Source organism: Cinclus cinclus, chromosome 6 (assembly GCF_963662255.1).
Source record: "Cinclus cinclus chromosome 6, bCinCin1.1, whole genome shotgun sequence".
Taxonomy (NCBI): domain Eukaryota; kingdom Metazoa; phylum Chordata; class Aves; order Passeriformes; family Cinclidae; genus Cinclus; species Cinclus cinclus.
This window is the reverse complement of record NC_085051.1, coordinates 54,849,903-54,978,456: the sequence shown is the minus strand read 5'-3', so window position 1 is coordinate 54,978,456 and position 128,554 is coordinate 54,849,903. Positions and strand designations below refer to the sequence as shown.

The 128,554-nt window shown below is 43.1% G+C and overlaps 1 protein-coding gene across 1 annotated transcript; it reads left to right on the top strand.

Moving 5' to 3' along the window:
• Positions 1 to 46,347: 46,347 nt before the first annotated feature.
• JAG2 (jagged canonical Notch ligand 2) lies at positions 46,348 to 113,592 on the top strand. The gene is made up of 26 exons (XM_062494800.1): positions 46,348 to 46,692; positions 46,968 to 47,291; positions 72,205 to 72,259; positions 79,063 to 79,317; positions 80,294 to 80,354; positions 91,066 to 91,196; positions 91,588 to 91,707; positions 93,630 to 93,743; positions 94,598 to 94,711; positions 95,272 to 95,385; positions 95,914 to 95,960; positions 96,233 to 96,406; positions 98,748 to 98,898; positions 99,185 to 99,349; positions 99,913 to 100,026; positions 101,055 to 101,168; positions 101,541 to 101,654; positions 102,625 to 102,741; positions 103,412 to 103,439; positions 104,368 to 104,453; positions 106,649 to 106,762; positions 106,952 to 107,067; positions 108,272 to 108,517; positions 108,957 to 109,088; positions 110,101 to 110,257; positions 113,120 to 113,592. Exons 1-26 carry the CDS (start codon positions 46,348 to 46,350, stop codon positions 113,590 to 113,592), a joined length of 3,981 nt encoding a protein of 1,326 aa, XP_062350784.1.
• The last annotated feature ends 14,962 nt before the right edge of the window (positions 113,593 to 128,554 follow it).

Here is a 128,554-nt window from a genome sequence, read left to right as displayed (position 1 = left end):
TGGGAGGAATGGGACTTGCCCCTCAGATAACACTTCTTGGAATCTAATGATTGGAAGTGCTTTATTGTGATTTTATCATGATTAGTGCAGTTTACATGGAAGCCTTTGCAACCTGCACAGACGCACTGAGGAACACAATTTGATTTAATGGGGTGGTCTAATTAGAATGTATAATACTTGTTCTATCAGCGTAGTTCGGATGTGGAATGTTTGTCATGTGAAACTGTTAAGAGCATGAATGAAAGAGAATCAAGTCTGGCAATTCAATTATGCACTGGGTTATGTTATTCACTGACTTAATCAACATACCCACATTATATATGTGTCTCCAGGAATACTGAGGTGCTAAGTGTGTTTTGAAGAGGACTGAAAATATGCAAACTTGGAGTTAACAGCTGAAATAAATGCAGCAGAGGTGTCTGATGGTGTCCAGTGGTGTCCAGGCTGGTTTTAAATCGCCTCATATCTCAATAGATGTATAAATAAAAAAAAGGTTTTTTTTAAATAAAAGCTTTTAGAATTGCTGCTTGCTGGTTGTCCTCCTGATAGGGAGGAAAAGTCCTTGGAAAGTAACTGAAGAAGGATCAGCCTCTGTCTGTGGAGTCAGACTTTTTGTGAAAGTTCACACACAGCTGTGTTGAGCTGGGCCTGGTCCATGGTGAGTCAAGGGCTGAGTTATTGTGAGAAGCAAATAAATTCTGTCTGTCTGATGTATTTACATTGGAAAGTGTTTCAAGGTGGGGTCTCCACTGCTCTGTCTAGTACAGTGTGTCCTGATTGCTGCTGAGGGCTTTATGGACTCCTACAGTCCATAGAATAAATAATGCCTTTTATTACAGGCTATAGTTACCAAAGTTTCTATTCGAAGCCATCAAAATAACACACAGCAGCTTGTTACTTGGTTAGCGTCAAGCTAATAAATGTGTGTGCATACATATCAAAGCATTTTTTTGTGTATAATGCAGAAATGGGGGGAAAATAAAATATTTTGCCCCCTCCAAGGCACTGTGACTGTGCCTCTTAACGTACCAAATTTCCCCAGGCTTGCCAAAATCTGGCCCCAGCTCCTGGTCAGCAGGAGGCTGTTCCCCATTGCTCACCAGCGTGGGGAAGATTGCAGGAGGTGTCATGAGTGGGGCCATGCAGGGTGACACCGAGGAGCCACCGCCACTCGAGCAGCAGCAGAAACTGCCCAGGGGTGGGCTGAGAGCTGGAGGTCACAGTGTGGAAAGAGGGGGACATGTGGCAGCATGGAGGGCGTGTGGGGAGGGAAGCCACAGGGGTGGCAGGGTGGCATCAGTGCTCTCTTTACTGCAAGGTGACCTCACCAACACAACCTACAGGCTTCAGAGTGTTTTTAGGCAGTTGATACTAATGGATAATGGTGATGGAGGGCAGTGGCATGAGCTGGGCATTCCCTCAGCACTTCTCCATGATGTAGGCTGTCAGACAAGAAGCACTGTCCCCACCTCCCAATCTGATCCTCCCCAGGGCTCTGCTGGGCACACACCTACAAACTCCTGGGGGACTGCAGTGGCTCTGAAGACTTTACACCCCCAGGGATGCTGGACTCCATCCGTGTGCTCTGCTTCACTGTCCCCACAATGTGCAATTCTCAAACACACAGTCACAGGATTGCTTTAATTTTCTTCCACAGTCTGGGAATTTTCCACAGGAACAGCAGTATACTGAAAGCTGTGCATAAAGTTGTGGGGAATCTGGAGTTTGAATCTGCAATATTAAATAAAAGTTTGTCTTCAACCCTGTTAATTTAGGTGGGAGATTAAACAATTATAGATATAAAGATATATAAAGATATAAACAATTATGAAGGTTTGAAAATGTGGGTCAAAGAGCTTGACCTTATTTGGCTTTTTTTTTTTTAACACAGGAGATGATTCATATTTATAAAAATAAAACCAGAACAATTCAGATGTCACTTCACTTGTCAGGACTCATTTCAAAGATCCTAATTAGAGGAAATCCAATATACATTGGCCAAGTCAGACAGGGGAAAAGTTCTAATGGAATCTCGCAATCACATCTGCGTTTTAGATGCATCCTTTGGATGTGCCACCACACATACATCCATGGAGGGCAGACAGTTAGCATAAAGCAGGGTCCCCATTTGCTGCTAATGAATGCTGGCTCCAGCCTGCAGAGCTCTGACCTGATCTCATCCCACCACCCCCACGAGATCAGCATTTTTATTGAGTACGATTGAGCAGTCCACATTTATAACACAAGTCTTAGAATCTCTGCTGTCTTTACGATGTGACTTTGAGATGTAGAAATAATCTAATGAACCTGAAGTTATGACTCAGACTTCTGATGAAGCCTGGAATGATAGAATCTTCAATGCAGGGTCGCTGTCAGGCTCACTGCTGGGTGGCACAAGAGAAAGCACCAGCACCTTGCAAGTCCATGGACCTCGTCTGTAACTGCTCTTTGTGACCCTATTGGTAAAGTGGCTGCAAGCCCTGAGCTACTCCCAGTTCTCACGAGCAGAGATACGATTAAAACACCTTCTCTAAAAGGGCATCACTGTAAAGAAGCGAGCTGAATTGCTCCATGGGGTTGGCGGGGTGCAGGATTCCTGGGCGCGGGGATGCTCCCGCTGGAAGCGCTTCCCGGCAGGCGCCCGCTCACCTTTCCCCCCTCCCTCATTGCCATCCCTCGCCAGCCATAAAAGGGGCGCTCCCGACTCCCCACAGGGCCAGGGGCAGGGCCAGGGCCGGGGCCAGGCCAAGGGCAACCGAGATAATTGCTCCTGAAATACACGTGCCGACCGCGGAGGACGACCCGCTGGACAAATAGGATTTTTGCTAAATTAGGACAATTGCCGAGCACGCTCCATCCCCTCGCCGGGGCTCTATACATAGATGAAAGGCACACCCAGTTGTGCAATCTGTCGCAATGGCACACCTGGTGCTGTCTGCAAGTCTATTCACAACCGTCAGCAGGTGCGACGTGGCCTTTGTGGCCATAAAAGTCTGTCTGGGCCGCCCCTGCTGCGCTCCCCATGCTCTGGCAGGGGAGGCTGTCACAGATTAATGTGGTTGTTTGAAGCTGGTGAGAGCCACGGCCTGAAGCTTGCAGAAGTTTCAGGGGGATCGGAGCGAGACCTGTGCACGCAGGATGGATTTGCAGCTTCTGTCTTGGTGGCTGTGCTGGCGTGGAGCTAACAGGCAGGGCAGTGTTGCTGCCTGAGCAGGGACGGGGGACAAGAGCCACCTGGTCAGATGGGAGGTGTCCCTGCCCATGGCAAGGGGGTTGGAATCAGATGATCTTTAAGGTCTCTTCCCACACAGTGACTGTATGACAGAAGGTTCCTGTTTCTGCAGACCCAAGGATGCTGCCGGGTGGCTCTGGCATCAGGTACCAACGATTTGCAATCAAGCCCCTCTTTGGGCTCAGCCTCTACAAAAACGGGTTTGTTTGCTTTGCTTTGGGATACTACATCTCACACAGCACAGCATTAAGGTAGAGCTCCAAGACCTCAGCCCCAATTCAGACTTGGCTTTCATTTAAGGAAGGATGCCATGGACTTTGAAGTAGGTTTTCAGCAGAGGTCTTCATTCCCACTGGGTCATGTAGGATTTTGCTTGATATGAACAAAAAAAGGGATGCTCAAATCCCACCCTGCTGCAAAAGGTACTTCTCAATTTGTCTAATCCTTCAGAGCCACTCTCACATTTTAATTGGCAATGCATTTTTACAAGGACTTAAATGCTTTCAAGATGAATCATGAGGGAAGAGAGGAAGAATTCATAGCAGTTAAATGGCCCAGATTTGTGGTGCTTGGAGCTCTCTGGCCTACATCAGGACTGGCTTCGGTGCATTTCTCGTAATTGGAAATACAATCAGATACATATTAAACCCTGCCAACCATGCACTGTATTGCTCTGCTGCTGGAGTGCTCAATATCCTGTACTGGCTTCAGTCTCTAATAAAACATTTAAAAGCAGTGACACTCAGCGAAACCCTTTTTGGACCCTTGGTTGTGAGGAAAATGGGCTGGGAATGGGCAATGTGGGAACGTCTGTCAACCATCACCATTAACAGTGGCCCTTGTGCCCAACCTCGTTTACATAAAAAATCCCTGGGCTTCTCCTGTGCCCACCTATGCATTGATGGGTAAAACATTCAACAGTAAGAAAAGCATGATTTGATCCTTTTATGGCAGTAAAATGTTGCTGTGTGTGGGAAGCCCCTGCATGTCAGTTGACTCACTGACCCCTCCAAATTATGCCACCCAATGTGATCCATGTCCATCCTACTGTGAACACAGCCTGGTTTTTAACTCTTTCCTGAGACTTGTGGAGAAGGGCTTTAAAGAAAAAAAAAGAAAAAGAAAAAAAAGAAAACAAATCCGTTTGTTAATTCCCTGGCAGTCAGCCCATAAGGACATCTCACCCGGCCCTAGGTGCCATGGAAACATGTCTGATAAGCCTTGCCCCAGTGCTTTGGGGTGTCTGGCACAGCACTGGCCCCATCCCCAGCCCTTTCTGAGGTCCTCAGCAGGTGATGGTGGACACAGCCCAGCCACTTTCTCTGAATCCTCCCTGGGGGCTGTGGGCAGGGGCCAGGGCAGTCAGAATTGCTGTGCTCCAGCCTGCTGGTCTCTTCCAGCTGCTGCTATGGGCCTGGGGATGGGGACAGGCTTTGGGACCAGGGTCACTAATCAGGTTTCCAACGTGTCAGGCCAGGGATGTGGTGGGTGAATAAAGGGTGCCTCCATCTCCTGGCCAGCACGTGGGTCCTTCCAGAGCCCTGCCCTGTTTTGTGGGGAGGGGGTGTTAGGGTAACCCTTGCTCGTGCAGCAATCGTTAAAATAACTGCTCAAGGCACAGTCACGCTCTTGAGAGTGCTCAAAACAATTTAAGAAATGTTCTTGGGACGAGCGGCGGGCACTGTGCAAACAGCTCCCTGGGGTTTGTGCGAGGGGCCCCGCAGGAATGCGCTCGCACCGATAACCCACACAATCCTTTTGTAACCTCCTTCCTTTGGTCCTTCAGGCTTCCCCTGCTCCCACACCAGCATCTGGAGGGTCTCCTTTTGCAATAAAATCAGGAAAACAAAACCAGAGTTACCACAAATCCATGCCCCACTTTCTCCAGCACCCCTTTTCTAGTGACTAATAAAGCGAGCCACTTTGGGAGGACTTCAGCTGTCCCAGAAGCTGGGATCTCCCCAGAGGTAGAACTTGGGTTTTGCTGCTCCACAGATTCCCAGTTTCAGCAGGCTGTCAGTGGAAGCTCACTGGCCCGGCTGGGTTTGTGCCATGGCCTGAGTTCTGCTGACCCAGGAGCTGGCACTGCAGCAGGGATGCAAAGGTTTGAGTTACAGCAATCCATCAGCTGCTCATCCACTTGCCAGCCCCACTGCCCTCCTCACATCAATCATGTGGGAGCCCCAGGGCGGGTTTGCAGCCCGGTTACTCCTATGGCAACTTAGCAGGGTGTCAGCAGCACAGGGGAGCCCAAGCCTGCAGGGCCTGAATGAAGCCACCAGAGCTGGGACCTTACACGTGCACAACAAATCTCCTTGTTCTTTGGGACTGGCATCAGGATCTGTCCTGTCTCTTCCTATCATGGTTGGCATAGTTGGTGGAGCAGCATCAGGGCAAAGCAGCCAAGATCACATTCAAGGTTTGTGCTTAGTCATGCAAGTGTTTCAGAAAACCCCATTTGCTGGAGTGAGCAACATTTTGTCTGATATTTATGCAGTATCTGTAAAGAGTGGAGAGAGGGGTTGGCAACAGGCTGCCAGCGAAAGAGAAAAGGAGCAGGGTTAGACTGGTGAAGGGTGTGTATGAAAATTGCACAGCCTCAGGCTGGCCTACAAAGCAGCCACAACCCTATACATCCTTGACCAGCTGATTTTGTAAGGGTGGAGACTGTCCCATCTGCAGCAGCAGCATTGTGCTGAGCAGCTTTTGAGCTTCCCAGAGCTGGAGCAGGACATGACCAGACCAGGTACCAGCTTTGTACCCAGTGTTGCATCTTCCCAGTCGTGCTGCCAGCTTCATTTTTCCAAATCACTTTGTTTTACCTTCAATGCCTGTGTTCAGGGTAATTTTTGTACTATTATTTTTAGTTTGTTTTATTGCTCTTCCACACAAACTGATCCCAGCCTCTCAGACGAGCACAGTCAAAATCACACCAGTACATCACCATAATCAGATCTGATTGCAGGGCTCTCTGGAAGCCAAGGCACTGAGTGAAGGCTAACAGGCTTATTGACCACAGCAGAGCGACAGCTCTCTCTAGCACAGGATTTAGCTCCTAGGTGGACTCTAATACGTACATTTGTTTTTCCTCACCAGCAAAAACAATGTGTAAATATTCTGCTGTTAATGATACAGATCTGTTCTTGGTTAATACATGGGGAAACGAAAAGATTGAAGTGAATGTCTTGCCTTCTAAAGCCTCATGACTGATCCTAATGCCCTGTCCTTTTTCTATCAATCAAGGCTGATTGGAAAAGCTTTTTAATTCAAGTCTCTAAGCAGGATGATCAGCATTTACTTAGCTAGTGTTGATTTCCACTTGACCAGGCTGCTCTGGAGAAAGGTATCATCTTATAGTGCAAACCCTCTTACAAGAGATAAGGAAACTGAGACCACCTACATCCTCCTTGTTAACGATCCTCCCGAGCAGCTCTTGGTGTGGGTCAGGGAACAGGGGTCCCACAGGAGCTGGGCAGGCTCCCAGTGAGGACTGTGGCTCCCAGGGCAGAGCACAGGGCACCTCCTGTGGCCCCAGCCCAGCTGTGGTGCTGGTAGCAGAGCCCCAGCCCTCCCTTCCCCAGCCCTGGTTCCAGGCATGGTTCGTGGCCTGGGACTGAGTCCCAGAGCTGCTGCAATATAAAATAAACCTGGCAGCGGGAGCCTGCAGCCTGTGGCACATTCCCCCTGGCTATTTTTAGCTGTTTTTCCAGAGAAACAAGGCTTATGCAACCTGCATTCAAATGCAGGGGCTCTGGCTACTGTTCACCGTGGCACCTCCACCTCTTGGATGGGATAGTTGCTTCAGGATGAGTTTAACAATGCTACTGGAGAGGGCAAGCCCATGGAGTTACAGCACAAGCATCCCATGGAGGTGGACCATGAGCTCTGCCACTCACAGGGTGATGAATTTCTCCCAGTGTTTCTTCTATCACCTGTACCTGAGCACCCACCTTGGGATGCCTGGCAAGGAGAGAGGGGAGATGGAAACATAAAATGCAACTAAGCTAACATGTAACAAAATGACTCATTTTTGTGAAGTTGTTTGCTTACAAAACTTTGTTCTGTAACTTCCCCTTTCTATACAAGATGGGAGAGGGCCGAAGCTGAGAGTGGTGGTTTGGAATTGCAGGACTGGTGCTCCCAGGGCTGGTTTTGTTTCACTGGCTTCATAAAGCACATCCAGGACATGCAAAGAGCACTGCAGAATTTACACAGAGCACTTACACTTGATACAAAGGAGAGAAACTTTTTTTCCTCAGGTACTATATTTAGATCTTTTATGTGGAAGAAGAGTTTGGGTTGTCTCTTCAAGAAAAGTAGAGGCTGCTGAGCCCCTGGGAGCGGGGGAATCTGGAGCTAGGCAGGACCACTCTAAATATTTCAGGGGGCTCAGAACCCATCTCCAGCCAAGATTTCCATGACATGAGGAAGCCTTAAGCACTTGGGAAGAGCCTCAAGTCAAGGCTGTTGGGGGAGTAGTCTGATGACTTTTGACATCCCCACTGCTACAGCCATGCTCCAGCTGCAAATATGCATCCTATTTGTAGTTAAAAAAAAAAACAAAACAACAAAAAAAACCCAAACAAACAAAAAAAAAAAAAAAAAAAACAAAAAAACAAAGCTCTTGTCTGCAGGACAGCAATCAAAGGCAGCATGGGTCATTTCAGAGCCCCTCTTGTTTTGCCAGCAAACAGCACACACTGACATGAAACTCCAGACTGAGCCATAGGAGTGACACTGGGGAGTTAACAGGAGCCATCTGTGCAGGTTAGGAACTGTTTCCTTCCCTTTAACCAATTTTGGGCTAGCTGGGTCATTCTGAGGTACAAGGAAAAGTGCCTGCCTCTTGGTGCCACCTGGAGATGTCAGATCCCACACAGCAACATCCAATACAGAGCAGCTCAACAGTATTCCAGGTCATTATGCAGTGCTCAGCCCTCCCACCAGCTGTTTGTATGCAGATCATGGGTGCTCTAGATCACAAAAATTCTTCTAAAATTTTGGAAAAGTGAATGCCAAACTATAAAACTATTAGACAATTATTCTAAGACTGTGTGTACACTGATATTCCTGATGGGATACAGAACACATTATTAAGCACAGAAAGAGTATTGCACTCATGCTATAGAAGCTATAAAACCAGCCTGAGTTTGAGTACTCAGAAAGCTGCTTATCTGTTCCTTTGGACTAAGACTCAATGCCTTTCAGTTATTAAGAGGCCTGAATTATGTCTCAGACTAAACTTGGAAGCTGGAGAAGCCACAGATCTCTCCAAGACCTCTGAAGGAAGTAAGACCCTTTAAATCCCAGCTCAGCTTTTCAGAAAGAGCATTCGACTCCAGGAGGGATCCTTCATTTGTTTGTTTGCTTGTTTGTCCCCAGCCAAGCTTATTCTCAAGTGATTTGCATTGACACCCTCAAAGGGCTTGGGCTTTTCCAAAGCTTCAAGGAAGGTCCCATTCCAAAGGATTGTGCTATCCTGGGTGAGAAGAGATAGATGTGCAAGGAGGGACTCAGTGCCAACCTCATGCTTGTGCCCATTTGACTCCCTCCCATCATCAAGACACCAAACAGCCTTTTAAAAAGGACATTGTTTTCATTAGAAAATTTGGAGACTGGGTTGCTCAGTCTCCAACCTAATGACCAACCTAATGCAGCCCTGTAATCTCAGAGGTCCCTGCATGGAAGGCAATCCTTCCACTGGCAAGCTGCAAAGGCTTTGTAAATCAAGGGTGTGTTTGTGGAACACCAGCCCTGGGTAACAGCCAAGGTCCTGAAGGTTAAGGGATGATATGGAAATATAGCAGACCTCAAGGATACTGGATATATTTTCTATTTGCAGATTTATGTGCCTGTCCTGGCATGTGTTTTTCATCACGTGTGCAGCATGAGCCCTGTAGTTGACACTTTAAACCAAGGAACAAAGAACTGTAACTGTAGAGGGGGCTAAATTGAATTGAATTAATTTGTTTATCCTGAAAATCAACATCTGCTCAGACCTATTTCTTTCAACTCTGAAGTTGTCATAACGAAATATTTTGCCTTCTGCTCAGTCTAATTATAGATGCACGAGCCAAAAGCTCTTAATTTTGCTCACAGCCATCAGTGAGAGCTTTTCTGCCACACAGCTAAATGAAGGCTCTTTCTCAGGAAGGTGTTTTCCCCAGTGAGTTGTGTGTTGGTAGCCATCTAAGGGTATGTTTTTGCACTGAATTAATTGAAAAGCTTCTTTTCTGCACTGCTGAAAACCATTACAGGATAAGACACAGGACCCAAGGGATCAAGTCTGCTCAAGCAGGGATGGGAGGATAGTTCTCAGAGGCAGACAGCTCTGTCATCATCACTCTGCAGTAGCCAGAAGACTGACTTGTGCCACTGCACAAACAGAGCACTCCCCACCTCTGAGGGCCCCAGAAAGGACCGTAACTCCCTAAGTATCCAGCACAAAACCTTTCCTCCATCCTCATATCATCACAGAATCCTAGAATGGTTTTTGTTGGAAGGAATCTCCATGATCAACCAGTTCCAACATCCCTCCCATGGACAAGGACATCTTCCACTAGAACAGGTTGCTCCCAGCCCTGTCTAACCTGGCCTTGAACACTTCCAGGGATGGGGCTTCCACAGATTTCTTGGCAACCTGTGCAAGTGCCTCACCACTCTCTCAGTGAAGAATATGCCAGAGTGGTTCCTTTAAGATGGAGGTTCCCAGGGTGAGGCAGCCATGGGACTGGTGAATCCCCCCAGCCCAGCACAGACATGGCCACAGGTTCAGTGGCATCAGGCTGAGGAGCCTCAGTCAGGTACAGACTTGTCCCCACACCTTTGATGAAGCAAGTTTGTGACCTTACCAACCATGGTCTCATTTCTGATCATCTCAAACTATATATAAGCTTTTCCTGCCACCTCCTAAAGAAGTCCAGGTGTCCCACCCTGTAATAGGAGAGAACTGTGGTTTAATCTTTCAGGTTTCATCAATTTTCTAAGAAATATGAGGCATCCCCACTTCAAAAGGCCTCTGAAAGCAGAAGGGAATTTTCAGCTGCTCGCTGATGGAAATTACATGGTTTTATTTGCCAAATCAGGGCCAAAACAGGTTTGATGCAAATAAATACATCTCTGTTTTTTCCAGAGAAATGTCTCTGTTGACTTACCCTACACAGAAAGATAGAATGACTTTTCTTTGCCTTGACTGTTTTGGCACAGCTCTGGGTGCAGCAGCTTACTAAGAACTGTCAACACCAAAATCCAGATCTGCTATTGAGTAAAATGAGCACTTGCTGCATTTCCAGGCCTTCTGACCACAGACCCTACCAGAAAAGGGACATAGGGATGGAAATGTGCAGAGAAACTACTCTTCCCTCCCTCCAGAGCCATACCTGTCCCTCAGCTCCCTGCAGGACTTTTTCGGGTCAGGAAAGGTCTCTAGCATCTGTCAGTGACCGCTCCCAGTGCAGTCCTGCCCTGAGGCTCCTCAAGATGTTGTCTGCCTGCCTACTGCTGCCGATGCTTATCAGCACCCCTGGCTTGAGGCTACTGCAGCAGTGCATGGCCATTATTTCCTCTGTAGAGTTGCAGAGTTGGGTAAAACAAGAAGCTTTTTGCAGGGTTTGATATTCACAGCTGGAGGTTGCAAAGTAATTAGCTCCCCTATCTGAAGTCATCTTCAGCACACCAACTGGGGCTTCTTTAAGTAAGGGTCATTTTAAAAGATCATCATTACCAGCACTGGGCCTCACACCATATAGAGTTTTTTCAGAGAGGCTTGAGGAGCTGAGAAGCTTTTGCCCTTAAGTCACAGATTTGAGTGCTTTTCTCTCCTTTAGATATAGGTCCTGGAAAATATTACTGCCAAAAGCAATTTCAGTGCAGGGTCTGTATTGGCTTGCACAGAGGAGGGGTCAGGATGGACGTTGAACTTCTCCCCATGTGCCTACAGCACCTTCCTGTTGTCTCTGGATCCTCTGTCGGAGTGATTGCCTCAAAGGTTTCATCCTTGGATATGATACATTGGACAAGAACTTATGGCAAAAGTTTGATACTACCATTCAAATATAAAGGCAATACTAAAAATAATAAAAAAAAAACCAACAAAAAAAACCCAACAAAACCCTGAAAACCAGCCCACCAATTCATACCAGCTCAATTGCAGATTCATTCTCCAGAATCCTTGGAAAGGCACAAAACCCTGAGTGAGAGCAAATGCAGGACTCCAGGCCCAGGTCCTCTAAAATGTGGAATAAGCAGCTGGAGGGCAGTTAGTGCTGTAGTTAGCGATATAGCAGATTCTGCCTGGTAAATGGGAACAAGAGACCCAGGACAAAGGCACATGGCAAACTCCCTTGTTCCTCCAGACACTGGAAAATGCATTTCTCTGACCAGTGCCTGGGTGGTCTGTTCAGTTGGATTTTAAGTTCTAATGAACAAGGATAAAAGGTATGAAGTTGAGCAGGAATGTGCCTGGTGAAACCGTGGCCTGTGCCAGAAAATCCACAAGTTTTTGTAGGGCCAGAATTTGACACTCTGCCAGCTGGCCTGTGTCTGTACTCCTGTGTTAGGAGAGTGGCAGTGGCTGGATGTAACTGCTGTGCCCCAAATATCTGCAGGACCTTCTCTGCAAATGGCACATTTCTCCAAGATGAAAGGCTGGGGAAAAAAAGGTAGCACTGAATCAGTATCCTCTCCTAGAGACTGAGCAGGTATTTGGAGCACTTGAATAGTCCATTCCCAAATAATCTTTTTCAGGTCTGATTCTGATCCTGGTGCATGCTGAGACAGGACTATGTGAATTTGTAATCAGTGTTGTAGACATGATTTAAGGCCCTATAATATGTATCTCACTATCACATCACAATGCTTTGAATTGAGGAGCTCCAAGTATTGTGTTTTCGTGCATATAGCCTATATCTCAGATAACTCATACCCCTGTAAAAGAACTGTCCTTTCAAACAAATTCTTAGCTAATCTGCATCCTCAGATAACCCAGGGGTCATCCCAGAGTATAATTTATGTGTGCGGAACCATGGGGAGAGGGTGGCAAGTATCCAGTCCCCTCCTTCCTCAAAGCCTTCACGTCCCTTCTGCTCCCACCTCCTTCTCACAGAATGCCAAGTTTTCTGCAGTCCCTATCTCCCTTCCTGTGTGCAGCAGATGTAAGATGGGACAACAGAGCCAACAGCATCTCAAACTGCTCACAGCAACCTTCTGGTCCAGTTTTGTTTCTCCATGTAACTGGTGCTGAGCATGGACCATTCCGGGGGCTCCAAGGGACAGTCAGGGTGGTGGCAGCCTGCAACTGCCAGGGGCTTGTATAGGCAGGGTGGAAAGATGAGAAAAGTCACAAACTGGGCCCTAAAACTGCACTGAAAAACAAAATAACTAATTCTTTCTCTATTGCTTGTGTTGCCTTCTCAGAGGTAACTCTGTCCAGATGATCTTCCTGTTTATTTTTTTCTTATTTCCATTCAGAGTGCAGACAGTAAAACCTTCTTGATGCAAATTTCCACTCCAGCCTACAGAAGCTTGGCAGAGAAACTGAGCATTTACAGGGATGATTGCTGCAGCCAGGAGCCTAAAATTAGATTTTAATGCCACTGCCAGCACCTGAGATGTGACCTGGTTTTCAGAAGTGGGGGGAAATATCAAAGCCTGGCCCATGTATGGCTCAATGCTCTGTGACAGCAGCTGAGTCTGCAGCTGCTCCACATCAACTGCTTAAAGCCTGGTCTGTGGCAGTCAGACAGCAGCAGAGAAAACCCAACTGCTCTCTCCTTAGGGGACCTACCTGCAGAGTTGTGTCATCCACGGCAAGTTTATTCACCCACCTTGACTCCTCCAACCCCTTATCACTCACAAATTGTCCGATCATCCCTTTTAAGTTCTGCTGTTGAACAATATGGCACATAGGTTTATTCTGCTGACAAGGTATAGGCATCATGTACTTGCAAATGTAAGCTCATGGGCATTTCCCAGGCTATGGGGTCTATTTTAAACCATAAAATGTATTTCAGGACTTCTAAATGAGCCAAAGGAATAGCTCCCTGCCCAGCAGCAGTGATGCTGCTGGGTGTACACAAGGCCAGCCAGCCTTGGCAAGACAGTGACACATAAAACCTCTTTTATAACAAAACCTGTGAGTGTATCAACACCCTTGCACATGCTGCAACTTGGGGCCTCTCTTTGTTTTTGAACCAAGGTCATCACATGAATTATATCCTCATTGCAGGGTTTGTTAGAAAGGTCTTTGTAAGCAAAATGGGATTGTGAAACACTCCTTTACTACACCTAATGCATTACAAATAGCATTGAAAAAACTGACAGCAGGCTGGAATGCTGAGAAAATTGTTTTGCTAAACTAAAGTGTTTAAAATAAACTTTAAAGTTATTGATTTTAACCAATGTCAGGAAGCTGAAGCTAGAAACATTCTTTCTAGTGTAAATGAGTTCAGCTTCAAGTCTCTGTAAAACTGAAAAAAAGCCACAACACAGGGAGTAAGAATTAATCTGTGAAAAACTGGAGATGTGCGAGCATGTCAGGAGAAAAGAAACACAGGCTGGGCAGCCCTTAACACTTGCCCCAGGGAGCAGTGAATGGGCAAATGGGCAAAAACAGACAAAATATGGGCAAGGGGGCAATAAATGGACTAATGGGCAAACAGGCAAGAAATGGACTAATGGACAAATGGGCATGGTGCACGGCCCAGCAGCTCACCCCGCCGTTGGTCCAACAGTCTGCAGGGCAGATTGCAGAACAATTTGTAGAGCACTTTGCAGGACAGTTCACCTGGCAGTTTGAGAAGGACTCCTCTCTGACCCTCCCAGAGCAGCCAAGAGAGACAGCAAGTAGACCAGGGTCTGGAAGAATGAACATGAAGATGAAGGATGAGCATTTCAGCCCATCCCATTAGCATTCTCAGTGTAAGATAGCACAGGGTATCTGCCCCATGGATGCATGGCTGATGGCTGTGCCACACTGGCATGAGAAATGTGCCTGGTGGGTCAGGCCCACTGAACACCAGTGCTGCCAAGCAGAGTGGAGAGGCAGCCAGACCCGTGGGCGCTGGGATACCCCCTTGCTATCTCTCTGTGTCCTCTGGATCATCCCTCCTGCCCCAGAGCCTGGCACTGCTGGAAGCTGCCAGGGCTTCTCCAGCTGTGGCTGCTTCTTATATAAGCAGCCAGTCATGTGTCTTCAGGGGTGAGAGTGGAACATATTACACTCTTCCAGGAGCTTTGTTACTTTTCAACCTTCCTCTGATCCCGTAACCCCTTCCAGGCTGGGCAAGTTCCATTTCTGTTCAAGAATTATGTTATGCCCATCCACCTCCATTCAATGGTGACCCAAGCTAAACACACAACGTTTAAAAAGCCAAAGCAACTCAATCAAAGCGAGAGCTGGGAAATGCAGTCTCCTGCCCAGGCCATGTCACAGAGCTGGACTGGGAGTCAGGTCTTTGAGCTGACCTCGCATTTAAAGCCTTAATGCCCCATCCTGCCTCAAGTCCCAGTTTCCTTGTGGGGGCCCTGAACGGAGAAGAGGGTCAGATTTGAAAAGGCTGTTTGCTTGCTTCTTTTTCCTGGAAATTTCCCAGCCAGCTGCTGCTGCGGCCTTGTCTTGTTAGGCTCACAAGGTCTGATAGGATCAGAGCCAGAGACAGTATCCAGATAGGCCAAAATGACTGGTGTCACCTGCTCCTTGCTTGTAGGAACAAGGTCTCTAAGACCTGAGGGTGACAGGTCTGAGCGGTCCCTCTTTGGGGACTCTCTGGCTGCAACACCCTTCTCTGCAGAGAGGATGTTGCCAATACAACTTCTAAGTCTCTCCTTTCAAAAGAGCAGGGAATAACCCTGCATTTATCTCCAGACTTTAATAGACATTATAATGCAAAGCAGCTGCTCAGCCCCTGAGGGATCTGTGCTCCCCTTTTGGTTCAGTCTCGAGATGTGAAAGCAAGATAAAACCAAAGTCTCCTTATGAAAAATCCCTGCTGGACTAAGAAACTAAGGACCAATGATGAGAGTGCAGGACACCCAGCCCCAGCCCCATTTTGAGTTAGGCAGCACAGTGGTGTCATCCCCTATTGTGACTTAATCTTTTTCTGCCATAACTTCGCTCCACTTTCCTGCAGTAGCTAAAGCTTTGGTGTTTTAATTTTTGCACATACCAATACAACTGTGCTGGGTATTAGATCCTACATCAGGTCTGAGTTTTTAAAAATACGTATCAGCGTGCATAATTTCTGAGAGCCTGTTTGTATCTGCAAAGCCCTCGGTGTTGGATTATGGGGATATTTGAGGAGTAAATACTACTACTACTACTACTACTACTACTACTAATAATAATAATAATAACAAAAACAATAATAATAATAATAATAATAATAAAAATAAAAAACTCTCCAATAAACATTTTCAGGATAATAACTAATCAGTGGGTGGTCACTGCAGTCAGGGCCCCACATGACATCATCCCCCCATCTTGTCCCATCCCACAGTGTGTTTGTGGCTGTGGGACTACCTCCATTTGGAATCTAAGTGCCAGTTGTGGGCCAAAAACGGCAGAGCACGGCATAAAAAGAGGGTGCGATTTGGCCCTGGAGATGTATTTTTAGACTTTCTATTTTGGACTACTCATCTCAAGCATAACATCTGTTGGATCATTTTATAGCTGTGATTGTTTACTGGTGACTGGCTGCCACTGCAGGGATTTGATAATAGTTAATAGTAGCTTTTCTGTGTATCTGTGGATACATGCTACTGAAAGGCAATGGGGATGGGTGAATGAGCTGTATTTCAACACCACAGCAAAGGGAATACATTTTTAAATCAATCATTTTCTTGCTACTTGTAGGATTGTCTTGTCTGCAAAAGACAAAAAGGGATCTCTATGCTTATGTTAGCTGTTCAGAGATTACCTTGAATTTGACCCTTCTGCTCAGTTTACTTTTTTGAAGCTGCTGAAATTTTCATGTCCTAATGCCACAGAGTCAATTAATCCTAACTGCACAGTTGCAGCTCTGGCCAGGGACTCCATGGTTTCTGCACTGTAGGTTCCTGTGAAAGCCTTGTCTGCAGGGTACATCAGAAAAAGGAGAGTGAGGGGGTTTAAAATTATAAAAGTGTGGATTATTACAACGAAAAGGAGAGATAGGGAGAAAGGAAGAGAGGACGGGCAGTTTCCATGAGAGGAGAATCAATCCGGGCAGAATTTCCAGCAAGGCACATTTAGAGGCAGTGTGTAATTGAGATTGTATTGATTTTCCTCCATTTACTGTAAGGTAACTGTGAGTGAAACTGTAACAGGAAACTTAGAAATGCTCTTCACAGAAGCTATATTTAGGCAGACACACTGACATGATATCACTGAATAAAATAAACATGCAGGAGACAACCAGTCCTGAGAGACTTTCAGCTCCATCTGCCTGACATGAGCAAGGAAAATGCATTATTCCCAAGCCATCTATGTGACCTTTATGGTAGGAACCTATAGAAGCCAGCAGGCTGCTGGGCACCTTGGGTAAACTGGGAGGCATTTCCTTTAAACACAAGGGGTTTGCCATTCCCTGCTAAAACAAAATGCATGCTAGCTGGCTTGAGCACAGCTCCTCTGGCTGCTGTTCCCTTTTATAACAGGATAATTTATGGCTTGTTGTCAACAGAAAGAGCAACAATTTGTTTGCTGCATAGGCTGGAAGGGATGAGTTTTCTCAGAAGTCTGGGTGATTTTTAGAATTAGGGGCAGCTGCTTCTTTAAAGTCTCTGGCATGGTCTCCTGTGTGAAATTAAGCCATGCATAAGGTGCAGCCGCCTGGTCTCACTGATGCTCTCACAGTGCACACAAGGACCCAATTTTTTGACGGAGCACCCAAAGCTTTATCCAATTGCCTATGTCAAATTCCCCTATTGCTCCTTTACCCCTGGCAAAGGACACCACTTCCCAAAAGCATGGATCCCAAAGTTCCAGGGAAAGAGAGCAACCCTGTGCCCCAAGAGCTCTGATGGGTTTCAGGTCTTGTTAGGAACCAGATCAAGCATGGAAAAGTCATTTAACTCCCCTGTAAGAGGAAGGGATGATACTTTCCCTCCTCCCCATCTACACGTGACACACACTATGTAAATATTTAGTATTTGAGCATACTAATGCTTACTGGAACAACACAAGTGAATATCAGATCTGCAAATATTAAATCCAGGAATGCAGCTGAGAAGCTGTTTATTTTTATCAGCTAAGTGCACACCTTCTCCCCTTGGCTGCAAAGACTGCTCTGTGATGGGAAGTGAAAGCATAAAATACCTGAAAAAAATTGTAAGTTATTTCTCCTTGCACAGTGTCCACACGGAAATTACCTTCCACAGGCTTCTCAGCTAAATTAACTCTGAATTAATAGCCTGCTTCTGCATCTGGAGCAAAGGTGCAGCTGCAAATCCCACTGCTGATACAGCAGCCTGATCTCTGTGTTCATCATGCCCACTTAGGTGGCACCAGACCACTGGCAAGGCTATAGGGTGACTGATGCAACAAAGGTTTGAGAAATTCAGCAGAAATTAAACCCTCATGAGTTGCAGCTCATCATGTGAAGTAAGATGGGCAGGGTGTAAATACACTGAATTTCTGATTAGAACTAATTCAGCACAACAGGGCTGGTGGACTACAAGAACTTGCACAATCCAGATTCTGGAGCACTATGTGTCATTGAGAAAAAAACAGGAAAGCAAGGATAAATACACTAACTCTCCCTGCTGAGCATATCTCCACTGACTACATAGTTACTATTTATCAACTGGGGGATAAGTGGGGATGAATGGGGGATAAGTGCACTATCTACATATTAACTACTTAAACACCAACTACTCCTAGTATATACCAAGTCCCTCACCAAGTGTGAGCACCCACAAGCTCAGTTCTGTGCTTTGGGACTCATCTCTACGACTGTCTTTGCCCCAGCACTGTTTCCTTTATCATTTGTGGTCTCATCCACATTGTTGCTGGAGTACTTGTTCTGGCCACTGCTCTCTGGGTCATGGCTTCTTTTCTGGAGGAGAAAGCACAGAACCAAGAGCAGGACCAGGACTGCAGCAGTGGGCTAGAATGGCCATTGCTGCAGAGCATGGCTAGCCAGCAGCTGCCCCTCTGCTCCCGGGTCACCTGCTCCAGCTCTGCAGCAGCCGAGTCCTCTCCTCTTCCTGGCACTTGGCACACACTTCCATGCACAGACATGTCTCCTTCTCCAGCCCAAACCCAACCACCTGTGGGTACTGGATAAGGCTGCGCACAAGCCAGACCAGGAAGATGATGGCAGCCATGGCCTACAGGACAAGGGACACAAGGGATGAAAGAGGCTCTGAGAGGTATAGGAGGAGGGAAAACGGGGATAGGAGCCTGAGGGAAGTGGGGGCTGGAAGGAGAGGGAGCCAGGCAGTGGGCAGCATGGCCCAGCCGCTGCCACAGCTGCAGCAGCAGCAACAGCAGCAGCAGCAGCGGCCACCCTGCGCTGTGCCCAAGAAGTTCCTGCAAGGGATGGGGCACCAGGTGAAAGAGGAGAAGCACTCTCTTGGATGCCCGAGTTTGTGCTCTGGCTCTCGTCCTCCAGCCTCCAGCCTGGTAAAAGGAGCATCACAGCCAGGCCAGCCCCTGCTTTGTCCCACCCCAGCTCAGCCCCTCACAATGGCCTGGAGCAACCTGACACCCAAGAAATGCAGACCTGCCACTCCAGACTGGGCACCCACGGCTTTCCTTTCAAAACAGGATGAAGCCTGCCATGAAAACTTGTCAAATACAAACCTGTACAGTGTGACCCAGTGATGCTTTTCTCCTTGACATGCCCTGCGATGAGACAGGATTGTTTCCCTTGGTGATGACACCTGTGCTTGCGAGGGTGCTCTTGGGCCTTGGATAGGAGGCCTCACGTTTGATATAAGGCCCTAAGGTTGATACAAGGCCCCAAGGTTGATACAAGGCCCCAGGTTTGAGATGAGGTCCCCAAGTTTGATGCAAGGCCCCAGGTTTCATACAGGCCTCAGGAGGTCACTGGCAAAGGCAGAGACATCTTTGCCACCTCTTTGTGAAAGTGGTGCTCTCTGCGCAGCAGCATCAGTTTCATGAAAGTGGAACCCACTGATTGGGAACTCACAGACATGGGTGGCACCTGAATATCTTTATATAGGAGAAAGGGCATACTCTAGCAGTAGCACCACCAGGAGATGGTGTGATGGGGCACGATGCTGTTGGAGGGAACTGGAGCCTGCAGAAGGGTGAGACAGGCGTAAGGAGTTGTGGATACCACACGAGCTGTTGGGTGCCATCTGCTGCTGTCTGGAGATGATGTGAGCTCTGCAAAGGGCACGACACTTAGGGGTCTACCTAATAAGGAAGAAAAAACAGGAATGAGCTCAGTGGTGCTGCATCTGCTCTCCCAAGCTAAGGACGAGGAAGAAAGGGGGTCTGGCAATTGTATAGATCCACCAGCTGGCTCAGCACAGTCCCAGCGCAGACATCAGCCCTGCCCTGGCTCTGCACAGGAACATCTTTCCTAATGCTATTTTTCTTGCCACCAGCGTTTAATAATGTTTCATGAGGTTTTTGGAGATAGGTGTGTGCTGCCCTTTCTCTCCTCACTGCAGAGATATGTGGTGATGTTTCTTGCTGCTGCCTGGCTGGCTGTCTTGGCCCTCCCTGACACCCTGCAGGGTCTTTAGCAGTGCAGAGAGCAGAGCATGGCTAGCAAACAGCTTGCAGGAGCAAAGGGGGATCTATAGCTCCCAAAATAAGTGGATTGTGCCATTTTGGTCCCTGTGAGCCATATAGATCCATACAGAGTGATTCTGAAACTGTTTCAGCAGCATTCACTGCTTGCACAATCCTTCTTTGCCTCCTCTGGATGGATGGAGCTGCTGCACCTGGATGTGACCTATGGGCCACCAAGGTAACCTCAATGGCAAAAGGGTGTTTGACACACAGGTGCCTTCCCTCCAACCGTCCACAGCTCCCCAAATCATGATTTGAATCATGGCAGGGTTTGCCAGAAGACAGAGGAGACCTTCAGTAGCAGCCAAGCAGTGAAAATCCTCTCACTCATATCTGAATCAAGGAAATGCAACTCCTTACCTTGGCTTCTGACCTTCCCATAAATGAAGAGTGAGGTCCAGCTCTGATGTCCATGCCTTCACCAGAGGCATGGTGAGCTCTACTCACAGGGCTGAGGCTTCTGGATCACTTTACTCTCAGGCAATGCTTGGGCTGCAATTTTTGAACCAGTGCTCTGGTAATTTTTTTATTATGGAATTGCGTGAGTTGGCCCTCCTGTCATTCCCTTAAGAAAGACTGACTCAGGAGGAGATCAGATTCATTTGTCAGTGGTGTAACAGCTGCAATTAAACACAGTTATCATTCCCACTGTGCAGCTGTACAGCTTGTTCACAGGCCTGCCCTGATCACCCAGCCACCATTGCCTGGTCTGTGCAATACCTAGCACCAGAAGCAGTGATTTTTGAAATGTGGATGGATCACAGAAATGATGAGACAGTTTCTGGATGGAAAATGCTTTGACTTCTTATGTCAGAGTCCACCTTGTATGCTGCAAACCCTTTTCTTCCTAGCTGAGAGGGAAAGCAAACAGGAAAAAGGCTTTTTTCCCCCATCTAGAGGGGTCTTTGGATGTTGTGAGCTGTGTGAAAAACATCACAGTGTAATTTCCCTGACCCCACAAGCAGCAGGATAGGTCTGGGCAGAATCCATCCCCAGTGCTGGGATAGGGGATACCAGAGGAGCAGTGTTGGGGCTTGGTATGGAGGCAGGGGTGGAGGGACTGGCACGTGCCACCTGTGCCAGCAACACCTGCTCATGTGTGAGTCAACTGCGGGGTGGGAGGCTCTTGAGAGAACATAAGAAGGAAAGCAGATATTTAAGAAATTAGTCACAAACATAATGGCTTAATCAAGAGCCTGTTGGAGGAATTTGGGATCCATTTCACCAGAGGCTGCTCCAGCCACCTGGGCCAAGATGTGGGGCTGAGGGGTCTTGTTCAACAGTATGGCTGGTTCTTGACATTCCTGCATCTCTTCATATCTCATCCTGCGCCAGCACTGGGGAAAATCCCTCCTGACACATACCTGCCCGTACAGCATGTATGTGAGCCAGCCTAGGAAACTGATCCAACTGGAAAATAACACAGGGAAGGAGAAAAAAAACCCCCACATTTTCCCCATGACCCACTCTGACACTGTCCTCGCCAGACCCCAGTACCCTTCCATAAGCATAGCCAAGAGGATGGAGCAAGTTTCTGGGAGAGAGGAGTGGGAAGGAGTTTATTGGCTGAAACTCAGCATAATCAGAGCTAATGAGCTCAGTGAGGCAGGTTGTCACTCCACCCTGTACCAAACTGATACGTGGATCACCATGCTCATCCATGTGGACATCACCTTGAGGCCTCCAAAGTCTCCAAAAGAGACAACACACAGATGGTGTCCCCTCCCTTGCACTGCCTGATGCTCCTTTAACTGCTGCTGTTTGTCATAATATCAGGTCATATTTGTATTTTTAATGACAACCTGGCTACCTTGACAAACCAAGGGAGCAGAGGGATGAAATGCTGAAAATCATTTGATGTTCATACTGTTCACATTTGGCAACTTCAGTGCAAACTGAACATTGAAGGTAAACCAAGCGCATGTACTGAACAGGGAAGGAAAGATTATTCCATGAACAAAGAAAATTCAGAGGGAACCATGTGAGCATAAGAATTCAAAAGCTGAAAGGGGTTGTATTAATAGCTGTCTACTTCATTTCAAGTCCTGTCTGGAATATATTCTAGTAATAGCTAGGAACAGAGGCACACTGCTATTAGTCAATCTAGTCGAAACATTTCTGCTGAGACATTTTTGCTATAAGAAGCTGGAAATTTTACTATAAAAAAGTGCTTCTATACTCTATAAGAGAAACCAGTTTTTTTCTGAGGAGTGCAAAAATGCCTCACTGCAGCTAAAACTTCATTTTGTCAAAAAAATATCTCAGTAAGAAAAGGGCAGGAAGAGATAAGGAGAGGATTTTCTTAGTCTGCTCTAGCCATTAACCACTTTGTGGCTTGATATCTTGATTTCATGACCTCTAATAAAAAGTTAAGCTACAGGATGAGTCCCTGCATGATGAAATTTTTTTTTCTGTCTCTACAAAATGCTTCAGAAGATGTTTGGCACAATGCAAGAAATTCTGCTAAGAGATGCTGTCAATAAATTCCCAGCTGCATTAGGATGTAAGCATAAAAGTATTACCAAAAAAAAAAGTAACAATTTATACTATTAAGAGCATTCAGAATGAAAAATAAGTAGTTGGTGTAAACAAAACTAGAGGTTTGAATCTCTAATTTGGTTAGTCCAGCTACTCTGATCTGGCTCAGGAACTGAAGGCAGAATCTGGTCTTTTCAGTGTACACCTACCATTTGATTATCAGGTCTATGAAAATGTGCTATCAGACCTAAATTGTTACTTTTCATCTCTTGCCTGAATGCAAACCCTTTGCACAAAGAAGTAAGACTGTGTGACTACATTTTCCTTACAGTAAAACAAACGGGAACAAGGAGGGGATAAAAGCCACCAGCTAAACCCACTCCTTCTGTTTAAAATTATAGATGTAAGCAAAGAGCCCAGGGAGCAGCCCATATTAGGCAAAGTGCACTCTTTTCTTGTAAAAAGTTTGAAGAATTGAAGGTCTGCTCTCCCCACTTACGACCGTCAGTGTGCTTGTGTACTGGGAATGAAAACAAGAGGAGATGTGAGGATACGGGAGCGAAAGGAGGGGCTCTCAGCTCCCAGCTGCAGGGACTGAGGGGAGGAGGGGGTGATGAGACCTGCACAGAAGGAAATCTGGGGCCACCTGGGCTTCAGCATGGTCTCCATGGCCGAGCTGGGGTCAGCATCACTGCTGCACCCACTCTGCAACCAAGGAGAACCTTCTGGCCAGGACAGCTGCAGGGAGAGCCTCATCCCAGGGGCTTGTCCAGGTTGCCCACCTCTGTGCTGCTGGTGTCAGTGATGGGTCATACTCAGCCCCATGCCTGATGATGCTTTGCTTGGCAGCACCATCAGACAGATGCAAGACAGAGCACTCTGCCTGTGATGACAAAATCAAAGCCGGTTTTAGCTCTGAGAGCCTCACTGTACACCACAGCACTGGGTAACCTAGTGAAGACACGGCGAGTATTCCAACCTGTCCAAAGCACTGTGTAACACTACACCTGGGTCAGGATCCCAGGTATGGTTTCTGCCAGCTCTGCAGCTGAAAATGTGCTTTCTGGTATCTGGTCTCTATCAGGCTTCAGGGATCAGATTGGTTTATGAACCTGCTTATATTAAGAGCAAACAATTTATCACTGCAGATTTTCTGTGGAGTTGCCTCACTGTTCTTCTGGTTCCACAGCTACATGCCCCCAAGAGCTCAAACCTCAACTCATGGCTTTTGAGAGCTGTGCAGCATGTGGTGACTCTGTGGGTACCTCTCCCTCCTTCTGCACTCAAGGCACAACTCATATCTGGCATTTTAAACCTTACTTCTAAATCTTTCTGTCATGCAAAGTGCTTTTCATCACAAACGTCACATAAAGGGTTCTGGTGTATAATATGGGTGAGAATGGTGCACTCCCTATGCTTTACACAATTTCCTTCTTCACCTGCCATGGCTTTTGGGTTGGTTACACCATGATAAATAAGGTGTGTTTTCTTCTAGATAGACTCCCCATACCATGCCACACCACACCACACCACACCACACCACACCACACCACACCACACCACACCACACCACACCACACCATACCATACCATACCAAAGTTTAAAATTGCTGCATCAACAAATCAAAGTAAACAACCTTCTCTCCCCTGTGAGATGATGAAAAACATAAATTATGTAGTCTTTAAACAAATGGTAAAGAGTTTCCTTATTAGGCTTCAGGGTCCTCTGTGTGTATATGCCCATTGTAAAATCCTTGTCATTCCTGGGTCTGTAGGTCTGTATAATGTTCCTCACAGGTTCAATTGAGTGGTCAGCATACCAGGCTTGGACTGGGGGGTGTGACATTCACACACACACACACACACACACAGACACATACATCCATGTGTGTGTGTGTGTGTATATATAAACTACAGTGAAAAAGTTAAAATATCTCCTGTTACTTTTGCAAAAACTTTCTTGATAATGAAAGCTTGCCTTGCTTTCAGGATGGTTTTTTTCTTCCATTTCCCCTGTGTAGCATTTTCTCCATTTATTTGCTTGCATAGAATTATGTCTTACTTTCAACATTTTGCTTTACCAGGTAAGAAAAACACATAATCTCTTTCTGGGGACATAATGCCATCCTTTCTGTCCATGTGAGATCTAGTCCACCTGCATGCCCCTCAGACAATGGGCCCAGCCATATCCTCACCTACTACCCTTCCCAACCTGCCACCTTCTCCTGGCCCCAGCCACCAATGCACCCGGAAAACAGGAAAGACCTTGGCTGGCAGCTGAAAAAAGACAGTGAAAACACTGACTAAAATTGTGTCAGCAGCTTTGGGCAGTCTTGCCATAGCCAGCTGGGCTGTGGCAGACATCTGGATTAGCTTCCCAGGAACAGTGGATGGGAAGAGCTCTGAGGTGCTGTGCTCACTGCCCTAGGCTGGCCATGGCTGTGAGCATCACCTACCCAAGAACACCTGTGAGTGTGAGAGTTACAGCACCAGCCATTCCCTTCATAAATAATTTTGCTTAAACAAATAGCACCAAGTTCATTGTACTTGTTATGGGAATTATCTTGAATAAGGCAAATACTGAGGTTATCAGAGAGATACGTCTTATCTAAGGCAAATGGCAATTTTTAGGGGGGTCATCACTGTTGACTGATTAAACGTGTTCCTGATGGGATGTCTGGCATGTACTTATCCATAGAAATGCCTCACTTTTTCTGGGTAGCCTTCGAGAACCAAAGCACGTCCTGGTCTCTTGCCCAGCTTCTATTTCCCATGCAATTACCTGTTATCTCAAAGCAAATGTGCAATGGAAGAGGAGAACCAGCAAGAGCTCTCCAAATTGGGGTGCTGGACCAGAGCTGGGCCTCCACTTATTACAACAACACAAATAAAAAGCCAAATGGACTCGATATCTCACCATCCTGGGCATTCTCCATTTTCTTTCTATAGAAGCTTTCAGCCCACCATTCTGCCACATGTCATTTCAGATGCGACTGATATTAAAGATAGAAAATCTTTCAAGTTATTTTAACTGAGTCAATGAACAGCCATCCCAGGATCAAGCCATGAAGCTGCAATCTGAGGATGATCTCTTTTTTTCCCCCTCTTATTTCTCATGGACTGGTAAGGAACAGTTTATATCTTTGAAACTATAAATAGGACTGGAAAACCAAGAACTGCACAGGTAAATCAGCAGCATTAAGGATGTCTTCAACTACATCATCTCCTCAATTTTCATGACTCATTCAAACCAATTGCTCTTTGCAGTAGCTGAGCAGGTTGCCAGCATTGAGGAGCTCAACTGTATGACTCCTTGAGAGAGCAGGTGACATTACCTCTTTTGGAAAGTTGAAAAAACGAGAAACTAGGACATTTGCTACTGCTACTTTCCCAATTGCTAAGAGTGCTCAGCTTGAGATTTCTCTGAATGTTTCATCTTTCATAGCACCAAACAGACTTTGCGGTTCGATCATCAACACTTTGCACTGCCTTTGAGCACTCAGACACCAGAACATCTGAAGTATTAATGCAGAGCTTGTGCCCTTACATCCCTACTGTAGCACAGCTAAGTCAGTGGATATCTCCCACCTCTCCCCTCTCTACCCACCTGACGTGCACCTGTACAGCAGACCCACGAAGGGACAGGAGAGACAATAGAGCAAAAAGTGAATGGTCATTGATGTCCAAGGACTTCACTTTGGCTCTTCATGTGGAAGGTATTCAGGTGTTATAAAGTGTGGTGGCAACGCATCACAGTAAAATAAATGCGTGTCTCATACTGTGCACAGAAAACTGAGGAATGCACAAAAAAAGTGCATGTGAGTAGTTTGCCACGTACTATGTGCAGCTTGCATGAGGGAGGTGCAGGGAAGAGATAATTTCTCCAACCTGGTGTAGGAACACCCTCCTCAGACCATCTGTTCTCCCTCAGCTAACCCACTACCTTCTTTCTTCAGCAGTCACTGAGAAAGCCCCCACAGCCCTATGTGCTACCAGTGAGCCCCCAGACCCTCCTGGAGTGCAAAGACTGAGAGCTGGAGGGAAGTGGCACACAGCACATGAGGAGTGTCTCGTCTTCTCTTACTGCTGGATTCACTTTGTGTTCAGGAGCAAAACAGAAGGAAATCACCTCTGTCATTGCCACAGAGCAGGGTTTGCCCCTTGCACCCTGTTTGGCTGCCCATCCCCAGGCTGTGGGAGAAACCAGAGTACATGGATATGAAGTCGTCCACATGTCACAGGAATACTGGCCATGTGGGAGACATCCCAGCTGCTGAATACAGCCCTGGCCAGATGGAACAGGGGCTTGATGAAAACAAGTCTTTGAGTTTAGTTAAGGAGGTTGTTTTCAATTAAATGTGTCTAAGGTGATGAGTAATTTGAAGGTGATTTTTGGCTTTGATGTCTCAGCACATACTGCAGTTGACTTCTTTAACTCTCTGCTCTTTAAGCACATCAAGGTAAGACAATCCACAGCTTCTTCTCTGATTTTGGAACTATCAGTCTTTCCTGGTGCCACATTACTTTTATCTGATTACTGCTAATCAGATGTCCCTACCCATGGCACGGGGGATGGAATAGGATGAACTTCGGGGTCTCTTCCAACCCAAATATATATTATCCTAATTTTACTTGTCCCCCTGTAGTATCAGCCCTCACATCCTCACCCTCGGCTTTGAAGCAGAAAGGTTAATTACCTGGAAAAGTGAGAAAAACTTATTTACTGTGAAAAAACAAACATAGAAACAAAGCAGCTCATGCAAGGAAAGCTAGAGATAAGCATTTAAAATTCGTAAATCCTTGACATTTTATCTGAGTTGAGATTTTTCTGCCTTGGCTAATTCAATACAGTTTAACATAACACTGGGGACCTGACTCCTATTCCATTTATCTCACTGAAATAAAAAAACAAAAAAAGAAAAAGAAAAATAAATCCATTCTATTCAGAGGAACAAAACCATTTTAAAAGGGCTGGAGGTCACCAGTAGGCGTATCAAATCTAGGCAAATTTACATGGTGTAGGAGTCCCCAGCTTTTGAGCCACAGTGTAGCTATTAAGTGAAGGATCAGGGGTTCATTATATTAATCTGGCACTCAGTGCAAGGTAGCAGGTGACTGGGGAACACATTTAAAGCAATTGCTGTGAGTCAGCTTTAACTCACACTTTCTTCAAGGGCTGCTCACCATTATCTCCCACAGAGACCTTTTCAGGCATCAGGGTTGGGGAACATGTGCCAAAACACTCTCGCCCCATAGATGGAGGGATGGAGAGTGAGATGGAGCAGGGGGTCGATGCCCACACACCCACAGCCAGCAGGACCAGGCTGGGCTCTGCAGGAAGCAGCCCCTCCATGGACCAGCAGATCTTCAAAGCCCCATTTCAATATCTCCTACAGGGTGGGAACTGCTACCCATCCCTGTCCTCCCAGGACTGCTCATGCTGGAACAGGACCAAGAAAGGGATGCTGTTTACATCCCCACTTCCTCACTCTAAATCTCAGGAGGGTTGTGGGGTATATTTTGCTTTCATGTGCTGTGTTCCTGAGGTGCATCCTACATTTCCTGCTCTTGCTTTTGCCTGTGCATGCACTGGCTGTGTGGATCCTGCCTTAGCTTTGTCCCAGCTAAGCTTTTTGATCTGGACTCTACTGTTTATTGCTTAATACATTCCCATATAGTCATTTGGATGCTGAACACAAGCCTCGTGAAAGGACGAAAAGAAGTGGAAGGGTGCTTAAAGTAGATTTAAGGACTTATTACAGTAACCAAAACCTTGTGCCAGATACTACATAGCCAAAGCACTGTAAAGGATTTCAAAACCTACCATAACTCAGAGATTTTAGGCTGATTTTTTCAGTTATTTCTCTATTCACCATTATTAGCTCAAAATAGTGCTTTTCAGTGTATAAGCCTGTACCAGTGCTACTTTTATACATGGGTTAAAAGAAAGACTCCGAGCACAAGTGCACACGTCTCCAATGGAGATGTGAATTCACAGGTCTGTGCTTCCAAGCAGGTCCCTGGCAGTGCTGGTGGCTGTAGGAAATGCTCTCCTGAATGCTCAGGGAGGAGAAGCAGCACCCATGACCCAGCAGCCTGCCATAGAGAAGAGCTGTATTGGCATTTCTTATCTCTTGACAAAAGCTGCTGCTGATTGAATTTCCATTTCCACCCATTCCCACTTTGTATTAGGCCATTTTGCCTCCTGCAGAAAAGCAGAATAACATATTTGTGGTGCTGAAACACAGTCATCTCAGTGGCCAGCAAAGCAAGCCCTGCACTGCAACTTAGAAAGACATCGCCATGATTGTGAGATGTTCTGGTATTTTCTTTGCTTCTTCCTCACTGATCCTTCTTCATCCCTCTGTTTTTTGCCACCAGGACTGCTGCCATATTTTCTGGTATCCACCATAGGCAGAGGCACCTGTAGTGATCAGCTCTATCTTGTACGTGGCTCGGCCTGAGCTGACACCTGCACAGCTTTTGGAGAAAAAAATCTGCTCCAAAATTAGGTCACAGTGCTTCCTCTACAGTCATGGGAGGACTTGGAAATAACATAACTATTGCTGTGTCCAGCATTCAGATGTGGGAACAGGGCTTACAGCCCCAAATCAGGCACAGTACCTCTCCAAAGTGCTTTCTGAACCATCCCAGCTTGCAGATGCTGCCTTCCCAGGAGGTCCCCAGAGGCAAGTCAAGGGTTTGTATTGCTTATGCTACAGATCCATGTCCATGTTTTTTCACGGTTAAGTCAGGTGTGCTAGCTCAATGGATGAATGGAATGGTGAGAGAATTAGGGAGAAGCCTTTGGGGAATGATGACTCTTTATGGTCTCGCTATTATCACTTCTCCAGCACTGTATGAGCCCCAGCTGTGAATCTCGCCATGTACCATGTTTTCTTTATCTCCCACAAGGTGTACAAAAGACAGGACTCCTGGTGCAGCAGCACTGCTCCTTGCTATCTTTTCCTGGGACAGAAGGCTGGCAGATGGGGATTGGCTGCAGTTTTGCAGAGGATTGCCCTCAGAGGGCACTGGAGTTTAGATGTCTGCTCCTCCAGCCTGCAGTGAAGGCAAAGCCTGTTTGCAAATCTGGATTTCAGCAGGGCTCAGAAAGTCAGAAGTGAAGACATCCTGTGGTTTTAAATAGGGCATGTCTGACTTAAATGTTCTCTCAGAAAAGAGTTTATCTTTTCATCCCCCCTCAATGAGACAGAAAGCAAGTATCAATCCCCCCCATTTTCTCTCTATTGTACAGCCCCCTCTGAAAGATCATCAGACCCTCAGGGATGTTTATTTACACTGGTGATGGGCCCATCTTGAACTCCTCACAAAAATAAATTTGCTATGACTATTATAAATTAGTTGGGGATTTATTTTCTTTACAGCCCAAAGTCCCACCTCTTTAGTGTCTGTGTTGGTTTGAATATGACTGGGAGGCCCAATGTCAGACCTGGGCTTTGAATAAGATCCCACAAAGCATTTGCTTTGTTCAGACCCAGAATGTGATGGCGAGTACCCAACAAGTGAGTCAGTGAGGTTCTGTGAATCTGTTTATCAGACAGCAACAATCATTTGTGGAAATGTCTTTGGTAGCAACAGAAGAGTCTATTTGATGGTAGCACTGACTAATGTAAATGAGGATTAATTAATGTTTTCCTGCAGTGATGTTGGCACTGATAGTGCCTTATTCATGTAATTTAATTTCTATTGACAGGCTGCTAATGGAAATGGATAGCAATGGTTGTCTCTTCCATCAGGCACTCTCTGCCACAAAAATAATTCTCCAAACTGGCAGTTGGACTCATTCATTGCTGAAACACGAGGCATTAAAAGAAGATGAGTCAGAAATGGGAAACAAAGCAACTTATTGTCTAATTCATAGTAGTCATCTCCCAGGTATTTGAACCAGGATATACTGGGGGTTCAGGTCTGTTTTGGGCTTAGCTGCCCCTGAAGCCAGGCTCCAATTTAACCCCAAAACATGGACATGCAGCTTCACGGTGAGAAGGAACATATTCCAAGTGGGCAGGTGGATGTGCCCACAGTCCCACAGCTTAGGGCACAGGAGGGGTGATGCTCAGCTCGCAGTGTCTGGCAGCCCAGCACAGGGGCCAGGGAGGAAGGGTCTAGCAGGGTTAACGTGCACCAAGTCAGGTCATGCCCTCCCCCAGGAGAAATCCAAAGCAGTCCCTACTGTAAACAGGGTCCCAGGAAAGCCACTGGTGTTATTTAAAGCAGTAACCCGAAACAACTGCTGGTGTTCAGGTACGGTTTGAATTCAGCAAAATACTCAGTTTGGGACACCCCTATGGATTGAGAAAAACAGTCTTCTGGTTTCCTTCCAGTGCTCAATTACACAATATCCTCAATTGCTCCCCTCAATATTTGGAAGTGCAGTTGAAGAATTGCTGCTCATGAGAAATCATAGAAGTTGGAAAGTAGAAAGAAATACTCCTGTGGAAAAATATCTTCCCTCTGAGCTAAGTAAGTAACATACAAAATCCAATTGTCCTGGGTTAAACCATGATGCACCATTTTTTTTTCAGTTTTATTTAATGATTTTGCATATTGCTAATTTGTTGAGCAAAGATATAATTTCCATATAGTCTTCTTTTGCCTGTGGGATTAATTTCTAAGGGACTGCAATTTTCCCCTGTATTGAGGAAGCTCCACATAAAGATGACTGAAAGGTCTCCAGGGAAACTGGGAAATTACCATTCCATCAGAGCCTGACACATGCCATCACCCTTCTCCTTGCAGAACTAAATGGCAGGGAACCATCTTTCAACGCCTCTGTATCTTCAAACCCACCAAATGTCTGACACTGAGGAACTTTTAGCTGTTGAAGGTCTTCCTATGATCACCCTGAAATATTCATGACCACGTTTTGTCATAATCTTGCTTATATCACAGTCAGTAGAAAAATACTTTGAAATGTGAAATGTGCCTTTTCATAATAAGTGGTGGGGTTGGAACAAGAGCAACACAGCAGCCTGCTGTGAGCAGCTTGGAAACAAGGCACAGCAGCACCACTGGGAGAGGCAGCAGCAGCCCCAGGAAGAGCCCCGTGGCCACAGCTGCCCCACAATTCTGCCTGTCCCCACATGCAAGGGCCTGCAGCTCTCCTTCCAATCTGATCACCCACTTACCTGCTCGCCATTAGCATTTGCTTAATCCTCATGCCTTCACTGCACTCCATCCTTGTCCTTTCAAAGCAAAGCCCAAACCTCTCCCCTCCGGGCATGCTGCTGCTGCTATCCCCATTCTCTGTCCAAACTGGAGGCTTTAGTTTGATTCTCCTGCTGTGGTCTCACTGCAGCAGGAGTGAGGAGAGTCTGGCACCTCAGAAAATGAGATCGATGCCAGCTGAAGTCGAGCACCCAGAAGCAGGGAATAGTGAAGCTGTGAGGGGCTGTTATGCCCAAGTGAATCGCAGAGGTACCCCCTACACCAAAGTCTGGGTCTGGGTAAGATCAGCAGGGCTCAGTGCTGTGCCCTGGGTGGTGACAGCAAAGCTGTGCTGGCCCAGCCTGCACAAGCCTTCCCAGTGCCTTGGTAGTTGAACCCATTGCTGCAGTATAATTTATTCCCCACTGTCTTCTGTGATCTCTCCTTGCTGCTTTAGACAGGGAGAAGCCAGCTGTGGGGATCAGACTCCATGGGTGTCACCATGGAACACTCACATGAGGAGCCAATCTCACTGAGAGTCCCCAGGAGCCATCCACACCAGGCTGGGATGCAGTGGTGTTCCCCATCCCTTCTCCCACTGATGATGAAAAAAAGATAACTGCGACAGGAGTTGGGGAGAGGAAACTGCTCCCCAGCCCCATGCTCAAGACACCCCTAAAGAAAGCCCTCTGCTTTTAAAATTGAACAGATGTGAAAAGATTTGGGGGAACAGGGACAAGAGCACAGGGCTTTCTTCTCCCTGCCATTAAGCAAGGCCAAAGTTGTATGGAAGTATAGCGACTCTCATCAAACTCACATGTTTAGAGAAAACAGGCAAGTTTAGAACTCTAAAATCCTTTCTTTGGGTCTGAAAAAGAAGGAACACTCTAGGTATGTCTGTGCACAGCTTATGGAGTTTAATTTTGTTAATTACTCAGGGTAAGTGAAAAGAGGGGTTAGCACCTGCACAGAAGGGAGGACTGTTAAAAAGGTGACAAGGTTAGGGGGGAAAAAAAGGAAAAAAATTACTGCCTAAGGAAGGGAGAGATGTTAGTTCAAGGTAAGACCTGAGGAAAAGTGTTAATAACAGCATGCAGAATCCTCGGCCTTTTGCAGTCAGCAGAGCTATGGAGGCTGGCTCCCAGGCTCACCTTTGTCTCAGAGGTATTTCTCCCCTTTGCCCTCCCTTCCTACAAGCCCCTGCCTGCAAAAAGACCTAAGCACGCCAGCTGTGACTGGACACCTATTGTGCTCCCTAAGGGGCAGAGGGAATGGTGTTTGGACCTGTCCTTCTGAAATGTTCTAATTAGGTGACTACAGAAAGTGACTTCAGTCTACCTCCTGCCCCCTCCCCGCCTGGGGCAGGGACCCGAGCAGCAGTCCTGGCCCCTTTTAAAGGGACTGCCAAATGAGGAATGTGCACTAGGACTAGGATCCAAAGCATCTTACAGCCACGCGCTGCAGCTGCTGCCTGCATTGTGGTCCTCACAGCCAACAGCATCCTAAACCTCAGTGATGCTCTGGCAGCAGTCAGGGGAAATCAGGAATTCTATCCAGATTGGAGGCATGCAGGGAGTGTGTAGAAGAGTGATCAATGCATTTGTGTGCTGGATGGAAACGCCAGCTGTGTGCCATGGGATGCCCAATGCTCAGTGCTCAGTGCTCCCAATCCATGCTCGGGCCATGCCTGCACGTGCTCCTTATGGAGGGATGTGGCTGTGCTGAGAGCTCATTAGTTGATTTTACAGGGATGCCTGAAGGTTTTGTGACAGGATGCAGCACCCATGGGACACCACACCTTGGAGAAATTGTACTGAGGCTGAGCACAAGCCTGAGCAATGGTGGGTGCCCAGCAGCACCCCTGTGAAGGTGTTGAAAGCCATCACCCCAACAGAGACACTGCTATGGAGGCTGGCCAGCTCTGTGGTAGGCAGAAGAGGTTCAGCTGTGGTGCTTCCTCTTATGTTTATCACCAGGATCCCTTGCTGAAGAGCGACCTCAGTTCTGCAGCTGATGATGTTCCGCTGAAAGCGCAGGGTTGTTCAGAGGCTGGCAGATGCCACACTCCTGGAACTGAAATGGTTGCAAAAATGATGGGATATGTTTTCTGAAAGTCACTTTTGTACTGTTAGGTAGTTCTACATTTTGGGCATTAGTAATCTTAAAAACCACTCCCACATATTTGATCCCTGAGAGGCTGAGCACCAAGCCTCTACCTGTAAGCTTCAGCATTTTCTGCTGGGGTACCAATAATTTATATCCCCGCCCTGTGCATTTGCTGCTTAATAAGTCCATGTACTATGTGTAACTCCAGTCCTCTGTGAACACGGTCATTCAGATCATCTGTCAAGGGGATGTGCCTCAGGACTCACTTTTTGCTGGATCCATCGAAAGCACGTAGCAGCATTTGCTGATCTTCTGATAATAATACCGTGTCACCCTACGTGTTCAACATCCCATCCCACACAGGCTTTCTGTATCTGTTTCTCTTGCAGAACACAGTAATTATGTGTTCCACACGTGAAGTTACGATGGCAGCCCAGCATTGTTCAGCTGGCGGTGTTTCAGCTCTGCTTGTAGTCTACTCTCGCCGTCTGAAAGGTAAACAAACAGCCTATTTAACGAGTACCAAATTCTGTCAATGCCGATAGTTGCTATGGTGAGAATTCCCAGCGCGACGCTGCAGCCGTCGGTCACTCCAGGCAGAAAAACGTGGGCGTTTCGGATCACAACACTCTGTTTACCAAGGTAGGTCTGAAACGCATTGGAGGGCAGGGGCGGAGGCTGCTGGAACAGGGAGCCTGCTAAGGAAACTGCCAGAAACAAGCACTCGTGGATGGGAAGATTTAGGAATTATCAGAAAACCAGCTCAGGTCAGCAGCACTGCTTTCGGTGCTGGCTCAGAGCTGCTCAGTTGCTGTTGCATTGGTATTTTTCATCCAGGGCAACCTGGAGGATGCAGGGATCCAGAGCACAAAATCCCTGGGCACAGCAGTCAGCAAAGGCACCAACCAGCAGCTGCAGATGGAGAAATATCTGTGCTTTCAGCCCCCGGGGAAGGCTGTGCAGAAGAGATGAGAGGGCTGATAGCACTCTGCTTGATCTGCCTGCTGCATCCTGGCTGCTCCAGGAAGATTGCGGGCTCCAGGACTGTGAAGCCATCAACTTTCACTTGGTTTGACAACAAACTCACTTCACATACATGGTTACACTTGAAGAAAATAAAAGGAAGAAAAAAAAGAAAGCTGTTGGAGCAAGCAATGCCCACAGATGCTTCCTAGAAGTAGAACGTTATTTTGCGATCTGGCACCAACATTTTAGCAGCCTATAAAAGGTAAAGTTGGTACTACAGCCAGCCATTTGTACTGTACAAATAAGAGCTGTGAATATATTCTGGAAGTAATGTCAAAAAGGACCAGATGGGAAATGAGCAGCATTCATTCTCATTTAACAAAGACAACTAACCTAGAATATGCATTAACATGTAGCATTTTTCATCTGACTCCATTCAGAACAGATTCACAGTATCATTTCCAAGAAAAGGAAATTGAAGGAATACTTACTCCTTGGTGAATTACTGTTCTCTCATAATTGGAGAAGTTTGGCATCCAAAGCTAGGTGTAATATGTTTTCCCTGGAAATGTATGCAAGGACACAATACACCCACAACCCCCTGCATTCAGGCGTGCAGCCAGCTCTGTGTGTTTTGGTCCATGCTGGATGGATCCAGGGTTTTAGAGGCCTTGGATCTGGCCTGCAGAGAGAGGTTTCACAAGGCAGGGCAGTGAGGGGAGGCTGTGCCAGGTGTACAGAGGGTCTGATGCCACAGCTGGAGGGTCTCTCTCCAGCCTCAGGTCACATGGCGCATTTCAGTGACAGCATGTCTGATTTCTCATTTCTTACACAAGGACAACATGGCTTGTGTTTGACATATGCTTTAGACACATGCTTTGAGGGCTGAACCCAAATTTGAAGGCTAACAAATCCTAGATGTAGATTAGAAAACGCAAGCTCATTTTTGACTCTTCCAGGATGCAGTGAATAGGGTGAGCCTGTTTGAGGGGAGGGATCCCAGGGTACAGTATGCTGAAGCATTTCTTCATGTGCTTAGTAGAACCTCTGATCCTATTTTTAAACAAAACACTATTTCCATTCACTTTTTTTTCTTCCTTAAATATTTAGAAGGGATTAACTACAGAAAAAAAGCCACATCCTGAACTATTTTCCCCAGCATAAATTCAATCTTTTTATTCAAAATTGTTCATTACTGGAACCTCTCTCAACTTCTAAGTTCCTTTGTGTACAATTTCTCTTTTTGAAGTACAGAACTGCTGCAGTTCCCCCAAGCCCCCCATCCTGACACATCACAAAGCCTAAGTTTTATGCCATTCCACACAGTGGAGCTCTACATTTAAAACATACCATTAATTTACAACAAACAAACAGTTCCACAGCACTCTTCCCTTGTCTGGGAGAAATACACTGACACAACACATGCTGGTTCATGGAGCTTTCTGCAGCCTGTCCTGAACCAATCCTGGAGAGCCCTGCTGCAGAACCTCTCTTTTAATAACAGCAAGCAGAATGAAAACCTGAAAACCAGTTGAGGTTAGACCAGATCACCACCAAGTTCCTGTCTGACCTTGAAAACCTGATAAAAATGCACAGCTCTAGCTGCAAGTTGACACTGTACACAAAATGCTTTTTGTATGGCTGCAGTACCTGGTTTAATGGATCCCTTCTGTCCCTCAGCTTTCTATATGCAGAATCCCATTTGGAGAGAATACACGTAACTCCTGGCCAGTGATCTGCATCTGCACAAATCCTCTTCCTATCTCTCTCAGTAATACTTATAGTATGCCCATTTAGTATGCAAAGAAGCTACTTTCAGAAGCAGAATAGGATCTCCAGCTTCGCAGGCTAAGGTTTGGCCCTCAATCCCACAGACATTTGTGCTGCCTCTGCTTGATAGCAGACCCTGTGCACCACAGACAAACCAAATCCAGCAGCAGTCCCTGGCTAAGGTGTGCAGCCAGCACCACATCATCCCTACAGAATCACCCCAAACTCTGCTGCAGCAGCTCTGGGATTTTGCCCCTCCAGCCCCTGGTATAGGGTCACTACACTGACACGTGTGTGCTGTGCAGTTTGCTGTGAACAATGCAGCAGAGGCTGCTGGAAGTGGTTGCAGCCTGTTTCACTCCCTGCTTCATCACTGCTTTGTGTGCTAAGCAGGTGCAAACCTGGTTATCAGTGAGGGTAGTGAGGCACAGGCTTTGAGGCTCATTTGTTCATGGCTGTAGGAGTTTTTTAAAGCAACCCTGAACAACATGAGACTGCTGCCATGTGAGTGTTCTAGGGATCGTCACCACCAGGAGCAAATACTCCTGGAAACAAAATTTTAACTTGTAATTACGTGCAGTACAGTGTGCCAAATCCACTACAGCCCTCAGCCTTTTTTTCCTATGCTTTCAGCCTCTGCAAAGATAAGGTGCAGGTTTTCCCCTGTTCATTAGGGCTGGAGTAATGACTTACAATGGCTCCTGAAATCCCTGGCTAGGGCAAGGGAAGCAGCATGAATTTTATAGGCAAGAAAGACTAATAATCTTTCTCCCTTCCTCTAAAATCCTCCCTCTCCCCTCCTCTCCCGGAACAAACACACTTTTTAAAAGGCTTTTAAATAATCTCATGTTCCTTAACAAAATTACAGCAGCAGTTTCCTCCTTTAATAGCACTCTTCTTCTTAGTAATCTTGTTTTAGCTACAGTTTTTGATGGAGAGTGCTGGTAGATGAATCATCTCTCACCCCTCTTGGTTATTTTGCCTGGCTTCAGGAAGAAGGAATTCTGTTTTGGAGCAAAGTTTCCTGTTAAGAAGAGGAAGCTCCATTTATGTGTGCTTTTAATTAGGAGCGATAAAAGATTTTATTTGAATAGTTAATTGGGGCATAAATAGATGAATTGTGAATGTCAATCTGATCCATCCCGGTGGATGGCATGGTCCTGCTCCCAGCCACTCATCACAAATGAATTGAGCTGTCTTCTGCAAGCTTCAGGTCTGCTCCTGCACATCACCTTCTGATGAAAAGTGTTGGAAGGCATTGGTTGAAGGGAACAGAGACTGACTGAGATCCCAGTGTTAATGGAGACAGGGCCACAAGTATTTTAGTTTAGAGCTGTGATAGGGACAATCAGTTCTCTGAAAATCTCAGACACAGAGAAGCCCAAATAGAAAACTTTACCAAATTTTATTCTGCAAATCATAAACGGCTAGAAGTGTCAGGGAGAGAAACAGACGATTGCATGAACATGTAATCAAATCAAATTTCACACTGAAGAGCAAATTCAAATAAATTCATTAGTAATTGGAAAAAAACTAAAAGAATGTTGTCGTCACTATCTTTTCTTTTCCTTCTTTAAATCAGTATCACTAGGTAAGTGCACCAACAGGTCTTTGCACTGAAAGAGCTTCTCTTGTGAGAGAGGCTGGACTGGCAAGATGCTCACACTGGGACATCCCCAGGTCATGGTCAGCAGTGCCAGGTACAGATCTGCACTTCCTTAGGTCTGGCTGCTTTACCACAAATTCTCATACAGCTCTCTCTACATGACAGAGGATGCTAACAAAAAGTAATTCCTCCTCCAGTGCTGGGTAGGTTTTCCAAGTCATTAGAAATAATGAACATTATCAGCTGTTGTGAAAGAACCTAGTATCAGTGAGGAGTACATGAACCTTGCTCTACTGACAGTGAGTAGGATGGTCGCAAAGAAGATGGAATCAGCATTTGAAATAACTCATTTTTTATTTCCTCATCTACCATACTTCCCATCTTACATTTAAGTTTAACAAGGTATGAGCTGGTCAAACCCAGCCACATGGCTAATGTGGAAAAAGGAATGCCTTTTTATGAAGAGAAAATTGCCATTACATCTATGTAAACACACCACAATATGTTGCACCATAGCAATTTATTGCTTAGACAGATGTCTGCTTTCCTCCCTACTAACTAAATATGTCCTTTCCACAGACAAAAACATTTTATTGCATTTTCCTGAATTCTGCCACCACCTCTTAGCAGGAAAACAACACCTTCTGATCAGCAAGAGCTTCTGCTCTGACAGGAGAGGGATGTCAGACCTCCCTGGTCTTACAGCAGATCATCAAAGATGCCAGTAGCTTAGTCTAAATCTAGATTAGGTTTCAATTAGATAAACTGCTAACTGCATCTTGGGTAATTTACTATGATTTTCCATGGGAATCAGATATCTGATGTGTTGGCAGTTGTCTAGTTGTCTCAACATATCCAGAGTGGTTTTCTTAGCATTGGTCAGGCTAATTCATCGATTAAAGGAGGAAGGGAAAATTCCTTCCATGAATAAAGCACTAGCTATTTTGGTCACGAGTGGCATCAGCTACTTATAACTCTATTCCTGGAAATGAATGCATGGCTGTGCAGGTGGTTTTGGCTTGCTTGAACCTGGATGGATGTTCCAAGAAAAAGAGTGGCTGATCACAGCTAGCATTCAATGCAAGACAGGAAGAGCATCTCTGTGCCCTGACCTGCTGAATTAATGAAACCAGGATCTACAAGGGCTGATTTCAGAAGTGAGCAGGTAAATACAAGCATCAAGTACTTGAGCAGAGCCATTATAAATGAGGGGAAATAGCATTACTCATTAGAAAATCATTGGAGGGCTGCTGAAGAGGATAAGGGATCACCTGGTGGAATCATACAAGCAGCATAAGGAATAAATAGAGATTAAAATCTTGATGCATCATCAAAATCAGAACTAAGTTTGACCAAAGAGAGGAACCACTTATATAATGCAAGAGGAATGCAGCTTGAGTGAAAATGACCGGGAAACAACATAGTTCAGAAGCCATAGGAAAGGAAAAAAGGAAAACAGCAAAATAAATACAATGGACTTCCGGAAACCGTATTTCAAAAAGCTCACAGTACTGATAATAAGTCTCAGAGAAAAGAGAATTCAGGAAAGTTTGCAGCACCTTAAAGAAACAATGGTAAGGGCATCAATTCAAACAATCCCAACAGAGCAGGGAAAGCAGCTTTTGTAAGAAACAAACTATTTTCTTAAAACGTGACCACTTCATTGACCTGTAATAAAATAAATGTTTTATTCAGAAAATGGAAAAGGGATTCGCTGGCATGGGAATGTAAATGTATAGGTTGAAAATGTAGGGCTCAAAACAAGAAAAATCAAGATGCAAAAAGAAATACAGCCAACAGGTTCAAGAGCAAATCAAGAAAACATAAAATACATTATCAGGGACATAAAAGCCGTCTATCAGAACTATCCAACAAGAAAGAAAAGCACCTGCCTTCTTCACCACAGCTTTCAGTAAAAAGACCACTTGTACCCAAATGGTTTGCACAGTTGTTGCCGTGGATGACAGGAAAAGATCTCAGTCTAGAAGGAAGAAAGAATAAGTAAAGAATACTTGCCTTGATTACATATAATGTGCTTAGACTGCTTTTTAAAACAATCTCATGGCTGTTAACAGCTCTCTGGAACCCCACAGAGAGCCAACAAGGTGTCAGAATACTGCAGAAATGAGATGTAACTCCTTCTTGGAAAAGGGAGGAGCTTAAGAACATGGCACAAGCCAACACCAATGGAATTTCCAGAGAAAATTGGAATAAAGAAATTGAGTAATGGCTAAGACATTCTTTAGATCACCTAGATACTTTTCCTAAAGCTCCAAGACTAAAAAGATGCTCAGTAGATGGCGAACCAAACTGAAGGCAACAACACTATGCTGTTGCAAGGGAAAAAAAAAAAAAAAAAAAAAAGAAGGAAAAAGTTATTTAGGTAAGCATCATGTGGTGTGTACAGCCAGGAGTGATTTCTGCCTGGCCTGTGATGTGTTCCCCTCATCTCATCCAGTGCTGCAAAGATCTCACTGGAACCCTGTGGCACCAGATTTTAAGTAACTTGAGGAACCACGGCAGAGAGACTACGGTAGGACCACACAAATGATGAAGAGCCTAGAAAATACAGTCAACAGTCATGTAAGACCCCAATTTTTTTTTCAGTTGTAGAAAAGAGACACCAGAGAGAGGCACAACACTGGTCTTCAGGTACCTAAAGGGTAGCAGCAGAAAGGAAGAAAATTTGCTGAGTTCCACATTCATTGAAAAAAGGTCAAGAAGCAGGATCAAAACACAGTAATGCAGCAGCATGCATTTTTCTGATGGTTAATAAGAACAAGCTATTACAACTAAGAAATTGCTACCTGGGGATGTTTTTAAACCACCTGTTATGCAAGAAGCAGGCACTGTTTTTCCTTCCTTGTGGAATGGGCTAAACTAGACAACCTCTGGATATCCCTTCTGACTTTGGTCTCCGTGATTCATGCACCAGGAAAGCCATGGGCAGGTGTTTCTTTGAGGCTGACTGCAATGAACCTGAGGAGCAAAGGCTGGGTGTGGATAGCAGACACAGCACAGTTCAGACAGTTTTGAAAAGGCTTCTCTGATGGGCAATTTTCTGAAAACCCACAAAGAAGATAAACCACTGGGAGAGCAAAAACTTCACTTTTAAGAGGGTGTATTGTGTGTCAGAAGTCAGTTGAGCTGTTGTTTTGTTTTTCTTTTTTTCTTTCCCCCAAGTGACCACTTAACACCTCCACCCTCACCCCAGGTGATCCTGTTTTAAGCAGGGCTCACACACAGGTGGGGATGAGTTGAGAGAAACTCTTGAAGGCTGTGTTCAGTGGTTCTCCCTCACTTTATCAATGTTGCTCGCATTTAGTACCCAGCTGCACAAACTGTGTTCAACTGTCTTATTGGGCCAGACTCAGCATATGCTTCTGCTGGCAGGAGACCAGGCCCCAAAAGCAGAAAGCACACCAGGCTTCAAAGTTAAAACAACAGGAAACCACCTCTTTTCTCCTCTAAAGCCCATGGAGATCAATGCCAGATCAGAGCAGGGCAATCATTGAAATAGAAAAGGGTGCTGCCAAGATCTCAGCTCCTTTCCTGGCACAACTTCCATCAGGCATAACTTTACATTCCTAGTCATAGTCAGGAAGGAAGACAAATATAAGCACTACCTTATGCCTTCTCCACCTGGTCTTCTCTTGGGCTGTACAAGCAGCTCAATCCTAGCTAAGAGAAAACACTCCCAGCTCTTAGTCTGGATGGTATTTTAAATCAACATCTTTCCAGTTTAGATCTGGTTTGCATCCATGGAGAGCAAGCACATGCATGCACATGCTTGCTAATGACATTGCACAAGCCATACAAACCCAACAGGACTCTTCGGTCAAAGTCAAGGGACAAGACATGTCTTTACCCTGCCAAGCCCAGAGCAAAACTCAAAATACCTTGTTCCAGTCAATTTACCCAAAGAAGAAAGAAAATTCTTCTCTGCTGGTTACCCACTACCTCTGCTCCTGAGCAGTATTCCCCATCCCTATCCTTAACCCTGGCCCACAAGGCTTCACATGGAGAAGGAAGGAGAAAATTAATTCTTCAGAGCTAGTTGTCCTGCAATGCCTTGCTCTCAAGGACAGGCAGCTGTAGTCCTTCTGGCCACAAATGGAGGGTTAACTCCTACCCTGCCAATTTTCAGATGGCTAGCATCCAAAGTGATCTTCTTGCCTTTAACTTTCCCAAGTGGACACATTCTAGCCTGGGTGAGATGTATATACATGTCCATACAGATAAATGACATTTCTACACATGCAAGGCACATGGATAAACCCCCACCACTTCCTAGCTGCTGAGATCCTCCAGGGATATTTTATGCAAATGATTTAATGTGACTACTTCAGAAGGATTTGCCTTCAGCCATGACCTTAGCACAAGTGAACATCTAGAGCACAAAAGCAAAAAGCCTGGCCCAGAGGGCTGGGAATGAGGAGGTGCAGGATGCCAGCACTCCACCATGCCTGGGCTGGACACGGGTGCATCCCTCCCCTGCCAGAGGCACTGATGTTCTCCAGTCCTGTCCCCTGTGCAGGATGAGTAACTTCTGTCTTCTTGCTCAAACTCCATTTAAAGCCAACCATGAGTTCTCCCAGCCTTATTTTCACCCTTTTATCATCCACAGCTCCTGGTTCCTACTTGCTACCAACATCAGGAGTTACCAGAGAAAAGAGAAGCAGCAGCAGCAGGAGGAAGCAAGGGAGCAGCAATGGGAGGATATTTATGTTTTTTTAATCTGGATCTTGGCAACCCTTGTTTTGGTGAGGAGAGAGCAAAAGAACAACCCCTTAAATCTTGTGCTCAGCATAGGGAAATTTATATAAACTCCCCCTGAGCAGTGGGCAGGTGTCTGCATATATGGGACTGCATGGACAGCCCCACGACCCAACACAAAGGCACAGGGATCCTTCTCTGGGGAAGGTGAGGGGACAATGACCCCGCAGAGGGGAAGGAAAGGTCTTGGCCTCACCCACTGGAAAAAGGATGGCTGCTGGCACAGGGTACAGCCAGATGCAGGATGGCCGAGGGAGGTGGCGGGTTGGGTGACAGCAGGCTGGGCTGCAGGTGTGGGTGTAAGAGGAGACACTTGCTTACACTTGGCAGCCGGGGCCTCGAGCAGGCCTGGGAGCGTGCAGATGATTGGGAATGAGTTATGGAGCCAGCCGCCTCTGGCATGCTTGCTCAGAGCAGGGGAAGCCCGATCTGAGAGCTGTCCTGCAGCAGGGGCCCACAGCTTGAGAAATGCTGGAGGAAAAGGGGACAAATCCGGCCACTGCACTCCTGGATGCATGAGTTTGGTGGCCTGTTGGAAGTGACCATTGCACCCAAAGACTGCACAGGGCATTTTGCTTTTCATCTCACCTAACTTCATCTCTCTCTAAAAGCTAGGAGGCAGCCCTGGTGGGAAGGGAGGGACAATGCCAGAGGCTGGACTGCCCTCCTTCAGGGCTGGTCACACACAGGGCATCTGATGCACATTGTCCAAGCTGCAAGGGATGTCTCCCCTTAACCTTGCTCAGCATTCACCTCCAGATCTGGCCACTAGACCTTTTTAAAAGCTCAAAGTTCATTTGCTAAGGAATATTCTTACTGCATCACCTGAAAACCATCACTATCTGTGCGTAACTATAATGAAACGGCTTTCCATACCCAAAGAAGAACAGAGTGAAATTCCACAGCACTCAAAAAATAATAACCAAATAAAGAGAACTAAGGAGTTCAGGCTGAAAATGGGGCTGCATCAGAGAGAAGAATAAAATGAAAATTTCCCCAAGCAGAAAGAATGGCTGGAAAAGAGCTGCACCTTCCCTATCTGCTCCTGTGAAGCCAGGTTACAGTGAGAAAAGATATTTTAAAATGTCACCAGAGTTTCTGAGTACTATGGAATAGTTACAAAGGCAAAACCAAAGCAAAAAAAGAACCCACAGTGTGCTCAAGGTAACAAAGAAATTCTGTGATACAGCAGGTAACAGAGCTTGGCTCTGCAGAGACTGAGCATCTGCTGTAACTACTGGATCATCTTTCTCCTGTATTACGTTTGCTTAGCTCGGTGATAAAAATATATGTCATCCACAGGAATATTTACCGCACAGTGCTGAAGGTAGATTGTGAGGTTTTATGTTTGTTTATCATGATACATGCAAACAAAATACCTGTCTTGCAAAATATTTTGGCTGCCATCCACCACAAAATAATCTTTAAGCAGAAGGCTCATCTAAGAAACTCCTTCCTTTCAGCCACCAGAAAGAGTAATTAAAAAACAAAAAAGCATTTGCCTGTCCATTTGGAAGCCAGCGAGCAGCTCAGTTGGGCAAAGAACATGGGGCTTGGTGGAGTTTCTGATGAGCAAAATGTAACAACTTTAATATGAGACCTCAACCCACCATAACAACCCTCCCTCAGCTCTCCCCACTTTCCCTCTGCCACCTTTTAAAGGCGGTTATCCCAGAGGTTATCTTAACCAAAAAAATGCTTGAATGCAGTTATCTTGGGAGGCACAGTTTCAAAGAGAGGACACAAAATAATTAAAAGCAATATTCACCTCTCCACTTCAGAGAGCTCCTGTTTGAGCTCCAGAGGGATGAGAGGGAAAGTAAGGGATGCTTCCTAGAGAGCAAGTAAGGTGAACCAGGACAGCAGAGGGGTAGGCTCAGGACAGTGGGGAAGACAGGAAACTGGAGCAGATTGTGGCAAGTGGGAGACGTGGTGGGGAAGGAGAGGCAGGTCTGTAGGTGGGGAAGCAGGAAAGCAAGGGGAGCGGGGCGGACAAGAGGATTTTGGAGAGCGGCTAGCCAGCTGGCACACACATAGCAGCTGCTGCTGTGTCAGCCTAGGAGAGTAGCTGCAGCTGCACGCTGGCCATGAATAGCAGAGGAGCAGCGTGCCGGCTGGCTGCTGGAGGGACGGGGGCAGCGGGGCGCTGAAAAGGCAGGGGGAGACTCTCTGAAAGCTTTTCTGTGAAGGGGAACTTGACAACCCTTTGATTTCTGAGCTGTTTGTTCTCCAATTGTCCACTCCGGTGGATAATCAGTACGAAAAGAGTTAAATGGGGAGAGCGGGGGGAGGGAGAGAAACAGTACGAAAACTTGGGTCCTAAATGCAGATCTGGGCTTTGATACTGTATCCATAGCATGCAGTTGCCTGCGTGTGTAGCTTTCGTAGTTGTCAGCGGGGATCAAAATCACAGGGTACTTAAACTAAAGGAGAAATCTCCGCGCAGTTACCCTCATATTTGCTTGAGCCACCACTGGAGGAGGACATGATCCACCACTTGGCCATCTGCTCTGTGTGCCGCACATGTCACTCTACAAGCCTTCCTGTGTGAGCTCCGACGGGGCTGTGGGTTCACACACCCTTTGTGCTTCCACATGAGCATGTACTCTTCCACAGCCATATGTGGCTCTACACATCGGTGGCTGCGTGCACCCCACACGCACTCCTGCGGGGCCGCGGGCATCCCCAGCATCACTGTTCGTCTGGAACCACGGGTGCATCCACCCCAAGCATTCCTTCACAGCTGTGGCTACACATACCGTGCATGTTCTTCTACTATCATGGATGATCCCATGCTCTGTTCTCCATGGCTACACCTGCACATACCAGGCACCTACATGACTGCAGGCACAGCCAACCAGTGCCGTCGCCCGTGACTGAATGCACCCTGTTCCTCCACAGCTGTAGGCGATCCCCCTGAGCACTACCCCACAGCTGGAGATAATCTTCGCTTGACTACTGCTTTAGAGCGGGATCCCACCCAGAGCACTCCCGCATAGCTGCAGGTGATTCCCCCCCAGCACTCCTGCACAGTAGTGCAAATTCCAGCATTATTGGAGCTCTCCCATCCCAAGCATTCTCTGGTTGTACGTGCCCTTCCACGCCTGTGTGCACACTCCCTGGACAGTTTCACAAGACTGTGGGCGTACACATCGCCTGCTCCCTCACAAGCAGAGGTGCACCCACCCTACGCCCTCCTCCTTCGCGGCCGCCCGCATCCCGTAGCTATTCCTCCAACACCGTGCGGTGGGTATCCACCCCGCACCCACCGATACGCGGGTGCACGTCCCCCACGCGCACTCGTCCGCGGGTGTCCCGCATCTCTCATCCCCCTGCACCACCTGGCGCTGACGAACCCCACTGCGGCCAGGGCAGGGCGGAGCAAGAGCCGCCCGCCGCCCTTTAAGAGCCGCGGCGGGAGCGGCGCTGGCCCCACCCGCCGGCCGCGGGGCCGGGCCGTCCCCCTCATTAATATGAAGGCGGCGGCCGCGGCGGCGAATGGGTAATGAAGCTGTCACTCCGGCACCTACTTGTTGGGTGTCCGCGGAGCCGAGGCGCACAGAGGGCGAGCGGAGCCTGCGGGAGGGGAGCGGCGGCGGAGCGCTCCGGGCGGCCCCGCCGGCAGCCCATGCCCTGCGCCCCCCGGCGCGCTGCGGGCGGCTCCCCCGCCGCCCATGCCGCGAGCGGCCGCCGGTCCGTGGCCGGTGGGCTCGGCGGGCTCCTCTGAGGCGGCGGCGCGGAGCAGCAGCGGGAGCAGGAGGCATGCGGGGTGCCGGCCGGCCGAGCCGGGCCCCCCGCGCCGCCGCGCTCGGCCTGGCGCTGCTCCTCGCCTCCTGCGTGCAGGTAGGGACGGGGCGCGGGGGGCTGCGCTCCGGCCGCGGGGCGTCGCGGCTGCCTTCTCCCTTTGCACCTTGCTCGTTTCTTATTTATGTGTAACGTCTATAATGCTATGTGGGTATGCGTATGTGTAAGTAAACGTACGTATATTGCCGCGGTGGGGTTTAGCCTGCAGCCAGTGAAAGTTGTGGGGAGCCGGGGACCCGCAGCGCCGCGCTGCCACCGCTGCCCCCCGGCCGCGGTAGTAACGAGGCTGTCTCCCCTTCGGCTTTTATTTTTAGGTGTCCCGGTCTACGGGCTATTTCGAGCTGCAGCTTAACTCGGTGCGGAATGTAAACGGCGAGTTGTTCAATGGGGAATGCTGCGATGGCAAGAAAAGCCCCGAGAACCTGGACTGCTCCCGGGACGAGTGCGACACTTACGTGAAAGTCTGCCTCAAGGAATATCAGGCCAAGATCACCCCGGTCGGACCCTGCAACTACGGATCCGGATCTACGCCGGTTCTCGGTGGAAATATTTTCTATTTGAACAGCAACAAATACTCCCACCAAGGCAGAACCCCCGAGACGGGCAGGATTGTTATTCCCTTCCAGTTCGCGTGGCCGGTAGGTTTTAAATCGCTCTCTCGTTATCACCCCACTTTTTTTTTTATTTTTTTTTTTTTTGGGGGGGGGGGGGGGGGCGGTGTTGCTCCCGCTCCCCCGTTATTGAGCGGGGCCAGCTGCCGGGGCGCTGCCTTGGGCGCGGCCGCCGCTTCCCGGGGCTGCGGGGCACGGCCGGCGGCGCGGGGAGCGGGGGCGGCTGCGCGGCACGGGCCACCGCGAGCGGTGGGTGCTGCTGCCGGGAGCTCCTGGGAACGGCTGCGGGAGGAGCAGCGGCCGGGCCTCGAGAGGCCGGAGGCAGGAAAATCACAATAACGGGGAGAACCAACCCCCCCCCCTCCTCGTCCCCCCCCGCGCAGCGGAGCCCGACGGCGCGGCCGCGGCTCGGCGCGGTGCGGGGCTGTCCCCGGCAGGGGGCGCTGGCGGCGGGCGCGGCGCGCGGGCCAGGGTGGGGGGGGTGTCCCCACACCTGCGGGGGGCGGGGCCTCCGCACCTGGGCCGGCCCCGCCCCGCCCGCCCTGAGGCCGGCGCTGTCCCCTCCGGGCTCTGTCCGTCTGTCCGGGACCCCGCGGCCGCCCCCGCTGCGCCCTGCCCTCAGCTCCGCGGCTCGGGGGCTTCAGGGCTTCGTCCCCGCAGTACCCTGGTACCTCGGCCCCGTCACTTGGTGCGCCGCACGCGGGATGCTGTGGGTTGGAAGGGACCTTGGTGACCATCTCGTTCCAACCCCGCTACCGTGCGCGGGGACACCTTCTGCTAGCCCAGGATGCCCAAAGCCCCGTCCAGCCAGGCTTTGAACGCTTCCAGGGATGGGACATCAGCGGGGGCTGCAGGCCAGTGCTAGTCCTTGTCCTTGGAGACTGGAAGCGTTCTTCTGCTTTTGGGGGTGCTGGGTGCGCAGAGTGAGCGGCGGGAGGGAGGCAGGGAAGGCTGGGCTCCCTGCCCGGCTGCAGGCAGGTAGGATCCTGCCGGGAGTTTCACAGCTGTTGCCCTCAGCCCTTCCAAGTGGGCCACGGGGTGGAAGCTGGCAAGTTGCGAGGTGCTGAGGAATGGGGATGGTGCAGGGCCCCGGCTCGGTGGGGAGATGGGTATCGGAAGCCTCGGTTCCTGCGGATTGCGTTTAGCACTTGGTGACTAAGACGTGAAATGGCCCTTTCTGACCCTCTCTGACATCTTGGCTACTTGGAGAATACCTGCTAGGTATGGTTAGGGACAAAAATGCTTCATTAGTATATCAAGCTGAAAGAAGCCTGTCTATATAAATCGCTTCACTTTCTGTCCTGCTTCCAACCTGATGCTCATGCCCCACAAATTAAGGACTGAGTTTCCTGCAGTTGAATGTTTAAAAATGAAAAAGATACAACTGATAAATTTTTCCATGCAGAGGCACTTTAGTTCTGGTTGCCAGGTTGGGGTGTTTTGATGGCCTTTGTTGATTCTGTGCCCTCTTGAACTTGGAAATATTCCTGTTAATGGGTATAGTTGATACCATAAACCCAGGGTATTCAGAACTGTGTTCTTAAGTTATAACATCAAAGAGAAAATTAAGATTCTTTCTCCTCTTTATTGGCCATTTATTGAAGATTTGTTGAAATCATAAACTCTTCAGTAGGAGATTTCAGTAATGTTAGCACCTCAAACTTCTGAATGTTATCTGCATGAGGAAGTAAAGGTAGTTTAATTCATACTTTTATTTTGCCAGTTTCTAGTATTGCTGCTTGAAACGCAAGGCGAGTTTGATAGTTCTGGCACTGCAGGTCCCTAAGCCCAGCCTTCTTTGAATTTTTCTCTGTTGGAATAAGCACATTCTTACCTTGCAGCTGCCGGATATTGTTGTTCTGTGCTCACCCGGTCCCAAGTAATGCCTGTTTGACCTGCCACTTGCAGGTGAATTAATGCAGTGTCTCCAGCCCACACTGCCCTGTCTGCTGCTGTTTCTTGTACTGTTACCTCCATTGCTTTAAGGGAATTGAAATACTCAAGGTATTTCTTTTTTCCACCATTTTTTTCCTGTAGCTGTTGCAAAGTGGGCTGTAATTTATTTGAATAGTGCCACTGCAGTCTTGTGGGTGGTTCGCTGATTTTTGGACAGTTTGCTAAATACTCTTCCAGCCCACCCGGGGTTCTTAAAATAAGCTATGAGTAGTTTTACTTTACAACAGTCTGTGGCTACACCTGTGGAAAGAAGTCCCTCCTGTATATTGTAGTTAAATTTTGAGCTCTGTGTGTTCATCTCTTGATGGAGAGCACGGCATCTTTGTCAGAGCTGTGCATAAGCTGTGTAGACTTTGCAAGGAGAGGCTTAATTTTAGTGCTAGTTTATCATGAGGGGTTGTTGAAGTAGACTGAGTTCCTGGGTTATGATTCAACTCCTTGGGGTAACTTCCAAATTATTATCAAATAATATTCTTTCTGTATTTAAGTTTGCAAATGAAAAACGACAATGACTTCTACTTTTACTGTACAACAGTAGTGAAATTAGTTTCTTTAATATGATGCGAAGGAGCAAGAATGAAGAGCATTGGAAATTGTGTCCTTCACTTATGAAACAAATTTGCTTTGGTGTTGGCAGTGAGCAAAGGACTTATTTTGGTAGCTCTAGCTTGAATTTTTAAGCTCCATACTAATGAAAACCAGCATGAGTCTATGCAGACTTCTTGGTGAACCTCATCTGAATGATAACTCCCTCACTTGGGGACTAATGCAGTAATGTATAAATTGCTGGGGCGGGGTGGTGTGGAGTTTCCTGAAGTCTGTGATACTACAATGTCCCAAGCTAGCAGTAGCTGTAAAGCAAGTAATTTTTTGAAAAGTGATTTGGTTTACTGATTTTCCTTTTTAATTTTATGAGGTAAAATTTCTCAGTTTGGACAACTGTCTCTTCTGTAAAGCTGAAGTACCAGAGTTCAGCAGCTTCCAGTGTTTGAAACAGTGTCAGTTATCCAGCTTATTCCTATTTCCTGTTTTTTTTTTTTTTATATCATTAGTCTGATCTCTGATTTGCAAGAGGGAGCTTGGGATAGTGCCAGAAAGTTCTTAAAATTGCTACCTTGGGATACATCATCCACAGAAATCTGGCAGTGGGAGAGGCTGAGGAACAGCTAGAACAATACAGCTGTCTTCTTCACCCACCTACCTCACTTTTTTATTTTTCTTTGCCTCCTGCTGTAAAACTTGAAGCTTAATGCTTGTTTGAGATTGTTAACAAACAAATGATGCAATTAAAATTTATGTGCAACTTCAAAACAAAGAAAACAGAAGAATTCAAGTAGCTTTGAAATTGACTCTGATCAGTTGCAGTTTAGGCTTGTTAGTCTTGAGCATTTTTTTTCCCTAGCACAAAGCTGTTTGTTCAGACACTGAAGCTTCACAAATACCTGGCACATTAATATTTATCAGTAGCCGTGGCAGAATTTTAGATTTGGGGTTAATTGAAGGTTGCTTCTGAAGATGGTGTTTTAAAGTTAGTCGTTCTGCAGGATGGCTTATGTGGAACCATTTCTTGTACTGCTTTGCAAGATGGCATGAAATGGAGTTGTGTGTGGTTTTTCCCTCCACCCTGTTCTTTCCCTCAGGGAATTCAGCGTTTTTTCTGTACCATAAATATTGGTATGGCATCCATTACTTCAGTTAATTAGTCATATAGAGGAATTGTTCTGACTAGTTGTGAATGTTGAAATCATGTATTACAGTATGCATCACTAGCTCCTCTCAGCCTCTGTTTTTGAGATCCTGCTGTGACTGACAGTGCACCCATGGGTACTGTATACTCTAAACTCCCCAGGTGAATTTCAGCGTTCAGGGTCTTGGGGATAAGTAGCAGAAACAAGCATTTTTACCTCTCCTTTTTCTTGGTGCTTAGCTAGGACTCTGTGACCAATCTAGGTGGTAGAGGTTAAGGCAGCCCTTGCAGTTTGCTTGCACAGAGGGTGCCTTTCCCACTAGGATTTGACAACAGACTGATGTATTTATTTATTTTTTTTTTGGGGGGGGGGGCACATAGAGTCTGATTGTGGCATCTCTCTCTTACCTTTTGAAGTAATGTTAACTCTCAGGTAGATAAAAAATGTCTATAATTTTAATGTCTGGGCTGTGTGAGTTTCATCTGTATGCAGTCCATGTGTGGGTCTCATCCAGATGCCCAGAGGGGTTCAGTCTTGGTCTAAAACATAAACAGGCATGTGAACCATCAAATATGTAAAGCTGTTGAGAGGATAGCTTGGGCTGCAGCAGTTAATGTTAAATTTCTTAGAAAGCAACCTGTCCCCTCCCCTGCCAAAACCTGAGCAGGAATACTTGACCCTGCAGCTTTTATTACTTAATGGGTATACAGTGTTCTGCCTGGCACTTTCACATGTTGTCTGGTGAGCTGTGGGATTCTGCACCAAGCTCTCCCTGTCTCTTTAGTTTGAAAGTTGAAGGTGGTTAGAGCCCTGGAAGACATCTAACTCAGTATCTGGGATCCTTGGTGCCTCTAGGGAACTAGATAGCCTGGCTGTAGGAAATGCTCTTGTCTATTTTTGTTTGGCTGGTAGATCCACAGTTGGTCTACCTCCTGTCTCCACACAGGCATCACTACTCTCTGATCAGGATCTTGAGGCTTTGTAATGAAAATATCCTGGATTAGATTACTCTGTGCTCCCTGATAGAGTAAACATGCATCCTGTCATCTTGGATGACAACCCGTTGGGACAGTTATGCTTAAATTAGGCAGGTTAAAGTTAGGCCATTTAGCACTGGAAAAGGAACCTGTGCATGGCTGTACCAGAGGAACAGTAGGTATTTTTTTTCTATGAAAAAGATCACAATTGGACAAATGAAACATAAGGAGAGACACACAGCAAGCTTTACCTGTAATTAGCTGTTCTTTGCTCCACTGAAACTTCTTCTTAAGGAAAGTTCTTGGAAAAAGCACAGTTCCAAGCAAGACCTGAGGGCAGGGAATAAGAAGTGAGAGCAAGATCTTAAGCCAAAATGTAAAGTTCTCCTGGTAGTGATGAGCTATAATGTACATGTGTTGCACTTTTCCTTGTTAACACAGGTAATCAGCATGGAAAAAATAATCTAGTTAATAGCTATATATTGATGATCTAACATAAATGTTTAATGTCTTTTTTTTACCACTAGCCTTTTTTTCCCCCAGGTGAAAGACTTTGTTGGCTGTACTTAGTGCATGCTTACTGCCTCTGCCTGGTGGGCTTGTCAGCAGACTCTGGGACTCCCGTGGAAGTGCCATGCCAAAATACTTATTTTGTCAAAACACCTGCAGTCCTTGTGCTCATAAAGCCTTCCCCTGCTTGCTGCAAATCATGAGCAAGTACACTGTGAATCAGAAGATACGGTTCCACGTTTCCTCACTTCTGAGGAAGTAGATCATGGAATTTATATGCTTTTACCTGCTCCGTTCTCTATTTGCCTTGAAGCCTTTTTGATCAGAAACAAAAGGTTGAGGAAATGGTTTATTGTAAAAATGATATCCCTTTGGTCTCAAGTGACAAAAATGCAAACAGTAGTTTTCAGGGGTTTTGTGTTGCCTTTTATTTTTTTGTTTTGTTTTTTTTTTTGCTCTTTCTTAAGATAATGGAGCGATGTTTTAGAGAGAGTGACTTCAGCAATGCTGGGAAGTGACAACTCCAGTTGATTTCAATAGCAGCTGCAGGTGTCACCTCTAAAAAAGAACCAAGGCCTTAATGGTGACCACTTCAGAACCACTCTTTGAAAAAGGGATTTATTATTGGCATGCTGTGTGTGCCAGCAACTATTTGCAGCTTGCCCAGAATAGAAAGTCTAAAGACTTAAGTTTCATGTAACTATAGGAAATCTGTCTTCTAATTTTAAGCAGAAGTGCTCTTTGCACTCTTAATCTTTCATGCATTCATGTCACTAAATCTAGAATTTCTTATGTCTTTGAAATAAAAATGCCTCAAAGGACAACATTCTGCTAACTATTTAAACTTTATACCTTGAAGTTCTGAGGGTTTTTTGAATGTCACAGAGATGGTCAGATAGTAAAGAACACTTCTATTTATACTCCTTGAAAGTTTCCTTAAATAAACATGTGCTTATTTATTGGAAACACTGAGGCTGAAGGCAAAATTTGCAGATGAAGTCCCTCACCTCCCAGCCACTGACGCTGTGCTTGTACACCTCTTGTCAGCTTCCTAATCTTTATTCCAGAAGGTGCTCCAGCCAGCCTATCTGTGAAATACTACACTCCTAGCCACAGCTGGTGTGGGCATTAAACCTTTGACTGAAAATGGAATAGGTATTAAAGTAGTCAGGATTACTCTTACAAGAGAGGATGTGAGGTAGAAACTGAGCATGTTTGATTCACTGCAGTGCAGTAGAGGTTTTGTAGCACTATCTCTGGGCTCTTTAAAGATGTTCCAAACGCTGTTTTCTTAATAACAAAGTCTGCATAGGAAAGGTTTGCTGGAGACATGACTGCTTGTAGTTTTAATCTTTGAACAACCAGGTTTATCTTGAACGTAGTTGGGGTGAAATTATAATTGGTTTGTGTTATATCAGACTTGTGATAATTGGCCTAATTAGGCTGTGCTTCCACTGTATTTTAGGTGGCATGAGTGATCCTGTAAGGTTCAAATGTGAGTATAGATGATGAGGAGCTTTGTGTGGCAGAAGCTGCCCTGTGTTTGAGGCTACTGCTTGTATTTCTTGTGCAAATGAAGCTTGCTTTGGAAACTATTGCAAGTTCACTGTTTTTCAGTACAAAAGCTGCAAAAAATTAAGCTTTTGTCAAACAATCATATGGAACAACTACATTTTCTGGGTCTAAAAAAAAATGCCAAAAAATGGTCAAGTGCATTTTAAATATACTTGTTAATATGTATTTTTGCCACAAAGCTTTTCTCGTATGAAAGGAGATTTGAGACAGATACGCAAGGTAAATTGTGATTTTGTGTTTAACGTTGAAAATTACTTTTGTCTTGTCCCCTGTGGGCCAGTGGCTGTCTGGCCCCTCTGTTGAGCAATGCCTTTGAGTCACCTCGTGCAGGTGAGATGGGTGGAATTCTTCTTTTTTGTGTAGTCTGACGCCTTAGCTTGTTTTTCTGCTATGTGTTGCTTTGGATGTACTTTAAAAACTACCCTAAGTTCATAAAGCAGCTATGATCACATTGTATACTTGGTTATCTGCAGGAGCTTTAGGTTATTGTGTGCCAGAAACCTTCCCTCCCTGCTCTTCTGAAAACAAGCCCAATGTTTTGTCAACTCTGTGTGGATCCTGCTTGTGTTGCCTGCTCTGTTTCAGAGCTGCTCAACATGATGAGGAGACAGCATCAGAAAGTGACCCTGCCTTTTCTGCCCGCACACCCATTTGCTTTACTTTGTTCTTCTCCAGTTCTAGCTGCAGTAATCCTCTGATCTGGGAGGAGCTTGAGAGCATCAGTTCGGAAGGAGAGAGGCTGCTTCCAGGACTGAGGAATAGGGGTATACTGGCAGTGCTTCTGACTCCTTGATGCTGATCCATTTGCTTACCTGAAGGAGAGTTGCTGCTGCTCCTTGGCAGTAACTCCACTGTTCCCTCCCTCTCCTGCACTGTGATAAACCTTTGATGGGCTTTTTGCTAGAAATCTGCTCTGGATTTGGTTAGTGGGTGTCTAAAACGGGTCAGTCTCCGGTCAGAGGTGACTGCTGGGTGGCAGTGCTGTGTCTATTCAGTGCTTTGAGCTGCTCAGCTCTCACAGGAGCAGGAGGTGGAGGTGTACCCTGACACCCCCCCCCCCCCCCCGCCCCAGCCTGTCTCTGCTCCCAGGGCTGGGGAATGAGCCAGTGTGGGCAGCTGAGAGCATCTCTGCCTGCTCATGTTAGACACCACTGACCTCCTGCCTCCCCTGGGGTGGTGGGGCTCCCTTAGAGCTGCTCCTCCCCCTCTGTGCACCCAGGGACACCTGTTGGGAGGGACAGAGCTGAGGGGAATGGTGTGATGGCTCTGGTCTAGGTCACCTCGAGTCAGAGAGGAGTGGCCATCCCTGATGTAATCAGTCTTTTGGTGCCTTTGCTTACTGTACAGGAAAAAATACTCTATATAAATGATTGAGTGCTGCATTTAGCAGAGTCTGTCATGTGCCCATTGATACTACAGACAACCAATGATTCTAGACTAGGACTGAGCAGATGAGTTTATTTTTTGATTACTCTGGTGCTTGGTTGTTTTTGGTTTTTTTTTTCCCCCCCCCCGGTCTGATGGCTAGATTCTGCTTGCAGATAGTTAATTTTAGAAGTCCAATGTGTGCAACATAGTAGACATATTTCAGCATCACCAAAGATTTAAATACCATTCCACTCTGAGAGAAATGCTTGCTATTTTCCTGAAATGTCTCTACCACTGCTTTTGATATTAACCATTTTTCTTGTAATTATGTTTGGGGAATGATTTACAGTTATAAAATGTTGTTTAAGAGTTGAGCTATACCTCATGCTCATTTGTTAAACTGTTCCCAATGGTTTTCTTCCTAGTTGTAGCTAGCTTTTAATTTGTACGTAAAGGAGACAAGTTAAATATATATTTTATCATTACTGTTTCAGATGTTGAATAAAGTGTAAAAAGCATATTTAACATGAAGATCTTCTGATAACAAGAACTCTGAGCTGAGTCATGTTGTAAGCCTTGATTTTATATGTGGTTACAATGACTGTTTGCTCCTCAATAGAAAGCTACATTAGATGGAAGGGGCAAGGCATTTCAAGGCTAAATGACAATCTTAGTCTTACTTGATTAGAGCTTGCAGAGGTTGCTAAGAAACAGCCTAATAGTCCTTGAGTAACCCATTATATGCCCCTAGGACAGATGCACAGGTGCTCATTCTCTGAAGTTGGTTTTGATTTTTTTTTTTTTTTTTTTTTTTTTTGTTGGGTTTATTTTTTTAAATCTGAGATAAGGCTGGAGTATTAGTTCATGAACGGCAATCTGTTTACATCCTGCTTTGGGCTTGAAAGTCCTGATTATACATCTTGCTCCCAGCAGGATATGTTCTGGTGGGCTTTGTTTAATATGGTACAGTTTGATGATTATAACATTTAAATTATTGTTGCAGTGCCTCTTCTAGTACCACAAAGTCCACTGTGTCTCTAGTCTCTTCAGTACTTTCTAGTACTGTGAACATACCGTCTTAAATAATTTTAAGCATATAAAGTTCAAACTGGATAAACTTTACATTTAAAATTACTTTTTCAGACTCTTAATGAATCATAATACTGATGCAGTAGGATGCTGCAGGTAGGATGGTAGGTAGAAGAATGTCCTTACCCTTTATGCAAATTGTAGGGAATTATTATATGAGTTAACAGTGAACTAAAGCATCAAATGGGGTTCTTTCTCCTTTTTTTTTTTTTTTTTTTTTTTGTTCCTGAATGTGTATGATTCTGTTTATAGCATTGCAAAGTTCAACAGTCTGCTTTAAGACAGAATCTATACTTTTAATGTAATAGGTCCTGGATTCCAGCTGGAGAACTTAAGATCTAATTAGGGAACTTGTTCATACTTGGAAGACTTGATTGGCACATGCTTTAAGCAGTAAGTTGAGAAATATTTCAATATCTTAATTATTGATCTTCAATTAATCTACTGAAGTAGAAGTTTTTTAGTGTGTGCAGTTTTTGGTACTATTTAGTGTTCTTCCCACTGACTGAGGACAATTTTAACAGCACTGGTCTGGTAACCTGTGCTACTGCCTAAAATAGTTGCTGTTCCTTTCTCTCTTTTTTTTTTTTTTTTTAATAATAGTTATGATTTTGATAGTTCTGACTCTTTTATGGTACAATGACATAATTTTCCTTGTATCACAACATGGAATGTCTGCTGTAACTGGCTACATGTAATCAGCAAAGTCTAAAGGGCAGACCATGGTAACTTAGGCTGTTAAGGGCAGGTATACCCATGTGCTACCCCTCAGCAAAGACTGGTTTTTGCACACCACAATGAGCTGATAGCACCCCTGTGTTGGCTATACACTGTTGGTTAAATAATGTTTATATATAGGCCCAGAGTATTTTGGTGTTGTTTGGCTGTTGGATACCTTTGTAGAACAGAGTATTTTTCCATGATTCATCCACACATTGGTGCTTTCTCATATCAGAAAGTGAGGAAGGGAAGGAAGCAGGGAAAATGAAGTGTTTGGACTTGCACAGACGTGTAAGGTGTTGGCTGTCAAATATTTAGTGCTCCTGCAGTGCCTTCTGATATTTGCTGTTCAGCTGTGATAACTTCAGGGTGGTGGAGAGGCTACCAAGCTATAAACCACACATCTCTTGTTCCCAGGAGGTGAAGGTGAAGTGGTTGCCCAAACCCAGCTGGTGGAATTCTTCAGAGGTTGATTTCCAGAATTCAGATTCCCTTTATCTAACGTGCATGTCCTAGGCTTGCACTGAGGGCTGTCAGAATGTTAATTGTCACAGGGCTCAGGCAGAAGTGCAAACTGTTGCATATCACCAGAGCTTCTCAAGCTGCTCGTATCGACTCCCAGATCACTGCAAATGTAAGGGAAACAAAATAAGCTTTGGCTGACAGGAAAGATAGTCTTGGCTTGTGGCAGCTTGCTATCAGTGATAATTTGTTCATCCCTAAGCCATTAGGATGGATTTTAAAGATTTGGTACTCTGTGAATCTTCAGCTTGCCAAGGAAGCTGGGGAAAGTTGGAACTTTCCAAGCAGGGAGTTGGTGGCAAATGAAGTGCTGAAACTGTAAAGTAGTCACTGGGACATATTTTTGAGTTATAGTTCCAGCTTTGGACTAACAAAATTACTCTAGCTTTTTTTTAATGTTGGCCTACTTTCCATGGCTTTGTTGTGTTCTCTACTGATACTCATCCTTATGAGGAAAGCTATAACATTTTTACCCACCAGTGGAGTAACTAGGGGTCAGCAGTGAAATAAATTTGAAGACTTGCTGACATAATCTCCTTTTTGTAGCTTCCAGATCCATGTCAGTGGGAGGGGAAGGGAAAAAAAAAATAGAGAAGCAATCTGATTTTACGTGCTTAGGGTAAATTTGCAAGGCATGCGCTTACTTTCAAAGGCTGCTTCATGTACTTTGCTAACCTTACAAAGTTTTCCTTCCAAAGGTGTTCCCATTTGCAGTTTTTGTCTGATTTGTAATAATGTAAAGCTATATCAGGTCCCCTCCAGTTTACACAAATCTGAAAGAGATGGATACTGAAGTTCTGATGTGGCTTTGTTACAGTGGGATTGATCATGTGTTGGTTTTCATATATTCAAATAGCTTGGAATTGTGAGCTACATATGCTGCTTTATGATGTGTTTCTTTGCTGCTGTAAGCAATTGATTTTTAATAGTAACTAAGTGCAATGTAGTGGTTGGTGCTGCAAACGTGATAAAGATTTATTGTAGCCACAAAGTACTGTTCAGAAGATTCAGTCCTGCTGTTGGAATATGATCGAAGCATTTATTTCAGGAATCTGTTTATAAACTTCAGTATTTTCACAGCTAAACTCTGTCTCTGCTATGTGTACTTAACTGTGTGCATAATCCCTTTATTCAAGTTCCTTGTGCGTTGATCTGCATGAAAGAACTTGCACGCACTCTTTGAGTGGTGACTCTTATTTTTCTGCTGAACTTATTCCTGCAAATTTACAGAGAACTAAATAAAGTGTTTCATTTCTGTTTGCTTCCCTGCCAGCTTCTTTAGCACATGCAGAAGTTGAAAACTGAGCTGGTTTTGCTGGGGCCTGAAATGAAGGACAGCTTAGGTGTGTTGTTGTCCCTTTCTTTTGGGTTAATGACACTTCTGTTACTAGCCATGAGCAGGTCCACACTCGGTTTGCTAAGTCTCTTGTAGAAATGTGAAGTTCAAATTAACTGAAACTGTTGTGTGACTCAGTGTAGCAATGTAACGGAGATATATGTGTATGTTATTGTTGTAAAGGCTTGTGGTGATACCTGTGCTCAGAACCAAAGCCATGGGAGGAAAAGAATGGGTTTTGTTTTGAGTTGCATGAGGTTTGATCTGTCAGCTGCCATCACTGTGGGTCAGTGGAGTCTTTATTTCTTGTGCCCTTTCAGCTGTGGCTGCTGCTGCCCAGGGAGCTCTAGAGGTGACTCAGATGTGTAGGTCTGATGAGGGAATTGAAGAGGACTTAGAAAAACAGTGCCACAATTTCTGCTCCCTTAGGAACAGTGGTTGAGTCTGGGCCTCTCCTCTTCCTAAGGCAAGACATCTAGAGCTCATTAGCTGGCATTGGTTTTGTGGGCATTTGCTTCTTCAAAAACAAAAGGAAATATTGCAGTGCTATCAACAGCCAACATTATTTAAAAAGGTTAAGATTAAAACACCACTCAGTATTCCTGGGGCCTTTGCATACATAGAACTTGGGGGCATATCTGTTTTTTTATATATTTGCTTGCCTTCTTAGTATGCATATTTCCAATACAAAAGAGTGCATGCAGGTGTTCTGTGTTTAGACCAATAATTAAAGTATGTTATTACATAGTTAGTTTAATTCCCTCTTGACTTCAAGTTGAAATTATAATGATGCATGGCTTCAAGTGCCCAGAGGACACTAATATCCATGCCACATGGAGTGCAGAGGGGAGGGGAAGAGCACTATTAATTACTAGTTCATCTTTGAATTCTAAATATTAGCATAAAACAAGTCTTGCACTAACCGTTAATGGGCCTTCATGGTTGTTACATACACTTCAAAAGAGACAATCTAGCTACACTTTCATTAATGCAACAAGAAAGTGTGTGTATAATGGGCTTAATTTATCTTGGACTTCTTCCAAAACTTTAGGAAAAGAGTAGGACGTGGATACTTGGTTAATATCAAGTTTGTCTGAAACAGTTCAAAGGTGGTAGCAAGGCTGAAAGCTTCTGCTTAAATCCAATAGGGTGATGTTCAGATGGTCCGCAGCTGTCTGCCTGGTACTGTACTTGTACAAGTCTCTTTATCTCAATGTCTTTTTTTGTCTGTTCCCTAATTTCATCAAAACTTTTTTCTGTTCTTTGCTATTGGATTAACTGGGTGGATTTCTGGAAACTCCCTAGTGCCAGCTCCAGCTGTGATGGAGAGGACTAGAGCTTATTAGCTGTGCAGTCATGAAAGTATCTTAAGATGTAGCTGGTTTATTTTCCTGTAACATAATGATTGTGCAAAATGTGTGTTGACACCATGTGATCCTCTGTCTAAACCAGTGGATTCTGATGGGGTTTTTTTTGTTTTTTTTTGTTTTTTTTTTTTTTGGAAAGAAACATCTGCTGGAATTGCTATTCTGATCTCATATAATTTCTGATTTAATTATTTAATTTCCATGTCTAATCTCAAAAATCAACACCTTGTGTTCTTCCTGAATAGGATGGAAGGCTGTTATTTAAGGTTCAAGCATGCTTTCAGGATTGATGCACATGGAGTTAATTTCATTTTCCCTTCTGCTGCTTTTGCTCTAGAGCTCTCAAAAAGGGAAATGTAACTGGGGGATGTTAACTAGGCTCTCCTGTTTGAGAGAGAGACAGAATACAAACTGTGATACTTGTTTGACAGTTATCAGGTAGGCTACAAGGATGTTGTATCTTCCTTTTCTAGGGTTGCAGTGTTCCATACCAAATCCTATTGCTCTGATCAGTAGCTGTTATACTTAAAATAGTGTTGGTATGTGGCTGGCTTCTCTACTGCTTAATTTCTTCTGTGGTGTGGAGGAATATCTTGCTAAGGCTATTTTATATTCCAGTATACTTTTGAGAAACCTCTCTGGGACAGGCATGATAACACCCATATCAAAGGACACCCAAATATTTGTTAACTTTTAATCAGACTACATAAAGGTTGTGTGTGTATATATATAGGTATCTTGTGTAAATTATCAGAGGGGAGATGTGCCTGTAGGAAGGATGACTAATGGTTTTTCTGTAACTGTTTTGTATTCTGTGCTCATTGGCTCTTAACTACTTGAAACAAAGTTAAGTGATGAGCAGGGTGGTTTAAGATTCTTTTCAGGTGGATTTTACCTTGTGTATATGTCATTCATCGTTATGGTGTCGGTTTTTCTTTCACAGTGGGCATGTATAAACAGAGCACTGCTGTGCTCAGGCTGCTAGGACAAGCTGTCCTTTTTTGAGGCCTGTTTTCCACATGCCTAGAGCTTTTTATGGGATGCTAGGCCTCTGCCCAACAGATCTGAGGATAAGCTCCAAGATGCTTTTGCCATGTTTTTTGTTGCAGATTGGAGTAGAATTGGTGAGCTGGGCTTCCTTTACCTGAAGGAAAAGCAGTTTCTCAGAGTTGTCAAAGGGTATTGAGTTTCTGCAAGTCTTTCCCAGGACTTGTTAGAGACCTGCAAGACAAGGTCTTATGTGCTTACTGACAAAAACTTTAAAGACATTTTTTCCTTACTGGAGAGTGTGAAAAGGTTCAAATGAAAAACATTATCAGCACTTGGTTTACCTCTCTATACTCCAGAAGGCCTGTGATGTCTTCATTCCTGCTTCTCTACTCCTCTTTATTTTGGTCTAAAATGTGTTTCCTGAGTCATTCAGGATTCTGATCTCTGCTCAAATTCCAAATCTGTCTGAGGCCTGGGCTGAGTCTGTAGAACTGTCAGGCACACAGATGTTGACCCAAATGGTGAAAAGGGTTTCCATTTATCAGGAGTACTCCAGGGGTCCATGCAGAAGTATCTAAAAACGTCTTTTGGAAATCTAGCTAATTAATCTGGTTTGCTCTGAAGAGACTGGTTCTTCCAGTAGTTTGTGTCTGGGATCTTGTGTAATGACAAGGATTCCTTATGTGATTCCAAGTTGTGATTCAATCAACTAGGGGAAGTCCTGTATTAAGTCTATGACTTCTTTGTTTTTTATTCCCTTTCAGATTTTAAGTCCTAACATTTTTTTTTTAGCTGTTATTTCCAGACTGTCACAGATGCTCTTGCCTTCACAGCTTCTGTGCCAGTCATGCTCAACTAATCTTTGCCTTTCCTATTCTGTTCTCCCCCTAATTCTCCCTGGAGAATAAAGATGATGTTTTGAAAGCTGTTTTGTTCTTTAGACTGGTTCCTGAGTGGTTGAGAGATCCAGCTTTTAATGAGGGAAGTATTTCTTGCTTATTCTTCAGCTGATGTAGAATACCATGTGTGGCTGGTGTGACACTTGGCTCAGTGACACACGTAGACAGTGCAGAATCACTTTCTTGGTAGAGGAGGGTTAATTAGGAATAGCACTAGCTTTCATCTATGCCACATAGAATCCAGTAGGGGTTGGTTTTGGCTAGTGTAAATAGAGTAGCTAAAGTTTAGAGATGAACTGTGAAATTGTATCAGTTATTTTTCTGCGTAAACCTTGGTTTATCAGCCTTCTCCAAAACAAGTAGAGGTTTTCTTATAGTTAAACCAGGATTTTTGTCACAAATACACTGATGATTTTTTTTTGTGTGAAAAATTGCTATGAAAGCCTTAAGCTTTGTATTTCACTTGATACTTGTCAATCTTCTTCTAGTGAAACAAATGCTTGCTGTATTTGAGCATTTCTGTTGTCTTGCCTTGAATGACTGTATGTTCTGTTTTCTGTCACCTGATTTAATCACTATTAAAAGGCTGTCTGGATTACCTTTTCCTCAGGGAAAGTTTCAGAAGCCTACAGTCCTCTAAACCTTTATTCTAAATAATAAAATCTCCCAGTTAGTAGTTTTAGCTCAGCTTGTCTTTTTTATCTGCATAACATTTGTTGCATTTACTGCAACAGGTACCTGATTGAATAGCATGCATGGGTTTGTGATTTCTGCATTTATTCTATTTCATGTGCTATTTCAGTGTTGCAGAAAGGAGAATCTTGATTAGATTTTTCAATTGTGTCTTCTCCTGTCATGGTTTTCAAAGAGGAGTTCTGAGATATAATTATAAATCTGATTTAGAACTGTGCTTTGTTTATCCTGGCTGGTTTTTTCTTCCTCAAACACTCCTCGGTGACAATTTTGATTATCCTGGGGTAGATGGTAATGGCTCAGGCAGGTGTGCAAGATTCCACAGTGTAATTGTTCTAGTAATTTTAGCACTGTCTTGTTTTAATGTCAGCCATCAGAGAAAGTGAAATACATGCTTCAGAACCACACCTGCACTAGAACTAGAGTTCAGGGAACGTAAACAAGTATTCATTGGAGGTTAAGAGCAAGAATCTAGAAAACTGCTTGTCATTGTCCCTGACTTTGTTTTCAACCTGAGAGCCTCCAGAAATGATTGTAGTTGGTCTCTCCGAAGTGTTTGTGCCAGTTTGCCCTTGGACCCACAAAACTCTTAAAACCACTTTTCCCTTGGGCCACCTTTTGCCAAGGTCTGCTGAAAATGCCATCTTCTGACTTCGTGTTTTCTGGCCATGACTCCTGTTAGCTTGCTTTCATACCTTTTAGTTCTTGCCAAGACCATGGAAATAGATAATCTACTCCTGACCATCCCCAGGGCCTGTTGAAGCACTTAGGCTTCTGTCACATATTCCTGTTGTGTCTTTTCCAGGCTGAGGTGTTTTGGCCAACTCTTTAATTTCTCTTATGGAAATAACTTGATTCTTTCTTCCTTCTTCTTGCATTTCTCTGGACCTTTGATTTCTGTAGTCTCCCTCCTGGAAGATAATTTGTTTTTCTCTAACTTCTTTTCCTATCCAGGGTGCTCTTTGCAACAGACTTCTGAATATTAAGTAGCCAAGGATAAGAGTGGGAGGCAGATGTCTTACTGTGATCAAAGAGCTTGTGTTGAGTTTGTGACAGGAACTTGCTTAGCTGGGAGAAGCTACATGGCTTTGGTGGTTTGAAGGAGTAGCTCATTATGGTTATCAAAAGATATATTTAGTGATGCCTTGCTTATCAATACAGATTTGCACAGAAGAACAAGGTCACAGGTGTGATTAACCCAGATTTGAGATGAACTCTGTGAAAATTAGTTTACATTTAACATGGTTAGAAGTTAAAATAACATTTGCAATGCTGTACTCCTACTACAACAGTTAGTACAAATAAATCTGAAAGATAGCATGGAAAGAGAAAAGAATAAGACTAAAAAGTTGTTTAAAGACTACTTAGAATGTCATTGTTTCAGCAACTAGAATAAAGTTCCTGGTCATTTTTAGATGAAATTGGTTATTTTTTTTATAAGCATTAAACTTGCTTATTCAGTTGGGGAAAAAAATCATCTTTCCTCCTTGATGTATTGATTAGTTTTATAACCCAATACTTTTGTTGAGGCTTGTGTCACAGAGGAGGTGCCTAGAAATGGCATAGGCAGAAGGCATTTGCAGTAAAATAGAGGTGTTTCAAGAAAACTGACAGCTTTATGGCATGGATTGGTATTGAACATTGGTATTCTTATTTCTTGCTGGAAAATCTCAAGAAATGCAAGTTATCATGGGAGTCCTGAGTAGCTGAATTTTCACTGATTTTTTTGTTTGGTTCTGAAAGTATGTGGAAAACAGATGATTTCTAAGTCAATCCTATGGTGTTTGCTGAAATTTAAGTGGCTGCAGTTGGCAGCTCAGACTTCATAGTTGGAACTTAATCTCCCTGAACACAGCAGAGATGTGTGCATGCTGGAACCAGGGGAAGGGGGATGGACAGGGTGCGGACGAATAGCAGACAGCTATAAAAAGCAGAGGCAAGCATTACTTCTGTTCCCTTTAGCATCCCCATAGCATTACTGCTATGTGTGTAATGGTGAAGGAGACTGCTTTAAAGCAGGGAGGGGCTCTTCTAGGAGCTGAGAGCAGTGAGCAGATGAGCTCTTCTTCAGATGAAATCCTCACATGACTGCTGCCTGGTCACATCTCCTGCAGGTTTTTTAAATGAGAAGCTAATGACTTGCTCCTGGTGCTGTGAAAACTGTTCCTAGGGTGCCTGTTTCTTTTCCTCAGGGATGCTGCTGCCCTGGCTGCAGCAGCTGTCTGACAGGTGCTATCAGAGGTCAGGGCCAGTGCTGAACCAAATGTGCTGAACCAAATCTCTGACTTGCCATTTGTCACAAGGTTGACTTGGTTGAGATGTGCTTTGGGTTTCTGTCTAGGGTGCTAAGTTACAAGAAAGCTGTGGTCTTTATTCCCATGGTTTAGCTTCTCGTATGTAGATGGGTATCCAGAGGGCTCTCACTTTGCTTTTATGTGGTCTGAGGAGTCTGCATTAATGTCCTGCCTTGAGGAGCTCCAGTCTGTTATGGCACTTTGAGCTTTTGTGAAAATGGGTCACTGTTTCCTACAGGCATTAGCTAAAGCTAGTATGTGACTTGAGAAGATTTTAAAAACTCCACAGCTGGAATGTTTGCTGTCCCATTATATATAAAGACCTCTTCAGACTGAGAAATTCTTGCTGCATTCTGCCCCTGCAGGAGGGTCAGAGTATCTTCAGACTTTCATATGAAGACCTTGCTACAAATGTGTTCTCTGGTATAGCTTGTCAGGATCCCGGTAGTTTGATCACCCTGGAGAAGCATGCTGCTCCTGTTTCATAAAACACTAGGCAGTGCCAAATAGGTGTTGTGATATCCCTTTGAGTGCCTCCTTTGAGTTGTTTTATCTTTCAGATGCATGCAGCTGGTTGGTGGTAGGATTATTCCACCTAGTTGCTGGGTAATTTTCTTTACCTGAAGTGAGTCTCTAGCTGGGTGTTAAATTTGATAAATTAACTCCAGGACTGACTCGTATTCACCTGTTGTTTTTATTTGTGCTCTTTTTGCAATGAAATGATCTTAATAGTCTAGATTTCCCTCTGCCACCCCCATATGCACACACACATACACACCCTTCCAGCTTAGGTTTTGCTTAGTTTGGTGGAGGAGTGGAATGAGTGTTCAGACTCATGTAGGTGGAGATATTAGCCTGTTGTCTGTTAACCATGGCAAAAAATAGCCCCTCTCACCCCTCCCTGGTTTTGCAGACTTCCTAAAGATTATCAGGTGGGGCGAATTCACAAAGAGTTCCCCTCACACAACAGTAGGGCTGCAGAGTTTGTAAACATCATCTTGCTTTTGTGATTGGGCCAAGAGGAGTATAACTGCAGTAATTGCTCTCAAATAGAAAACTTGAACTTGCTCAGCTGCTTTCTGCTGCTGATGTTTGCAGGACTCTAATCCAACCTTCCACTCCTAACAGAATGGGGTTGTTTGGCCTCGCTTTCCAAAGGGAAGGCTTTTGTTTAGGACTTGCTATACTCGCTCCTTAAATGCAAAATGAAGATGTAGAGAATGGTCATCTTTATGATTTTACTTGGTGGATGGTCTCTGAATTCAGCTGAGAAGCTTCTTGCATGCAAGTGGCTGAAATATCCTTCAAGTTTCAGAAGAAGCCCCCTACCCTGTCCCTACCCCCAACCCCTATGTTCCCCCCAAAGAGGGATGATTTACTCCTTCAGTAATGGTCCCTACTATGACTTTACAATATCTGTTTCTAAAAGATAAACCTACAGACTCTGTCTGCCCTTAAATTTGTACTATGAGTCCTATATTTTCTCAGAATCTTTCTTCATTTCTTCCTTATTCACTTTCTACCTCTGGGTTATTCATGAGGAAGTTGTATGAACTTGCTGCAGAGTTCCTGGGGAAGGAAATGGAATATGCTTGCCTTGAAGTCAGCTTTTTCCATGGCAAGTAGGCTGCCTGGGGGAGGGGGAGAGGTGCTGAAACAAAAATAAGGGGGGGCAAGCCCCCAGACCTATGCTTGTCTCACTTGACTCAGAGTTTTTTATGAAAGCAAGTATGAGAATTGACTGTGCTGATCAAGACTTGGTGGACTTTGCTGCAAGAAATATTGCTGGTGGCTTGTTCCAGAAGTTACAAAAATTAACCTGCAGTAAGACTAGTGGTATGCTATCCAGTGTTTGGACAGTTGAAATGTTTGAGTACAAATGTTACCTGTGCTTGATTGAGGTTTTAAAAGAAACACTATTTACTGGAGGTGAGACCCTGAATGTACTGTGACTGTAGAACAGGAAGGTAACGTGGCTTGGAATTTGTTTAGGAGCCACACTTTTTTCTTTCTTTGTAGCTGATTCTTAAAACATTTTTCCGTGTAGGAAAACCAGTCAGTCCTTTTGTGTGAAATTAATATTTTTTTTTGTCTGTTAGCATAAAAGTCACAATAGGATGCTATTGATGCAGAAAACTTCAAGTATTGATTTCAGCTCAAACTTCACCTTTGGCATTTTTCAGCTTGTGGGTTAGAGAAGTTTTATACCTGACTGAAAATGCTGTCATCAGATTGATCACCTCTCTGAGGATGAAAATTCTGGAATGACTGGTTTGCCAAAAAAACCCTACCTTTTGAATGTTGATTTGCAGATATCAAGGTGATAGTAACAGTTCATGAAAAGACAGTGCCAAACCAATATTGCAGGTCTTGTTTCCCCCCTCCCCAGAAAGGAGGTCGCTGGGATAGTATGGGGAGTGTTTTGTTTAGTGTAAACAGTGGAATAATGCTTTGAAGTTGCTTGTGTCAACACCAATCCTGAGAAAAAAACACAACTGAGGCAGCATCACCAGGATAAACAGACTTAATTTGTATCTTTCCAAGCTACTTGGCATATCTGTTTAGTTAACTCCTACGAAGTGGCTCTTGCATAAGCTGTGCTCTTCTGCAGAAGTGCACTGATGCTCTTGTGACTCGTAGCATTTAACATCATCTGAGTTTTGATTTGATGAGCAAAAATGATGTTGTGTGTTCAGTTCTTTCAAAAAAATAAACCTGATCACTGGAATCAGTAGAGTCAAGTCTGTTTCCAGTGCTGTATGTTCCGAATCCCCCCTCCCCCTCTCAAATCTGTGTCATGGTTACTCTAACAATATTTTCTAAATACTTAGCTAGTACTGGTTGAAATGAACAACAGGTACTAATTGAAGAATCTTTTTGCATATATCAGAGCAGACTGGAATATGGATGTCCTGCTGTTCTATTAGCCTACAGCAAGAGTTGTGTGCAGGTTAAAGAAGCAGGTGGGGTGGGGTATGTGTGTTATGTATAAGGCTCATGATTTTGGGGCATTCCTAAGATACCTGTGTAGTGTTTTTTGTTGGATTTATGCATGAACTTGAGCGCACTTACATCAACAGTCTCTGTGGAGAGCACATTCTTAAATAACTTTTAAGTGAGTCTGTTCATATTAAAGATGCATCAAAAAGCCAAGACACTGCTGGATGATGTGAGGGAGTTAAAGATTAGCTGTATGGGTAGCCCTTAGTTTCTGGACAGTAGCTAAATTAATGTAAGTTCTGTTGCTGTTTTCTGTAAGCACAACTTAAGAAAGATGTCTGGTGTCAACGTCTCTGCTATAGATGAGTTATTTGCAGCTGGTGTCAGTAGATGTGTTGGTTAGTCTGTGTTAAGACTTTCTGTAGAAGAGTGCAGATGTGACTGATGTCAGCTGCTGGTAGAGTTTTCATAAAATGAGTATGGCCAGTATGAAGCTGAAAATATCCTTTAAAATTTATATCCATTAGTGTTATTAAACTTCAGTGCTTACTCTGGTTATTAGGTAAGGTTACAATCGGTGAGTGTATGGATGTTAAAATTTCCACTAATAAATTATTTTGGTAGCAAAACGTGTTTTTGATAATTGAGCTGTAACTGGGAAGTTCTCAGTGTTGCATATTATGAGCATATTTAGTAACACAGATGCTTTTTTTTTAAAGTTTTCAGCCGTTTCAAAGTGAAGTACAAAATTCAAAGAAATGTAAGCAGATCTAGTGCAAAACTAGATACATGTGGTAGTGGGAAAGACTGGGCTTTTTGAACGAGTGAGTTAAGGACCAGTTTTCTCTTTTGACGTGTAGTAGTTGCAACTACCAATGTGATGATCCATTGTACTGCCACAGGGAGGAATTCTTCTTTCAAGTTATTGGCCAGCTTGAGATGAGGAAGGGTGACAGGTTGGGTTGGTAACCTTAACTGTCCTCTCTAGAGGTAAAATAGCCATAAAAATCAGTTTTATGGTTGCATTCTTTCTGTGTCCTTTTGGGGTTTTTAAAGGGTGACTGTCTAACGCAGCAGAGAGTAGAAGTTGCACAACTGAGAACTGTCCCAGCTGAAACTGATGGTCCAGTAAATACACATTTTTCTATCAATGCTGTGTAGTGCCATTTGATTAACATCTCTAATCTCCTGCAAGTGTGACTGCAAGCCTTCCTGAAAGCTTACACTCCAAATGCATGTTCATGTGTGAACAGCCAAGTGCCAGCCTGGTCACCCATATAAGTAGACAGAGGGAAGTGAAAGGATTTTAAAAGTCTTTGTCTTGTCTTTGTTGTGTAGGTTCTTTAAACTTTTATCACAGGTGGGCTGTGGTTCTTGATGGTGGCCAATGTGAGGATTGCCAAAGCAAATGCTGGAGACCAAGCCTATGGGACCTGGGGCTTGCAAAACCATGAGGAGGCAGCACGAGTTGTGTGGGCTCCTGAACGTTTTGGAGGAGCAGCTCTGCACCAGTCATAGCTGTTCATGATGTACTATTAGCTTTTTATAAGCTTGTAAAGCAATACTTTCTGCTCCAGAGACTGCGCCAACTTAGACCCATGAGGTTTGCCACCAGAGCTGTGAGATTCCTTGTTTTAAGTATCTTAAAATAGCTTTATCCCCCACCCTGTCCAGCATGATCATGGTGGATCAGTGAATTGTGTGGAACTCTTTAGCCATGAAAATAAATCCCTTAGCATCCTGAGCATGGATACAAATCTGCTTTCAAATGGTATGATGAGAAAGCATAGATGCCTGGTCTGTTTCCTAAGACAGCAAGTCCATCTTAAATTTTTTGCTGCCTTTTGTTAGCAGTCAGATGCAACAGCCAATTTGCAGTAGGAAAAATGAGTCCTTACATAAGTAAATGGACATCTGGAAGCACTTGAGCACTGGTCTATACTTCTAATACAAATCAATGGAACATAGGAAAATTAAGGGCTATGTTAGAAGGTAAGCAGTTAAAAGTGGAAGATGTGGATAACTTTAGGCCTTGCATTGGCAGAATTCTGCCTAGATTAGTTCATAATTTTGATGCAAGATGAGAAGACGTGCTGTTGCCAGCAGATGACATTCGGGCAGTGTTATACAGAACTTAATCTCAACTTTTCAATGTATGAGTGTTTTTTTTCAGGTAGCAGTTATAGGAAGAGGGGTTGCAAGTAGTGTTTTCAGAGTACAGTAGAATCCTATCTACTTCTCTAAGTGCTGAGACTGGGGAGTGCAGGGAGATGGAGGGGGAAGCAACTGAAATGCTCCACTGATATTTGTCTTTAAAAACTGCATGGAGTTGAGCTGTGCTGTCATACCCCAGAGCTAGAGCCCTTTGCTTTCTCTCAGCTGTTCTTTATCAGTTGTCCATTTCCAAGGGCAGTACAAACTCAAGTATGTCTCTGTCCTGTATGGTCACTGCTGAGCTCCCTTTTCCCTTCCGTTCTTTAGTCTCATCTAAATAGTCACCACAAAACCTGCTTTTGTTTCAGTGATGTAAAATCATCTTCTCTAGTATGTTTGAAGCTGAAAACACAGTAAAAAGACCTATTTTCAAAGGCTGAGTTGAGGTTTGTATGTTAATATAATGAGCAGTAGGAAAAAAAGCACTCAAGTGCATTTCTAAGTAGAATGATCTTTGCTGTAGTCATGGAAGACCTCAAACAGAGAGCCCTTCTGCTTGGGGTGCTGCACTGATCCTATCGTTGCTGCTGTTCTGAAATGGAGAGGTTCTAATGTTAGATCAGCCCTCCTTGGTGTGGAGTTGAGGAGTGTGTAAAGCACATAAGGAGCTATCTCAAAATAAAAACACATTTCTGGATGTAACAGTAAAGTAGTCCTAATGACCCTGTGGAAGATGGCTGAATTCTTACATAATCCTCTTCTAGAGAGAGTCTTTGTAATTTCTTGGCTGAGTGTCCCCATACCCATATGAATTTATAGATAATTGGGCTGTGAACTGTGCACACATTAGTGCGTGGTTCTGCATGAAGATGTATATAGGAGGACCTTAGGATAGTGGTGCAATAACTCTTTTCTGTTCTTGATGGTTTCTCCTTGATTTTGAATGTGTGTGAGTATCTCAATGTTACTTGTAGCACTTGGAAACTATCAAAGCTGAATGGTGTGACAGCTATGCTTGTTCAACTCAAGCAGTTAAAAATTACCTGTATGCATAACTTTTTTCTAAATAATAAGTTTAGTATCTGAGTATCAGCATCTGTCCTATGTATTTGATCACAAACGAAGGAAAATCCCTGAGGCCTTGGTTTAGTGAAGTAATAATCATATTTTTTCTAAATCATTTAAGAATTGTCTGAAATCACATGTTTTTTCTTTCCTCAGGGGAAAGTACAGTACCAGGTGTGCTTACTGTAATAATTGTTTCTGCTGTGTCTTTTTCAGATCTGTTTTTTATTCTACCCCTTCATGAGAAAGAAATCTAAATTTTTTTGGTAGTTGAAGGGTGAATTGTGTATTTCTTATTCAGATATGTTTTTCTGTAAATCAGATCTGGTATACACTTATCTTTCATGTGCTTCCTAAAGGATGGCCCTCATTTGATTTTTAGGGGAGGTGGTTTGGTTGTTTAAGTATTAAATATCCCAGCTGTTTCCCCAGGTTCAAAACCTTATTTCATTTAAACCTTTTAGGGCTGCTTCTGAAAAGGATTTCTGTGGCTAAGCAAAGCTAAGAATTAGATGCAGTAGAAGGAGAGTAATTATAATCCAGTCCTCGATGTGTGTGTGCATAGAATGTTTTTGTTTTGCTGTTAGCAAGGCTTGTCCCACAGTTTCTAATGCTGTTTTATTTCATGCTTTTGATAAGATGCCTTCAAGGGCTTTCACATGACAACAGAGAAGTTAAATTTTCAACTGCTTTCAGTTGGCTTTCTTGTAGCAGTAGTATCTACTTATTTCAAATCAGTTTGTCTGGTTATAACATGTTTTTATTACTGTCTAATTGGTGTCTTGGTTTTTTTTCAGAGGTCGTTCACCTTAATATTAGAAGCATGGGATTGGGATAATGATACAAAAGCTGGTGAGTATTTATGTAAAGCTTGGAGTTCACATTTATTTTATGCTGTATATCTGCAAATTGGGGAGGGGGGAAATTGTATCCTGCTGTAATCAGCCATCCCTCCAAATCATCTCTAGGAAAACCTGTTGTCCGAGTAAAGGGCACGTACAAATCTAAACAGTGAGTGTTGGGTTAGGAATTGTGAAAAATTATTGCTGTACAGGAAAAAGAATGGACAGTTTTAAATAAAGGGTGTAATTAATACAACTCCTGATCATTAGCTCTAAAAATTGTTTACAAATCATGCTAGGCCCCCCCTTTTTTTTTTTAAGAAAAGAAAGATAATCTGTAGAGTTGCATTTCAAATTCTCCTCTGTGATCGCACTATGCAATAATTTCCATGATCATGTGAACAAGTAAATGTTCTTGCTTCCTATAAGGAAAGTGTACTTAATGTTTTTGGTGAAATTGTTCTAAATCATGATATATTCTCTTCTCTGTTTCTCCTCAAGTACTGAAGCTTACCTTGCATTTTCAGTGTGTAAATGCTAATACTCAGTGTCAAGGCAGGGTTATTGATCTGAAGTGGAAACAAGATTATTTTATAAATACTTCGAAATCATATCAAGGTGCTGATTGCCATAATGCTGCAAAAGCAGGAATCCAGATTGAACCTACTCTTTGCAAATGGTTTGCAAATATGTCTTAAAATAACCAATGCTTCTGGCTAAAAGAAAAAAAATTAACCTCAGACTTGCATTGTGGTTATTGATGGACTATTTTATTTCAGTTGGGATCAATGTAGAGGAAGGTGTTTGAACATTAACATAATGAAGAGGTTATATATATCCCAAATCATCATCAGATTCTATATCTGTAGCAGTAATGAGTCTTTAGTTTGTTCATGAACCCTTCTTTTGTTAGAATTAAGCTTATTTTGTCTTGTTCAACAGCACCTTTAGATTTTTTTTCTATTGGCTGTGTTTTCTTTACATCTCTGCTGTTAATGTTGCTGCAACCCTTCAGTTGAGTTTGTCCACAGCCTTCTTGAATGGCACTTCCTAAAGCTGGGTGTGGTATTCAAAATGAGATCTTGTGTGCTGAGCGGAGTAAGCCCAAATCTTTAATAAGTTTAGATACCCTATAGTAACAGATTGCAAGAATCTTCTTCTCTGCTTTGTTTAAAATATACTTACTATGATGTTAATTAATTTACATGGTTTCCAGCTTGGGAATAATTTCTCTAGAGGCAGCTAGTACAGCAAATATTAGAGTAGTCATGTCCTAGTTACAGAGGGCAAATCAACTCATGAGGTGGTGTAGAAAGGACATGCAGAAACAGCCTATCCTGCAAATCATCTGTATGCATTCAAGTGCTGGATTGCATTTTTTAAATTAGCTTCTTAATAAATAACAATATTGTAACTTTCTTTTTATTTCTTAGAATTTGCAGAATCCTCTTGCAGATCTGTAGCTTTAAAACCCAGATTTCTTTTAAATACACTTCATAAGAGGACAGTCACCTCGGCCTCTGTTAGGTCTTTGTTACACTTTTTAGTTTAACAAGCTAATAAATCTCTTTACTTATATTCTTTTCTTTTTCCCTGAACTTCAGGCCAGCCAGGATATAGAGCATCTTCTTGAGGCCCAGTGTGCCACCTCCTTAAATTAACAGTTTCTATGAACTGTGGTAGAGTATATAAGTGTCATATTGCTGTTCAACTCTGAGAAACTGCTGATTGAAAGTGAACTTCCCTTTAATTTAGGCTGCCAGAGAGAGGTACTGCAAAGTTGTATTGCAGCTGAAACCTTGGAGGCTTGTCAGGTGAATTTAGGAAGCCTTTCTTGGCCTGTAATTTGGCAAAAGACTAGCTAAGTGCTTGTCTTGGTTAAATGTTTCTGTAGTCTGTTTTCTGATTCTGTGATAGAGATATTTTGCTTTGCCATGCTTCAATTTAGGTTTGCATGTAAGATTCCTAGGAAGAATTCCTTAATGCTGAAGGTGGTTGTTTTTTGTTGCTGTTTTGGTGGTGGTGGTTGTTTCTTTTTGGTTTTTTTTTTTGTTTGTTTGTTGGGTTGGTTGGTTGGTTTTTGGTGGGGTTTTTTGTTGTTGGTGTTGGTTTTTTGTTGTTGTTGTTGTTTGTTTTTGGTTTTTTGAGTGATCTTGGCTGTGAGTCCTGCAGTAGGTTTTGCCTTGTGAATCTGTCAAGACACAAAGCTGCTTCACTTGTATTTTTGCAAGCACCACTGAACTGCCAAAGAGGCACAGATCAGTAAAAATTCACATGTTAGAGAAGAGAAAAGGGAATAGAGCAGCTCCTCTGTAGAAAAGACAATGTCTGGTCCTGGAGGGGTGAAGTGAATGTCTGTGGAAAGCATAACTCCCTGTCAACCCTGAGTGCTGCGCTGATCTGGTGATCAGGTTACATGTATCTTCTGTTGCTACTGTAAGATAGATTAATCAAAGTAATTGCCAGAGCGTATTTATAAGCTGATTAATTAGTTCTAGAGTCAGGTTTTGCTTTCCTTTAATGGTGATGAGTAAGGCTGAGAGTTAAATGTAGGGTCTGTGTTCCATCTTGGGCTCTCAAGTAGGTATGAAAATCCAAAACAGCCCAAACCCCCCCCCCCCATACAAAACAAAACAACCTCCCTAACAAAATGAAAACAAAACAATAGCAACAACAAAGCCCAAACAAAACAAGAGACAAACAAACAAAAAAAACCTCCCCTGAAACCTAGAAAGAGAGGCTTCCAGTGGAAAGCTTGAAGGTTCTGTAATATTTGTCATTGTTCCCTCCCTCTGTGTCCAAGCATCCTGCATTATTCTTGCACTCAGTGAAGGCAGGGGGACTCAGAGTTCATCTGTGAAGGACCATCTCAAGTGCAAGTCTGCCACAGCAAATGTTTCTCTTGTACAAATTCTTAGAGGGTCCTTCGCCCCCAATTCCTGAGCTACTCGTGTGTTTTCCTCCTCCTGCCTGCAGCAGGGCTGGCTCGGGGTAAGCTTGTGGCAGTGTAGTGTTAACCACTTGTTTGCATTGGGAGGGTGGAAGAGGGAGAGAGGAAACTGGCTTAGACACAAAGTCACTGCAGATGGCCTGCTCGCTGTCATCTGTCACAGCAGTTCCACGTTCCAGGTAAGTCACTTGACTTGGCAGAGGTCTTCACGATGCCCAGCCTTGACAAAGCAGGCTGGCATCTTCATGTCTGAAGAAACTTTCCATTTGACTCTGTGTTTACTGCAGAGATGCAGTGGTTGCTTTCCTCCTTCCCGTTAATCTATAGGAGCCTCTTCTGTCCATAGTGCTCGAAAACATGCTGAATGAGATGGGCCCCTCGTGCTCCTTTGGATGTGAAGTTCATGTGATGTCGCTGTGTTCCCTTACAAACAACTACCAGCATCACCTTTTGTACAGCCCTGTTGGTTTGTTGGGAATGTCTGACCTCTGCCAAGGGTCAGGGTGCTGATGGGCAGTGTCCTTTGTGTATTCCACAGTTAAGTATTCTTCAGACAAGGCTTTCTCTTTCAAAAATCAGATGCTCTGAGAGCATTAATTAAAGAACTGCCTTTTAGCCATCGTGTCCTTTTATGTGAGTATCTGTACCACTATCTGCTTTTCTAGAGAGGCTTGTAGAATACCTGTTAATCAAGGAGATTTCTTGGCAGCTGTTCATGTGTATGTAAGTTTGAATAATGGATGATGATGCTTTTTTGACCAATAACCAGACAAATTCAATTATGCCTTTACTGAGGGCTAAAAGTAATGAGCGTGAATCCTGAAGGTGAGCTTCTATGGGAAAGTCAGCTGCAGGGAGCAAACTTGTCTCATCAAAACAGTTAGGTGAGAGAAGCTGAATATCTTCAGACACACTTTGGTATTGTGGGGGAGGAAGGAGAAACCTTGACAAACACGTTCCTCCCTGTGTTTACAGATCTCTCTGGAAGATGCACCTTCTACCTATGATCAGTGTTAAATGTGAAGTTAAACAGAACCCTCATACTTTGGTACTTAAGGATTTAGTATTAGAAACAAAATGGCTCGGAGCTGACTCCCTCATGTGCCTTCTGTGGCTCAGGGTAAATTATTTGGCTTGCTTATTTAGGCTGTTAAGCCCTACTTATACTGATACAAGCTTGAGGAAAAACCCTTAAGACTCTGAATACATTCCTTTTGAAAGGAGCTTGTGAAGATAAAGTTTGAGTGTTCAAAAAAGATAGGAGGAGTACTCTTGGGTTATTTCCCCTGTTCTTGACCCCTGGTATCAAGAGGTCTGTACTGCATAGGTATATTTGCAGTAGCTGTAATGCTTGTTCCAGTTAACTGGGTCTGATGAATCTCCATTAGCCTGAAGATGCCTGATAAGAATTTTATTATATAAGCCACTCCTTTCATCTCAGGACCTGTTCTTCAGTCCATCTAATGCACTTTGAGGAAACGCTTTTAAAGCAGTGGCTGCTGCAGCTGTTTATAAGGAGCCTATGTTGCTTACAGCAGGAAAGCAGCTCTGTGATATATATTTGTTATTTGTGCAATTTTCCTTGACCATCCAGTGATTCAGCATGTTTTCCTTTATAACTTTTCAGATCAATAGTCATTGGAGGAAAGTAAGATTATTAAAGGATAAAGGACACCACCAGGGAAGTGGTGGTGTCACCATTCATGGTGGTATTTGAAAGACATGTAGGTATGGCACATGGGGACATGATTTAGTGGTGGCCTTGCAAGTACAGGGTTAATGGTTGGGCTTTGATGACCTTAAAGGTCTTTTCCCAACCCCAAAAAATTTGTGATTCTATCTAATCATTAAACTTTCAGTGGTGACTGTTGTGATGAATATCCAGTTGGTCAAAAATAAAGTGCAGGCAGCCGTTTCTGTATTTCACATGCTGCTGTGTGGTGGACGGGCTCATACATAGGAATGAGAATTAAAGAAAAGGGATAGGCTTCAATATCTCTTGGCCACCCGTGAAATGTTTTATGTATTCTAGTCCGAGCAAGCATGACTTAGAGCTCATACATGGCAATACCACCTTTAATAATAAAGCAGAGAGATACCGTGAGGTCTTAACTGGAGTACCTTTCAATGCTTAGTTCAAAGGGATTCTTTTTAAGTTCAGTATTGTTTAATTTCAAAAGGAAACCTTTTAATAGAAGGAAGCTTGGAAAAGATGTCAAGGGAGCAAGATACTTTGGAGAGCCTGATACTTCTGTAACTATTCTCTTAATATTGGAGGGGCTGAAAATTGTCACTTTAGTCCTTTTACCTGCTGAGGGGAAAATGGCACTTTGCTACAAGATGCACAGGATTTGTCTAAACTGTCAATAATGTTCTGGTTGAGAAACAGTCACTCCTTGAGTTTTGTTTTCTAAACATGGGAGGGTTAATGAGTTCAGGAAAGCAACTGAGTAGGTGAAATGCGTTTGCTAAAGGTGGTATCTTAGTGTTGCTTGCTACCAGCTTGGAATGTTCCATATTATTAATAATTTGAACTTCACACTTCATCTCACTATCATCTCTGCCTCTTGCTGTGTGCAAGTTTTTTGTTATTAATTTCTTTGAACTTGTACTTTACAGAATCTTTATTTAAAGGAAGTGAGTGTTGAAGCTCTGAGTTGGCAATATTATAGCTATTTAATAAATGCGTGTGAAATTAATATGATCAAGTGAAGCTTCTGTACCTTTCTCATACTTAAATAATATTTGTAGTTCTAGATGTAACTTGCAGTCACCTGGAAAAGCTGTACAGCAGGGTAGTACCAGATTTGAATGGTGAACCCATTAGAAAACTCCTGTCACTGGGCTTGCTCACTGTCTGCTCTTACCCCAGCCCCCACTGAGCTTTGCTTATTCTCAATATTTGCTGAAGCAATTGCAGAATAATTGTCTCACCTCCTGCTATTGAAGCTTCTATACAAAGAATTACATGGATGTAGATACAAAATGGATATTCATGTAAATGAAAATACTTCATGTTGGCAGTTTCTATAATGTTACAGCCTAGAATCAGCTTTCCCCCTGGGATATGTAATTCTTTGTGCAGGTTTGGCCTCAGTGAGTGGAGCCTGACAGTAGCAGAGCTGCTGCTTGCTGTGGGGTCAAGGCGGGATGCTCACAGAGTCTTCTGCAACTGGGATCAAAGTTACCAGGAGTTTTACTGGGGATGAGGATAAGGAGGATATAGATCTGAGGATGGCCCTTGACAATCCTGGGTTCAGTTGTTTATTTCTTCTCAAAATGTCAAAAACACATGCTGTGTAGTGTTCTATGGAATGGTTGTTCAAGATGTTTTTCCTTTATTTTGGATGGAATAATAAAATGGAAACAAACTAGTTTATGTATATAATGCAAGCCTACCAAAGCATTCACTATTGCTCAGTAATTTTGCAGCAAATTGAATATATTGTTTTGCTTTATTTTTAAAATTAAACTCACAACAGAGAACTTTATCTCAGATATGAGATTATGCAGATCTTGCAATTTTATAAGAACAAAAAGGAGGCAAGAAGAGCCTCAGATCAAGATAAAGCTGTTAGTTGTCAGCATGTGGGTGTGGTACGTTTGGCTGCCTTGAAAAATAAGCTATTTCCTATGGATTATGTTCCAGGGTTTTTTAATATTTCCTTTGGGACACTTTTTAAAATTGGCCTTCCTGTAATGAACTTTGCAAGGCAAAGGAAAATTCAGTTATACAGTAGATCTTTATCATCTTAACATTTTCTTTACTTGGTTTCTCCTTAACCAGTTGAATACTTCTGATTGGATTCTGTATGTGCTATCAAACTTAACCCCTTGTTGAATTTACCTTTCTTTCCAAAAAGGTGAAAACTTGTTAATAGAGCGAGTGGCACATGCTGGCATGATCAACCCAGAAGATCGATGGAAGACCCTCCAAATTAATGGTCCTGTTGCCCACTTTGAAGTACAAATAAGGGTGAAATGTGATGAAAATTACTACAGTGCTCTGTGCAACAAGTTCTGTGGCCCTCGAGATGACTTTGTTGGTCACTACACGTGTGATCAAAATGGAAACAAAGCCTGCATGGAAGGTTGGATGGGAGAAGAATGCAAACAAGGTAGTATGTTTCCTTTGTCTTGGATTAGCCCTGCTGTATGTAGAATAGGTGTAAACTGCAGCAGGTATTTCTGTGGTGTCAGTCCTGTAGCATATTAATTTTAGCACTTACATTCTTTGTCCTTTCAATACAAATCTTTAAATAAAACATCCTCTGTGGAAAGTGGAGCACAGGATACAGTGTTGATTCTGGTATATGCTGTTGAACATACCTAAATAAATTTACTATTCAGGGAAGCATCCTTTTACTAATGAACCTTATTCTCTGGTGGTGTTCCCTTAAAGCAAAATGATGCATTACATCTGCTAATGTAAGATTTTATTGAAGTGATATAATTACTTACACAGTAGATTTTAATCCTGTAAAAATGCACCCATAACACTGTTTCTGCAAATGAAACAGTTTTAAGTGTAAAGCGTGCAAAGCTGAAAGCTTTTAGATAGTTCTCAAAAGTTTGATAGATGGGAACAGAAATTCAAGTGTACTCATCTCCTTTAATGTACCACTCAATCAAACCTCTCTGCGTTTTGCCTTCAGTAATTAGTGCTAAAATTATTTGACATACTCTTCTTTCTGCTGAGGGCTTTTTGGTTTTGTTTTCTGTTCCTTTTCAGTAAAAAGCTTGGTGATGATGGGGAGGACCTTGGGCTTATTCAAGGTGATACTCATCTATCACTTAAAGTTTGGGATTTCCAGTATAATACCAGTCTTATACCCGGTTTTAAAAACGACTATATTGTATAAAAGTTTCAGTGCTGACACTCTTGCTGCAAAGTCTTTTGTCTGTAATGGTGCTGTGTTCTGTGAAATGACTGTCTGGAAGGAATAACTGTTGGAACGTGGCAGAAGGCAATCTGCTTTGCACCCACAACACCCAGGCTAAATGACAGGACTTACCTGAAGAGCTCCAGGTTGCTGCTGTACTAATGAATACCTGGCTGCTGAGACTGATGCCCAAATCTTTTTGTGTCTACAGCTGTGTGTAAACAAGGATGTAATTTGCTCCATGGGGGCTGCAGTGTACCTGGGGAATGCAAGTAAGTCTGCATGCTTGAGTCTCTTTTTTTTTTTTTTTTTTTTTTTTCTTTTCTAGGAGCACTGGTACCTCAAGTGTCTTCCATGTATATTGCTACTTTTAAAAAGTCTACTTTAAAATGGAAAAATTCTGTACAAGAACATGGATAGAAATAGATTTGAAGTAGAATGTCATGTCTAAGAACTGCATATACTCTAAACTATTTTGTGATGCTGTTCTATTTTTTCCCTGTATAGGACTAGATATTTGCTTCATGTAGATCAAAACTATGCCTTTATCAACTGAGAAAAATCTATCTTTTTAGTATTACTTTCAAAATCTTTAGGAGTTTTGATCTCCATATATTTGTTTCTCTCAAGTGAAAAGGTCTGCTTCTCTTTGGACTGTTAGATGAGGAAATGCTCATAGTCTTAGAGAACTCAATATACAGTTTGATCACCAAAATATAGTAAATTTTGCTGTTCCAAGAAAAAAAGGGCTTTGGTAATAATAGAGATACAGTAGCTACCCCGGCCTAAACTTTCTACCCCAGGTAAATTTCTTTGGTCCCTAAATATGAGAGAACAGAGTGAAATGTTCCCTTAACTTTGTGATGCAGCTTAAGTAGGCTGTGATAGCAAGGGCAGTTGATTGTCTTCCTGTAAAGGTTCAGGCATTCAATGTAGTAGGTCAAGGGGAAATGGGTGTTATTTTTACACTGGCTGTTGAAGAAATGGGACAGGTCTACTTGCAAGTTTGGGATCCTGTGTAAGTTGTTGGGTTTGTGGTCTGAGTGGTATGCACCATTGTAAGGGTGGATTCACATGGTGGTTCCTTATTGAGCTGTGTTGAACCAGCTTGATTGGAATGATGTGAAACTAAGCTGTGGCTGCCAGAACCCCTGAGAGCTGACAAATACCACTTTGTGGCAAGCTGTGACAGTTATAAGGCAATTTGGCTTCATCCTTCTGACTACTACAGCCTCCACAGAAGTGGCAGAAATGGGATGCAGATAGTCCAGCTGACCTGGGCTTAGAGTTGAGCTGGGGTTGGGGTGCCGGTTCACGAGCTGTGGTAGGTGACATGCAGACAAGTCCTATCCTGCTGCAGAGCCTCATGTTTTTAAAGCTGGGGGATGGCAGATAACAAAGGAAACCTTAAATCATTGCAGCACAGAGTGGTTTCTTACTGCCCTGAAACTTCTATCAGATACTGTGAATTTCTTGGAAGGTTTGTTCTGTCATAGATCTCTGGTCTGACTGAAAACTGTAAATTTGAAGGGCAGCACTTCAGTTTGTGTGTGGTTTCACTTCTCAAGCTATTAAATATTACTTAAAAATATTTTTTCAAGGAAGATGTCTTCCTTTTTGTGTTAGAATATTTATATATAAAGCTGTGATTTTTTCATATCATGAAAGAGATGTCTTGTGATTTCAAATATTGGGTGCTCCCACTGCTGTTGGGTTTGTGGAGTTTTTTGGGGGGGTTGTTTTTTTTTTTTTTTTTGGTGGGTTTTTTTTTGTTTGTGTTTTTTGTTTTTTTTTTTTTTTTTTTTTTAACAAGTAGAGAGTGTGGTTGAGAGCTGGGCTGGTATCACTTCTGCCTGAAGAAGAAACACTCCTTCCCTTGAGCCTTCCAAGAATGCATTTATTCCCCTTGAGAGCCTATTTTAATGACTTTTGATTCATGTCAAGATTTCTGGTGTCCTGTCAAAGTAGCATCCTAGGAGTCTGTGAATATTTGCTTTTCAAATGCAAGAAGTCTTTGACTAAATGTGTAAAAGAAACAGATTTAAGCAAATATGAAGCAGTACCTTTGGTTGGGAGGTGGGGTTTTTTTGTTGGTTGTTTTTTTTTGTTGTTGTGTTTTTTTGTTTTTTTTTTTGTGATGGAGTGGGTGGGGGAGAGGGGCTAGTGCAGTTTCCTTTTCAACTTCCATTTCTCTGTAATACTAGCTGTATCTGAGAAGGCAGAAGCTGGAGAGGAGGAGGGAAGTTTCAGGAAGGGGATATAAAACTTTTCAAGCTGAAAGGCTGGGTGCTGTTACCTTTTTCAAGGTGGCTGTCAATAGGTGATTTCACATGGTGGAGCCTTTCCTTGCAGCCTGGAGCTGATGTGAAGAAGCATTTGGGCTTGTAAATCCAGGTGTTCCCTTGCAACCTGCCCAGCTGAACTGAGCCCACAAAAATAACCCTGAGTACTGAAGGACTCTGTCCAGGTATCTCACTATTGTCATGGGTGGATTCTCTCACCTGAAAGAAAGTACTGAGGGCAAAAATAGTGGATTGTGTGCTGCTTACCTTGTTTCTTGATGCCTGTCTAATCAAGTCAGTCTTGATCTTTGATCAGCAAGCTGAAGGGGAACAATGGCTTTTCTCTGTGTGGCCACTCTTTGTAGTATTGCAGAAAGTTCTTAGCTATCTCTTTAATGGTGATTTGGTAGCTTGAGTGTGTTCACACGCAAGCTTTAAATTGTATGCTGTCATAGTTATTAGACTGCATTGGAAATGTTGCTTTTAACCAAAACAGATAATGCTTTTTGTAGAAAAATGATGCTAGCCTAAAAATAAAGGTCACATCTGTAAGCCTTGTTTATCTTCAGCAGTACAAAGGAAGCTGATATTTAAATGAAACTGCTATGTTTGGTGCTATTGAATTTTAATCTAGATTCCTTCATCCTGGTTTCTGGACAGCTGCCACTGTAATTTAACAGGTGAAAACAATGTCCTTTTTTAATTCAGAAAGAAAATGAAAATGTGAGAAAAAATATGGGTGTGAGGTAGTTGGGAACCAGCTGGTGCCAAAAGCTACTTAATTGCCAAAACTTGCAGTGCTGTTAGTAAACAGAAAAACTAAAAAATGGTTTCCATCTTCAGCTTGCACGGACATGGAGGTAACTTAGGTAGAGGCTCCAAGGATTCTACCAAGGTCTCAAGAAAAGATCTATCTTCCATTTTTTTCTACATTCTGGTGTAATTTAGAGCCATTCTTGGATTAAAAATTGCACTAAAATCAGAAGTAGCTAAATCGCCTCAGACTGTTAATAAAGGTTGTGACACTAACTCTGGATGTGCATCATCTGTTGGTCAAGTTCATGCACCCATTTGCTTTGAGAAAGTTATTGTTGAGATGTTTTTTCATTTCTTCTGATGAGTTTCCATCGGAATGGAAAATATGTAGAGATGGACAGATGTCTCAGAATGACCTGGTGTAGGAAATTATTCTGTGGTGTGGCTAGGTCTACGTGATGTGTTTTTGTCATTGTGGAGGAAAGACAGCAGAAGTAAAAATTACCTGAATAAAGATGAAAAATACATCCTTGAGGAAAGCAAAAGCAGCTTAGCTGTGTCTTGCAAGGATGGAAAAATGCCACCATCCTAAAGAGAAACAAGCCAGTCTTTATCCACAGTGCATAAAGACAATGAACTTTGGTCTGTTGTGGCAGGCTGAATGGTCGTTTTTTTATTGACTTCACCAGGCCAAAGTAGTAGGAGGGATTATCCAAGATACAACATTGCAGAGCCTTGATGATGGTACTTTTTGTATGTTTTTGCATTATTTAAAGTACTTTGTTAAATTCCATTAAGCTGTCTAGAGGAGAATGAAATTTGATCTAATGACTGGTATCTGGCTTGGGTTCAATGACCTCATGAAATTAGCAAAGTTGAATATAGAGAAACCACCAGTGAGAGCCTCTTTACTTGATTAAAACTGCTGACCTGGGTATGTTTGGTACCACTCATAAACTGTCACTAGGCTTAACAGCTCAGTCTTTCACTTCCTTGTTATCCAGAGTGGTATGACTTTGGTTGAGGTCCAGATACGCCTCGTATCTGGCTTACATTGTCATAGCCCTGCCAGGATGATGGTATTTTCAGAAGTCTTTCTATGTTTCTCATTGCCTTTGAATGTTTGTTTCTCATCTAAAGCAAAACAAAAGGAGTTGAATCCCTAATACTGCTCAGCTTGCATTCTGGAGCCATAGTAAGAGTAAGGTTTTTCCTGGGAAATGCCAGTATTACTTTCCACTACCAATACAACAAATTTCTTTAGAATATGCAGACTATCTGAAATTAATTAGAAATGGGATCATTAATGGTACCATAATGTGTATTCTGTGTAAGGTGGATAAAGCAAGTGTACTTCTTTTAAAAGAACTTTTAAAATGAACTAATGTTTGTGTGCTTTGAGCTGACTTGTTCTAGAACTACATATGACAGTTTTAGTTTTACAGTTTTGGTGATTTTTGTTTGGTTGATTTTGTTTAAACATGTATCTTAACTTTTTCCATGGGGCAAAGATTTCTCAAGCTTTCTGTCGAGTGCCATGCCTTTTGTAGTCCTTTTATTCCCCTTCAGCAGTCCTGCAATACATGCAGGGGCTGTGGGCGTCTCCCAAGTGGTTTTTGGCTCCCTTCATCTATCACTTTATGGGCCAGACCCTGCTCAACTGTTACCCAGAACTTTCTTTAGAGATTCAGAAAAGCTGGTGCTGCAAAATGAGCTACAACTAGCTGGATTATTGGTGGCATAAAAAGCGTTCTAGAGAGTCTTTGTTAAATCTTAAGACTTCTCAGAGGCTATCCAATATTAATGGTGTCTCACTTGAGGTTTTGTGATGGTTGGATGGATAACATGTTTAACATCAGCACTGGGGAAATCTGTCTAATCTTTAAAAAAAAAATTGCAGCAGCTGGATTCTTGTAAACTCATTCTTAGGTATAAGGTGATCTGGTGAGGCTTTTAAAAATAGGTTGTTATTGAATGACTGTAGAGGACTAGCAAAAGGTCATAGAGAACTTAAAAAAATAAAAAAGGCAAATAAAATTCCTGCTTCTAAAAGCTGGGAGAAAGTAAGAGATGGGAATCTTCCAGAGGTGTTCTAAAATAGAATTATAAGAAATCTCATAGGCTGCTCTAAGCAGTAAGCTAGAAAAAACCTTGTTTGGACAGTGTGCTTAGCTACTTTGGCATCTGACCAGTTTAATTCCAGCAACACTGGGCTGCCCATGGTCCCTAGAAAGTGTGAGGCTGCTGTTTGGCCCCACAGGAATGCACTTGGGTCTGGGACATCTCCTGTCTCCTCTTTGGTGTAAGATATTCTTGTTGTGTCTTTCATCATGTTTAGTTTTCTTGCCTGTTGTTATAACCAGTGTGCCTTTATTAATTTTTTTTTATGCCCTAGTAGTGAGCCCTTAGGGAATGTTGGCAAGCATTTCACAAGCAGAAACCTTAAGTCAGACAAAGGATCTCATGTTTTGCTTCTTTATTGGTCAAGGAACTGAGGCATGCTCTGCATGAGTGGGTTGGAGGGTATAGAACATATCCTAAAGGTGGATCTGCATCCAGGATGTGTGAGCAGGTGTGCAGGAAGTAAAAACATGTAGTGCTTGAACTTGTGTTTCCAGCAGTGTGGGGAATGCAGCTGAACTAGAACAGCAGATCAAAGCAGTGCAAAGAATTCAATATCATACTCCAAGCACTTCAGGACTTTAAATTTTAGGCTCTCTAGACTGTTCTTGTGGCCTGAATGCCTGTTTGCAGCTGGAACACATTGGGTGTGCTCCTGGCATATGCTGTGTGATGTTACCTTAGTTTAACCTAAGAGAAATCCAATTCCTTTGTTCCAAAACAGCTCTGTGATGTGAACTAGCACACACCATCAACAGGAGCGATCAGGCAGTTCACATAAGAAGCATGTTCCTGGTGTGAACTAATGCAAATACAGGCACACCCTTAGAGCCACTTATGTAAGTTAACTGAGCAATGTTCAGGCTGAAAACTTTTGAACCATCCCCTCTTTTAACTTGTTCTCAAAATCTACATGGTATCGGAATGAGACTGTTAGCTTTCAATAACTTCCTTTATTAGAGGAGAAAAAAATTTGTAGGGAAAAGCTTGTATCTTTTGGTGTGATATGAGTGCTGGGGGTGAGAGGAAAAGATAACAAGCTTTCAGGTAATTGAATTATTTGAGCTCATTAATGAGTATGTTTTCCTTTGCTATTCACAAAATTATCTTGCCTATTTCAAAGGTAGGAAAGTGGGCAAAGTGTTTCTGTGACAAGTATTAGTGAATGAGTACTGTACTGCTTATTAATATTGTATCCAGATGCTCAGAATTGTAGGATCTAACAGCTGGACAATATTGGTGCCTGCTGTGCAGCAAGCAATCTCCTAAAAGTTTAAACAGACTTTCTTACGGTTATTTTAAGTAAATAACTAATATAAAGCTATTGTTCTAGCCAATGCAACACCATCCTGTTCACGTCACTAGAAAATTTAGTGGTTTTCTATTTAAGAGGGTTATTTCTCCCCCACCCGTGAATGATGCATTTTGCTTCTGCTCTTAATGTCACTGTTTTGCTTTGTTTTCCTGTATTAAGTGTTTTGGCCCCAGCTTCCACTTGAAACATGATTGGGAGAGGCTCCGTCCTAAAAGTCTGCTTATAAAAAGGTGTATGAATATTTCACAGTGATGTTCTCTTCACTCTTTGTATGATGTGCAATATATTAGTAACCTGGTATAACCTGTGATATTTAAAGGTTTATACCACATTGCCTACATCATCCCTAATATTTCTTTTTAAATTTATTTTTAGGCCCCATATTCTTGCATTGACTTGAGGAATAGACTTCAGTTTGGTGGTTTAGGTGTATGTATGCATGAAGTGCTGACAAAGCTCTGTAAATAGGTGTAGAACAGAATTTATTTAGGTATCCTCTCAGTCTCATGAATTACAGCACTTTCTTTAAGGTTAACCAGCATAAATTAATGATTGGATGAGATGTGCAGTACAAAGTTTCTCAGCTGAACTTCCTGCACAGAAGGATCAGGACTCTCAAATAACCAGAAGTGATTGAACCAGGAGAATAAACCATGTGTGAAGATAATACAAAAGAGCTGTAAACTCAGCTGTCCATCAAGGGCACCCTGACTTTCTGCTGTGGTGGCAGAGGCATCCACCTTTTGGATAAGGAGGAGTTAATCATACAAGGGGCCATGGTTCACAGACCATAATGATCTGAGTACATCTCTTCACCTTTCCACATCACTTTTATAATTGCCACAGTAGGATTTGACATAAAATTATGAAGTCTGGACAGCATTTCCAGGGTCATCTAGTCCCCTCCTTGCCCAAGGAGGTCTACTTAGACTCATCTAGGTAGTTCCATTTGATTTGGAAATGTTCAGTTTCAACCTAGTTAATACTAAATAATTATAACAAACTTCCTCAGAGGAAAGCAAAGACCACTCTCAGCTTTTTCCTTTATTATATCTCTTTCAGAAGAACATAAGGAAAGCATATTTCTGTAGAAAAATCTTTTATTAGAATTGATAAGTTCAGCTTTTGGATGACCCCAGGAAAAATAGAACCCCCAAAAGTTCTGTTTCATGCTTTTCTCCCCCCCCCCCCACCACTTTCCCCTTCCTCTGAGTATACGTCATGTACCTTTGAACTGTGCATAGTGATGAGTGCTTTTGTAGGATTCCCTGATGTTAGATTTACTACTTTAAATGCACTGAGAGTTACTACAGAAAGTCCTTTATCCTGAAATTTAGCTGTTTGAAGCCCCACTGAGCTGAATTATTGTGCCTTTTTCTACTTGTCAATGACAGCAGTGGGTTTTTTTCTGCACAGTTGCAGTTTTCCTGATCTGCCTATTGAAGGGTTGTCTAGAATTCTTGCTAGTGTTAACTCCTGTCACCCTCACCTCTAGCCTTTTGTTTGAATTCTCATTTTTTTATTGCCATCAGACTCTCATCTAAGGAAAATGGAAGCTGTGAAGTGTGCCTGTAGAATTACCAGAACTATTCTCCAAGTTGTTGGTTTCAAGATAAGCAACAATTGTTATTCTTGCCCTATTACCCTCTGTGTTAATTGTGACCCAAAGGGATGCTTTAGTCTGGGAGCAGATGCCTGTGCTTCAGCCTTCCATCAGGAAGTTGCTAAACTGTAACAATCTATTTATGGTAGCTTCTTTGTACTGCTAATAACCCAGCAAGGGCTATGATTAAGCCAGGTCTGATTTTGTTTTGTATGTACTGGATTGTGAAGACAGGTTTGAGCTGATGAAGTCAGCAGAGGGGAAGGAGAAAGGAAGTAGAATCTTGATTCCAATAAGAATTTTCTTTGTCTGTTGAACAATGAGAATCGTTATAGATTCTCTATATTTGGCTTTCTTATTTTCTCAGATGTGAAAAACTTAGAATTGTAGTTTAATTGATTCTTGACTGGGATGGGAAGGCATGGAAGAAGTAACTTTAGCCCACTATTAGCTACAATAGCAGTTTCCTTTTGGCTTTTACACTAATGGTTGGTACTTGAAAAGGAGTTCTGGTTTGAGTCTCTCGGTTATTTTTTTTTTTTCCTAAATGATGTTGAATTTGTGTTTCTACCATTTGGGCTTCTCAGAGTGAATCATGTTTTTGTCATAAATGGCATACCCATAAATGACATACAACATGCCCATTTCTGGGTTAGTTTTCCTTTATTGATCCCATGGGCTAAGATCCATGGAAGCATTATCTTTTTAGAAGGAAGTGGAATTAATGCTGCTCTAGCACCTGTTAATGTAGGATGCAACCAGACTTCCTGTTCAAGAGGAAATCCTAATTTACTCTTCCTTGTAAACTGAAGGCTGATAAGCTTACCACATAGTAACCTTTTGACTTGTAAACATTGTGTTCCTTTGGACTGTTTTGAGCCTCTAGAAATTATTTCCCTCAGGCTTGGTGGTAACTTCAACACTAAACTTTGACTGTGTTGGATATCATGAAAAAGCAGCAACCTTTTTTTCTGCTGAAGTAATTTTAATGTCATCAAGCATACCTACAAACTCAAGTAGGTGCTTAAGATGCCTTCAGGATCTAGAAGGTGGCTGTATTTTATTTTGCACTCTCAAGCACTGCTGCAGTGGTAAACAAAGAAACTTGTTGTCCATTGGCTATGGAGATTAAATTGAGTTACTGTGATTATTTGCTTTGTGATACAGACTTTGAGCTCTTGAAAATGCTTGTTGTATGTAGGTGGGGAGTTGGCTCTGGCTGGGATAGTCACGGTGAATCACTGGCAGTAGTGCCAGATTTGGCATGGATGAAGATTTGGGTTGGGGCCAGGAAAGTGAGTTGCAATGCTTTTTTTTTAATTGTTTATTACCATCCTCTGAAAAGATTTTTTCTGTGCTTGAGGAGGAAGGAAGAGATCAAATTTAGCAGGAGCAGTATTTGTTTCCTCTTGCTGCTGCTGCAGCCAAAGAAAGAGGCTTCTAAAATACGGGTGTTCTCCAGGCTTCTGCCAGCCCTGCTCAGAGGAGCAGTCGAGGGCTGGATCCTCAGCTGAGGCTCTCCTTGGAGATCTGTAGCTGGGAGCTTTTCAGGGCGGGAGCAGCTACTGGGACAGGAGCTCAAAGTAGTTGTAGAGCATTGTATTAAAAGAATGGTCTTGCAGACATCTGCATCTAGATTCCTTACTGCCAATGTAAATAGTAAGGATTTAAATACTGTGCTGCCAGCACAGCTTGTTCTGTTCCTCTGGGGATTGATCCAGCTTACTGAAATAGTGGAAGGGGATTGATTCACAAGGAACCAAGACTCCTCGTTTATACTTCTCTTCCGTGTCTTCTTTCACTGCCCCTCCGAAGACTTAATTTATTTTCTGTTCTTGTATACTATTCAAATCATGATGATAATAGAATGGTAGTGTCAAATATAAAAAATGTAGTTACATTTTAATGATTTTTTTTTTCCCTCTAGGCCATAGGGCTGCACTGTTGTGCATGTGCCCAACTCTCATTCAGTGTGATTTTATGCATCTTCTTGTTGCTTGTACGTGTCTTGAATTCTGTATAAGAAATACCCTCTTAACAGACAGAAAGTTTCATTTGTTGGCCCAAAAGGGCAAGCTTACTATTTCTTGGTATTTAAAATATAAATATATGTTTAAAAAAAAATGGCCTGTGCCCTTCCCCCCTTATAAGTTTAGATTTTAATACTGTCCTATAGCATAAACAGTTGATTCTTTTAGAGGAGTTCTGTTACAGATTAACATAAAGATACTGGTCTCAGAAGAAATCTTGGGGGAAAAATTCTACTCTAAACTAAATGAATTATTAATGACTTTTGTTTCAGTTCTCACTCCTCCTTTGTCCAAAGAGTACTTTTTCCATAGTGTCAGTAGAGAATGCTGAGGATACAATGGAATAAATCTGTGAAAAAAGGCTTTCTTGAGAAACCAGGCCTTAAGAAAATTAAGACTGCTGCCTTTCTGGCTGCCCTGTCTTTTAAGGCTGTAGCACTCTAGAGCAGATTGGCTATTATTTTGAAATCCCTCTTCACAGAAAAACGTTGTGGTGCTCAATTCAGTAAGCCAGCGGTCTCCTCCTGAAAATCAGTTTCAGCTTTCTTCTATCTATCACAAGTTTTGACCTAGTGTGAGGTGAAGATGGGACTTCATGTGAAAGAACAACTAATTCATGTCCAGCTCTCATAACATGTAGTGCTTGGTGGTGTTTGTTGCCATGGTGTGTAACACATCTGAGCAGGATGAGTTCCTGTAAGGATCTTCAACAAGACTAGTTGTCCCCCTTCTAAACAGGATAAAGTTTTGTTATCTGTTGCACACTGAACAGTTGACCTTGTTCTTGAGAATGGTAAGTGTAGTGTTGTAAATACATGTAATGCTGATAATGAAGCATCATGTTGCTAACTTTTAACATGTGAACTTACATCTTAGGTGTCATTATGGTTGGCAAGGACAGTTCTGTGATGAGTGTGTCCGCTACCCAGGCTGTGCTCATGGCAGCTGTAATGAACCATGGCAGTGTAATTGTGAAACCAACTGGGGTGGCCTGCTCTGTAACAAAGGTACTTAACATTAATGTACAGGAAAAATAAGTTAAGTTGCATGATTAACTGATAACTCATTAACCCTCTTTATTTTTTTCCTGCTAGTGTGCAACTACCTGAGTGTTTCTGTGCCTTAATTCTTGTGTGGCAGATGGTGTCTAGGCATCAGAAGTATAGGAAGTTCAAGGCAAAAGGCTGGGAATTGTCCTGACTCTTCTAACTCCTGCAGTTGTCTCTTGTTCATTCTTCCCTGTTCTGTGGATAGTTGCTCAATCACAGGCTAGCCACTGGAATATGGGGAATGATGTGGGTGAAGGATGTTTGAGCCAGAGAGGCATCTGTGTGTCTGACTAGGGATTGAGGTGGTGGGATCTGCGTTCCCTGCTGACTGAGCCTTTTCTGTGTGCAGATCTGAACTACTGTGGGAGTCACCACCCGTGCCTGAACGGCGGAACTTGCATGAACACGGAGCCGGACGAGTATCGCTGTGCCTGCCCCGACGGCTACTCGGGAAAGAACTGCGAAATCGGTACTTGGGCACAGTGCCTCTCTCCTTGGAGATCTGCAGCTGGCTTAGCGCTTCTACATTTCAGTGGGGACGTGCTCCATCTCTCCTTTCTAGTGCCTGAGTCTGGCTGTTCAAAATATCAACAAAGACAGCAGGAGTGCTGCGCCAGTTTCCCTATAGATAAGACTGAGACTATTTCTCCCCTTTGATGTCTCTTTAATCCAAATATACAGTTGGGCTGTAGTTTCATTAAATAGGTTACACATGTGGCTTTCCCTGTTAGCTTACTCCCTGCTGCCAGTTTTCTTGTCTTCTGGCTTGCTGACAAGTATGCATCTTTTCTAAGCTGGGGGCTGAGAAAGGTGGAAGTGATGGACACTTCAGTCTCTGCTCTGATGTGAGGCCTTAGCCCAATTTTTAGTTGGTTGAATGTGTTGACTATCCTTCTTAATCAACTGAAATTTAGTCTTTTAATGTGGGATTACTAATATATTTGAATTAATAACAAAATGCTAATTATTATGGAAATGTGCTCAAACCCTCTTACAGAGTCACCTTGAGCAGTCTGAACAAAAAGTGTCTTCCTTGTACCCATTGGCAAAATGGAGGAGAGCATTTAAACCACATTTGTGATAAAGTAGTATGGCTTTGACTTGAGTCTAACAGATCTGTGTCTTGAAAAACTGCTTCCTATCTCAACCACAGTGCAAGGATAGCGTGTTGCTTTTTCTGTCTTACTATGTGTTACACAAAGGCCAAAATGTTCATGTTCTGGGGCAGTTTTGGTCCCTGTAGACTTTTCTTGACTATTCTCACTTTGGAGGTAAATGGGCAGTGTGTAGTTTCTAGTTCTTTCATATTTTGCTTCATATAATGGCTAGTTGGGCATTCTGTTTCTTTGTCATGATGCATTGTTAAATCCTTTTTTGAAATGTGATGTTCACAGATTATCACTATGAATTTTTCTGTTACTTGATAGTTAAAATTTTAGGTGGAAAGAACCCTTTTTTTTCCCACTTCACTGCTTGGCCTTAAGTTTGCTAAACCATTATCAGCAGAAGGTTTTCAGAATTAATCAGGGTGTAGCTCTTTGAAGTTCACAAAGCTCTATGTGGTATTAAAGATGCCATCAAAATTTGAATTTTGCTTCACCTGGTAGAATGTGATGCAAAGTTTAGGCTAAAATTGATGGAAACTTGCTGCAACTTGCCCTGAAAGCTGTGAGGGTGTGGAATTGTCTTTTCAGGTGAAGAGGCAGTGAAAAAGAGAGCCATATACTCGCTGAGATCTACAGTGATTTTTAGTAGTAGGTTGGTGTGTGAGCTGCTTTAGGTACTGGTACAAAAAAAGCTTCCTTGCCTTCTGAGAGAGGAAGTTACAAAAGTTACCAAAAATAAGTTACAAAAGCTTGTCCCTCCTGAACCTGAGGGTTGTTTTGTGCAGCCTCTGCCACTGTTACAGCCCTACAAGGAGCATCGCTGCTGCAAGCACCTCTGTTCCCTGCTGTTTCCAAGGAACAGTGCTCGAATGAAGCTAAACAGACCTTAAACTACTACAGACCTCTGTATGCAGCATATCTGTTTTGTCTCACTGAATTATAAGAAGTGGTGGAGTGCTCTGGAGGTGGAAGTGCATGCCTGGAAGCACAGTGTTAATGGGGAGCTTTGCTGGGATATTGAAACAGAGTGAGCTGGATGTACTTAGGCTTTCTAGTCATTAGGTGGGAAGGATGATATATCTTCAGTGAAATCCTGCTTAATTTTCCTTCTGGGAGTCTTAACTCTCTGCAGGTGTGAGAGGAAGGCTCCAAACTTCTGTACTGGTATCTCTCTGCTGCTATTTCTCTTGGTTACTTTTAGCCAATGCAGGTTTAAATTGTGAATTCTCCTTAATTGGTACTGGAAGAGTGTTTAGCAAGAATTTCTTTCCTTCTTTCTCCCCAGCTGAGCATGCTTGTGTATCTAATCCCTGTGCTAATGGTGGAATTTGTCATGAAATTTCATCAGGCTTCAAGTGTCACTGCCCATCGGGGTGGAGTGGACCAACATGTGCTATTGGTGGGTATGGTTTTGCTGCTGACTGACCTGCTGGGTTGGAAGGGTTTATGCAGTTTACTTGGTGGTATCACACTCTGGGTTTGGAATTTGGTGATAGTCTTTTACTTCCCTTGTCTTTTAACAGCTGAGCATTGGCAGAGTGAAAAGTGGAGGGTTCTGTGCAGCCCAGAGTATTGACTTGATGCAGTTGAGATCTGTTATCAAAAGTTGGACCATACCCAAAGAAATGCCCTGTTGCCAAAGCTTGTTTGACAATTCCTGACTCCTTAGCCACTCCAAAGCAAAATACAGAATGGTTTCATTTCAAGAAATACAGATGTGAAGGTCAAAGATTCTCCCCTTCTGTAATAGTAGAAAAGTAGATTTGCACACTTAAATGCTTAAGTATCTGGTTCAGAGGGCAGAGAAGTGGTTGAAATGTATTGTGGGACTGTCACTGGTTTGCATGTTGCCTGTGATTTGGAACACAGGTGCCTTACCTGTTTTCAAACAGCAAGTGTCCTCACTGCCCCCCCCCCCCCCCCAAAAAAAAAAAGAAAAACCCCCTGAAAATTACCAACCACAGAACCAAAACTGGCTAAATTTGTGTCATAATCTAGGGACATGACTTTCAATGAACATGCAAATCCATAGGTAGGTGTTCTGATTCTTCTTTGCTGTTTGCTGATCTTCTCTGTCTCGAAGATGTGAGAAAAGCCCAAGGAAAAAATAGATTAGAAATGTTAGTGTGTGCTGAAGCTTGTTTGTTTTTTGTTTGTGCATTCTCCCCCTTCATCTCAATCTTGAACTTTGAAGCAGAACCTGTCAAGCCAAGCTTTAGGCCCTGTAATGGAAGTCCCCCCTTGCCTTTGCAGATATTGACGAGTGTGCATCAAACCCCTGTGCTCAAGGAGGGACCTGCATTGATGGTGTCAATGCATTTGAGTGCATTTGTCCACAGCAGTGGATTGGAGCAACTTGCCAGCTTGGTAAGTAATTCTAAAGCTTTGGAGACCACTGGAGATTATTCCTAAACAGTGAATACCTCGGTGTGTTCTGGCATGGTGTATACTGAAGAAAATGTGGAATATGTGTGTTGTTGTTGGTATCTTAGCTCCTCTTTAGTAGCTCTCAAAGCCAGAAGTTTCAAGTGGATTTGTAACTATTTAAGCCCCAACCTAAGCTTACTTACAATAGTTCTTTTAGAATGCCCCATAACTTCTCTGTTGCAAATGCAGTGTTGGTGGTGGAAACTCCTTCTCCATGGTGGCAGAACAGTGACTAAACTTGTGGAGGCCAGGGAGGGATTTGCCCTGACTAACAAATTGCCTTTTTGAGTTTTGGCCAAGGGAAGAGTAAGATGACATGCATGTGCTACTATAGGCAAGTTTGCATTAAAATCCCATAGTATGTAAATGGTTTTAGTGCCCTACCAATGTTTAATATGAGCTTCTGATGCTTGGATTGCATGGACACTTGGCTTGGTGCTGTGGTAATCTGTTTCCGGGTTTGTTCTTTATTCTATTCTTTATTTTCTCTTCTTTCACAGATGCTAATGAGTGTGAGGGGAAACCCTGTGTTAATGCTTACTCTTGCAAAAATCTCATTGGTGGATATTACTGTGACTGCATTCCAGGATGGACAGGAGTAAATTGTCATATCAGTTAGTATTTCTTTAGTATGTTTGTTGGCAAGTAGGATGCTTTGTTCTTAAAGAAGAAATTGTGGTAGTATACATACCTTTACAACAAAAATATACCTGTTGTTCAGGATTTTTCTAGTTTCTGGCAATGTAAATTGAAACTATTTTTGAAAATTTTTTTGAAAGGTAATTGGTATTAAAGTGAGCTTAGATACTTAAATAACTAAAAAATCTCTTGACTCTACCATGATTCTGAATTATATGTACTGATTCAATTTGAAATTTTAAGTTAAAATGTTAGATATGAAATTAATTGATATTGAGATCTCATTTTTAGTACACTGTAGTAGAAATATGTAATGTAATTTTCTGTTGGATATTTTTTAAAAATAGAGATCTTTTAAGACATCAAAAATCTTTCCTTTCCATTGAAACATATAGAAAAAAACCTTTTTGAAAACTACTTGTTCTCCATTTTTATGCTAAACCTATATTTTACAGCTTAGTCTTCCAGTCTAAATTCTAATGCTTTGCACATTTTATCCGTAGATATAAATGACTGTCACGGACAGTGCCAGCATGGAGGGACTTGTAAGGTAACTCTTGTTAATTACATTCCACGTTGAAAATTAGTATTTCTCTGAACAGTTATCAGTTTTAGTGTGCACTTACAGTTTGGTTAAATGAGTTCAAATGTTAAAAATGTAACACTGTACTTGCAGACTCTTGCACCCATTTCACAAAATAAAATTCTGTGGTGCTACTCTGTCCGCAAATCCAGAATACAGAAGTAACTTGAATTTTTGTGTGCAAGTTTCATCAATAAATGAATCCTTCTACTTTTGCTTCTTTTCCCCGCTCTGTGAAGGATGAAGTGAATGGTTACCACTGCTTATGCCCTCGTGGTTTCACAGGGAAGAACTGTGAGATAGAAACCAACGAGTGTGAGAGCAATCCCTGCCAGAACGGGGGCCGCTGCAAAGACCTGGTGAATGGATTCATTTGCCTGTGTTCCCAGGGATTCTCAGGAGTCTTCTGCGAGGTGAGGACAGTGCAGACATTGCTGCAATGCTTGTCATGGGCTAAATTCTTCAAAGAAATCTATCTCTGGGTTTAAATTGGAGTAACCCAAGGCTGGAGCGTCACTGCCTGTTGTAGCTGTTACCTGATACTGTGAATAAGCAAATTTGTTGTGCAGCGCTGTCACAGTAGCTGTAACGCTTGAATTTGCAGCCTGATAAACTGCAAGTTGTTTTACATTGGTGTTGGCCTTCCTAAGGGTTTTAAGGCTGCAGGTGTTCCTTAAGCTTGAAGTGTTTTCCTTTGCAATTTTCAGGACCTCTGTCCTTTTGTTACACTGGAGTGCTCTAGGTTCTCATCCTAATAACTGAGGTAGATAATTGAATTACCCTTCAAGTAATCCTACTGCTGTTGGTAGGAGTAGAGTAATTATGTATAAATTATTTATATTCTATGTAATGGTAATAAATAACATAGTTACTAAAGGCAGGCAGATAGGCAAGTATTGGCTCTCAGAACTTTGAGATCATTTTGTTTGATCATGGAGTTCTAGTGCTTAAGGATTCATATCTTAAATATTGAAGTCTTAGTGGTAATTCCTAAAGTATTTCATGCTAAAGAAGATATTCCTTCTAGGGAGGACATTAGGCTTTCCAGTGTAAAATTATTTTGCGTTAAGTATTCACTTCCTGGATTTTGCTGATAGTCAGCTTCATCTGGGTGTTATGCTTAGTATCAACTGGAGGCATTAGGCTAGAATTTTGTTGGATTTGCTCCAGATTTTTTTTGTGGAGGATATTGGAGTGATCTCTCTTAAATGCTGAAGTAATTTTATTCTGTTATTTGCATCACTAAAGAATCAGTGCCCTCATTTTATTCAAAATTTAAAAGGACTGCAGATACCAACCAGTTTAATACAACTGGTGCAGCACCTAATAGCTCATGAGCTGTTTCTGCATAAGGATCATAACTGCAGTGCTCTACTCTGGGCTGATTCATACAATACTGTGTAATTAAAGTTTTAGCAAATGCACTCAAATAATAGGGGCAGTTGGCTGCTTGCCTTGTGTGCTGCAGGAAATATCTACCATTGATTCCAGATGCTAAAGTACCAGCTACTGAACTTACATTGGGAAGGGGAAATTTATACTAATGGAAGGAAACAAATGGAGACATCTGATAGAGGACATCTGAGAATCTTTCTCAGACTATAGCTATTTTTTTAATAGCTTGCTTTGAATGTTCTATGTGAGAGCACAAAATGGTTTGCTGAAAAATTTTCTGTTTCAACTGGAAGTGTATGTGCTCCTCTGAATTAAATACTTAATACCATTTGTGTACCTTCTCCTTTGTCTGGTTTTGCATTTTTCTCCTATTTAGCTACTGAACTGCTAAAAATAGGGATCAAAGCCACTATTGCACTTAGCTTTCAACTTTACAGACATGAAATTATCTTTTTCCCAAGAGAGATGTGAAGAAGGAAAAACTGACTTGAGGGGAGAAAAGCAGTCCTTAAGAAAAACAACTTGGAGGAAATATACTGTGATGTAAAAATATCCCTTTTGTGGATTTTGAGACCAGTTTAGGGCATCATGAATCAGTGATCTTCTATGTCAGTCTAAAGTAGCAGCAGAATTGTTTTGCTGCAGCAATGTCTATGTTAAAAGTTGTATTATGAAGGCGGGGTTTAAATTTTGCTCTCTGGATCAGATGGTCAGAGTTCTAAATGCATCTCGTGTAAATTGGTGTGGTGATGGTTTTTGTTAAAATAAGGCCCTGAGCAGCTGGGTCTAACTAGACCTACTTTGAGCAGGAGGTGGGGAGTAGCTGACCTCTAGAGGTCCCTTCCAAGCTGTGTGGTTTTCTAATAAATTCTATGTGTTAATTGAGATGGGAGGAGAATTTGCTCTAGGGGATGGGATTTTGTTCAGGTTCTGTGTATTTTAAGTCTCTTGCAGGCACAAAGCTGACAAGTGCACTGGTATTTAACTTGCCTTGTGGCACTTGGTACGTGGGTGTGAAAGACAGAGAAGCGACTTAAAATGATCCAGAGAAGTTGCAGTAAGATGTCTTCTAATGGCCTAAATAATCATTTACTGAGTTATAGCAAATGTGCTTATTCAGCCTCCTCCAAAGGAGTATTTTTTTCAGCAGTGTCAGAAATGCTTTGTATTGGGATAGACTAAAGTAAACTGAAGTTTCTCTGTCCTGTAGGATTGAATGTAGTATTTATGATTCAAAAAACCTTCTTAAAACTTGATGTTCCTTGTACATTAGCTTCATCTGTGTCTCTGGCAAAGCAGATAATGCTGCTTACTCCTGGGAAATGAAGCAGCTGCTGCTAACTGTAGTCTCTCTTACAGATGGATATTGATTTCTGTGAACCTAACCCTTGCCAGAATGGGGCTAAATGTTATGATCTGGGAGGAGACTATTACTGTGCCTGCCCTGATGACTATGATGGAAAAAATTGTTCTCATCTCAAGGACCACTGCAAGAACAATTCTTGTAAAGGTACCTGCTGTTGTCCATAATTCTATCTTGATGGTGGTACGTTTGGAAATAAAAAAGGCATTTTGGGGAATGCTATAATGCAGAAATGTTTTCATTGTACTCACTTGGACTTCATAAAATAGTGAGGCAGTGAGAGGAAATATTCCTCATTTATGAAGAGGTAGATGGTAACTTATAGCTAACATGAAATTGTTATTAGTTTTATTTTTTTCCTAAAACTTCTTTTGAAACTAAAATCTGATTGGTAATACATCTCATTAGTCTAAAGGCTACACTTCTTTTTCAGTAATAGACAGCTGTACAATAGAAGTCTTCACTAATGCTACACAAGAAGGAATCCGTTTCATTTCATCCAATGTCTGTGGGCCTCATGGACGGTGCATTAGTCAGCCAGGAGGGAATTTCACTTGTGCCTGTGACAGGGGTTTCACTGGAACATACTGTCATGAAAGTAAGTAGAAGCTTGTAAAAGATTATTCTTCTTGCTCAAAATTTATTTTGAAGTTAATGTTGTGAAGCTTTACAACATTACTGAAATCTAAATGATTTAATTTAAGTTGCATGAAATGCTGTTTCAGATGTACTGCTTGAAACTGTTTCTTCTGGTAGCAGTCTTTGTAGTGGTTTACACTTCTTCTGTGATAGAAAACTGGTTTTAATCCAACTTCAGTATAAACACGCCTGTACCCACTACCTTTATGTACAATCTTATGAGTCACAGATTTCTCCAACATGAGAATGACAATAAAGGGACTAGAACTTGTATTGCTTGTCTGGATGTTTTTAAACCCCTGAGTATTCTTGCCAGGTAAGTGTAATGCTCTGGCTTGACTTGCTACATGAGGCAATACATCCAGAAACCCTACCAGGCTTGAAAACATATCCAAGCTTTTCTTTTGCATGTACAAATGCAGTAATAATTCTCTTCTGCTTTTCCTAGAGACACAAGTGTAGATACCTCCTCTGAGTAGGTGAAAACAGCCTTGAGCAGTAACTGTTGACTTTTTGTTGTAGATATCAATGACTGTCTTGGGAAACCTTGCAAGAATGGTGGGACATGTATCGATGAAGTTGATTCATTTAGGTGTTTCTGTTCAAGTGGCTGGGAAGGAGAGCTGTGTGACACAAGTGAGTACTGCTCAGTGTTGCAGGGCCAAATGATGCATCTTTGTTGTAGCAGAGATGATTGGTATGTGCTTAATAATGGGGTAGCTTCTCTGTTCTATAATTAAGTCTTTTTTGCAGAAGTGTTTTCGGAAATAACTTCAGGTAGCTGTACTGAAAGACTCAGCTCCTTTAGTAGGAGCAAAATCTGATTCTTTGGTGTAGTTATCATTTATTTGAGGAGGAGAAAACTTTTTCTCCTGAGGATAGGCAAAAGTGTGGGCCGGGAAGTGAATTAGGTCAGTTCATGATTAAGACACCTCAGAGGAAACTGCAGTTGTTTCTTTTTCTGCTCTGAATGAAGCCCCTTATAAAACATGATGGCAAGGACTTGTTGAGACTTATTACAGGACATGCATCAATTAAGATGTGAAACAGAGTGAGCAGTTTTGGCAGCTATTGCTGTCAAAAGAGCCTTTTGTGTGGTATAGATGAAGTTTGTTCTGGAATACTTACGTTCCACCTATTAAATGATTGTCTGAAGTGAAAGGAGCTTTCTCTAAAATCCATGATTGCATAAGTATGTTTAATGTGTGCACATATGTGTGTATGTGGTTAAGCCACCTCTAATGGCTGTAACACTATGTTTTAAAGCAGAACAGAAGGGAACTTTAACTATCTCTCTCATCTCCCAGGATGTCCTGGGCTGGAGCTCCTTTTCAGGGCATTGTGGTCCCTACTAGAAAGCTCTTTCTGAAGTTCAGAATACAGATGTTTGTAAAAACAAAACTACTTTCTTGCTTTACTGAGAGGCCATACTGAATGGTCCTTCTAAGCAGCCAGAAAGTCCTAATTCATGTTGTTGTGTATTAAATGAGAGTTTTTTCCTTGCTTGTAATAAAGATAACATCATAATAATTAGATTGCTGTCCTCCTAAGTAGTACAAAATTTATTTATCTTTATAAAGAGATTTTTTTTTTCTGTTTTCTCATGGCCTTGGCTGGGCTAGATCTTCTATCTGATTTGCTTAACTGTTTTGTTTTTTTTTTAGATTTCAATGACTGTTCTCCTAACCCCTGTCACAACGGTGGCCGATGCATTGATTTGGTAAATGACTTCTATTGTGAGTGCAAGAATGACTGGAAAGGCAAAACTTGTCACTCACGTAAGTGTTCCTTGCTTTAATCTTCAGGTTACCCAAAGATTTATTTTCTTCTCATAGGACTGGAGTTCCTGAAATTTAAAATAAAACAATTGCAGTGAAAAAATAGGTGCACTTTCATTACCCCTTCCAGTTTCCCAGTCACAAAATGGAACATTTGAAAAATGTATTCCTTCATGTAGCGAAACAGTTTCGTGACATGTCCTTAGATTCCATTCTTTGGGTTGTTTATTGTAATACAGCAAGCAGAACAATGTGTTTCTGATACTGGTGCATTTAAGTATGAAGTCTCTTTAATTTTGTAATTCAAAGGTACCTGTTTCTAACATGTAACAAGACCATTGAAAATTAAAACTGGTTTGTTGTGGTGTGTAGGTGAATACCAGTGTGATGCAAACACTTGCAGTAATGGTGGGACATGCTATGATGATGGAGACACATTCCGCTGCTCGTGTCCTCCAGAGTGGATGGGAAGTACTTGCAACACTGGTAAGCTTTTTAAATTGTCTACAGATGAAGCCAGGAGAAGCAGAGAAGTGTTAAAATAATCATCTGTTTAGTAAACAGACACACTGTTCTGGCTGGCCAGTTCAAAGCTGTTCCAGTTGGGTGGTGACTGAAATTTAAGTAATTTCTTCCACTTATCTGACCTGATACTGATTTTTAGGAAGCTGTTCTCTTCTGGCTGCTTATATGGTCCTTTCCATAGCTTCTCTCCTAAGCAGTTCTAGAAAACTTGGACTTGTGGTGTCTTGACTTTTCTACTGGTCTTTAGGGGCCCTGTGTAAAGGTTTTCCTGGGAACTTAGTCCCCTGCTTGGCTTGCAGAGTCACAAGGTTTGTGATCGTGAGGTGTATGAGCAGGCATAGCCAAGAAAAATGAAATAAAGAGGTTCTTCCTGGGGGTTTTTCAGAGTTAATGCCTGCTGTAGGGAACTGCTTGATATTTTATATGTATACACACATATATATATTCCCGCCCCCCCCTTGGAGACTGAATGTAGTACCTCTGGTGCATCTTTCTGAAAACTAAACTTGTTATGATGAGGAAGTTGAATGAAGATAATTTAGTACAGTTTTTCCTACTTCCCAGATACAATTGCAGCTTTTAATCAAAACCTGAGTTTTAAATAATTGTATTTTATTGCTAAGAATGCCTCATGGCCTGGGCAACTCACTGCCAAAGTAATAATTTAGCAGTGCTTCAATAATGCTTACACAAATAGGGCAGAAAGGAGGTCATTCTTTTATAATTTCATAGTTCAGTTAAAAATTGGATTGGGATGATGGTGAAGATGGGTGAGAGACTGTCCTGTGATTGAGTATTTTTTTGAGATTTTACTTCTTTGTGAGTTTTTAACTGTTGACTTAAATACTGCTTGGGATTGTGATAGTGACATGTCCAGATGATAGGCACTCTTTGTTTTCTGGTCTAATAGACACTTTTTCTGTTTCCAAAGCTAAAAACAGCAGCTGTATTCTAAACCCTTGCATGAATGGTGGAACGTGTGTTGGCAGCGGGGATTCCTTCTCGTGCATCTGCAAAGAAGGATGGGAAGGACGCACATGCACACAGAGTAAGGCTCTTCTTTCTTCCCCTGCATCCCCCTGGGATATTGGGAGTGTCTGGCAGAGAGCTGCTAGCTGAAACAAAGCAATTTTATGGGGTTCAGGTGCCAAAATATCTGAATCATTCAGAGTGGGAGGTAGGTAAAGATGATGAGGCTCAAGTAATGAATGAAGAGTTTGTCGTGCTACTTTTTGCATCCAGTCTCTGCCAAAAGAAGACTCTGGGCCTTCTATGAAAATAGAATTTTTGTAAATGTGCACAGAGCAGAAAAAAATATTCAGAGAAATAATAATTTTAATAATGAAGGGTATCTGGAAAGACAGGCAGCAGTGTATAAGCTGTTTTCTCTGAGGATAGCAGTTAACTACTTTGACATACCGAGACAATGAATTGTTTAGGTGGAGTAAAGCCTGCAACTTTGATTTTTATTTTTTTTTTCTTTCCCCCAAGGTGCAACACTGGGAGTGGGAGGGGAAACTCTAAATTTGAGTTCTGTTTTTACTCTGCCTACTATTGATATATACAATAATTGAACTTTTTTTGCAAGTGTGGAAGAAAACATTCAGTTCTGCATCTTTTTCTTTACTTACCAAATATAGTGGTTTCGGAACTGTAGTGTTATATTTTATGAAATATGTTGTGCCACTATTTACACTAGCCAATATTCTTTTTTCTAGACACCAATGACTGCAACCCTCATCCATGGTAAGTGCATGAACTCCATGTACTGCTGTGTACTGTGTATCATCTGTGAAAATAGAAGTGAGCACAGTAATATGGATTTACATTACAGATCAGAAGTAATTTTACTCTAAAATAATTGAAGCTAGCCTCTGTAAAATAGCTTATAACCGTTTTTTTTTGCTATGCCATAGCTATTCCTTGGCAGCACCAAAGACCACAAAACAATCTTGAGATGATTCGTGTATGGACAAATAGAAGTATTTCAGTGTAATCTCCATGGTGGAACTGACCAGTAAATTATAATAATATGAAGTGAATCACGTATGATAACTTTTGAAGCTTTTGTAATTGGATAGAGTAAAAATGTGAGAAATAAAAACCTGTTAGTTTACAGTAAATAATTTTAAATAATATAAAAATGTCCTGTTGGACCAATTACTATGTATAAACATGTTTAAAAAAAACTGATGTTTTTTGGACATTAAATGGGAATATATTAAGTGCAGAGGCTGATGTTTTTTGGACATTAAATGGGAATATATTAAATGCAGAGGCTGATATTTATGATTGAAAGGGGAAGAAACTGGTGTGTGGATGAAACAACCTATCTTATCTTTCTCAGCTGTCTACTCTTATGCTATAACCTGTGCTTCATTAAAAAAAAAACAAAAAAAAACAAATTCGGAAAACTTTGGGCTTTCTTTATATTCACTTGAAAGTACTGTTCCACCTCCTTGAGTTCTGTGGATGTGCTTCCTTGTGCATGTGTAGAATGTTGCTGTTTAACTGCTGACCTGCTAAGCAATACTGTTTATCTATCCATTATGCTTTTGCTCTTAAGAGAGATAAATTATCTCCCCAGAGAGCAGCAGAAGCTTTAATTAACAAAGCTTTAATTGACTAATGAAACAATGTAGATGGCTTGTTAGCTCCACTTTTTTATTTACAGTTACAATGGAGGGATCTGTGTGGATGGGGTGAACTGGTTCCGATGTGAATGTGCTCCCGGCTTTGCTGGTCCTGACTGCAGAATTAGTAAGTACCTGCATGGGTAAAGACCTGGATGGTTGTCCCAATCTATACAGATTGGAAAGAACACCTGGTGACCCTTTTTACAGTAGCTCAGCTGAATTCCAAATAATGAAGCAGAAGCCACCTGTTAGCCAGGTACTGGTACCTAAATGGTTATGGTCTGTTACTCATTTCATTAAATGGCACTGAAATGGGTTGGCTTAAATCATGCTTAAAGATTTGATTGCTGGATTTTCTTGGATAATTCTGACATTTCTGGGGTGCTGGCTTCATAGAGAGCCTTAAATTTTAAATATTTCTCTGTTGGTAAACATCTTGTTGGTAAAGATGACATATGTCAGAATGTGTTCCACTTAATGTAAGAAACCAAAGTGCACTGAGACATTGTAAATGGAAACAAAAACATCAAGTGTAGTGCTGGCATGTGAATAACAAAAGGATGATAAAGGTCTTTCAAAGCTAGAAAACAAACCTGTTACACTGCAATTATTCTGAAGGGTAGAGGCCAAAAATAAGGGAGAAAACAGACCCTAAAAGTGTGTTGAAGTGTTGTGGTACAAGTTGATGAGGGGCTTTTGTTGTTTGGCTGGTGTTTTGGGTTGTTTTGGCTTTGTCTTTTTAATGGAATTTTACCATATTGACTTTTTGACTTCAATGGATATATACCTTTTTTTTTTCTTTTTTTTTTTTTTCTTTCTGCTTTGGAAGGCCGGACTTTGAATCTTCTGTAGCCTCAAGGCTTCTGGGCTTAGTCCTTCCACTCCCTCAAGTTGAGACTTTATCCTCATTCTGGCATAGAGAAAACAAACCAGCACTTCTGGTTGGAGGGCAGCTGCAGCACTTGTGGAAGCATCAGCTCAGTGGTGTCTTGATACAGAAGCAGGCATGGCAGATCATTGTGTGTCTAGATCCAGATACCCAGAAAGGGATATTGAGTTCTCCTTGCCTGCTCCTCTTCCCCTTAAGGCTAGGATGTCACAAATACAAGTACTGTGCATTTGTAATGGAGCTGCAGACATTTTTTTACTTGTTTAGACTGGTATAGATGGAAGGAGTAGCTCTGAAAAAAATACCTCTTATGGCTGATACAGAAACAGAGTTAAGTTCAGCATACAGAGGCTGGGGAATCTTAAACCTGTGTGAAGACAGGAGGAAAGAGTAGTTAAACCCTGTTGAGGTTTAGATCTTGGTGCATTTTTGAAGAAAGCTAAAATGGAATCAAAACCCCTTCCATATCCATTGGATTGTTTTGCATTGCCTACAAGTGTAACAGTCTCACTACTGCCATTTGTCAGGTTCCCTATCAATGCCCTGTACTTGAAAAATGAGCTGATAGTGTGTATTGGGCAAGAACTGGTGTTTAAGCAGTTCTCTCTGGGGTTGGAAAGGGAATTCATACTTAATGGAAGGAAACCTTTCAAAAGATGCTTTGGAAGAGAGAGGTTCTGGTTGAAAATGAAGCTGTTGGTGCCTGTGGCTCACAATTTCATAAGCTGGTTTCTGTTGCATAAATCAGTACTTGTCACTTCCAGGATAACAAATGACACATTGCTGTCCATCTGAATGGATGGTGCTTGGATCATGCTTCCCTGCCTTTTTCTGTGGTTTCTGTTGATAAACCTCTGAATCTTTGAAGGGTTTTTTAAAGAGGCTTTTATGTTAAGTGTCTATATATTAAATTAATCTACTCACTATTTCAAGGTTATCAATGTTCATCAAATGTGTGTTACAAACTGAACTGTTACTCTTCTGCTTTATGGTCGCTTGTATTGCAGCAAGTCACTTTGTGCATTGTTGAACAAGATCATTGTCCACTTTTTACTCTCTGATAACTTCATGAAAGCACATGCTTTTGTATGAAGCCTAAATGATTAGTGCCAGAACATGATGTGGGATTTGTTCTGCAGCTGAATGTGGACAAGGCATTAACACCTTCAGCTGCCCAATACCTCTGCTCTGTGAGATGAGATAGCATATGACTGCTGTTTTGACTGCAAGATCTTCAATTAGGGTGCAATTATGAGAAATCTGTTACAGGTTATTGCTGAATGGCAGAACTGTTTAATTACAAAATTAATTCTGTAGCCACACTGTCCTTGGCTTTAAATAAAGGAGGTACTGTTATATTACACCTCAGGAAATTATTAATTACCATGTCCTGTGTCCTTGTGACTGAATTTTACCTATTTTCTGTCCAGATATTGATGAATGCCAGTCTTCTCCTTGTGGGTATGGTGCCACCTGTATAGATGAAATAAATGGATACCGATGCACTTGTCCCCCTGGAAGAATTGGTCCTAGATGCCAAGAAGGTATTCCTCTATCTGCTATCAACCTTTACCCAAAAAACAATAAGGCACAATATAGCCAGTGTAAAGTTTGTGCAGTAGTCTGATATGTAAGGAACAGTAGCTAATAATTTTAATTTAAATTAGTATAGTATTTGTAACTTGAAGAGGTGAAGTGTCTGGAGGTGCTTTTTGGTGTTTTCTTTTCTTTAGTGATTGGAATTGGAAAGCCTTGCTGGCTTAAAGGAATGACTTTTCCCCATGGCAGCCGGTGGGAACAGGAGTGCAACAGCTGCCACTGTTTGGATGGACGTATTGACTGCACCAAGGTAGGCATTTTGGCCTGTTTTCTTAAATTCCTGTGGCTGAAACAAACTCATTGTTCTTCATGCACAAGTTAGTCTTTGTCTCCTCTGAATTTCCTTTGTTTAAAAAAAAAGAAAATGTGGCTTCCTGTAAAAGTAGTTATGGATTGTCTTTTTAGTATTCTAAGTTGCTGTCCTGCTGTCTACCTGCTAGAACAAGCTCTCTAGACCACTTGTTGCAGAAAATGAAATATGAGCTGGAATAAAGGATAAATCACACTGGTGAAGCTTTGCAAACACAGTTTTAGAACTCCTAATTTTGTGAAATGTGAGTTCCAAGGTGGAGGACACGTAGGAAGAAATTTTTCACTGGGTATTAACTGCCTTTTTTGTATTGTCCTTCAGTAGCTTTATGAACTGACAGCTTTCAATCTTTGTATATTTACTGTGGACTAGATCCTGGAAGTTTTGTGGCTGAGGAAAAGTAAGACCTAAATGTAGATTGTATATGTGCCTTAAATTCACCTCATCCACGTATGATATTAGATTTCTTCCACGTGTAATGGAACACTTGCACTTCCTTGCTGACAATTGTGCTTTGAGAAATCCCTAAGTTCCTAATAGCTGTACAGTGCTAGGTAGGATCTTAAAGGCTACATGGAATTTTAGAATATCCTGAGTTGGAGGGGACCCTCCAGGATCATCCAAGTCCAGTTCCTGGAATGGAGCTGTGTTTGGAAATCTGCTGCACCCCAGTAATTTGTGGGTACCAGCAAATTGTTACCTTTTTGGGAGCATGGTTGAAGTGGTTGTGCTTATTACCAATGTGCATCAGCTCTTAACATATTCAGCATTCTCTGGCAGGGGTCTCAGTATGAATATTGAAGTAATTAATCTTTGTGGTGATAATTCTCTTACTATATTGTAGAAGCGTAGAGGACTAGGTTAAAATAAATGCTTAAATTTCTGTATAACTCAGTTAAGTGGGATAAATCCATAAACTTCTAAAAAAATATGCCCAGTCAGTGGTTTCTCAGATTATTTTTGCACAGATTTTTGCTCTTGTGTCTGTACTAAATGTCCTCATTTTGTGGAAGAGCAGATCCATCTGCTACTAGGACTATGGCAGTATCAAAAGAGAGGTATTTTTCTATGTGAATTGCTTACTTGGATTTGATGCATGGGAGCAACTACCTGTTAACAGTACTTTGTTCTTTTTAATTTCTAGGTGTGGTGTGGAAAAAAGCCTTGTCTGTTACACAAATACTGGGATAATTCCAATAACCAGTGTCCCATGGGTCAAGAATGCCAGGAGAAGTATATGAAATGCTTTCAGCCACCGTGCACAGACTGGGGAGAATGCAGTGCCTCTGAACCTCTGCCTATCAATATCAAGTGTCTGCCTAATTCTGGTTACTTGGACAATGACTGTGCTAGAATTACTTTAATTTTTAATGGAGACAAAGTCCCCCAGGTGAGAATGGAATTCTTAATGAAGTGTGGCAATATATGTAGGGGTCTATTCTGTGTCACAGCATGCAAGATTAAGGTTTCTAGTATGACTCCTTGCTATTATAAGCTTGCAAATTTTATTACTAGACTCCTCTGTTGTTTTAATTATGCTTTGTCTAAAGGGTGAGGCAAAATTCAGTTTTATACTGAATATTTTATCTTCTTGAGTCTTGAAGAACTATTTACATTTCAATACGAGCTCTGACTGTACTAACATAATCATGCAAGCTCACTTCTTTGCCCTTCATTCCAAAACCAGTTCTTCACCTTTTTTGCCCTTTCTTTCCCCATTCTTTGCTTCCTTCATCAGTTCTTAGCAACTGCAAGAACTGAAGGTCCTTATTTTTACATGCTATTTTTTACTTGAACTAAAATGACACAATCTCCCTTGCTTCTAACAGGGCACTACAACAGAAAACATCTGTTCTGAAATCCGGTATTTACCAGCTACTAGGACTGTTTCTAGGGACAGAGCTCTGATAATATTGTGTGATCCATCTTACTCCACAGAGAATGCAGTTGAAGTTGCTATTGTAAGTATCGGAAGCGTGAATATATATAAAAATAAGTTTTCTTATTAGTTTTTGCTGGGGAAGAAGTTGTTCAAGCTTGTTTCACTTGAATGCAGGTGGAGAAATCTGGGGCTTAGTCTTGTCTGCAAAGCAATTTTGTGATCTCACAATTTCCTATACTTCCACAGAGCTGAAATTGCATGTTTTGTTAATGATAGATGGCTACTACATTATAAGCTCATGATAAATTACTATAAAGACTAGTTCAGCCCAAATTAGTGTACAGGTGTCTACTTGTTCTGTCAGAAATGTTGGGCTCTTGACCTTTTCAGTAAGGTAGGTGGTATGGTTACAGGTGGCTGAATTTGGATTGCTCTTGTAAAGAAGTTCCTTCTGTGCATTTAGTGTGTGGCTGCTTCAGGGATGTTCTTTAAACACAAGGTACTAAGTGAGAAGTGGAAGAGGTGCAAATTGAGTAGATGAAAGTAACTTGCCCTCATGAACTAAAGACTTAGATGCATTTACAGCTCAATCACTCCATGCCTGTGTATAGCTTAGTTTTAAAGAAGGAGTTAATTTTCATGGTAAATGTTTATCCAGGCAGAAGCTGGGCTGTCTGTCTCTGCTAGTACTGTAAAGAGCATGCTGAGCCACAATGGAGAGAGCAAAGTATATGGTATAAATAGAGCAGACTGTTATTAGTCCAAGCTTCTATCTAGATAATCCACATGTCTTGAACTGCTCCTAACTATGACTAAGTTTGGCTCATCAGTTTAGGTAACGTGGAAGTCACTGCCTTTCCTTTGAGGTATGTTAAATTAATGAGCAGGTATGCTACCCACCAAGTCTGACACTGCATCTGCAGTTTGCTGTCATGCTGTTGCTGTGGTAAGCATTTAGAGAACTGTTTATAGCTACTGCCAGGCAAATTCAACCAAGTGAACTCAATTAAGATGTTGCTGGAATTAAAAAGTACTTTTCCATGGTTAGGTGACTGCAATAACTTCTTGCCTTCCTCCTTCACTCCCTGTAGTCCTTTGTCCCACACCGAGATGAACAAGATAACAGCCTCATTCAGAATGCTGCTAATACAATAGTAAATGCCATCACCAAGCGACAGAACAGCACGGTTATGTTGGCAGTAACTGAAGTCAAAGTAGAGACCATCGTTGTTGGGAATTCATCATCAGGTAAGGTTCCAGTGCATACCTCCTCTGTGGTGTGTTTTCTACTCCCCTGCTATCAGACTTCTCTTATCTTTCTTTATACATTGGAAAAAATTATTCACCGGGTTGTCTTTAGTTGCTGTTATTAACTGAAGAGGCTTTGAGATGAAGATTCTGTGCTTGTGTGCTAGTTTAAACTTCATCTCTAATGTGATATGCCCACATAATCTTGCCACAGTATTAGCTCTGACTTCCAGCCCAGCTCTCCAGCCCAATCACACCTTTCATAAGGTGAGGAGTTGCTCTTGTGTGCTGTTCCCAACCTGTCCAATTTTCCTACGTGATCCTTAAACCAACCTCAGCCCTTGATGCTGTGGCACTGAGGCTGTGAGGAAATAAAAACATGGGGAGAGGGAAGGTGTGGTGTGATGCCACTTCTTCTGAAGTGCTCGTGTGCTATTTATTTACCTTAACAAGAGTTAAAGATGTCTAGTTTCTTTCAATACTTGGCCATGATGTAAAACTTTGCTCTTTTTCAACATGTGTTTCTCACTAGCACACAGCTGCTTAAAATGCAGCATTTGTTCCTCTTTAAGAGGATATAGTGTGATTAGAGACCTTTATCTCTGAATGCTGGCTCTCCAAGAGCTGTGCCAAAATAAGCTATTGGAAGTTTTGCATGCCTGTGTTCCTGCCTGGGGGAGGCAGGAGATGGGCTTGTGGAAGATGCTGGTGGGCTCAAGTTCAACTAAGTCTCAGAGTGAAAACCTTACAATGGTAGGAGGCTCTCCCAGGTTTTTCCTAGACCTCCCCAACATAATCTTCTGCAAGATCTTCCATCCATAGTCCAAACAATTAGGAGATTGCCTGGTTCCACTTCCCTTGCATTTTCCTTCTAGGAAATGCCTTTCATCTCTTAAGGTCTTGGCAAATGTCCTGTTTCTTCAGCTCTCCTGAAGGAGTGTGCCTGTTTTGTGCTTGCCTTAAACAGCAGTTGTGTAGAAGATAAGGAATAGAGCTAGGATTTTGGCACACCTCAGCCTCTGGCTTTTCTGATTGCATATTAAATTCTAGGGCTAAAGGGCTGCAGATTACTTTGCCTCCCATCTCAATAAGATTTAAAGATTCTCCCAAAAGAGTGGATTAATTTGGGTTCTCTCGCAAAATGGTTTCCAGATTCCTAATTTTAATATGGATGCTCAATATTGACCACTGGTGCTTAGCTGTTTAAGTGGACTTGTTATGAAGCAAACTTTAACCTATTTTTTTATTTTTATTTGTTCTATTGCTGCCCCTTAATTGGTTGAGGTGGGTGAAAACCTGTCAGAAAATGTGGTGTAAAGCCCTATGTGTTGAGAATCTCATTTCTGTGGGATGCTCAAGTGTCTAGGTGGAGATGATAATTTATATGCTTCATTGAGTTCCTTTAGCTTTAAGAAAAAGTAGTCTGAATTTGGAATCTGTATGCTGAAAATTCTGGATAAAGAACCTGTTACTAAGTAATCTCAGATCCATGTTCATATGATGAAATAATAATGTGATAGCAGTGAGAATGCAAGCTTTGTATTCTAATCTTGGAGAAGCTGTTATGAAGAGCTCCTTTTTCTTTGAAGTATTTCTCCCATTCATGATTTAATATTAGGTTGCTTATGAAAAATCGGGAGAGATTAGCAGTTACTCATGTGAGTGCAATCCTTCCCGTTGCTAAAATACAATTTTCAGATCCCTTGAGGCCAACAGTGTTGGCAGTTTACTCACCCTCCTTTACCAAAAGGAAATGTTTGAGAATGTGTTGCATTCCACATAAGAATGTACTCAGAAGGCACTCGAATGTTGGAGCGAAGGACTGTGGTGTTGAAACATCAGTTGTTTTTGTATAGTCATTTCCAGGTTATTCTGTAAGCAGATGTCATAAAGCTGCTGAGGGAATTTATGTTTGGATCAAGCATTAGAGTGGTGGGTTGGCAGCATTTGTCTGCAGAGCTGTTGAACAATCCTATTGCTCTCTATAAAAACAAAGCATCTCATCTCTTGTTACCCCTTACCATGTGTGAGTTTTTGTTTATTGAGAAGAATAGAAAAAAGTTATTCTCTCCTAGCTGCACAGCTCTTGAGGAAGGGGGAACAGAAGAAATCCAAATACACTTACATTTTTCAGAAATATTTTCCTAGAGAAAACAATCTGTGTCTATGTGGCTGGGAGAACACAGTAGTGAGGTTTGGATTGGGAGAATAGAGAAAAGCAATTGCCTCAATTTTTGTTTGTTCATTGAGCAGTGAAGACTTGTGTCTCTGATATTCTGGTATTTCATCCTGAGGTAGAACAGGAACTTGCTGAAGAATGCATGACCAATTTGGTTACATAGCCCTAACCTGAATGTTTTTGGAGATTATTGATACATAAATGTCTGTAGATGCTGAAGGTAAAGGACTGTTCTTTCTGATGATTAATGCAGGACATATTTGTGGTACGAGTCCCAGTACTTCTAGAACAACTTAGAGGCACAGTACTCCATTCCCTGCCTCCTGCTATGATAAGGTTTTTCAGGATTACTCAGATTTTCTTGGCCAACTTTGTGTAGATGCTTGAGAAAGATGCTACTTAACAAAACCAGTTTGTCTGTTGGAGGGGACAGAAGATCTCAAATGGAGGTTTTCTCCCTCATCATTAATCACGTAAAACTAAACTAGTAAAGAGCACTTGCAGATGGGCCCGGTGCACTGATGCAGTTGTTATTGTGCTGTAAAGACATCTTACTTCCTTTCTCCCAAAAATGCTTCAGGGGATCACCAGTAGTTAAGTATGGATACTTCTCTGCAAATGTCCAGTGCCATATATCTTGTTCTGTTAACGTGAGACTTTATTTCTTTCCATTTGCCCTCTAGATTATTTGGTTCCAATTCTTTGTGCAGTATTTAGCATTGTGTGGCTGACTTGTATAATCATCTGCGTGTGGTGGACTCGGAAGAGAAGAAAAGAGAGAGAGAGAAGCCGTCCTCCCAGAGAAGAGGGTGCCAATAACCAGTGGGCACCTTTAAATCCCATAAGAAATCCTATAGACAGATCTTACAGTAACAAAGACATTCGTTATGAATGCAAAAACTTCATATCTCCTCAAAAGAGAACTTGTGATGCAGTAGAGGAGTATGTAGAGTATGAGGAAGAGGAGGATGAAGAGGAGGAAAGAGATGAGGAAATGGACAAATTCCTCTCTCACAAACTCGCAAAGCCTTTGCCAACAAAGGTGTGTGACACATCAGAGAGCAGTCCAGTAAAGAAATCTCATCAAATAGGCAAAATGGACAACAGATCTGTAAAAAATGTGAATGCATCAAACTTTGAAGGCAGTAGAGACTAACCTGTATTTGGGATGTAGGCAGACTGCGCCTGCGCTTGCTGGGGAGGGGAAAAATTGACATCTCCACTTTGCATCAAGGACTAAAAATATCTGGAGTCAAATGTTCATAGTTTCTTTATTTTGCGTAAAAAAAAATAAAAATAATAAATAAAATTTATTTTGTTTCTTTAGCCTTGTATAAATTATTCAATGACTGTCAGATGAAAAAAAATGAGTAATCTTTGATAGTTGCTATTTTTGTAAAGTTTACTTATAATACACTCGCTGTGTGGCAGAGGAGAGGTTGTATTTTCAATATGTGTAAAGTTTATTACAAAAGACTGTACACTGTTTACAGAATGTATTTCTTTTTATTACTTGCTCTAATTTAATGGTGGCTTTAAAACCTCCTGGTTGAGGAAATTGTGTGAACTTTAAACTGCTTTCTTGACTTTGAATCTCTATTAATGGCAGCTCACTGCACTTGTTACGTTAGTAGCTTCTGTAAGACTTTTTCCAAATTTGCCTTACACTCTTTGTAATAGGAACAAAAAAAAAATATAGAGATCTTTCAACTGTGGTTTAAAAGTGGCCTTTTTATTTCTGTTTAATTACTTTAGAATTGCAGTATTGAAGCATGTGACAAGTGCCTTGAGATTAAACTTTTTCTATAGCAACTGTCAAAGACTGCCATATCAATATAGTAAAATTGTGAGAACTCTAGGTTCCCCAACTGACACAGTTTATTTTCTAATAGTGAAAGTGCTTTTTTGTAAATATGTACATATTAAATGAATCACTCTGTATATTTGATTTAATAAGTTAAATATTTTGGTTGTTTTGTTTTTTTTTTTTTTTTACATGTCATTCCTTTTAATTTATGTTGCAGAAAAGGAGGTTCTATGGCAGTTTATAAGACTCTTTTTTGGTATTATGTCCGGATTAGAAAATGATGTTAATACAATCAATGTTAGGAATCTGTTGGTCATTTGTATTTACATAGGAACATAACCACTTACATGTAAATAGATCCAGAAATGTTTGTTTATCCCCATGTTCAGCCCATCTCAAGAACACTAACGGGTGCATCTACTGTACAGTACCAACATAGAGAGGCATTGTTTTTTCTTTTGTGAATATGTTAATTACATGTGGTATTAATTTTTTTGTGTTTAAATACAGGCCTAATGAAGGGAACAATATTTTCCTCAGTCTTGTTTCTGTTGTGCTTTATTCATCTTTTGCTCTAAAGGAAAAAGGCTGGCAAGCTCAGAGGATGGGAGTACCTCAGTAGAAATGGTTAAATGTTATGGAAGGCTTATGCTTTTTTTTTTTTTAAGGCTTTTATTATTGCTGTTAACTGGGCAGACTATAAGTTTATTTTAATTACTGAAAAAGCATAACACTACATACACCTAGTTTCCCTACCACTGAGAAGAACAGATGTCTGAGAGTGTAAACTCTGGCCCACAAACAATGTAAACATGAATGTTTTGAAACCAGTTATTTTATACAGGAATGCAGGATTTGCTTTGCAGGATCATCTGTTTTAGTATGTTTTTTTGACATATTCTTAAAAAAAAAACTTTCAGAAAAGAAACTATTTATTAAAGCATTTTATAATGATGTTTGTTGTAACTTTTTTACTTGTGCTAAATATTCAAAACTTATTTTGATAATCTGGTTAGGAGTTAGTTTAGAAAAGGGTACTATCCTTCTCATGTTCCCCAGTATAATCCTGAGTATTTAAACCAAAAACACTTTTTTTCTGCTACTCTTGTAACTTTTTTGTACTGTAATGCTGCTGTCTTCCATAATCTAATAAAATGATTCCCTCATTGTGTGTAAGATACTTCAGATTGTTGTTTGCTTTCTAAGTGCTTGGAGCTCGGATGTGGCCAGGCTAAACAGAGGAGGAGTGAAAGTCCAGGTTTAATTCCTGTAACTTGAGCGTGCAGCACCGAGCGCCGACGCTTTCCTGTCCCGCACCGCGGACAGCCTGCAGAGCAGGTGCTGTCCACAGAGACACCTCCAGCTCCCCAGCTGGGGCTCTCCCTGCATAGCACCAGGGCTGTGTTTAGCTGCTGGACTTGGACTGGATGATCCCCGTGGGTCCTGTGCAGCTCGGGATGTTTGGTGTGTTCCATGTGCCTGTTTTACAGTGATTCTCCTCCTTGGCTGCTCAGTGAAGCCTTGTCTGAGCAGAGCTTGGCTTCCAGGGGTCAGAACCAGGCTGGCTGAGCATGCATGGGCCTGAAGAGGTGTCCTTTTCCAACTGAGTTGAATTCTGAAGTAATACCTTTCTCTACTCTGCAGCCATTCAGAGCTTTTAGATGTCATGCTCCCAATCTCAGCTGAGGTCTATTTCTGTTTCTGTAACAGTTCCTTTGTATATGATATTTTACATAATAAAAGATGAATTCCTGTAAGATAATATTGAATATAAAAGTTGAATTTTTCCTAGTAGCTATCAGTATTTGAGGCAGAATTCTAGTTTCTAGCAGAGCTTTTTTTATTGCTCTTCTTGGAGTATTTGCTTGTCTTCATTGTGACAGAAACAACTTTCAGCTGAGTCAGTTCTCAAAATCTAATTCTGTTACTTTCTCAAAAGGAGAAATAGTAGGTTTATATGTGTTTGGAATAAGGTTGATGCTGTTCTGTCATGTAGTCATGAACTGGCTCACTACTCCTGAAGGTGTGAATTCTGTTTCTTCCCAGTACTGAAGTAGCATATAAGGTAAAGGGGGCACACTAGTGGTCATCACCCACTGTTCTAGACAAAGGGACTGATCCTATGTCCAGGAGCTGTTCCCTTGTGGATTCACAAAATCACCACAGGCAAATGTTCAATTTTGTAGCGCACTCTCCCTGCCAAAACCAATAATTATTTGATGCCTCCTCCATGTGAGGAGTGAGTTACGTACACTGAGATATGTGAAACAAGATGAAGCAGGTTAGGAGGATAAACAAAAAATAAACTTTGACTTGCACAAATTAACCTTGATCAGTTTTATGCAGACTTTATTTCTATGCTGCTCTTAAATTACTTGTATATCTCCATATGCCTCATGTCACCTTATTCAGTAGTTTTGTTTTCTCTTGATTTATTTTCACAGGAGATGTTGAACTCTTGTATCTTGACTTCTTGCTGATAAACATGTGCTAAGCATTATGGTGCTGCCAGAATCTTCTCTGTTACAAGAACTACATAATGAGGCAAACTAATAAATGGACTTTTGTGATTTTTCTAAGCAATGAGTGGTTCTGGGTTAATTTTTCTTGCCTGATGCTCTTTCCAGGACCCAATGTTAACCTGAAACACCTGCTGAGCTCAATTTTTTTTTTTTTGGCCATTTGCTGTTGTCTGGTTTTTCTTTCAGCAGGCCATGTAATTATTCCTCTTCAGATCTGACTGTGCTTGGATGGAAAGTTAATGTATCCAGAAAAATAACTCACTCTGCCCATACTTTTCAAGAGCAAGCTAAGGGCTGACAGGCACTTCAGGCACTGCCTTGAAAGCTGCAGGGGACACCAGTTGCAGTTCTAGGTGTGAGGAAACTTGGATGAAAGGGATGGGGTTAGTGGGCAACAAATTCTCAGAAGAACTTGTGTTAGAGGTATGATGTGTGTGACTGAATTGAACTCCCTCATTGTTATTGGGTGCTGGTGGGCCATCCTAGTGCTTTGGATGCACTGGATAAAGGATGAGCCTGAAGAACAGTTCAAGAAGCTTGTGAGCTGTCCTGGGCAGTTGGCATCCCTGAGGCAGTCTAGTAGTGAGCTTTAGGAGATTTCTTGTGAGTGAAGGGGGTAGAGATTGTCTTTGCTCTTCCTTCATTCTCAGCACTAGGGCTGGTGCTTGTATCAAACTTACAATATTGCTCTTGCTGTGAAAAAATTTTGTGACTCTGACTTGCTCTGTTCAGTGCTGCAAGCAGTCCCTGACTTGCCCTGTGCTCTTATTTCATCACAGGTGGTGGGATAAAGAATGGGCAAGTGGAAGAGTAAAGGAACAAAACGTCCCCTTGAGAATGAGAGGTGACTAAGTCTTTTCCAAGTCCATCCTTGTTTCTATATGAATATGTGGAACGTTTTGCTTTTGTTCTGTACACATCATGCTCTGTATATTTTTTTCAGTTTGACAGGGACTTAGACTAAGTGAAGAAGTATCTCTTCTTCAACCACTTGATTGTAAACATGTGCTTGCAATCAAAAGTTTATAAGTGAATGCCATAGGTAATATTCCTAAGTAGGAAGTTTTGGTTTTTTGATGAGAATCATTAAGTTTCATGGTTCATTGGGTCACCTTTTCCCTTGGAAAAGCTAGATTTCATCCATCTAGGAAATCTGGATGGTTTATACAAATCTCCTTTTTATACTGTATTTACTATTTCTAGAGCAAGAGGAAATAGACAATGTACAGGGCAGTGTACGTTACAAATGAGGTAAACAGAGACCCACCTGTCCTGCTTCAAAGTTAATAATCTGGGGGTTTCTGCAGACAATCAGCACGGTTTTGTAGAAATCTTCTCAAAGGATACTTTGCACTATCTTTATGAAAGGAGTACATAAATCAACTACCTTGAGGGACCAATGAGCCAGTCTTTAGAAGCTCAGAAGAAAAGCTCTGTTTTTTTTTTTTCTTGGCAACAAAGCTGCTTGAGTTTTTTTCTAGATGGGAAAAAAATCATGGAAAACTTACGCAATATTGAGGAGATGTCATGTTTTCACTCATATTGATGTACTCCATCCTTCTTACTCTTCATAACTTCTGAGACACAAGGAATGAATGGGCTTTGCTGAAGTCAAACTAAGATTTCTTGGTTTCCAGTGGTGGATAAGGCAGAAAGATCACTTTGCAGGTGTGAATGTGACATTCTATAAGGATGCAAACCATGATTAGGGAGGCACGATGTTTTCTGACCCTTGGGTTCCAAGAGAGGCTGTCACTTTCGAATGTTCTGGCAAAAAAAAAGAACCACACAGCCAACCAAATGCAAATCTTCCAGCCCTGTTGGGTAGGGAGAGACTTGTTAACTTGTGGGTCTTTCCCAGCTGCTATCCTATCTTTTCTCCCACCCACCTGAAGGAGGCTTGGGTTGGAGGGGACTTCTCCCTGTGGCAGATTTGCTGTGCTGATAGGCTGTGAAAGGAGGTTGGGTAGGGAGCTGTGGAGCAGGTTTGGAAACTGCTGTGGCAGCGGGCCTGCAGAAGGCCCTTTGAAGGCTTGGCCATCTGCCTGCAGGCATAACTCTGGGCATAACCCCACCTATTCATTAGTGAAGCCCCACCTGTGGGTGGAAGCTGCTCAGCCAACAGCTGTACTGGTGCAGATCAAAGGTCCATCTACTGTAGCATCCCCTGTCCTGCAGTGGCCGGTGGAAGATGCTTACAGAAAGTGCAAGACAGCAGCAAATTGCAGCATGAGCCCCTCTCACACTCATCCAGCTCTTACTGTCAACAATTTGGGGTCATATTTGATAGGCACCTCTCCTCTGTAGCATGATATCATACTTTTCATGCTTTAGGCCTCCAAAACATTGTGTGGCAATGAGTTCCACAACTGCACCATGAATTGGGTGGGAAAGTGCTTCATTCTGTTTCTTGTGAGCCTGCTCCTCAAGGTGATGTAAAAACAGCAAGCAGTTGTTTCTATCTCCACAGCATTTGGGAATTATAGTGTAGACACCACTTTCTTCCTAAGTCTTGCTGTTCAAAGTCACAGTCTCTTCTCTTTCCTCTTGTAGACCTGTTCCAGGTCTCCAGCTGGTTTTCCTATATGACCTCTGTGCCCTTCCAAGTTATTCTCTGTCCCTCTGGAGTCAGGTGACCAAACTGAACAGCATCTGATGTATGGGCACCCCACAAAGACCAGCACTGCTCTATACTCTGTTCAGATCCTTTCTTGACCATCCCTGGTGCACTGGTTTATTTTTGAGACATGTTGGCTTCAAGACTGATGAGAAAGAAGATGTGGTTGTTTCACGTCTTGTCTCTGCATGCTGCTGGTCCTGGTTAGAGCAAAGCTGACTGAATCCCACTGTTCTGAGAGCTGGGATCCCTCAGGTAGCTCACTCTACCATGACTGTCTTCAAGGAGCAACACTGGGGTGTGAGGGTCCACAGTGGGCCTGAGCATTGTGATTCTGTTTATTTGGGGCAGGGTTGGAGTGGGTGGATGTGCCAGTGACAAGCATTTGTGCATACCAGGCAGTCCAGGAATGAGCCCTGCAGCCTTCTCAGCAGCAAGGAGGCTGAAAAGGATGTGGGCATCAGTGAGTGTGGAAGAAGACTTTGTTTTGGGGAGTGCTCCATCAGTATGATCTAGAGGTGAGGGTAACATGGGTACCACATTGCAGTGGTTCATCCCTCTTCAACTTCTCTGCTGCTGAAGAGCTGTGCCACAAGTCACAGCTGGCACAGTGCGTCTCAAGAGTGGTGTACCCACAGCCCTGCACTCTTCAGGATGAGGCCAAGAAGGCCACGTTAATGCTGCACCACCACCACTTGTGGTTTGCTGCTGGAGAGGCAGAGGGGAGAAGGAGGAAGGGGTGGTTGGCTCGGGGCCATTGCCCTGTGCCCAGCCCTGGGCAGACATGTGGCTGCTCAAACTCAGCCCAGGAGGCTTCTCCCTGCCATTATCTATCAGAAAGCATCAGCTCTGGTTCACCCCTGGGTTGCCTCTTACTAAAAGCTTACCCATGTCTGACAACTGCTTCAGACAGCTTGCTGTTTCAAGAGCAGAAGAAATCCTCTGTCGGGGCTTTTCTAGGTCCTGATACCTGCAAGTGCTGAAAAAAAGCAGCTCAAAATTAGTTTTGTGTATCTAGGAGTCATAGTTTCAAATAAACATGTAGGTGTATATAATTTCAAAATAGTGTATGATAGGTGCTGGGGAGAAGGGGGTTGTCCCTCCTTTTGTACCCTTTTTAGCTGTGAACCCAGGGCCTGACCTCTCCATGGGTTAGAAATTATGGGACAGTTTGTGTCTGTTTCTCCTTTTGCCATGTGGCTTATCTAAGTGCTTCCCTCTTTGGTGGTCCCCTCACTGATGTATGTCTGCATGACTGGGCTCCACTCCAAAATCCTCCATGTGTTACTTACAAGGAGGTGCAAAGGGGTGAGAGAAAGGGCTGTTCAGGGCTGAATCCCTCAGCCAGCCTGAGAGGGAATTGCCAACCATCCCTTTTTTCTGGCTGAGGTGATATTCCTGAGCTGCTCTGCCTTCTGTGGGGCTAAAACTGCCCCACACAGGGATGGTCCCTCCGCAGGGCACCACAGGCTCCAGTGCCACAGCATTTTATCATCCCCACTTCCCAAAGAAAACAGAAGTGGTGAGTGCAGCAGCTTCTCAATAGGAGGTAAAACTGTTGGAGTTGAGCACTTGGGCAAGTTAAAAGGTGAGCATGGATCAGCAGGGTCTCATTTATTTTCTTTTTCTTTTTAATTAAATGATAACCAAAAATGAAATAAGAGAAAAAATTCACTAGTGAAGAGCTCTGGTGTCTCAGGACATTCTTGAAGCATGCACTGGGAAGTGCAAGGGTGCTGCCTGAGCTCCCTGGGCCACTGGGATGTGCCCAGATGCCACCGTCAGCCTGGTGAGGCATGGTGGCACAGAGACAGCCCTTGTGCACAGTCCCAAGAACCCACCAGCATGGCAGGTCTGCAGCGAGGAGTTCTGACAGACTGCTGACATCACTTTCTGTGCAGATAAACCAGCAGGGTTATCTCAAGTGCAGCAATATCTTCTAAAAAAGTGAGGAGGAGAACCCTCTTTGCACCGTGTCACCCTGGATAAAAACCTGTTAATGGGCAGTGGTGGTGGGAGCAGAGACCCAGCACCTTCTAGGGGCATTGTGTGGCAGCAGCCTGGTGTGTGGGACCCACAGCACAGGGCAGTGGAGGGAGCACATGGCCAACATTTTCCAGTCTGGGTGTTTGAATTTTGCTCTATATTTAGTGCCCCAAACGGGTGCTTTGATTCGCAGTGTTTCCAAGCACCTGCTGCTCCCATTGACTCTGGTGGTCTATATGGGTCCCAGCAATCCTCAGGGTTAAGCTGCTCTATCTACATGCCTAAATTTGGGTACTAAAGGTTGGGAGCTGCGGGTGCTATATTCTGCTGGGGTTTGTGTTTCTCCTGCTGTGGGGCATGGTGCTAATCTGGGGTTTGTGGGCAACGTGTTTTCAAAACAAGGGTGGCTTTGATTTGCCAGTTTCTGGTTCGGCTCATCTGAACGATTAATCATTTATCAGAGCAGAGAGATACTAAAACTTATAGAAATAAAATCTGAATATAAGATAGCTGCTTCTTCCCAGCAGCAGATGCCTGACACACACAGTGTGGCTGATGCAGGACATCCCTCTTGCAGTGGGAGCGTTTTCCAAGGCCTGTTCCCTGCACACCCAGGGGAAAGGCTGAGCTCTAACACTGAATGCGACCACCCTGCTGTCAAAACCTCCAGCTGACTGTGACAGCTCACTGGGGCACTGCCACAAGTGGAGCCAGGGCTGGCCTTTTAAGGAGCCCTGGTCTGGGACTGGGCATAAACACTTTTCCCTTTCATGCTCATTTCCAGGGCAGGTAATTTATGTATCTTGGTAAGAATTGGCAACCATGTCCATGCTTCTGTCCCTTTGTAATATCCTGTTGTTTCTTTCCAGAGAGAAATACCAGCAGACGTTCAAGGTTATTTCCTTGGCATGCTCTGTGTGTTTTCAGCCTGATTGTATCTGCACTGCGTAGATGTTTCCTGACATGCTGTGTCTCCCCCACTCTTGCATCACAGGCTGAGCATTAACTGCATGCTTTGCTGCAGAACTTTCCTTTCAACCACAGCCCCAGCTGTCTTCCAGAGGCTTGTTCCCAGTCACATTCCCTCCTTTGTCTGACTCCCAGATTGCTCCTCACACTTTGTGGTGCTTGGTAAACCTCGGATGTTGAAGGAGGAGATGAACATGGCACAGATCAAATGCCCACAGAGGTGTTGGAAAAGGTTCTCGCCTCTCTTATTTCAAGAGAAATGACATCTCTCAAAGGTGGCTTTAAAAATGACCCTCATGGCAGGCTGACTGCTCCCAAATGTTGTTCTGGGTCTCTGCAGCACCTGGACATGGAGCAGCCCCAAGATCTTGGTGCATGCCTGATTCACTGACCTGGCACTGCTCCTTTTGCCCATCCAGACCTTGACAAGTGTGAGTCCAGGTTTGTTGCTCCTCATTGCTCCAGGATGACTTGGCATTCCTTAAGGAGTTCAGGGCTCATTCCCATCCCCACTGCCAGGCCTGGGCTGTGGCAGCACAGTCCGGCCCCAGCTCAGGGCCCCTATCATGCATGAGGCTGCAGATGAAAGCTGTTGTTTGTTTACAAGCTTTCCTCAATTAGAACTCATTTGCTGCTCACACACTATATTTAAAAGCTCATGTTTAAATCAGCACTGGTGATTTAGGAGTGCCTGTTTTGTTTTCTTTCCTAGATACATACGATAATTCCTCCACCTGTTAAAAATCTGTTGCTAATATTTGCTGTCAGGTATTTTTTGGTGGTTTTTCTTTTGTCCCCTGCCAGGATAGCCAGAGGCCTACAAGTGTTTATTTAACTCTAGCTGTTTACTTCTCATAAATTTCCCTGCCTGAAAATCCATTTGGGATCAGGAAGGAAGAAGCTTTGCAATCATGCTGGATTAGATTAAAATAGACAGAAAATTTTAGTTTGGGCATTTTAGCAGCTCTGGATCTCTTCAAAGCTACTCTCAGTGAGGCTTTCCAACACACAGCCCCAGTGATATGGAGGGGATGAGTTCATATCCTGGTGCCACTTTGTACCCCAGTGTCCTGGCCAGTGCAGGTGTCCCAGGAGGTGGGGCAGGGCAGGAGCTCTGCCCATGGGATGCTTCCCTGAGACCCCTCCATCCTCAGGGAACTGCTCCAAGAAGAGCCACTGCACCATCCCACTGGTGTATATCTGACCTTTTAGCCTTAATTTCTGCAGGTCAGCTAAGTATGGAAAAACAAGATTTTAATTCTTTTTTTTCAAGGTTATTGTTTTTAAAATTTTCCTGTTTTTTTTTATTCTTTTAATTTTTCATCAATTTTGTTAATTCATTGCAAATTTGTCATGTAACTGATGTCCCTGTGTACCTTTTCACAGAATATCAAATCAATCCAATCAGATTCACCCATGGGAGGACAACTTTAGTCTTTCAAGAAAAGTTTTGTCCAGATTGCAAAGCCCTTGTTATAAAAATTGTATTGGGTTGGTGTGCACTTGTTTTACTGCACCCTTCCATGAATGAAACGAGGAGAGCTCCTGAGCCAAATTCCAGTGTAAACTTAGGAAACTCAGGGTAAGCCCAGGACGAGAAGACAAGCTTCCTCACCGTGCAGATGAGCTGATCCCGCAAGCTTCCAAGGAACAGGAGCACACCCGAGGTTTGAAACCTGTAGCTTTGTTTTCATCAGTCATTTCTTTCAACAAAACCCTGTCCTGTCACGATATTATTTGTAGAATTATCCCTTTCTTTAACTTTTTGTCCGCCAACAGAATTTCTATGAAATGGAATGTCTGCAGAGACCGAGATGGATTTTTCCAAAGGGCTATGGACTGGGATGCTGACACAAATGTTCTCATGTGTGTATCTGATTGGGACACACATTTGTTTCCTCCAGGCCCCTGAGCCTTCCCTATATTTCATGCTTTAGCCAAAAGGGCCAAGTGTCAACCTCCATTTCCCATTTCTGCACTGTGGAAATCAGCAGAATCATTCTGGATTCTCTGCAGCATGCATGAAAAAAGTTTCTTTTGTTCCTTTCATAATTTTTAGAACAACTCAAATGTCTTCAGGGATTCAGTCAGGAAACATAATCTTGAATAAGATAGTAACAAGAAAGTCAAATCCTTGTTGTATCTTCCCTGCTATTTCCATCTCCAATGTATTTCCTCTCTCAAATTGCTTCTCTCCAGAGTCACACTCTGCCAGAGATAACTAGGTGGCAGTGAGTGAAGAAAGGAACAGCATTGTCTACAGCTTTGAACCATGAATAGCCCTTGGAAAAACAGCAGCAGAGAGAGATACAAGTTCAGGTTGATAAAGCAGGTTGCCAAGTGACTGAAGACTTGATCCTGTTTCACTCCAGTTGGTGGTGGACTCCCACGGACGTCACTTTCATCACTGCTCCCAGCCCATCTTGGGTGCCATTCCCCAGCAGCCCCGGCAGAGTGTGAGCAGTGGCTGTGAGGAGTTCTGTGGGGATGGGGCTGGCTTTGCTGGTGGAGCCTCCTTCTGCTGCAGCTGCTGGGGCCAGGGTATCAAGCAGCCCCATGAAGCAATGTGGGTCAGCTGAGGTTCAGCATCGTGCTGATTTTGTGCAGCGCCCTTTGGCTCTGTGCTGTTGGCAGAGTGAGCACGGGTGCACACACCTATATACACCATATTTAGGTGTATCAGGGCCTCAAAGTTGTAAGGCAAAGTCACAGTAACAGCTGTCATTTACCAGTCCCCTATGATGGAGATCGATACCCTGAGCTCTCCATTGATATTGCAACTCATCCTCAGTTCTGGCTCCGTCAGCCAGAGCCCCCTGTCTGTATTGATCCAAACCCTGGTACCCTCCTCAGACAGCTCAGATCAACAGGCTGATCCCGTGTGGAGGGCTCACCTCCTCGGCCCTGTACCAGAGCCACAACTGCCTTCACCAGGTGATGAAGAAAATGAAGCAATTTAAGGCCATTTTGACAGCTGCTCCCTTTCCTACTACGCTCTTCTGCCTGCTTGGTGCACATGACATGAAACACTGGGCAGCCCAGCAGCACAGCCACTCGCTGTCCTGAGACCAGTTCTTAAAACCCCGCACAGCGTCAGCCAGCAAAGAGAAACCACTTTATTTCAGTGCCTCTGTGGGGGCTAGATGAATAGCTGAACTGCAACAGCCTAATGGATTTTGGAAGGGGGTGGGAAGCAGGATGGGACATGCAACAATTTGAGGGGAGGCGTGTGGGGAAATGTTGTTGCAGCGATGAGGAGCGGGAGATGGAGTAACAATGGCTCCAGTTTACATTGTGCTGCACCAGCGCTGTGATCTGCTGCCAAGATCAACCCTGGAGAGAGGAACTTGAAAATAACACGAATAGTGTGGCAAGAGAGATACCCTACAGCATATCCTGCTCCCTTGGACTTTGCCTTTGAGTCAGAAGTGAAATATTGGAGCTATTGTGGTGAAGTGAGACTTAAAAATAGAAGGAAAAAATGCCATTTTTTCTTTTTTTCTTTTCTTTTTTTTTTCTTTTTTTTTTTTCCCTCCAAGGGGACATTAATTGTTTTTAAGTTGCAGTACTTCTAGTTTGAGTCAAGGAGGAAAACACTTCAAGTCATTGAAAGGGCTAGAAACCATGTCACTCATCAGCTGTGGTGTGAGAGCTGCCCCTTATCTCCATCGCCATAGTGATGTTGCTGCTCTGGTTACTCTCCCCGATGGGTTTCACACTGCTCTTGCATTATCCTCCACGCTCCAGATCCTTTCAGAGGAGGCCTGGTTAATACCATGAGTCTCACAAAAAAAACTAGTGCTGAAACTCAGGTGGGTTAGCAGCATCTCTGGCTGCACATGTGTGTTACCTGCAGGGAACAGAGGAAGGGCTGGTGCCCTCTGCACAGGAGATGAAGCTGAATTCCAAACAAAACTGGAAATTCTCTTCTGTCTTGCAAGTTTATATTTCTTGCAGGGCTTTACTTCATTTGGATGTTTTGTTATTTCAGGGATCATTGAGCTGGTAAAGCTTAGGTCTCTCTGGGTTTTCTAAGGACTGCATTTATATGAATGTGAGATGAAGCAGAGCAACATCAGATCTGGTCACAGCCATGTGAATGTTGTTTATCAGTATCTGAATGTCTTCAGAAACAGCACTGCCCTCTGTGTTAGGCTCCTGGCCGGGTGCTTCAGGATGTTGCCAACATTGGGCCTCTTTCAAGTGCCTTTCTGGGAGCACAGAACCCTCCCTCCTCCCTCTGAGCTTCCTTGGGAGTGGAGAGGCCAGTCTGGGATGCCAGCATCACCACCAGAACCAGACAGCTGTGGACAGCTTCCAGCCATGCTCCCAGGGATTGTCCCCCCATCTCAGACTTGCTGCTAGCCTTTGATGAGTGACTGCTGCCACATGGGGACAGGGCTGCTCCCCTACAAGGAGAGAGCTGCACTGGTTTGTATAAATATAGCAAGTGACATATATGTCTGAGTTTACCAAACTCGGCCCTTTCCCACTGGTAAACTGTGAGAACCAGCAGGGTCATAATGTCTATGGCCAGAAGGAATTGCTAAATCTGGATTTACACAGATCACTGAGCTCAGTCACTTGAACCCAGTAGCCTGTTTCACTGAAGCTCATGTTGCTCTGAAGACACTGGGAGATGGGGGCACCTCTTTCTCTTTGTCCCAGAAACTGGTCATCATCATTGTTCACTCATTTGCTTTTCTTCCAGTTCAAAAATCCCTGTCCTTCTATGCCTTGATAATGGTGCAGATCCCAGAGGAGTTGAATATATTCACCTCTCCTAAGCATTTGTATCAGGCTGTCTCTCAATCCTCTTTGCTAAAATTAAGGAGGTTCTAAACCTCTAAGGTCTGCCTTTCCCCCCACACCTCTTACATCCATGATGGATAGCATATATCCCTGCCAATCAGCATCAGAAACCTCATCTCCCACAAATTATTTCCAAAACTCAGGATGTTTCATCCTTTCCTCAGGCTCTGGAAAGGGCCTGTGACCAAACTTTGGGATAAGACTGACCTGTGGCTGAGATCCTATGGGCAGCAGGTTCTGGGCAAGCATCTCCAGGGGAGGTGGCCACCCTGGACAAGGGAGCTGATGGTTTCTGTGGGATGGTGCCCAAGTGCAGGGTTCCTCCGGGAGTTCAGAGGAGCCACCATGCAACAGCTCATTTCTGTAGCAGATTCAATCAGCAAAAGGAAATGAATAAAGAACAAACAGCAGGTTTTAAAAGATGGAAAGAAAAGATAGTTTTTTATCTATGTGGAACCTGACAAAATACCCGTGTGCTGTTAAGAGATGGCATGACTTGATATATGTGATGAAAATACAACATGGGGGCAGAGAAACAACTCAGGGCCCAGTACTACACTGGATATGGGTGTTGGCATCTCAAAGATCATCCCTGACCAGCCAGGACAGGTTTGATGACAGTGCTGTGGGGAGCAGTCTGTGTTGTTTTGAGTTCATGCTGGAAGGAGGGTTATTGAGGGTTATATTCAACACTGAAGGTGGAGCAGGCTCTAAGCATTAGTGTAGGGGCTTTTCTAATGCCATTAAAAAGGAAAAGGATAAAAGCACCAACAGCACCTGAATGTTGGAGGAACAATATCTCGCCATCTAGAATTTATTTGTGCAGTTATATCAGTGCTTTTAGAGCCTAAATCTCTGAGAGAAGAATGAGGTGAGAAAGTTCAAGATGTAGGACTTGACAGTCAGGGCTGGTCACTGGAGAAAGAGGTTTCCTTTCCATATGTTTCTTAGCTCAACACCAAAAGGAAGCCCCCTAGGCAGCTCTCATTCTGTGTTCAGTTGGGTGTGCAGAGCGGGCAGACACCTTCCAGCTCCCCTCTACCCCAAGCAAAACCCAAGTGCTGCATTCACCTCACTTTGCCTTTGGCTTTGCCCAAGGTACAGAAGAGCTAGAATTGGAGAAGAGCCAGGAACACTGGTGGTTTGCACCAGTGACAGGGAGAAAAGTCCCCTTGCTCTCCGGCCAGCTAGTGCTTGGCCTGGTATCTACTAGGACAGAAAAATAAACAAATTCCTTCCTGGGAATTATTAGCTTGGTTGGAAGTATTTTATCGCCCTCTGTGCAGCGCTGGGTCTCAAGTGACAATTCAAGAATCCTCTGCCCACAGCTGGCTGACTCCAGTGAGGAACATTTCACCATTTCATCCACCATTCCACAAAATATTGTCACTGAAAAGGGACATTG

Excerpts from the sequence above, each read along its gene's own strand:
- JAG2 (XM_062494800.1), top strand. The coding sequence starts at position 46,348 with ATGGGTAATGAAGCTGTCACTCCGGCACCTACTTGTTGGGTGTCCGCG. Across the intron at positions 80,355-91,065 it reads AGTGTACCTGGGGAATGCAA|GTGTCATTATGGTTGGCAAG; the intron begins GTAAGTCTGCAT and ends CTTACATCTTAG. Across the intron at positions 98,899-99,184 it reads CAAGAACAATTCTTGTAAAG|TAATAGACAGCTGTACAATA; the intron begins GTACCTGCTGTT and ends CTTCTTTTTCAG.